The sequence below is a fragment of the Lathamus discolor genome, chromosome 1, assembly GCF_037157495.1.
Source record: "Lathamus discolor isolate bLatDis1 chromosome 1, bLatDis1.hap1, whole genome shotgun sequence".
In the NCBI taxonomy this organism is placed as follows: Eukaryota; Metazoa; Chordata; class Aves; order Psittaciformes; family Psittacidae; genus Lathamus; species Lathamus discolor.
The window spans coordinates 121,271,687-121,415,865 of NC_088884.1; the positions used below are offsets into that span (position 1 = coordinate 121,271,687).

The 144,179-nt window shown below is 37.5% G+C and overlaps 2 long non-coding RNA genes across 3 annotated transcripts; both read left to right on the forward strand.

Annotated features, from left to right (window-relative positions):
* Positions 1 to 21,239: 21,239 nt before the first annotated feature.
* On the forward strand, positions 21,240 to 50,032 carry LOC136007333 (uncharacterized). Of its 2 annotated transcripts, XR_010609630.1 has the most exons (4): positions 21,240 to 21,288; positions 40,698 to 40,772; positions 48,466 to 48,590; positions 49,439 to 50,032. It is a non-coding gene; the product is annotated as an uncharacterized LOC136007333 (long non-coding RNA). The 2 variants fall into 2 exon arrangements; XR_010609629.1 differs by lacking the exon at positions 48,466 to 48,590.
* A 20,969-nt stretch (positions 50,033 to 71,001) lies between these two features.
* Positions 71,002 to 92,805, forward strand: LOC136007335 (uncharacterized). The gene is made up of 3 exons (XR_010609631.1): positions 71,002 to 71,050; positions 71,959 to 72,202; positions 92,368 to 92,805. It is a non-coding gene; the product is annotated as an uncharacterized LOC136007335 (long non-coding RNA).
* Positions 92,806 to 144,179: the final 51,374 nt, after the last annotated feature.

Sequence of the window (144,179 nt, forward strand, 5' to 3'; positions counted from 1 at the left end):
CTCATGCAGTGTTTATTCAGTTCCAGTAACCATTTTGCTCTCCAACCAGCAGCAAGTCATACTCATAAAAATAAGACTCATTTAAACTATTGCCAGTGCACCACATAACATTTACGAGCTTGGAAACGTGTTTAATGTCTGAATGTTTCTTATTTCTCTTAACCAAACAAAATGAAAAACACCGTCACTAATGCATATAGTCATCTGTTTAAAAAAGATCTCAAAGAAGTTAAAGGCCTTCCTTAAGCCTCATCTGGTTTGATAAGGACCAAAAGAAATAATAGTTTATCACCAGCTTTTTATTTGATTGTTTTTGTGAGAAGCAAATGTTCAGAATGAGGACGTCAAAGTTTTGTTTCTCTTGTTTTTATTAGACTGGCGCTAGTCTAGACCTACAACCTGTGTCATCATTAGCAGCCTGTGTATTTTTCTGCCAGAAGTGTCAAATTTTAAAGCAGCAGCCTAACAGAAGCAAGTGGTCCATTAGTCCTCACTAAAGTTGAAGGCCATTGCTATAAGACTTTGAGATTCATTTCAGGTCAGCTGAAGTTCAAGCATGTGTCTGAAACACAGCAATAAAATCAAACTGCTTCAATGGTCTATAAAGTCCCATGACTTGGAACTTGACATTTTCTGGTCTTCTACAATTATTTGGATGCTGAAGCCAAAAAGTAAAGAGTGACTGTAGCTTGCAGAAGGCAGCTGCTTTCTTCCCAAAGGGAGGAAATGAAGAAGAAATAACTGCAGATATGATTTATTTTTCTAAATGTCTACATTATGATACAGAAAAAAAGGAAAGAATCACAACATTATAATTTTTTAGCTATGCTGTTAGCTGACCTTAGAAAAGCTTAGTTCTCACTTTCCTTTAAATAAAACAAGCCATAGAATCCATGGGTCAAATATCAGAGGCAATATCGAGCACTTTCCTGTACAGATGTGCATAATTGAGACTTACATATGTGGCTTGTCAACCAGTCAGAAAAAGCTTTTTTTCTTTCCTTCTGTGATGAGCCTTCCATTGTTGCATGAGAATCACATTTGATTTCAATATCTTTTTGGAACTACATGAAGAATCTGTTCCTCCTGTTCTCTTTCTCCATCTCAAAATTCCCATGGAATCTGCTGTAATTGTTCATCAGACTTCCCAAAGCTACATTTAATGTAAGACAGCTCCATTAAATATCTCTCATCTATTGGAAATGAATCTATTATACAATCCATATATAATGCATGGCTGATTCTAAATTAATAACTGTTTCCATGAATAACAATAAATTTTACTGTAATTAGATTCTTTATATTATACAAAGAATTTACCATCATATCATACCCAAGCAACTGTTCATGTTAGCATTTTAAAGAAACCCAAATTTGATTTCATGTAGATAACTGTTCACTGCCAAGGGCAGATGTCTGGAAATGAGAAGAGTCAGACTTTATTTCGTCAGCCTCTGAATTTTTTAATGGTATTTTTTTTATAGGCAAGTGATTAATATCTACGTCACAATTTTACAATATGTAAAAGAGGAATAAGGGTGCCTGATGACCTCTGTGAAAGTGTTTTGAGTTTTTATTTTACTGGAAAAGTTATTGCTGCTGCTTTTCAAGGGAAAAATCTACCCCATGGAACTGTGGAGAAGCTTCAAAGAACAGGGAACAGGAATGAGAAGATTTTAAGAGTCCCAGACAGAAGATAAGTTAAACCTTCATAACTTTGAATCCTGTCTGGATGTTACATATCAGGCATGAGAAATGAAGTCACAGATGCCTTCTCTATGCTCACCAAAGGCATAGGTAAATGGGATGCAGGTCTTTCCTCACAAAGATCTGCAAGAGAAGAGGATATTACCGCTTTTGCATTGCTAGAGAATATTTTTTGTTCTTTGGTTGCTGAGTTTCATTGACCACAAGAGAGCTACAACTTTCTGTCATTTGCAGGTTCCATCACCTGTGCAAATGGATCTTGTACAGACCAAATACAAATAACCAGATCCCTCCTGCCCCTCCAAACTCCCCCCCAACCTCCCCATAAAACTACATGAGAAATAGACTCATAAATCTTCAAATGTCATGATGTGAAACTTGAAACAAAGTTAAAAACAACTCAGCAGCATACCTCGGCACTGGACCTGCAGCACTTTAGGACTTAAATAATCTTAGCAGAATGAGATACTACTAACCCAGGTAGGTTTTGAACTTCCTTTTCCTTGCTTTGCACAAGTAGCAAAGGAAATAAAGAACTATGCTTGAAATTTGTATTTCTTCTTATTCAACACTAAGCTTCTATATGGTTCGTGTCTATGCAATCACAGAGAAAACAGTGGAGTCAAATGGAGTGACTAAGAAGTGATGGAGGCTCTATACAGCACATGTGTAAGAGTGAACAGTCAAACTGTGAATAGACTGCAAATATGAAGACCACGCAAAAATCCTTCTTTACTTCAAAAATGAACTTTTTAAAAGCAGGAATCTGGTACTGAACCTGCCAAGGGAATGCTGGTTACCTAAAAGTGTTTCATTTGTTCCTTCACTGCTTGGTTTTTTTAATCTGACACCTGACAAGGTGTTTATCCAGAGCAGAAAACACTTGATGATGGCATTGAGTAAAGAGTATTGGCAGTGCATATTGTGGAAAGTATATAGAAACATTAGGTAAGCAAAAGGATAGACTTTCCAAGAAGCATTCAATACAATTAACATAAAAAAAGAAAAGATGAACAATTTTGCAGATGTAAGTATACGTAATTTTTATTTTCTGTACAGAAATTGTGCAAATGCACACTGCAGGCATAGACAGGCATGATGGAGAAATTAATTCCAAACATAAGCAATTAAAATAAAGCAGTTTGGGGTTTTCTTACTATTTCTAAATTTCTAAATTCCCTGAAAAAAAAGCAGATTTGAATATCCTACCAGCTCAGTATAACAATTAGCCAACAATGCATGGGAAATCACTAAGTCTTTTAGCCTTTCCAGTCTATGTTTAGCTTCTCCCACCATTTTGAGAAAGATCTGCATTACTGATATTAAAAGCATACTCTTATTAAATTGTCTGCTTGTTCTATTTCCACATCCTTAATATTATCAAAAGCAAGGAAACAGCAGAAAATATCTTTAGCCTTAAGGCTATAGCACTGATAAAACCAGCTTGAATCAAAGCCTTTGAGACTCTTCTCATTTATTTGGGCAGACTCTCTTCAAAGCACTGTATCCAGAAGGATCTGTGTATCTCTGAGTGACAATCCTTGTCACAACAAGGTTACAGCACATATCTGGCCGCAGTTCTCATTTTCAATGAGTAAGAGAGGCTGAATTAGTCATTCTGACTCTTGGCATCCATCTTCGCAGGGAAGATTCTAATATATAGAAAGTTTATCACGGACATGCAAAAAAATGCACATACTATCGCAGCTGCAAAAATGTGTATCAGTGTTAAATTTCTGTACATTTCCACCACAAGCTAATCAGTCTTAATGAAATTATCTTCATGTGGCTACATTGCGTGAAAGGGCATTTTTCCAATAGTTAATTGAAATCTAATTCTTAACTGTGATGAGAATATTTTTATGGAAAACAAGCTGTTTATGAGTGTGGCAACTAACGGAGCTGTGTTTCCAGCAGATTTGTAGCTTGTCACTTTCCTCCTGTATAAAAAAATAAACATAATCGCAGGTCACCTTCTGATGCCTTTTGTAACCTCTTCTTCCCAGGATTCTCTGCTTCCTTTCCTACTCCTTATTTATCTTTCCCTGTGCTGTGCTTAGATTGGGTTAGAATTATTCACAGTGGGTAGGCATGAGACATTTAATCAGCTGTCTGGTATTAGAATGAAAAGGACTTTCTTTTTTCTTTCCTATCTCTCAGTAGATCAGGAACAGAACTTGCTGGGATCACCACCCCTTTGGGTGAAATTGGTTAATACATTAAGAAATTATTAGAGGAGGACAGATTTATGGTTAGAGAAGTTTAAACAGAAATCTCACTATTCCCCTTCCACACCAAACCCAGAGCATGTATGTCATAAAACATCTTTGTGTTGGCTCACAATAACTTAGATTAGTGAAAGAGCACTATGTTAGTCAAATAGGCTGCAAAGCTGTTGTGAAGCTGATGCCTTTCAGCAGAGCAATATTGTAGCGAACACATACTGTAGCTGCATACACGCTGCTGTATCTCCAAAGCTAACCTTGATAAATTGGATTGGTATTGGAAGACTGGCAGTATTTTTTCTTTGCAACTGGGCTGTGTAAAGAATAGTGTGGAGGTATTGCAGCGCGCAGGTGTCACTAGCATTACCACCAAATACAGGGCTCCACCTACCATCCAAATACCTGAGTGACCTCTCTCAAGCAAGGTCAAAAAAAAATCACCAAATTCTTTCATTTCAATGCACTAATTTCCAATTAGGTTGTTTGGGGGGTTTTTTTGTTTGTTTGGTGTTGGGTTTTTTTGTTTTGTTTTGGTTTTGTTTTTTGTTTTGTTTTTTGTTTTGGTTTTTTTCTTTCTGGGAAGCTTGTATGGTGACTGTATATGATGCTAAAATAGCAACTATAAAAATACATGTGTTATACATCACTTCCAAAGAAGATAGAGAACTTCACAGGTTCTGATAATTTGATGTAAATGAGTCTCCTATCCCTTTCAAATTGACAGGGGAGTTCTACCACATAACATTAAAATAAGCATAATGGCAACTTTACCATCTGCAGTTAGTCTTTCTCTCCACCTAGAAATTTTCTCCACCTAGAAAAAGACCTGGGGGTGCTGGTTGACAGCCAGCTTGAATATGAGCCAGCAGTGCCCAGCTGGCCCAGAAGGCCAACAGCATCTTGGCTTGTATCAGAAATAATGTAGCCAGCAGAGCCAGGGAAGTGATTTTCCTTGTACTTGGCACTGGTGAATCCACACCTTGAATACTGTGTTCAGTTCCGTATCCCTCACTACAAGAAAGACACAGAGGTGCTGGAGTGTGTCCAAAGAAAAGCAACGAAGCTGGTGAAGGCTCTAGAGCACAAGTCTGATGAGGAATGGCTGAGGGAACTGGGGTTGTTTAGCCTGGAGAAGGCTCAGGGGGGGACCTTATTGTTCCCTAAATCTGTCCGAAAGAGGTTGTAGTGAGGTGGAGGTCAGTCTCTCTTCCCAAGTACCAAGTGATGGGGTGAGAGGTAACGGCCTCAAGTTGTGCCAGGGGAGGTTTCAATTGGATATTAGGAAAAGTTTCTTCACTGACAGGGCTGTCAAGCATTGGAACAGGCTGCCCATGGAAGTGGTAGAGTCACATCCTTGGAGGTTATCTACAAGACGTGAAGATGTGGCACTTAGGGACATGGTTTAAGGGTGGACTTGGCAGTGCTATGTTAATAGTTGGACTTTATGATCTTAAAGGTCTTTTCCAACCTGAATGATTCTATGATTCTAAACTTGCAACCCAGGACAGAATGTTTTCAAAACTCTTCCAAAGCCTGAAGACAAGGACCCTATCAAGTAGTCAGTAAATTCGTATGACTGATAATCTAAGCCCTGTTGTTGGCATCTATAGCATTACTCATTTTCTGAGAACATCGTATGAGCAAACTCAGAAGAGATTCTATTTTTCAGTTAGAGGAATCACTCATGGGTATGAAAGCCTTATGTGCCTTCTGCCCTAGCCCATGTATGCCTCGTGAGCGTAGCCTGCCCATGCTTCCCCAAGTATGGAACGTTAGGAGGAAGCCTGGGAAGACAGAAAGGAAAGTCTATAGTTGCTGGCTCATCTCATCCCAGTAGTTAGAAGCGCCTTATGGCTGTGTCTAAGATGATTGGAAGAATCCCTCTCTGTGTGTGCTCTGGAAAGCAGGGACAGCCAGGGAAGTAGAAAATAATCTCTGGTCTTCTCAGTGAATCATCACCAACCCCACATACTTGCAAGTCAGACTATGAAATGGTTCTCAAGACTTGATTTATTTTTCCCCTTGGTGACTTCAAATTACAAAATCTTGAATTTTAAGCCTTTTAAAATATTAATGTGAACAAAGTAGGGGCTTACAAGGATGCTGGAGAGGTACTCTTCATCAGGGACTGTAGTGGTAGGAAAAGGGGTAATGGGTTCAAACTTGAACAAGGGAAGTTCAGGTTAGATATAAGGAGGGTGAGGCACTGGAACAAGCTGCCCAAAGAAATGGAAATGCTCCATCCCTGGCAGTGTTCTAGGTAAGGTTGGACAGAACATTGGGTGACATGATCTAGGATGAGCTGTCCCTGCCCATGGCGGGGGGGTTGGAACTAGATGATCTTAAGGTCCTTTCCAACCCAAACCATTCTAGGATTCTATTTAAATCATAAAGCTTTAGGTAGCAGTGGATGGATTATTCCCCCCAAAGCAGTTATAAGCAACTATGACACAGAACTTCTTCCAAGCTTCTTGTAAAAGTCACCTTTGGGCTAAGATCAAGCAGAGAATAACTTTGGAGACAGCAAAGGACAAATTGAAACTTCAGCTTTTACTGGAAAATGCTTTTACTTAGCACATTTGCAAGCACTGTATGAAGTGTCAGCTTTGAGACATTTGGGAGGTGCTGGTGGAGACGAACATTTCATAAAAACCATAAATAATATTTTTCATCATATTTTGCTTATGTGCTATATTGTATAGGATTACCCATTTTTATTATTGTAAAGTAAAATTATAATATTTCGGTTTTATTCTAAAATAGCCACCTCTAGCCATCCACTGGTTAATTCATGTATATAAGGGTAATAGGATTGAGAGTAACCGTGTGCAGGTTTTTTTGATATTTAAAAGGATGGAAGGCTGGATATGTACAATTTAGTTCCCTACACTGCACAAGAGCCATTCTGTTTCAAATAAATCATGAAAATAGTGATAAGGTTTGTATGTTGTGCACTGCTTTGTACTGAAAAATGTTGAAGCATGTTTCAAGAAATGTGGAGATAGTCTACTATTTGTGCCCAAGGATCAGAGCTCTTCAAATTCATTCATCAGACTTTATGCAGAATGGCGGTTTTTCAAAAATGTTAAGAAAGTTTCATAGATCATGACTTAAAATTATCCAGAACTTCCAGAAAGATCACTGCTTCTTTGTGGGCAATAAATACCATCTTAACCAAAACCAGGCAAATTCTTCACTAAGTTACTGTGGGTGTAACAGAAAAATATAGCCAATAATGTGAATTCTGCTAGAGGACTGGTTAAACCTCCCCAGTTCTCTGACTCAACCAGGCAGCAATTCAGAAGTGAAAATCTCTAAATTGTGTACTCTTGTCTGCTGAAGTGGAAATCATATTGCAGCTGGGTAAAGATAAAGCATAAAGTCATGTTTGAGTCCCAAGGGAAAAAAAAGCAGTTTAAAATACCTCCTTAGTTTCCTTCTCACATTTGCTGTTGTCATAGCTTTCTGCCGGCTTTGTGTACCTCATTCTTAGTTGGTCCGTAAGTTATAGATGATGCCTGGGTATTTATCAGGAGGCTTTGGATTCCAGAAAGGAGTATGTGCTTAAGTGTAGGGTGAGTGCTTCAGTGGACACCTACAATTTCAGTGGTGCAGCATTTTGAGGTCCTGACAGATCTGTAGCTTGGCAATCAAAACTTGAGGGTAATTCCCATCTCTACCATGACATATGGAAGCTGCCCTCAAGCAGATCCATACTCCAAAGAATTCAGCTGAAAACCACTGCATGAATTGTTTCAGTTTCATCAGCAGCTGATAAGAAACAGCTCAACAGAGTATTTAAAAATGTTCTCATAGATTTGGGCTCAAGATCAAGTTTGATTTTTAGAGTAGGTCAGTATATTTTTTCCATATAGTGTTCAACTATATATACTGTGCTTTTCTTTAACTTGGATCAATTATGTTTTGAGCAACAGCAGTCTGAAGTTGGAATTATTTGGTTGGAAGGTGGCCAATCTTTATCTTTCCGCATTTTAGCTAATGGATGCTGATGAAGCATTTTTACTCTGTGAACAACTCATCTATTACTTTTCCTCCTCGTTGTGGGAAATGTGTAATAATGAAGCCTGTATGAGGTCAGTCTCATAATTATAGCTATCACCACAATCATCCCTTCCCTTGATACTTTATTTCATATTCTGCAAAGCCAAAAGTATGTCCAAGGCTAAAAACTACTGATGGTATTAGTCAAAAATCACTTAATACCTATCAAATATCAAGGTCTTTGAAGTAAAAAAGTTTGTCTAGAGGTAAAGGCAACAAAACAACTGAATCCTAGAACAAAAGATTATTAGATGAATTCCTTGGCCATCAGATATGAGGGTTGAACAGATTTCTGCCACTGAACTCTAATAAAACCACACAGATTTCTGAACACTAATAAAAATGTGACATACAGCTGATACATCCAGTTAAAAAAAATCATCTGTTTTACCATATGAAACCTTTTTTTATACAAAAGTTCTAGATTTTGACTCAGAAATATGATAAATTCTTAATCTAAATATAAATCCTGGCTGGTACCAGAAATGTGTGGCTAGACACACGTGACTGGGAGGAGTTTTCGATTGTATAATCAGTTATCTTTTTTAGCAGACATAATATTCTTGTTTATTAGCTAGCTATACTAAAACCAAGAAAGTATCACCCTTTGTGGTGACTCTTACCTAAGTGTCTTTACTAACTCAGACAGTCTGAATGCTGCTTCTTGTAACTTTTAACGTCTAGTCTTGGCTAATCAGCTCTAAACAGAATCACTTACAGCTGGATGGGTAATTTATATACACCTTTATATTATTGCAGTGCAAACCTGCCAGGAAAGTTCTGCTCAAAATTTGTACTGGGTGTCTTGCCACTGGAGACTGGAAACAAGTCTATTAAATTTCTTAAAGTGAACACTGCTAAATGATAAATGTAACAGGTAGGTCAATGCTTCTGTACAGCAGGTAAAGAAATTTCTAGACTGCTAGCAGAGGTGTGGAAATTATATTTAAGTAAAAGAAAGTTCTTAATCCGCACAAGTATTATAGGCTAATGGCATGTGAGACAAGGACTGTGCATAGCAGTAAAATGTTTATACAAGAAAACCTCATCCACAAAAATCTTTCTCCAGAAATGAAACAGCAAGAACAGACTTGGTTTTAAAGTCACGTAAATGACTTGAAAACTGCAGAGATGCATATTAGTCAGCTCATCCATGAGGTAAGTGAGCTTAGGTGATGGGAAATGAAACTGTATGACAAGATGAAAGATAATTTGCTTGTACTTACAAACTTAAGTACATAAGGGGAAGATGGTTGCTGAGGTTCTGGCTATGTATAACCTGTATTTTGGTGTGATTCAGATGGCTGATGGTCTTATCTGTTGCATGTGAACATAATGTAAACCTTCTCTAGATGCCAATCTTCTATTGCGTATGGATAGTCCAGTTTCAGCAAAACATTGTTAGACTAATATCCTACAATTTCCATAAGAATATAAGCCGTAATATTTAGGTATTAAGTTAATAGAAGGTATGTGCTTAGAATAGACACTAATAAATGTTTTAAATCATCCTGTGGCCATTTGATTGCCCTGTATCTAGGAATAGCCTGAGTATTGCAGGATTAAAAGGAGAGGGGATGCTGAAAATAAAAAACAAAAACAATTTATGGCTTAATCTTGTATTCTCTGAAGCTAATTACAATATTCCAGGTCATGTGAAGGATTAGTTTTTAAGAAAAGCATAACTAAGAACAGAAATGCTCTTCAGATGCTCCGGTTAATGTCAGCTCTCCCATAAGGTAAACATGTAACAGTCAACAGACATATAATTTGCCTTTAAAGAGCTATGGGGTTCCCTTAATGATTATCATTGTAAGGTTATATCTTATTCTTTTTAGACATTGCAGATACCAAAAGGCCTTTTTAAAAAAATCAGTCATATCATTTAAGATGATGTTTCTTTCTCATTTGCCCCATCTCTTTTTTTTTGGATTTTTCCTAAGGAAACGTATTGTGTTTTGAATATATAAATCTTTTAATATATGTAGCAATTATAGACAGGGAAGACTAATGCTGTAACTTAATGTAGTTTTAGCAGTGCTCAGTTGAAAAGCAGGCTTCAGGGAGCACCAGGAAGCTCCAAACTCTTTAATGAAACATGATCATATTGGATTTACATTTTTCTCAGAGGATGTAGACTCATATGAGAAATATTACCACCATAAGAGAGATCAATTGATGCATACACATTTTATTAAGAACAGGAAAATATTGATGTGGTAAATTATTTACTCATTGGACAATAAAATAAATTTCATGGAGAAGCCAAGTAAATGATGACTTGGGATTTGTCTTAATGCTAAATTCTTGGAGTGAAATGTATAAATATATATATGTATATAAACAATTAAAAAGGGGGTGGGGAAGAGCAGAATGGACATACTTAAGGTGATTGTGAATAAAAGCACATATGTATAGGTAATTTCTGTATACTGTTTCTTATGAACAACCTATCACTTTTGTCTGGTAGTGTCTTTGAAAAAATCATGCTTTCTTTTTATCATGCTCAATTTACTGATTTTTTCTTAGATAATTCTTATTTTGATAAGCCAAAAAAAACCATGCTTTAAATAATGCAAGCAATAAACATAATTCAGGATTTACCTGGGGGAAAAAAAAAAAAAGCAACAACACTGATATGATAAATGTCATTTCTAATGTAGGAAAAAAACTAATGAGAAACATGCTAGTCATTCCTCTTTACCACATCTGCACTTCATACTTCATAAAAATGCTTTCAAATATAATATGCTCGGCAATGTTTGAACTGTTGTTTTCCACTGCACTTTTCTTAGCTAATACTACTAAATGAGGCATTTCATATTCTGTTTCACTTTGTTGCTATGCAAAAAGTCTTTCCCTTAGGAAAAAAAGACTTCCTAAAGTACAGCACTTGAGAAGCATATTTAAAAAAAAACCTGCTTGCTCTTGTGAAAGTTGTAAAAAAGACAAATAATTTCTTATTCCTTAGAAAACAAAGCCCTATTCTTCATAAGAAAACAAACTAATTTGTCTAAAATGTTTGACTGTATTAATTAACTCTTCAGTATTGACCTGAGGAAGCACATGACTGAGGCATCCCTGAAAGAGACGTTAGTGTTGCAGGGTAGCTTCAGTTGCAGTACTTTCTTTGGTTTTAAGCCAATAATTTTCAGGAATGTTTCTTCCAATCTCTAGGGGAAAATTGGCACAGATACATTTACCTGTGATGTACACTATATGTACATGAAATATAATAACGCCAAGGACTCTAAGAGCATTGACAATGTTAAAATGGAATCCTTCAGATCACAGGCATGAATTTGACAGAAATTCAGTTTAATAAACAAAAGTCACTTGTGTTGTTAGTGGCTTGCAAAGTGTCCTGCGTTCCCAGTTTCTAGAGAACTGACATGCATAGCATTATGCATTCATATTGGGCAACATTTAAAGCTAAAGAAGTAAACATGCATGGAAAATGAGCCACCTTTCTTCATCTCCTCCCACTTAGACACATATCCTCCAGTTTGGAAGATCAGATACACAGTAGGAGATGTGAAAGGTGACTCCTGCAATGCGGCTGCTTGCGCAGCTGGATTCTGCAGAGAGCTCTGAAGCTCTGCAGCTGCCAATTCTCTGTCATTCTCAGCAACAAATTTTCTCTGATTTTTTTTTTTTTCCTTTGGATGGGGAAGAGAACCCTTAAGGAAAGCAAAGGGTAAGGAGACAACAAAAGGCTAGAGATCTTTTGCTCTAAAATCACTGTTCAGCTCGATTCAATCCTTTAATAGAAGCACTGTTGAGAGCTGTGGTTCATCTGCAGCCGAGTAGACCCATCAGATACATTGGAGTATCTGTTTTGACAAGAATTTTCATCTAAGGCAAGTTACCTGAAGAAATTAATCAGAAGTTTAAAGCTGAGACATGGTTAAGACATCCTCAGGAAGGTGTTTCTGATGGGCATGAGTACAAGCAGGCAGTCACCGTGATGGCAGTTAGGTATCACAGTGGACTATTTCAAACCATTACTGCCTGGCACTTTTACCAAAACATTGTTTTTAACCTGCAAGTGCACAGGTGCAAATACATAAATAAGAACAAGTGGCACGAAGCATATGGTATGTGTGACTCAGGTTGTGGTGGGGAAGTAAGCTGTTACTAGCACCTGAATGATTGTGCTTAGTTTTTAATCTGTCTGAGCCGCAGTGAAGAGGCCAAGCGTGGCAAAGAGGGTGTGTGATAAAGTTTATTTCCTAAGCCGGACTGCTCATTGGGTCCTGTGGTGAGAAATCAAAAGCCTTTTCTCTCATTTTACGTCAACGCAGGAAAAACCCATATAAAACACATCCAAAAATGAGTGTGGCTGATAGCATACAGAAGTCTCAAAGTGAACTTCCCAAGAGGGGCAACAGTGTATTAATCATCAGCAACACCGAGAGGTTTCAGCTATTCAGCTGTCCAGCTATTCCTGAATGAGTTTCTTTTAAAGAATTTTTAGGTGAACCCATACTAGCCATTTTAAGTGGCTAATTTAAAGTGGTTCAGTTTGTGTTCAGTTGTTGTGAACCTTGTAGAATACCTCATGAAATAATCTATTTTTTTTTCAGGTTTTGAAGTGCTATGTAAATGTAAGTCAAGGTATGCCCCACTAGTCCTAGTAAAAGACCTTTATTTGCTAGCTTATCTTGCATACCTTTAAACTCTCTCTGGATTGCAAAGATAACAATTTGATCAGTGTAGAAAATTAAAGAGAAATCAAGCAAATAGAATTCCAGTCTTTTGTTATCTTAATATTAAGGAAGCGAAACATAAACAGTACACACTAAATCAGTATTGAGGGAAGCCCAAAGATACTACAGTTGTGAATTGTCTTTAGCCTATTGTGATAAAAAGAGTAATAAAAGGTACTCCTGGAAAAATAAAAAGTTAAGCAGCAGACAGATATAGGACTTAAAGTTCAACGGTTGCCTGCAAATTTTGTTCAAACTTGCACTGACATCTCATAAAAGTCTCACAAAATTTCTTTTGGGCTATATAATATCTGATGAAATACTAGAGCCTGCTGCTTTATTGAAGATAACTAGTCAGGTTATCTTCAGGACAGGCTATCTAAGACACTGTCTAAATTGAATCCTTTTCCAAGTGGAAATTCAGTGTAACATCTCTTGTTTGATTACAACTGAACATGTTTCAGGAGTGGGCGAAGTTGGATTTGAGTGGACAGATTTACTTGCTTACTTTAGGAAGAAGATTGTGTTAAGATTAGGTTTGACTAGCAATCACTTCTAGCAAAGAAAAATCTTCAAGGGAATAGTCAATTTTTATAGATTCAGGCTTAACTTTCAGTTTTCTCTACAATGTCAAGACCATAGTATCTTAAAAGCTTCAGTAGAATTACTTCACATTTATTTCTGCTTCAGCTAATGAATATTTGGCTGATTTTCAGTACATAATGAATAAAGCACATGATGCATTTGAAGCAATTGGGAATGCAGCAAATGTAAAAAATGGACACTTGTTTGTCTAAATGCAGTGATTCATAGAATGGTTTGGGTTGAAAGGGACCTTAAAGCTCATCCAGTTCCAACTACCCTACCATGGGCAGGGACACCTTTCAGTAGACCAGGTTTCTCAAAGCCCACCCAACCTGGCCTTCAAAACTACTGCTAGCGGAGAATGACTGAATGTGTGTCTCTGAGCCCAGCTTCAGCCATTGATTACTTTATGGAGGACGTTAAATCACTTCCATTAAACATTTTAACTGGCATATTTAGCCTGCTTTTCTGTTTATAGATTAGTCCGAAACTTTTTTTGGCATACATAACTAATTTTAAATGATTCAACTAATAGTTTATGAAAATACATTTTCCTCTAAGCTCTCTGCCATTTCAGCTCGCGTCAACTATCTCTTGTTTTGGCACATTGTCTATATACATAATTTAGTATGCAACTGGTATAGCTGGTAGTTTTATTTCCATGTTATGTTCTAATTCCAAATCTACAAGAGCTTTTGAACTAAGCAGGTGGGATTTTTGGTGCAAAATCTTGCTACAAAGAAAGTTGCATGTAAGCATTTGTTGGAGAAAATATTTGTTATATTGCAGCAACACAACTGTCTTTTTACTCCGTGTTTCTCTTCAGGTGTTATTTATATTTGTACTTATCTTGTTCCTGTCCTCCACTCTCTACCCACAGTATGTTTCTCAGACCTGCACATTTTGTGTTCAGATGATAATATGACGAATGTCTGGATTCGGTTTTACTTTCATGCACGAGACAGCTAGTTTTAGGCTTTCTAAATGACAGTGAAAAGTAAAAGGACTCAGCAAATTTGTATGAGGGGGAAATAACTCTGAGTGTGTGAGATTGCTTAATGTATTGTTTAGCAGATTTTGCTATCTCCCTTTGTAGAGATTATTTTAAATTAATTTCTGTTAGTAGGAAATAAATTGCAGTGCTGAAAAAGGATACCATGCACATTTTAATTAAAATATTGGATATGGCTGAATAATTTAATGGGTTTTGAAGTTGAAGAAACTTAACTCATACATATAGGAAAGAGATGAGAGACCCAAGAACTACTGCACTTGAAAGCACAAGTGCCTACTTAAACTCTGAAAAGTAACAAATAGACGTACATATGTAATATGTTTACCAAGTAGTGTCCTGCTTTTACAGATAGATCTTATTTTTAATCCCCCTCTTCTTTTCCAAGTGCTATATATCATCTCCTGACGTAACGAATGAACTTTCATTTTAGAATAGCAAGATGACACTTCAGCCATTTTATCATTGCTCTATGAATTAAATATGTATGATAAATCCAAGAAAAAAATATTTTCCAGTAAAATGTCCTTAGTGGTTTTCCCTGCTCAGTGGGAACGAGACATGCTCTACCTAAACCAGAACATCCAAGTGCTCACTATTGCAGATCCTGGGAGACTGTCCTTGCAGGGGATCTGCTGCTTTGTACCAAACCCTTTCTGTTGGTGAGAGTTTGGGCAATTTCAATCTGTTGTTTAATCATAACTCCCTTGACAAGGCCTTACAGTATGTTAGTTTTTAAAGAGCAGGTCTGTAGACACTGAAGTATTCCCATATGTACATGAATGCATATACTGTGGTCCAAGTCATAGAAGTACACTTGGTATCCAGCAGCACAGAGAGTTCTTGTTAACAATCTTCGAGTGGAATTGCCTCAGACTTGATGGATGTACTGGCCCTTTCTATGGATGTGACGTCAAGGCCACCTGGTAATACTTTGGAAACAGGGGATCATCATAACAAGGGTTCAGGTCAGCAAGGGTTACTTGCATACATTCACTGAACAAGAGTTTCACTGGCTGCTTTCAAATACAATTAGGAGTCACTTTGGTATTACTGACACTCGACACTGGAAGTCAAATAACAGAATACTGAATGAAAGGAATAAAGCTTACTTTTTTTTTGTAGAAAGGCAGCTATGAAATGTTGAGAAAAAAATTGGGTGTACTAACCATTTCATCCTGTAACGGACTTGGACACAAAAGGTGGTCAGGATACCTGGTACAGAGTGGGAACCCAGTGCTAGAAAGGTAGGCTTCCTACAGCAGAAAGAGTGGCTTATCTAGAGCTACATTATAGGAAATGCAGGGCATGGTGTGTGTTGGCATTGAGCTGCTGCAATCAGTGAGCATGTTCAGGTTTCAAAATATAGGTATGTTCCTGGATCCGAAACCATTCTGATCATGAGCTTACCAAGGCTGGCTTTTTCCCTGTAGAAGTGACGCCCCTTACTTCTGCATTTACATTGCATCTTACAAAAGTGCTTAGCCCTGGAATGCTAGGTTTAGTTTTATGACGTGTGTCCAGTTTTATTTCCACTAGCCATCCTTGTCTCCAAATTTTACCAGCTTCCTTTCTGCTTTCCTTTCAGGAGAGTGTGTTAGCTGTTAGCAAGTGCTCTGGTGTTGCTCTGTTCTTGCTCTTCATCTACCCAGTGAGCTATACATATATTCTGCCCACACAGCAGTACACTTTTAATGGAAGAATGAAGCACACATCTAGGTGACTCTATGTAACTGGTTCTGGCTCTTAACGTTAGGTGTTGCTAATGCTGATATTTCTAATAACTGCAGCCAGAGACTAGGATCACCTGCTTTTGATTCCAGGGGTAATTCACTATGCTATTAAATAAACATTTGATTATGTTGACTATGCCTTTGAAATGTTTTTCTAAAGTACTTGATTTACTAATTCATACAGATTAGAATTTGAAATAACTTCCTTTTCCTGCTTAAATGATTGTCCTTTCTTAACTGTTTTCATTTCATTCTAAAATGGGCATGCTGTTCTTCTGTCCAAGTTATAAAAACTGTAATTTTGAGCACTATAGACAGACTTCAACACATGCATTCTTCCAGATATTTTTAACAATGTGACTCTGCCTAAATACCCGATCTTGTCCTTGAGCAATACTGGAAGCAAAAGCATTCTGCAAGAGTAATCCCCAATTTCCTAACAAGAGATTATTTTTACTTAATTTTTTTAAATAACGGGCAGTAAAAATAAGTATCTAACAGTGTGTTTAAAATATTTTCTTAGTTCTTTTTAATAACAGGTGCCATTCTGCTTTAGTGATTAGAGAGGTAGCATGCCAACAGAAATTACCTTCACTTGTTGAACCACAAAGGAGATGGGTGGTTAGTGAGGGCAACTTAAGGTGACTCAGTGTACAACTCCAAGTGATAAATGTATTGTAGTATTTGTTGTTTTAAGGCCAAGTGATTGGAATAATAAAAGCTATATAAAAAAGACTATAAAACCACACATGTTTATAAAAAGTAAAACTCATTGCTTACAGTTATATTATTCTTCAAGAAACATATCTTTTTCCAACTTACACTGGAATTAGTGAGTTTGGTATCAGCTGCAACAATGATTGAGCTGTGTTTACCCAGGTTTGGAAATAATCTCCTTAGGATCATTGCCTCCTTTCCTTTCCTTTGCATCACATTTTCTAACACTAAGAAAAGGGGACACATAGGTATAACTGACCTAATAGGCAGTGAATGAATAACTTCAGTGTTTTCCTACAAGGAAATACACAGGTCCCCCAAGGAAGTACAAATCCATTAATTTCACACAAATAAGACAATTAAAGACTCAGCTCTAGTTTCACTGAAACCATTTTTTCCCTCTAGCTTAAATGCAGGCTGATTCAGAGCTTGAAGAAGAAAATGAAAATATCCTTCCCTGCATGTGATTGCTTCCAACTGTTCTTATAAGTAACTCATGTCAGAGACAAAACCAATTAGAAGTAAAGCTAGTTTAACAGGCTGATTACCATTTTCCAAGAAAAGGATTTGTGCATCTTGTTCAGGATTTTTGTTTCGTAGCCAGTTTTCACACTGTGATCTTATTCATTTTTATCATTAATCTGTCTAGGCACAGGCATAGAAGAATTAGAGGAAGAGCAGGTAGTGTTGTAATTGGAAGCATCAGCTAACAGGTTTGGAGACAGATTCAAATTCATGTACTCTGCCTGTGAATCTAGGATAGATGACTGTGACCATTTTCCACAACTATTTCAACTTCTAATAATTCAGCCCTGAACTATCTTCAAATATGTTTGCATAAGACTTATTGGTATAAATAGGAGCGATTTATTTTTAATGGATCATTCACTGTCTAGAGATGCTCATATCTATAATTATTAGATGCAACTGTGGCTTCAAGACATTCTTAAGTTAAACAGCCCCAAATAAAATCTCCCTGTTTTGTTTTTACCAATGAGCCCCATGTGTTCTCAAGTGCATTACATTATATTTGGTTAATGCAACAGTGTAATATGGTTCCTCTGGAAAATTCAATGGCAGCAGTTGGGGCATACAGTTACTAGCGAAATGGAACATTCAGGTGCTTGGGTGGCCTGTATAATAGGTAGTTCACTGAGCATATGAATTGTATCTGTAAAAACCACTGGTTAAGATTATACAATTATTAATAAAAATTCCAAATCTTTTCAGATCAGTAATAAATTCTACATCCTATTTGTGTTTCAAATACTATTGCAGAATTCAGTAGTGTGTACCACACAGCAGATCTCGACGCAAGATTAGAAATCACTGACTGCTTCAATGAAGTTCTGTCTGTATGCAAAAATTTCAAGCATTCAAAGGATTAAAATGCAAATGATAAATTTTCAAACATAATTATCCACACTGGGGTTTTTCAGAGTTGGAAGTGTTCAGATATAGCACAGACCTAAAAAATGTATGGCAAAGTTGAACAACTCCTGTTAGCTTTATCCTGTATGAACATTTTTCCTTGCAAAAGTCATCTAGCTCTAATTTACAGAAAACTTGATTAGTTTATATCTGTGTATTTTGCCATTCTAGAGGATTTCTCATGTTTTTCAAGTAATGCAACTCCAAATCTTTTCATTATAAAAATCAGTTATGTGCTTGCATGTCTACCTTTGTGCTACCTATTTGCAAATAATTTATAACACTATTGTGACACCTGTCTCAGAGCTGAAGAAGAAAAGACAGCTTATGCACAATATGCTATTCACAGACCAGAAAAAAAGATCCAGGGCAAGTTCTTTTTCTTTTACAGAAAGTGCTCTGGGAGCTTTACTGCCCAGGCAGGTCCAGGTCATTGGCATGTTAAGCCTCCAGAAAGTCATTAGGCTGCATGATCTACTTTGTGTCTAAAGTTTCCTGCTGTGCCACCTTGGTGTTGTAAGAGCAAAAAGTAATGCTTTCAAAAGCATTTGATGAATGTACAAGAGAACTGGTGAATACTTTTCTGAAAAGACCTTTAAAACACTGAAGCTTTCTATTAAAAGCTTTGGCAAAGAGGAAATGTTCAGGTATACGGTTAAGAAGTTAAGTCAGTGTGCAAATATATATATTGTTAAAAGGTCTATTTCCTTTTCACAAGTAATCTTTAATTTGACCTCATAAAAACTACACTCTTTACTGGCTAAAGTAATTCAGGCAGGTTATGCATTACGAAGAACCTGCTGGAAATCTTAACTGCTATATAGGTCTTTTAATCAAGTTTGGAGTTTGTAAAGCAGCCTACCAAGTTAAATCTAAAATCACTAGGAACAATTTATGTTAACTAATGTAAGTTTCCTGTTAAAGCTTTTATTTAAATAGAGATTGAACTAAGAAGAGAGGCATAGCATATTCATGCAGGAAAACTGTGTTGAGTAGTTATGCAAAACAAATGAGCACCAATTTCCTCTTTAATGTTTGTTACCTATAGCTATAGCCATCAAAGAAAGCATGGTGAGCAATAAAGAACATAATATTACATGGCTGAATAGCATCATTAATCTTGAAGAACAATGAAGAACTTCATTAACTATATATCTTTATATATGACTTCAGCTCCAACATTTAAGAATCCATTGGCTGGAGGTTAGAAGCTGAGATGGCAGCGAGCACTCGGTGTAAGAGTAGACTGACAGCCATGAGTTTCTAGGTTTTATCCACAATAAAATCCTCAATATAAAAATTCTGAGGTCAAGTTTGTTTCCAAATACATACGGTGGGGACGATTTTTTTTAATTCTTCATTGAGACTGAGGGGGAGACAGGTTGCACTTGCTACACAAATATCATTAAATGCTTGATTCCACACAAAAGAGGAAGGAACAAGATCCTTGATATTAGGCCTGAAAGCATTTTTCAGTCATTCCTTTATCTTGGTGGTCTAACAGTGGGTGCATACCCTGGAGTCACTGGCATCCTTGTGGGAGGGCTCACAGGATGGGTCTGAGTATCAGCCAGCTTGATTCTTAGACCTGATTTTTCTTATAAGTTTCATACGAAAAAAGCTAAATTGTATGCCAGAGAGCAGTGTTTCCAAGAGAGCAGAGCTTTCTTTGTCCATTTCCCAAAAGCATGCCTCCCTTGTTGGCTGAATTCAGATCATTGTCACCTCTAAAGGCAGTAGGAACAGCCCCAAAGTAGATACATTTTGGGGAACTAAAAAACCCCAATTTGTGTTGATCCTGGGAAGTGAAGTTTAACAAACCTAATGCACCAGGCTGAAGAGAGCCAAACTTGTCACACCGATAGTCTTTCAGATGCTGCTGGTGAAACTGTCAGGCACACTAATTTTGCTGACATTTTCTCAACATCTCAGCTGAAACATCTGTTTTCAGCCAACACCATTTATTACACCATTAAAACTTGAATGCTATAATCAAGCAAAAGGAACAACAATTTTACTATCAGAGGTGAAACTTGTTCCCTTATATCATTAATTATCAGCACATGTTTTACAGAGCATCTTGCAGTGTAAGAGCCTTTATCATTAATTTCAAAGCCATGCATTAAAAAGTCAAGAATTCTGTGTGGATGTTCTGAGTGCATTTTCAGGAGCGTATTTAAGTTTTCACAAAGGGATAAAACTATTTTCCCAAGCTAAAAGAACTTTTTTCCCTGGTTGTGCCAGGTTTAAATTCCCAGGAGTAAAGAAGTCCTGGTGATAAAGTTAGCATGCTAATGGGCTTTTTCTTCTAGATACTGTAGACAATAACCTATAGAATATTAATTAATTTAGATATGCTGCTTGGCAGAAAAGCTGCTTTAAGGTGTTAAAGCAGGAAAAAGAAAAGGAGTGATAACTTCTGGTCAGTAATTCCCTGCTAACAATCACATTCTTCCAAATATGAGGGTAGGTGCTGCCAGCATCTCTTTTATCTCTTTCATGCTTCTGGAAAATGTAGACATTAATCCACAACTAGTAATCACTAAAATTAGTGATGTATGATAGGCTGTGTACCAGGCAGCACTTACATATTAGTGATTGTCCTGTCACTCTGGTTCTGACTTGTCAGCCAAAGTGGCTGCTTGACACTTTTATGGAAACAGTCTAAAAAATTTGAGGTGTATTCTTTCACTTACTCCTCCTGCGCCAAGATCTATGTTGTAAAGATGTGTAGAATCATAGAATCATAGAATAATTAGGGTTGGAAAGAACCTTACGATTATCCAGTTCCAACCCCCATCCCATAGGCAGAGACAAGTTTTGATAAGGAAGCTTTTCAAGTACAGTGTGGTCAGTTGTTAAAAATGAATTTAAAAAGAAATTCAGGACTGGGAGCACAGGACACCCCCTTGAAGGTTCCGGCCTGGATCCCCCTTTATTTTCCATCCAGAACAGATCAAAGTCTATTGCTTGGTCTCTGCATTCACAGGTGTTTCCATCTTTTATAATTACCATAGCCAAATACCTCCCTCCTATCCCATTACTCATTTCTTCTGTCATTAGTCCACAGCATGCTGGGGAGTTTCACCACAAGCAAGAGAAAAGATGTAAGTGAGATTGTCTCTCTTCCACTTACTCATCTGCAAATATAGATGTGCTGTTTGCTGCCAAGGTACACTTTGCTAAGTTTTTATTTTTAGATAAACAGCCAGTTTTTTTCAGCTGTTGAAAGAGCATAAAGTTGATACATTTATTCTATGGACCTGAAGTTGCAGACATACCCAAGTTGCATGCAGCACAAACCAAAGAACCAAAGTGAAGTGGGAAAAGACATACATGAAGTATTTTTAGACCTAAATACCTGCTTTCCATTAACAGTTTCTCCTGGTTAATTGAATTGTTTATCATTACTCTTGTGAGAATGTTTTACTACAACTTGGTATGAGAAATTAAATGCTATGTGATTTGTAGATGTTTGGATATTTGTTATGTGTGTTAGAACACATAATATGCTGGTGTTGGTAGCCAAAATTAGCAGAAGAATATTTTGAATCGTGAGGTTCTTTACTAAAAATATGGCATAACCTTAAAGCAGATGTAATTTATGGCAAGAACACTGAGATTAGAGGACTAACATAAGCTAACCCCTTTCATATAAGAAAGTTAACTAGCAGACAAAGAAACTGAAAATATATGCAATAGTGATATAAAAATCACAAAAAATATTAATGTTCTAATTTATCCTTTTAAATAATAGATTTTCAGATGCACAAACTTATAGAACCTTTTATTGGATTTGCATAGCAAGGTTTTGGAGCAGTCAAAGGACTGCAGCCCTAGGAAGGGACCCACACTGGAGCAGTTCTTGAAGAACAGTCTCCTGTAGGAGGGTCCACACGCTGGAGCAGGGGAAGAGTGTGATGAACTGACTACACCCCCATTCCCTGTCCCCTTGCAGTGCAAGTGGGAGGAGGCAGAGAAAACCGTGAGTGAAGCTGAGCCCAGGAAGAAGGGAGGTATGGCAGGAAGGTGTTTTAAGGTCTGGCTTTGTTTCTCATTAACCTACTGTGATTTGGTTGGTAATAAATTAAACTAATCTCCCCAAACTGGGTCAGTTTTGCCCGTGATGGTAATTGGTGAATGATCTCTCCCTGTCCTTATCTTGACCCATGAGTGGTTTATGTTTTCTCTCCCTTGTTCAGCTGAGAAAGGGAATAATAAAGCAGCTTTGGTGGGCACCTGGTATCCACCCAGGGCCAAACACCATAAACTTTATGCAATAACCTCAGACAGCGGTGGCTCTAATGTTTATCAGCTAATGGGACTCTCAACAGAAAATTCAGTAGTAGACTTCTTTGTGTATTTGTGTACGTGCATGTATGCACAGATAATTTAATGGAGGTCTAAGGGAATGCTTTCTTACAAAAGAAAACCAGTATAGCTTGTTTATTAGTAAGGCAGTAGTAGCAAGACAGAATTTTAGTTGTGATATTCTGGAAAACAGGAAAAAAAATTGTTAATCTATCAAGCACTTTGTAGTTTTTTCTCTTGAAAACATCAGTTGCCATATGCCACTCTTCATGAGCTTAGGGATGGTCAGTGAAATCCCCAAAGGCAGTACACAGGAATGTCTGATGATTGCGATGTTTCAGCACATCGGGCTGTAAAAAGACCACAGTGGGCTGTAAAAAGACCACTTGATTCCGGATTTTTCTGTAAGAGATTGTTAGGTGTTGCAACTTGTTACACACCATAACAAATTTGTATGAAGTTTGTTGTTACTTCTGTTGTGTTACACCGCCTATGAAGATCAGGACATGCAAAGACTTTAGTGATGTTTGGAATGTCCCAGAAGGGATGAAGCTCACTTTTTCCAGTGTAAGAGCTGCCTCTGACTTCAGCGATCTAGCTATTCATTTAAATATACATAAATCTGTATTGAAAAAAAAAAAAACAAACCGCATAATCTGTATTGAAACATATGCTCTTTTTTTCTCCTCACCTTCACTAGTCATGCAGGATCTGAAAGGGTTAAAAGCTGTCAGTGTTCCCTCCAGGCAACAGGGAAACCATTCAACTAAGTAGGAACAGTACTGCTTTGAGCTTTCCAAATTGCCTGCAAATGTATTTTGCTGAATTTCAATACCCAGAGGATAGGCAGACAAGAGGGTGGTGGTCTGGTAGGAGGAGAGTTATCCAGGTGGCCCAGCAGAACATGATGATATTCTGTTGATCATATTCCTGGAAGAGGGTTAGGTATTAGTCCTTGTAGGTCTCAGACTAGTGGAAGCTGTATTTTCGAAAGGGCAGATTAACAACTGGTCTGTCAGCTTGATGTGAGGGGTTTTTTTTGATGTTTATCATGTGTGAAGCTCCTCTGCCAGGCATTTTAAATGCTAAAATAAGCTGTGAGGGTGTGGGCTACTGGTGAAGGAACAAATAATGAGATGTGCATGAGAAAGGCAAATGGAGACCTGTCACTTGTCACACAAAGCACAAGTAGTCAGAGTGCAAAAATTGTTTTGTAGTCTGCTATTCTGAAATGTTCTCCTCCTTCTGGTGGATTTTTCTAATAATAAGAATATTGTTTTAAAAATGAATCCTGGCAGAACTGTACATATTTTAAGTGGCTCCACTGTAAGTACATTTTTCAAAGCTTTTCCTTAAACATGTTTATTCATATGTCATAAATATGAGAATTTCTTAGAAAGTGAATATAAATGATGGGATATTTTCAACAATATTCTACTGCTTTCCAGAAATTACAAACATGAAATCAGAAGCAAAACCCCTCATGCTCTCTATAACCCCTTTATTACTGGCTCATTCAAGCTTTTAGGCTGTTGTTTTCAGTTCTTTAGAAAAAAGATGCTACTGAATACAAGTAAATTAAATAAACAGTGCACCCTGTGAGACAGCTTTGCATTCTGCTGAACCTAAAAAATAAATTGCTATATTTTAAATATTTTATGCTATTGCCTACCTATATTATGCAACTACATCACAGATCTAGTCTTTATTATTGGCATAAACATTCTTTTTTAATGCATTCAAACTTTAAAGTCAAAAAAGTTTGCAAAAATTACGTTTATGTAGAAAGATGTAGTGTCATAAGTCCCTTCTTCTGTTCCTTAGTACTGCAATGCTAGAGGTGAGTGCTTGATTGCTGCAGTTTATGCCTACCATACATTTAGACTAATTAGCAAATGAGGTCAGCAATTAGATGGCTGAAGGGGATAAGTGCATAAGCCCAACTCTGCCATAAGGGCTATAAGGAAAAAAGCACAAGCTACAGTCTTTGCACTAGATTTAAACCACAGCAATGCAATGCCAGCAAGAAGACTGCCACAAAACTTATTTACAGAGGACAGAAAAGCCATCAGATCGATAGCTTTGATCATTGCAGTGGCTGGTCAGCAGGCTAATGATGTGGGAAATTACATATTCATTGCACATGTCCCACACATCTGCTCAACTGACCGCCTCTCTGGCAGGTGGAGTTGGCAGGGCAATGGTAGGGGTCTGGTCTCTCTTGAACTTGAAGGGGTCACCAGGGGCTGCCTATGTGGCTGTAACAGAATCTGCACTAACAAACAGCACAGTTTAGATTACAAATGTTTTTTAATCCTCATTTTGTTTTTTAATCCTCATTTTGCATGACAATGTACAACTTCTGTCTCCTCCATTGCCTGCAAGATAAGCAGCATAGATGGTCTAAAAGCCATCACCCATGAGCCCTCATCTTCAGATAGTCCTGGAAATATTTGAGTGATATTAATCCAGTTCCTCAACAAGAATCACAAAGGGAGGAACATAATATGAAGGGATAAAAGAGAAGCTGTCTTTAATGAGCACACATGGCTCTCTGTCATAATAAATTACCCTGTGATGCTGATGATTAATTGTGCTGCCACTTGTTGTAGGGCAGCACAGTAACGCAAGCCAAATAAGCACAATGCAAAACTGTCTGCAATATTAGAAAGCTTTTTAAATTTAATATTTATCACTGTCTGCCAGCTGTGACAGTCTTTCAACATATATGTGATCTTGCCTGTGGTGTCCTGAATTAAAATGGATCATATGGAGCTCTGGTTCAGTGCACGGCCAATGAACCTGCACAAGCTGATGAGCCAGAAGGTGCTACAAATTGAAATGAATTTGTGCCAATCTCTCCTGAGCTAGTTGTGATATTATTAAGTTCCATGGTGCCTCTTTTTAAGATACTCTGTTAGCGTGCTTTTCCTTGCTGTTATCTCCTGTGAGTACATTTTCCTCTGAGATATTTTTTCTTTCTCATACCTGGTATTTATACTATGCAATTGTTTCCAGATTACTAATATAAAATTGATTTTAAAATTGAGTTACAATGACACTATTAACATCCCAGTCCAAACAGGATACAAATTCTTTGTTCAAGTCAAAATATTAGTTATGGGTGAAGATTTCAGCAGGCATTCTGCTTCCTGGGCTTGTGGTGTGATCAATTTGCCTCAGAATAAGATGTTAAGATACATATTAAGAACAGCATATAATCTGCACAAAAAAGTTTCTGAAATACCACATCATGGTGCTTATTAATAGTTCCTTTTCTGGTGCTTTTGATTATGTTGACTTTCATTATATTTCAAGGGAAAGAGAAATTACTCAGTGTTTTCAGTGATAGAAACATAGAAGTGAATTTAAAAAATAAGTCCATTATGGCAAATTATATTTCTGGAATGTTACTAGGAATTCAGATAGCTTTTGAAGATTGGGCTTTGATACTTGCTCAGCTTGGCTCTCCCTAGGGTCCTACTATGGGAAGGACAATTCAGCCAAACTGAGTGCTTTTGAGAAATCCTCTTTCTAATACTAAGGGAGGCTATAGGCTCAGACATAAATGTCTTTGGTTTCCAGCTCCAAATTGAATGTGCAAGCAATAGAAGCTAGCATCACTAAATATTTTTCCTCTCACTACAAGAGCAGGTCAATAGTGATGTTTCTCTCATCACTTTAATGCACTGTGCAGCTAAGCTGTCAGTCATTCCATCTGATTTTACGCATTGTGTACGCAGACCTAGAAGGGTCAGGTTTTTAGTTGTCAGCTGAAGAATATGGTGTTTCCATTGAAAAAATCACTTTACAAACTGCAGACAACTGGGACAAAGTAGTTTGCAGAGTTATGCGGTAGAGCTAACTAAGACTGTGTTACGCGGACCAGAGTCTTTCTCAAAGAGATTCAACATACAATTCTTCTATCAGTAAAAATGATACGAAGGACTGTGTTTTTCTTCTCAGGTAAGTTATCCCCAAAATACGTAGAGAGGGGTTTAGAAGAATTATTACATCTCAGAAGTTCCCCCAAGAAAGAAAGTGATGGGTTTGCAGAAGAAACATTGAAGATTTGCTTCTGGAAGGAAATGTTTTAATTAGCTTATTAATGGAAGGTATAAAAGCAACAGACTCCTTTTTATTTTATGATTTTTTCATAATGAATTCCTGAGTAATTTGGTGAGTAGATGTATGGTTTACATGCAGCGGGTTTGGACTAGATGACCTTTAAAGGTCCCTTCCAACCCAAACTGTTCTATGATTCTATATTTATGAAGTGTGGAAATGAACCAGGGCTGACACAGTCCATATTTGTTTTTTCTGCAGTTCTGAGCTGTCAGATAAAACTTATGAACTCTGGATATATGATAAATTAGGTGAGTTAGAAAGGAATCCACTGGTGCCAGTGCTCCATTAACAAGGGAAATAATGAAATACATGTTTAACAAATCCAAGTCCATTTTTGGGCTTAAGCACTTTGGTGACTGTAACCCTCTCTACATTACTCCAAAGACAAAAAAGTCACAGCTCAATGTTATGAAAATAGCAGGCACCTTTTACTTAAAGAAAATAGAAGAGAGAGGTAATTTTCTAATGCGCAGTGCAGAAGCAAACAACATTTTTATAAAGAAAATCAATACTTGTAAAGTAGTCTTATGCCTTGGCCAAAGGCTGCTCTGAGGCTCAAGAGTCTTTCCTCACTTATCAGGTTCCTTGGGGCAGGAAAAGTGTGCCAGGCTGTTGGGTGGCTATTCATTTGAAATAAAAGGAGAGATGGGTTCCAGTAGCTAGGCTTGATCATCCATTTCATGCAGTTGCTCTTCATTCTTCAATATTAAAGCTGTGTTTCAGAGTGAAGTCTGTAAGTAGGACCCAGAAGAAAAGTGTAGGCTGCCATCTGGCTGGGTCTCTCGCCCCATGAACCCTGGCTTCTTTTCTGCACTGTGGGAGGACAAGAGAATGATTTGCAACCACATCAAACCTGAAATGCTTTTAGGTTTCCAGGCAAAGGGGCTTCAAGAGCACATCAAGAACAGAGGTATCTGTGGAGTCCGTGTGTTGCAGGGGTAGTTGGTAGTTGATGGATGGGTTTTGAATGTGTGACCAAATCTCATGTGAGGTTCATAAGCCCTGCTTGGGTCTATATGAGTTTCCTATGACTTGTAACCTACCTCTGTTTTACAAGTGCCTTTTAGAGAAACTAAGCAATCTTGCAAATAGACACAACATAATTTAGAGGGCAGTTTTAAATCAAATGATTTTTAAAAAATCGATTAACTAATATCTTACCTGGGGCTCATTAGAACAAGTATCGAAGTACTTGTCCAAAATTATTAACATCTTTAAACATCTTCATTCCATGACTGGCTAAATCCTAAACTACAAATGACCACATTTCACCAAAATTTTTGTTCCAGTATTCTTCCACACAACTCCTACACACATTTTCATAAAATTGGGTTCCTCAATGATCAAATCCTGTCACTCTTGCTCGGGTTAGTGACACCTCACTCAGCAAAAAGTCTCATTAATTTCCTTTTCCTTTTCCTCTTCCTCTTGTCAGACCTCTCTTGAGCTGCAAAATCACAGCATCTTTCAGCAATGTACTCGATGCCAACAGCAATTAAATCTGAGAAGTTCTGCCAATAATCCTTCACTCCTCAAAGTGCATTGACTTTATTGGGGGGCAGTTTGTACTGTCAGGCTGTGCACAGCCCGGAGTAGGAAACAGCCCTTCTGGCAGTGCTTCAATGCCTTGTTTCCCAGGTTGAGTTACTAATTTCTTACCTTGCATGTGAAAACTATTTCCTTCATGTGACGCACTATGTTCAGACACCGCAGTGGTGAACACCAAGGAAACCCATTACGGAATAAAACGTGTAGGCAAGGTACAACAGCTGTTTCTAGGCCTTCTGTCTGTGTCCAGGTTTTGCTGCTACTAGAAGGAAGCAATGCAGAAGGTCTCATTATGCAATGTAGAGCCATAGTTATGTAAAGCAGATGCAGTAAAACCTGATACCAAGCAAAGTGTAACTTTGACCCTGTCCCAAATTGATTATTAACCACCACAGTTAATTTCCTCTATAACACTGAAGCCTGAGTCAATCCTAATACGAACATCTCTTACCCTAGTGTGACTCTATCGATTTAACATGATTTCACATCAATGGGGGCAGAAAATGGTCATGAAATTAGCTGCAGGTGACTTGGTACAGTATAATCCACACTTAAACACTACATATAAATGACTAATTTCAGATTTACTAAGCAACCTTCACTTTTTAAAATAAAAGGGATTTTGTATGTCTCAAAAGCAGGTTATTCCCAGCTATGGGTTTAGTTTGCATTATGTCTAAAATATCTAAATGTTGTTAGAGAAATAGGGGGTTCTTTTGAGTTCATAAGCATGAAAAACTAAATACTGTCTAATGCTACAATACAAACATAACTGTGTTAGGAACAGCCCCTAAGATACTGTTTTATTTTATTGTGCTGTCTTCTGCTTCCTACCTAATCTTAAGCATCAAAAAAATAAGGATGAGCCTTGACATCTTGCTGATTCTTTATAATTATCCTCTGTCAAAATCCTTGTGATTATATTGATTAAAGTTCTCCTTCAGTTTTGCCTGTAGCGGAAGCACATTTCTCATTTATAAAGGTTGACTTTATTCTGCCATTTCATTGTGTCATAAGCATATATTTAAGGTTTGTTTATAAGGATGAAAGTGAATTTTATTACAGTGGAATCAACTGCATTTTCTCTCAGTATTTTCCTGACATTGCTGAATTCTGATTCTCTGCACATGAGAGCGAGCTTTATTTGTGAATTATTTTTTTCATACTATAGTTCCTGGCCCTCCTACTCCATACGTCTTGAGTGTTCCCAGCTACACCTGTAGCATAAATCCTTAGTAAGTATGGACTGAGGGAAGATCAACAAACTCCTTCACCCCCAAGCACCACCCCCTATCCTTCACTGAGCATTTGAGAATGCTCTTTCTGTTTCAGGCTGACAGACTCCCATACCCAACTAAATGTGAAGTCCAATTATGCTGCAGACAGTATGTATATCTTAGCAGTGCCACGGTGTTCTAATGCAGTTTCTCCCAGCAGAACTGCCACATCCCCTTAGCCCACTCCTGGCATCCACGGAAGCCACCCTTCAGAGCACAGCCAAGCCTGATGGCAAACCTTCTGTTTTCCTGAGTTGTCTTAAGTCTCTATCCTTTACCTTTCATCTTTTTTGGCTTAAAATATTAAATAAGAAGTGTGTTAAGAAACATTGGGGAAAGAGGCAATTCCATGAAATTGAAGGGTTGTTGTTTTCATCTGATTCAAAAATGTGCTGAGGTCTGGCCCTTCTGGCTGCCAATCAAGGCGCTGTAGTTCACATTTTGTCATCTTCGAGTTGTATTGCTGGAGGCACCTCCATCTCTCTGGCAAGCGGAACAGAAGGGATCCTATCAATTCTGTATGCACACCCTGTTGACCCATCAACTGCTGAATTCTTTCTAAGCCTCTTTACTCAATCCATGGATTCTTCAATAGGCTATGCCTAAAATACCTCTGCCTGGTTTACAGCAGTTTTCTGTAGTCAGCCAATATGACCATTAAGAAAGGTGAAAATTTATTCTTCTAAATAATTTCTCCTTTAATTTATAAGTATTCTTTAAAATAATAATAATAAAGAAAAAGCTTTATAAGTGCTGCTTTTCAGTCCTTCAGCATCTTTTCTGTAAATGATTAGAACAGGAAATAAAGTTGTTTCATTTCATAAACTTGCACTTGCAGGAACTTACAGCCCCCATGTTCATTTCAGCAAATTAAAGTTCAGTTCTTAAATTCACTATGCCAACACATATCTTGTTCATTTTCCAGTATTCTAACATTTTAAATTTCAAACCTGCATTGTTAGGTGCCTGGTGTCTATTTACATTTTAATTCTGAGACTTACGAAAAAAGTCTTTTTGTTTACAAGTTAACAATTCTGATATTACATTCCCAGACATTGTATTTTCTCTTAAAATTAGATAAATGCCATCTGTATGTCATATCAGTATACATACATATGCCATCTGTTTGTCATATCAATATACATACATATTTCATATGCAGAATATCTCCATCTCTAATATAATCCATATTTTTCATTACCAGAAAGCAAAGGATCTATATTTATATCATAAATATAAGTATGCTTTTCTTGTGTTTTACCTAAATTTGTCTAATTATACATAACAAAAAGCTACATATATCTTAAACAGTTTTCTAACTCATGAGGTAATTCAGTTTACGTTTAATAAATTAACCTAGCCACAAGACTATGTTAGTTTCACATCAGATTTCTGTTTTTTCTAGGAAAGAAAGGAGGTGTGGGGAGGATGGTTTTCCCTGCCTTCATAATTTCCGTGTATTTTGTCTCTAACAAAAAACTTTGATGTAGCAGTTACAGAGAAAGGAAAGCTTTGAAACTCTGAGTCATAGAGCAAAGGGAAGAAATGTCTAGGGCCTTTCTGCAAACACTGTAGAAGTCAGGTCTTAAGGGCTTCTGGAAGAATGCCAGTGTCCACACCCCAAGGATATTGCTATTGTCAATAATAAGCGATCAAGAAACAATTTAGTATAAGGAAATTTACTTTCTCCTGTCAGTCCTTGAATATGAATTTTCTCAAAGATGACTGCAATTCCCTGAATACTGAACTCAGAGCTGAAGTCCTCTATTATTCAGCTCCATGCTTCCTTCCTTGTTCCCTGTGGCAGAAAAAAACCGAAATGAAAGCAAGGGCACATACTGAAATAATCATGTTGAAAGGCCATAGGTAGGTTTTAGACTGATACACACACACTGAACACTGACAATTCTTAACAATGCATTCAGCAATTTGATCATGAACTTAGCTGCCAAAATATCATCACCACTACCTTAGCTACTTCATTGTACTTTGCCATTTGAATCACAATCCTTGCTTTCCCAAGTTTAGGGAATGCTGGATTACAAAGGTCATTATTTTAAATATTGCTTGGTAAAGAAAGAAAGGACAACATTCAGGTTGAATGCATAGTCCAACAGTCCTCCATAAGCGCTGAAATCAGTATGTATACCTATAGTTAATGCAAGGTGAATAAGACTTGTAAACACCTAATGCTGTTTCTAGTAGGAATTAGCAGCTGTTCATAGTTGTGGTCAAATTATACCAGCAAAAAGCACATTCTTGATAAAATAATTATACCAGGATGTGAATCAGCCACTAAAAATTGCACAGGTAAATACTAATATCAATAAGAAAAAGTCAAGATAACCTTAAAATCGAGTTGCATCTGTGCAGTCTGAACATTGGTATGGCTTCATAAACCAGCTTGAATTATTCAAGAGTTGCCACCTACACTGCAGAGGCATTAATTTTACCAATGCAAATGGCAAAAGGAAATGTTCATCACTGAATTAGTTCTCTACCTTTGAGATCTACATCAGCCACCTTTCTAATATAACAGATTAAACTGTCCAATTATGATTCTTGTTGAAGAACTGCAACAATGCTTCAAAATGTAACCACTGTGTTGTGTTTTGTGCTGTTAGGGTCCTTTTAGGGTCAGGTTTTTTCCTTTTTAAAAGTTTGCCTTAATTTCACTGTGTGAAATCTGCTCAGTGTGAGAAGATGTAAGACATGATTCAGTGTGAATGTATTATCTTGCCTTTGAGAGAGTCACTAAGACTTTGTTCCTTAGCTATTATATTAGATAGATATTAAGCAGGCTTTTTTTATTAGTGCTCTGCAAAGATTCATGCCAAAAGGATATTCTCTGTTTTAATATTGTTAAATTGCATTTAGAAGATAACGCAAATATTGATCTTAGTATGAAGGAAACATTCTGCATTGGTCTGGTCAGCAATGATAGATATTACATTTTTGGCAAGGCTTGGTAATTTTTATTAGTTTTTTATTGATCTTCCTTCTGGTTTAAGTTGCTGTTCAATACCTGAATTACTAAACTAGTTATTTCATTATAACAAGTGACAAATAATACTGCCTTTAGACCTACAGTGCACTGTTTTATTTTCTGGGATCTTAACACAGATTCAGTCAATACTGGTTCAAGCTGAAGGCTATTCCTCCTTTGTGAGGAAAATTTTAGCCTCTTCAAATGTAGGGTCACAGGATGGACATATCCGCCACTCATATTTGCCAACAAAGGTCAGAATGCAATATTAACATTCAAGAACATTACAGTAGTTTGGAAGCTGCCTGGGGGATATGTCTAGCAACTTGAGACTCAAAATCCTGCTTCCATCTGTCTCCTGCCAGAGCACTGTAAAATATGCCTATGCTACTTATGCTACCACTCAGGAATGTCAGGAGAGTCACCTTTCAGAATGAATAAGGAAGAATCACTTCTGAAAATAAGCATATGATCTTCTGGTTTTCTCCTGTGAACAAAGGTCTGTTTCATAAGAATAATACACACATTTCATAAATCTAATCACCTAACAAAATACCTAGAAACTGCTTAAATATCAAGTGGAGGTCTTCTATTGACAGTGTCCTTGTCAGTCATGACCCAGCTGTAACAGTGGTTGAACGTAGACCTTAAGGCGTTAATATGGCTTAAAGCTGAAAACGTTATTAATATATGTAATTTTTCTGACGTAGTATTGTTTTCTCAGCCAATGCATACAGGATTAGATGTGTTTTTTTACTCTGAAAAGGTTTAGATACCCATAAGTGTTGTAACAATTTGTGTCATCTTCCTCATCTTTTCCTGGCCAAGTAACCTCAGGAGAGAAAAGAAAGAATCAGAATGGGTGAAGACACATCTTAAGCAATAAAACTGAGTCCAATGTAAGGAAAGGGCATTTGGGCACATTTTTAGTGTTATGGCAGTGACACTACTACATTGACCAGAGTGACCTCTCTGCTGCCTCTACTGATGAACTAATGTCATCAGCTTGTATTATATGCACTGAAGACAACACCCATGCAACCAAAGTCTTCTTTGTAAAGTAAATGAGAAAAAACAGCAAATATCAGCCCTTTATCAGAGTTTTATGCTTTCATAAAAACCTCTGTAACTACTAGGGCACAGATACTTGCAGACAAAATTACTCATATTTCCTTTTCAAGTGATGAAGGACTTGGCAGAACTGGGTTGCTTTTCTGTAGTTTCTGTGTTCAGCAAAATAATATCTTAAGCAGTCAAGTAGACTTACAGCTGAAAGGTATCCCATTCTTCTGACCAAGGCAACAACCAGTGACAGCAGGCTACTTTTCATTCTGTTCTCCAGGTCTTATCTTTCTGCCACCATAAACCGTGCACTGCCTCACTAAACTTTAAGTTACCTGCAGTATACCTACTTTTCAGTGATAGGAGCATAATCACAGAATCACAGAATCCCAAGGGTTGGAAGGGACCTAAAAAGATCATCTAGTCCAACCCCCCTGCAAGAGCAGGGTAACCTACAGTACATCACACAGGAACTTGTCCAGGCGGGCCTTGAATATCTCCAGTGTAGGAGACTCCACAACCCCCCTGGGCAGCCTGTTCCAGTGCTCTGTCACTCTTACAGTAAAGAAGTTCTTCCTGATGTTAACGTGGAACTTCCTATGCTCCAGTTTACACCCATTGGCCCTTGTCCTATCACTGGATATCACTGAAAAAAGCCTAGCTCCATCATCCTGACACCTACCCTTCACATATTTGTAAACATTGATGAGGTCACCCCTCAGTCTCCTCTTAATGTTTTTTTCTGACCTACAAAGATCACAGGAGACAATAAACATTCTGTTCATGAATGTGATCTTTTCAACAGTACAATTTACCATTTGCATCATTTAAAAAGTAAATCTAGTTACCCCATACCCACATATGAGGATCAGAGTGAAATACCCAGATGGGAGCATATGCTGACATTTTCCTGCATCATCATCAAATCAAGCTTAGTTAAGCACGCAAAATGAAGAATCTCATCCTCACCAAGGATTATGTTGTACTTACTAACCACAAACATGAAATAAACAATTGATTACTCGTCAAGAACTTGAGCTCCTGTAATCTCTTTTTTAAAGCAAAATCAGTGTAAATGAGACTAAACACCTCAGTCACAATATGCAGCTATTATTCTGCACTGGTTTGTTTGACTGCCTTTTCCTTCATGAGACCCTCAATTAATTTGTTGTAGGTCCCATCTTCTCAGTACACATGCAACAGAATTACTCAACACTTTCGACACTCTAAAGGTGTGGAGCTGGTTTTGTGGAATATAAATTTTCTCTCCACTGCAGACCAGACACAAATGATAATTTTTCTTAGCCTTCTTTTGAGGGTAGATCCACAGCATAGCTCCCAACGTAGCATAGTTACCCAAGTAAGTGTTAAACTTCCAAAAGTCAGATAAAGCAGTCTGCAGCTGCATTTTGCTTGTCTGTGTTTTGCTTGCTGCCTGGATCAAAGTTAGCAAGAATCTATCAATAACTCCACATTGCAGTCCGCCGTAGAGAGATGCTGTAAGATAAGGAGAGCAATACAATGAGAAAATTGAATTACTTTAGGCTTTAACCATTCTTCCTACCTATACTGTTTTGGAACAGAAATCTTAGTACTGGCCACCCCATAATCATCCATCCTTTCTGTAGCTACTAAAATCTGCATATGGCTAAGAATCTCATCGTAGGCCACATGTTGAACAGCTGAGGAAAGGGAAAGGTCCTGATAGGCTTGAACTGGAAGGACCTGAACACTTTGGAATACAGCATTTGTCCCAGCAGCCCCTTCTGTCTCGTTCTGCAGCAACAGGTCTGTGCTGTAGGTCATATACCCAGGCATGGTGCTTTTGGCAACAAAATGCTGGGTAATACTGTCTTGTTGAAGCTTGAGCTATTTAAGTGCCATAAGATTGATTACCTTTTCATACAGCCATTCTGGTCCCATGCATAGCCTGAGGTGATATTTACCTAGGTGGTATATCTAATTAAAAAAAAAGAAATAGACTACACCAAAAGAGTTTAGAAAGGAAGCAGATTATTTCTATTGCTAGAATTTTCTTCAGCAAGGTCATTTGCATGTTAGATTGCATTACAGTGAAGAACAGTAAAAAGTAGAGAGCATCTGATTGATACGTCTCTGTGGGCCACCTAAACACCTATGTTTTTATCACATAATGTTATACATTACATTCAACATATTAAGTGAAACAATTTAGGCTGAAATAACTTTTTTTCTCTTTTCCTACATGAATACTTTACCTGATGTTACCAGGTAATCAGTTTGAAAGCTGGTACAGCTGAAGCTTGATGGACAACTGAGAATGGAAATGGTGGTTTTTTTTCTGACACTATTGTTTCTTTAACAAGTGTATTACTTAGATTGTTCCAAACTACTAAAGTTTTGACTGAAATAAATCACATGTGCATTTAAGTATGCCCTTCACCACCACAGTAATCACTGGAATTTCAAGATTTGATCAGCATAATGAATTATGCATGTAACAGTGGAGTTCGGTGAAATTTAAGAAATAATATATTTTCATCAGAAAATTTCTCCTGCTGCACAAGTATTTGCTTCTGTGCATTCCCTAAGCTGATTCTATCTTTTCAGGAAGGAACAGTTTAATGCTTAATTAACATTCATTATTTAGGTTTAATGTTAAGGTCTGTAACTGAAGTCTTAGGAGGCCCACCAACTCACTAATAAATACACCAAGAAACATGGCAATATATGGTCACTTTTACATCAGCCACCCTGGGAACAGTATTGTCTTGTTCATAGAATTTGCTGGTTAGAAAGTCTTCCTCAATGTATAGCTGAGCCAGGTTCTTTAACTGATTTGGTTCAAATCCATATAATCTGGAAACTGTAAGGTCCTAAAGCCCCAGCTAGCTACAGATGAAGATTATTTACCAGTTCTTTGTAGACAGGGATAGCACTGCCTAAGTAAAATAAAATCAGTCATGATCTTTTTTCTGTCTCTACCAGAGAAGAAAGAACTTCTTTACTGTAAGAGTGACAGAGCACTGGAACAGGTTGCCCAGGGGGGTTGTGGAGTCTCCTACACTGGAGATATTCAAGGCCCGCCTGGACAAGTTCCTGTGTGATGTACTGTAGGTTACCCTGCTCTTGCAGGGGGGTTGGACTAGATGGTCTTTTGAGGTCCCTTCCAACCCTTGGGATTCTGTGATTCTGTGATTCTGTGATCATGATTCTATAGTTCAACACTTAAGGCACTAACCTGATATGGGAAGATCTAACTTTATCCTTGTTCTGGGTTCAGCAGTAGTGGTCATTCTTTCCCTTCTTAGCAGCTGGTGCAGTGCTGTGGTTTTTGACTTTCAGCCTGGGAACAACGCTGATAACACTGATGTTTGTAGTTGGTGCTCAGTAATGTTTACTCTGACCAAGGACTTTCTGAGTCTCATGCTCTGCTAGGGAGGAGGGGAAGCCGGGAGGAAGCAGAGACAGGACACCTGACCCAGACTAGCCAAAGAGGTATTCCATACCACAGCACATCATACCCAGGATGTAGAACTGGGGACAGTTACCTGGAAGGGCTAGACCACTGCTTGGTCGAGCTGGGTATCAGTTGGCGGGTGGTGAGCGGTATTCTCTTCCGTTGTTATTTCCCTTATTATTATTATTGGTGGTAGCAGCAGTGATTTGTGTTATACCTTAGTTACCGGGCTGTTCTTATCTCAACCCAGTGGAGTTACATTGTTTCAGTTCTGCTCCCCATCCCTCCAGGAGATGGGGGGGGGGGGGGGGTTGGTGCGGAAATGGGGGGAGTGAGAGAGTGACTACGTGGTTCTGAGTTACTGACTGGACTTAAACCACAGCAATCTTCTGCTCCAAGTGTTACATAAAGAAAGACGAATTAATTTGCACATCAGTACAGACTTCAAAAGAAAGTTACATATCTGTGAAGAAATGCTGTCATTTCATATCATTTGATCATTATATGAATGATACGATCATTCACCAAATTTATATCTGCAGTTGACAGTTATGGTTTTCTCCTCTATTCAATATGTAATGTCTGTACTTTGTATCATGAGACTGTTCTTCAGAGGCAATATACACCTGTTTGCCAGTTTTCCCATGCCTGCCCTTCTTTGAGATTCCATATTTCTAAACATTAAAGGGATGCTTGATGGAAAAAAATCATTTATAGTCAGCATTCTATGCCATGCCTCTTCATTTCAACACATCCAGGATCTACAGAGGTTTTTATCACTGTAAAAACAAGCTATAAAAAGAACTTCTCAGTGTTAACAGAAGTTAGATGTTGACTGTATTTTAACAAGAATTGTATATTGAAACATATGAAAAGATAGAAGAAAAAAAAATCATTAAAAGAATAATATATCTGGAGACAAAGTTAAAAAGTTCTAAAAGCTGACTTGTCTCCATTTCCTTCAAGGAAAACTAGGCTGCCTGGTGAATTGGTGCCAACACTCAGATGAATTAGCCAACCAAAAATATATCCAAACTAATATAAATCAAATGATCTTATGGCCATGACTTCTTTCTTTCCCTAGGAAAGCCCATAAAAGTGAATAAAAGAGTTGATTATAAGGGTGTAGAGACATCATCAGAAAACCTGCTTTGCAATCTATTTCCAAAATTCAGAATCAACTACAGTAACAGAGTAGAAAGTCTATGTGCTGATAATATTAAATTGAATTAAATTAAGGCACAGCTACCTGAATGTACTAAGAATAACTCAAAATAAGGGTAAGACTTAGTAGTAGAAAAATACCATCTTACTATGGATCGTGGGAAACAATTTGCCTCTGGGGAGCTTTTCCCTTTACTCTTTCTGTGACAAAATTTATGGGCAATTGCAAAGTTCCAGAGGAAAAAAAAAATCTTTGCAAAGAAAGGAGTTGTACTTTCAGTTCTAATGCATACAAACCAAATATCAGTTGACTATATTGGTCAATTCTGAATGTCCAGTAAATCTAATTAGTTGGTTCTCTGATATATGTTGGCTATTAAGCACATCAAGAAGAAAAACAATCAATAGGGATCACTGTAGGTTCAAATATTTTTTCATTTTGGTCGTATTTTTCAGTGGTAGCAGGATGAGAGTATTAGCAAATAGATGTATGGTACAGGAGACTGCTTGTTAACTTTCTGCCACCAAAATGATTCCCCTTGCATTAATACAGCTCTGGTTGATGTTCAGAGATCAATGCTTAATTTAGGTTAAGAAAGTTCACAGGAAAAGAATTCCTTTCCATTTACATTTTGTCTCTCACTGTTACACTAAAATAAAAATTATAATGCTCCAGCCATTCTCTTTTTTACCATATAACAAGAACACCACTACCTGACTGAGTTACCCAATGACTTCTGAGCATATTGCTAACACTTGTAGTAGTTCATACTGGCAAAGTATTTCATCTACTTACCCATCACTAATTATTATTTAATGGTAAATATATATCAACAGGAACTCTTATACCTGTGCTCTCTCCAACTATACGATTAGAAGCCTATCTATTGCTTAATGATTTTTAAGCATTTTATTCCCTAAAATCTACTTACAGTTCTATAGTTTTAAAATTATTTAAAGAGATCAAGGGGAGAATATCACCCTCCTAATTCCATAACAAAAAGAACTGCATATGACTGTTCCAGACTAGGGACAACGTAAGCCCCCTCCGGAAGCTATCCGTAGAACTGGCTACACAGGATTTGGAGAAGGCTGAGGTTCTGAATGACTTCTTTGGCTCAGTCTTCACTGGCAAAGGCTCTGACTGCACCACCCAAGTCTTGGAAGGCAGATGCAGGGAGGGCCACGAGGATGATCAGGGGACTGGAGCACCTCCCGTATGAAGACAGGCTGAGAAAGTTGGGGCTGTTCAGCCTGGAGAAGAGAAGGCTGCGTGGAGACCTCATAGCAGCCTTCCAGTACCTGAAGGGGGCCTATAGGGACACTGGGGAGGGACTCTTAGTCAGGGACTATAGTGACAGGACAAGGGGTAACAGGTTAAAACTTAAACAGGGGAAGTTTAGATTGGATATAAGGAGGAAGTTCTTTCCTGTGAGGGTGGTGAGACACTGGAATGGGTTGCCCAGGGAGGTTGTGAGTGCTCCATCCCTGGCAGTGTTCAAAGCGAGGTTGGACGAAGCCTTGCGTGGGATGGTTTAGTGTGAGGTGTCCCTGCCCATGGCAGGGGGGTTGGAACTAGATGATCTTGAGGTCCTTTCCAACCCTAACTATTCTATGATTCCATGATTCTAATTATATTATTATTTAAAAAACCCCACATCTTAGTGCAGTAAAACTGAATTTGGAAATAACTCTGTTTGATAAAGAGTTAAATACACCTAAAATGTTTCAGGAGCTGTGGCTCTCTGAAAGGGCTACTTTCTAAGGTTCCTACCAAACTGATGTGCTGCTGCTGTGAATTGTTGCCTTCTCTATGCTACCACAGTAGTTAATGGAATGAGAGGTAAGAACATTGTACCAAGTTGTGACATTCAAATTACTTTGTGTTTTATGAATTGTTTATCAAGATAATGCTATGTGATGGTAGGGATTTTAATGGAATAAATATAGTTCTACTTTCACAGGGGTTTGTTCTTCCACTAATTAGCCCTTTCTATATACAGTTTTGACCATTCATAATAATAGAGTATTTTTAAAAAGCATTTACTACATCTAAGTGAAAATGTGTTAATATAATTGTCAAAGTAATAGTAGAAATGTACTCCTAAAAATATATATATGGCAACATCTGAATTTAAATTGCTTGCTAGCTTTATAACTAAAGAGTTAATAAAAGCTCATTAGTAGATACTTCTGTTGTGCTGAGCAAAAAATGTTACAGCCTAGATAACTATTCATAGAAATTAACAGGAAAAAATGTTGAATCTCTAACATGGCACTTGAAATAAAGGTGTTTGAAAAAGATGTGACTATGAGACCAAAAGAAACGTTACTGGATGCTTGGCTGACTGAAGTAATTTTGGGAATTTTTGTCCAATTCGGTATGTTTCTGCTACTCTTCTTATATGATAATATGATTGAAATCCCAGCACAAGCACCCTAATCTTTCAAAAGGGAACAGTATTCCATTCTTCAGGGTTTATCTAATCTTACTGCTTATTTATTCTAATGTGCTAAGTTATGTTTGTGATCATCCACTAACTGAGTACAAAATATGTGTGACATTGCAATTAAGAATTTAACCACCTACCTCATCCACAGATGCTGAAAGCCAGGCATCTTATTCTCAAGCTCAATCTCACTTGAAAAGAAGGAATGGAAGAACATCCAAGCCCAGTGAGTAATGCCACTGCACTATTTGGGTGTAGGAGGTTGTTAGGGAAATGAACTAAAAAGAAAGGAAGAAAGTGGAATAAAGGCACAGAACAGAAGCAAAGATTAAAAGGACAGGATTGAAACAAAGCTGAAGTTGACAGAAACTAGAGCAGAGAATTATGCTGGTACAAAAAACAAATCACCATGGGTGAGGCCAATACATTCAAGGGTAAATTTCCCATTTGAAATCTAGGTAAAGGTAATTTATCTGTTTCTTTTTTTTTACTGGCTCCACAGCACAGTCTTCCTTTGAGGCTGCAGGAGAGATGGATGGATATACTAATGAAATCCCATTGTTCTGCCACTACAGGTTCTCATTCTGATTTTTAAATTCACATATGAAATTGCCAATTTATGAGGAAATGAAAGTGTCTGCTCCTGGCTATTTATTTGTTCATGGTCAGTTGTGTGGCACGAACATCTGATTGAGGTGTGCCCTTAAGCTCCTGTGCATTTTGCAGGGCTCCATACAAGAGTGCATGGTTTTATTTCACTTGAAAGTACTGTATTAGAGGGAAGCAAATACCTCTTTAGCATATAGAACGTGAGGAGAAAATGTATTAAATGAAACGAAAATATTATATGATAACACAACATAAATCTACCTGAGGAACCATTTGAAAATTGAGACTGATAGACTTAAAGCTCTATCCTCAGGTCAGCATTCTTTATAATGCAGACACATTATAGTGCCTCGGAGGCATATTGATAGAAAGTAACTACCAAGACATAGCAAGGCCAAAGGTGCATGACAGACAAGCATCAACAAGAAGACCAAAACCCACTTGCCTAAAAGTCTGAATTTCTGGAGAATCCGTCAGATGCAGAACCTCCCAGAATGAGCTACACTGTGATCCTTCTTCCCTCTAGAAGAGTTTCTTAAAAGTCTGGCAAATAAATACTTATAACAGGAAATGCATTAAGAGGAAGTAGCCTGGGATTTAGAAGTGGTTGTAGAATTTTATTCCACCTTTGGCTACAAATATCCTGTATAAATCACACCACCTCTCTATGAATCTGATGCCTTAATTGATAAGATCATTCATGCTATTTCCCTGTTAACCTCCTGTGATCTGGCACTACTATAGTCACCACCTTGGGTAAGTAATAATTATCAGTGCCAGTCAGGGTAGATCTCAGGATCTCTTATTCCTCAGCCTCCATCATGTTTCTGAGCCAAAAAAACATGCTGATAGACTCCCAGAAAAGCAGGATGATCTCTTCTAATGATGCTCTTTTAAACAAGATTGCTTTCCTAAATCAACCATAAAGCCATTGTGCCTGACTAGAAGACTTTTGGAGTGCTTGATGGTTCTACATGAAGTACAGTACCCAACCAGCACATGCAGACAGTGCACAGTTCATAAGCAAAACACTTAATAAACTCAGGAGAAATTTGCTATGCATGCAGGTGATTCCAAGGCCCATTGGCAATGGGAGGAATTCAAGCTCTTAGTCAAATCATAAGTCATTTGTATCAGAATATACTTTGCATTATTCCTCACCAAAGATTTTACTCAAGCACAAAATAGGCATTCTTAAATGAGCTCAAACCTAACCTTGTTAAAAAAAAAAAGAAAAAGCTTTCCTTTTCAGTATGATACAGGCTTTTTCCTTCGCTTTCAGCAAAATGGAGGGGAAAGGATTTAGTGAGTATTTTGTGTTACACTGCTCTGGACAGGACTGTTATTGTATCATGTGCCAGACAGGACAGAGAGTCTCATACACATAACTGAAAGAGACAGTCAATATGTATTTACATTTATGCTTCAAAGGGAAACATATTTAAGTACGCACTTTACATCTCTGCAAAGAAATAGAACAATGACTGTTACAAAACAAGTATAAACAGCACAGAAAAAGAAAAATTTCAGACTACACTAAAAATTACTATGTACAACAGAACTGTTTGGGGGGGGGGGGAGGGTGTAATTAGATGATCTTAAAGTCCCTTTCAACCCTAACTATTCTGTGATTCTATTTTCCAGTGATCCATATGACAGGGACAGTGGACACCTCTGTTGCTGCTTCTTTGAAAGTAGTCTGGTTTATGTGCTCACTGCGAGTTAGTCATGCTCACTGCTAAAAGCAGCTAGTCAGCCACCTCAAAACACATTGTTAAGATACTCTGAATTTCAAGTCTGAAAGCACCTTGTTTCAGAATTTGCATCAGCCTCTTTCCTTGATCTGTCAGAAAGCTCTGATTATTGGGTGGATACCTTGCTGTCATTCCTCAGGAAACACTCTAGGGAGGACACAGCACAGCTTCAGGAATAACATCAAATTGACAGGTACCAGTAATAAAACCCCTTTAATCTTTAATTTACTTTGTTTCTCTCATTTCCCAGCACAAGACTGATGATCCAGGGCAGATGTGCTGCAGTGTGGATCTGCAGAAAGTGGTCTTCTCTGTAGCTGGGAAAAAATATTTTACTTTCAGAAGCTGCTGTTAGTGTTGGACACAAAAAATCCAGCAATTATGCATCAAAAGTCCCTGTCTTACGTCCTTAGTCATGCCATCTCCCACCCACTTCTTATTTCTTCTTTTACCCAGTTCATGAGTGGATGAAAAGTTCTGCAAAGTGCATTTTGTGCCTAGACCACTGTTGAAAGGTTTCTTTCTGCTACCTGTGTGACAATCTGTCATGGTGACAGCTGAACATGTATAAACTCTTTGAAAAACATAAAACATGTTGCTGAAGTCCACCAAATTAGTGCTTTAAAAGTCAATTTTGTACTTTTAAGGCTTATTCACATTATTTTTCTCTTTTTTTCAGTTTTCACATGTGAGAAGGGCATAGTTTCTAATAACACCAAAACTTTGGCATGACAGATTTTTCAGTACAACTCAAGAAACAAATATTCTGGACTGTTTGAATGCAGGAATAGCTATGTCAGAACATTGCAGAGACTGCGGAAAACCCTGAAGGGCTAGCTGTATTCTACCTGATACTGCTCTTACACATAGTGCCTCCACTCCTCGTTGCGATGGAGCACATTGTCATTTGTTGTTACTTCCCTCTTCTTCCTCACAGGAAGAGTAGTATGTGTGGCAGAAGTTTGCTTCCACCAACTGCATTAAAAAATGTTTCCAAAATACAGGTAAAGCTTTTTAACAGGAATATTCAGTACCATCATGCCTACTTGGCTGCCTAGCAGTTCATGATAAAAGAGCATAAACATTTATTGCAAAAATTCAGAACAAATTGCAAAAATGAAGAGAAAGAGGAACTAACAACATACTCAAAGGTATTTAAAGCTCCAAAAATAAAAAAAAAAGGCTTGGATTTCAGAAACTGGAAAGCTAAAGACATATAAGTCCTGTAAACATAATTTCAAATATGGGTAGCCATTATATCTCCTTTCAGAAAAAAAAAAAAAAAACAAAACCACAATCCATGTGGGTCCACCTCAATTTTTAAGTGTCTTCCAAAAGTTGACCTCCATCTGCTGAGACTAAGGATGGATAAAACAGGGATAAACCATTATATGATTCCATCTCCATTAAAATACATGTGTGTACCTTCATGTGTAAGGATGTGAACAGTACTCCAGAAGTAAATAGAATCACAAAAGCAAACACATAGAAAAGAACTGCAGAAAAAGGTTGGTTTCTTACATGAAAAGAGTTTAGCTAAATGCAAGTTTCTTCACCTAAAATGGTGATTTTAGAGATGACTGCATTTTCAAAATGTTGTTTTAGGTTCTTGGTTGCTTCTCTACAAATCCAGTATAATCACTGCGTTATCACATGGAAGTTTTGTTATTATTACTATTTAGTAATAAATAATTTTACTTAACAGATATGATCTAACAGAAATGGGTTAGTTTTTGTATATAGCGTGATTGCTATTAATAGAGATATTGTAGGCAATGAAGCATATAGGAAGGCAGAAAAGTAAATATACAGATCAGTTATGATTTTTAGCCAGTATCCAAAGATCCCCGTGGGTACTATAAACAGATTACATTGTCATCTCTAACATCTTCTCTCCAAGAATCATTTTGGTGACATAAAATGATACCTAGTTATACATGCCCGGTCTATTTAATACAGTTATCCCCAATAATACCATAGGATGACAGTCTCCAGCTCCGTCAGCTGGTGTCCTAGTTTGATCTTATCCCTGTGAAACTGTTGATCAGTGGGCTCTGTCTGACCCTCGTTATCCTCACTGAGCTTGATCCTGACCTATGAATTGACTTCGCAGCTTGGACCTCTGACCTGCCTCTTCACCGCAGACTTGCCTGATGCCCCCTGAGGTGGGGCTGTCCTTGGCTGCCCCTAGTGCTGCCTGCCTCCAAAGAGATCCCCCACTGCGCCCTGCTAAACCAGGACACTTCCATTAGCCTTCAGATACTTCCTCCTGCTCAGATGAAGAAGCTCAGACTGCTCAACTTGATTGACATCTATGACAATTGCGCACTGGCCCTGTAGTCACTGTAATGCATATATTCTCAGTCTCCATCCTGGTAGGTTTAGCTTCTTCCCAGCTTGATTGACAGTCAGAGAGATTGGACAGGCCATGTAGCCTAAGATAGAGTCTAGACCTGACAGCTCTTGAAATGGCTCCGTTTGATGATGCAGCAAGTTGGACATGTTTTCAGTAACTCTGAATTCAAGCAGAAAGGGCAGAAATTCCTCAAAGCAATATTATAAGAAATTTTAAAGAAATGTCCTGTTCTGAAAAGATGCGTTGGTAAAAACTGGATCTTCTAAAAAAAAAAAAAAAGAAAAAAAACCAACCCAACAACAAACCTGTCTCTATGCATATTCTGAATTTGCTGAGTCTGGAAATAAAAATAGCTGTTTGATGCTTTGTGTTCCAATTTGCCCTGCAACAGCATCACAGCTAGAAGACTGAACTAGATTTTGTTCCTTCCTGTGCATCTTCAAGAGGTTTTTTTGTAATATACCTAAACACTTAGATGTGCTGTCAAAGCAAGTCTGGATAACAAGGAGTTTGTTGCACAGCTATCACTGATGCTCTCATTTGGCTTCTAGTAATGGTTAGGATGAACAAGACAGAAAGGAGTCAGCTTGACTACTAGAGCTCACACTGGGTCACTAAGGCTAAATGTTGTAGGAGGAAAATTATGTATAGCAGCTTTGATTCAATTAAGAGGTTAGCCTAATGGTTAACATTAAAAGTAAGAGGAACTTCTCTGCTTTGTCACTTTGCATGTCTGATATACCACACAGAGGTTATCCATTTTCTATATAACATTTCAAAACTAAATTACAGAGAGGTTAAACTGCTGATGAATTGAGTTGTGTATTTGTTTGAAATTATCTTACAGACCATACACCGGACTAAAAGAAATGGCTTAATTTCCTTTTCTTCTACATAAAGGGCACATCAAACAAGTTCAGTCCTCCAGACAGATACACTTCGGGTTGATTTTTTTTTCATTTCATCACAGAAACTAGTTTAATGTTTTTCCAAAGGTCACCCTAACTACTAGTTTGCGTTTTTGCTGATCTTATTTTAGAAATCTCAAAGTTATAATTTTGGGAAAAAAAAAAAAAAAAGAAGGCATTTTCTGAATTGGACTTTACCTTTTATCCATAAGTGATGCCAATTTACCATCAATCAAATACTGCCTTGCATTTAGAATATCTTTTCCTTGACTGCTGGAATTTTTTAACATCCATTAGATAAGAAATGCAAGTATTCCTCAGGACTGACCAGGAGGGAAATGTAAGAGCACTGCCAAGATGCTGACTATGCTTATAGCACCTTGCTGACAACTGTTTTCTTTATGCATTTAGCAGGATATACTAAACAGCCATGTGACGTCAGCTAGAATATTTTAGATATAATGAAGTAATATCCCAAGCTTTAATAGATAATGCAGATACTTTTATATGTAGCAGAAATAAATCAGCGCTGAAAGCTGCAAAGGACACTCATATGAATAGATGCTGTATTCCAGCTAGTAATTTTTCATTTCTTCTATAATTAGCTGAGACCATAGACTAACCATCTAGTTGAGCATTTATTTTCCTTCTCAATATGCTTAGCATGGGATGGGAGGGCTGAGTGGGAAGAAATCATGGTACTCAGAAAGATGGTCTAGCAACATCTTATCTGAAGTTCAGTTAGTTAATAGTCTGAGTGATGTCCTAACACTATGAAATAATTTCTTATTAACCACAGAAACTTACTCCTTGTGCTATGTCTGATGCTCCCCACTGCCTGGGTCTGAAGTTTCACACTACAGCAGAAGTCCTGAGAGCTTTATCTTGGAGGTGTAGGGTAGTAAAAGATCTCTTCAATTTGGCTGCTCTGGTTTCAAACAGCCCTGTAGTAGCCAGGATAAAACTGCAATAATATAAGCGCATTCCCTCCAACAGTCTGAAATCTGGGATGTCACTTTTTGTGTGTTTTAGATAACCTCTTCTGGTTTGTAGCATTACTTAGCTATTCCTTGCACAGCTCTATTTCAATGATAGAATAATATATTAAAGTTGCTATTTAAGTAGTTTTTAGGAAAAGTCAGAAGATTTAGTCAGTGAAAAAAAAAAAAACCCACAAATGCCCCCCATTATAAATAGAAACCAATTAAGCCACTGCAAAAAGATCTATGTGATTCAACAAATATTTTAAATGGTCAAATTAACAATAGAGAATAAGGAATCTTATTAGGAAACATTCTTATAGTCTTACCCTATGAATTATATTGAAGTATTATCACTAATTGTAAGAAAAGTTAACCATAAGTATTTTAATACTGGTATACATTATGTATACTGGTATATGGTATAACTGTAATCATTAGCAGAAAAACACATAAATGCTGTTTGTTTTTAAAGTTATTCAAATCAGAAAATGACTACTCTGAAAGTTTCTGAGCAATTTACTCTAGTACTGGATATAATCTAGTAATCTCTTAAATAATCTAGTAATTTCTTTAAAATGCCAAGTCTGTTTCTAATGTGGGCACATTGTTTCAGCTCAGCAGCAATGCCAGGATAAATGTACTGAAATCCAACTTTTCTGACATTGAGAGAAAAGAAATTGTCTGGACAAATGTAAGTTTTTGCCAAATAAAAGTGTCAGAGAGAAACTTTATGAGAAATGGTAATCATTTTGAGGTTTCATATCCAGTTGACATATATGTCTTAAGTGCATTCTTCTGTGTGCACAGAAGAAAAAACTTGCTACACGTGTTAAAAGAATCCATACCATTGTAGGACTAAAAAGCTGTGTAATAACAGTCTGGAAAGTTTGATCAGCTTCATTCACTCTCCTACCTTCACTTCAGCATTTTGCCTATATCCAGCTCCAAAATTACTGAGGATTGGTAGCTCCTGATTGAGGACTTGGTAGGGTTGTAGGCTGTACATTTAATAGGGCAAATGAGGAACACTGCAGTAAATAAAACTCTTCAAAATATTTGTTATGCTTCTATTTGAAGCAAATTCAACAATATTTCTACTGTAGTCCTTTATACACTCTATAAAGTATATATAGTCCTTTTATATGCTATAAAAGTATAAGCTAATATACATATATATAAGGCTTAATTAAATGTAGTTCATCAACTATAGGGTGCACTCTTAATAAATGAAGTCTAAAGTTCACATCTTAAGCTTTGATTTGAATTTTGTGATGAGTTTGGTCTTTCTAAAAAATGGAATTTTTGCTAGGTTCCCACAGAAGTTTTCCACAGTTTTCCACTGGATTACCTACATTGAATCTGCTGTTAGGATGAAGAATCCCTGGTATCAACCTTTTCATAGAGCCATTTGGCACACCGCCAGTGCAAGGAGAGGTGCATTTTTTGTTAAGCATGAATAAAATCTTGAATTCAATGAAAAGATAAATACATTTATTTGAATGGATTGAGCTGAAACAGGAAGGGTAGACTAATGCCTTTTGCATTAAGAAGAAATTAAGAAAACCTTTCTTAAGTGTTTTGATTTTCACTTATGTCTGTTTTTCTTTGTCTAGTTACAGTATAACAGTAATTAGAGACAGCTGCATATATTAGAGTAGTAAATGGCCTCAGTATGTTCATTTAGATGCCCTGCTTCTCAAGTCTGTTACATAAAGCCTTTTTCCCCCTTTTTGAAGATCAAAAAGAAAATCATGTTGTACATCAAAAGAGGTTGATGAACGAACGAAGTGAACTCAGAGTTTTCCTCTAATTGCAAAGTATACAGGCTTCAATCTTATTAAGTTTTTCATGTCCAAGACAGTGAAAATCACAATGCAAAATGATTTAATACCTATTAGTCACAATCCCAATTATATCTTGGTAAGCATTGTTTGCTTATTGAAAACTTTCTTATTTATATACTGAATAAAACCTTAAATGTAATCTGTGTTTGGTTTTCTGTATACCATATTTTTTCCCACCCATTTCAGGTCTCAGAGGCTTTCTAGATCTTAATCTATGTACTCCTGAGTCATATGCAGATTCATTATTCACATATAAGAAATAGTACTGAAGTGCCCCGGACCATTTTGTAATAATTTAATGCTGGAGCAGAAAGTAAAGTTTAAATTTAGTCAAAAGAAAAAGCCTTAACAATAGAAAGGACAGTAAAAACTGTATTTTGATGTCAGAAAGGCATGACTGGATGACTTTTATCCTTCTGTTTGTATCTTTTCATGCAGCGTTTGGACAGAAGAATTGGAGGCTAGATCCACTCAATGTGGTCTTGAAGACAGGATGGCTGCTGTCTTTAATAATGGTATGAATATCCATGAACTTCTCTTCTTGAAGGAATTCTCTGATGAAAATGATGCTTCTTCAAATGCAGAAATTTTCTCATCATCTCAAAAGCTATGTTGAAAGAAGAAAAAAAACTATTCAGGTAGGACCTTTCGTCAAAAAAGTGCCCATGTGATGCATTTGTTATGATGCTAAGAAGAAGCTGCCAGAGACTGTTTTTACTACTGAAAGAAGTTTTTGGAAATTATATGCATATGTGTAGCTTTTAAGTATACTCAGCGTTTGCTTAGGACAGTAAAACATCCCCTAACACTTGTAGTATGGCATAGCTTGTAAAATGTGATTCCAAAGTAATAAAAGGACAGAAACATATAAATGCAAATTTAATTAAAATAATCTTGGCTATCCTTAAATTTATGGTCATGGAGGGAGAAGGTTTTGTTTTGGTTTTTTTTGTATTGCAATATATATTCGGAAAGGTGATTGTCATAGATACATTCACCTAGCAATACAATATAAAGGCAAACCTTTCACAGTCTGCTTGTATGTATATTTATTAAATGTATAGCAAATTCTGGAAACAATAATCATCCATGGTTGCATCATTATGGATTATTAACAGGAGCAAACCAGGTTGGCAAATAGAGCTTTTCCACCCCCTTTATAAGCACATTTTGAAACAGACTGCAGTGACAGGAGGTGCTCTGCAGCCTTCTCCTTCCTCACTGCATTCACACTAGGCACCCACCAACATACTTTGCATTTAAATAGCACAACTGCAGGACTTGCTCACTCCTGACTGAACACTCAACCTAATTTCCTTTGCCTTTTCAGCAGTCACTGTGCTGGCAGCATCTGAGAAAATCAGAAATTTGAAAGACTATTTTGTTTCTTTGTCCAGATCAGTGCAGCATATCAGCATAGTCAGTGTTCTGCAGTTCATGTGGATGGATAAGCAGGAATGGCTCACGGCAACATATGAGAGCTACAAATAGGATCAAGATATATTTTTATGATTGCTGGGCTTGTATTATTGTCATGGTACAGATTTGAGAGGCTGTTTTATCTGCTTAGCACTGTGTGTTCTGGACATTGATTTTTACAATGAAGCGTTCTAATATGTAGTTTAACCAACCTTTGGGCATTCATCATCGACAACTGTGTGAGAGGCAACTTATTGATCTGTTAATTGAACAATCATTGCCCCATCTTTATCACATGTGTCCTGCTATTACTGCTTTTACCTTGTGACTCAAAGTCCTGTTTTGAAGACCTCAGAATCTTCACAGACCACAAAAGAAAGCCACAAAATAATGGTAAAACAAAAAACTGCAGAAATGCATGAATACTCTTCAACAGAAGCTTTATATATTACGTAAACTGACCTAGAAACACAGCAAAAGCAATTTCTTTAAGTACGGAATCCTTGCTGTGCAAAGAGTCAGCTAAAAGACATAAATGACGATAAGAAATTCTCTATAGGGTTGAGTTTCACTTCAGGACTAGTGCAATGACATCTTGTACACCTGTGTAAGATTACTTTGACACCAAAAATTCAAATGATAACCAGGTCTAGACTTATACTGATAATGCTGTTATTTTCCTTATAGTTCTGAAAGGTTTCAGTATCTGGACTGTTTGTTTGACTTGTGGAGGAATGTTTGAACTTTTAATTCCACTCTTCTTTCCTCTTGCTCTCCCTGCCTCTCCGGTGAACTGTTTCATATTATTTCTCCCTGGAAAAGGGAGGACAAGGTTGTGTCTGCCTGTGTTCACTTACTAGCAAACTGGGAGGGACACTTTCAGGCTCTGACACCTCACTTTATCCGTACGTGAGCAATGAGCAACTGTTTTTGACTGTTACTTGAAGCTGATGAAAAACTTTCTCCTTCCTGAAACACTCTCAAAATCTTCTGAACTGAAAATGCCAGTGTAATCTATAATTCATGCCAGTGAACTATGGTCTCAGTGAATTCTCCAGTGAACTCTCCAATTGTCTAATTTCTAAATCAGTGCTGGCAGGACTAGAGTTTTAAATATTTTCTTATGCTACTCCCCACCCCTGACCAATTTCTTCCACTGATTAAAATATTCAAATGAGCAGAGAGAGTTGATACTAGAAGGAAGAGTCATACTGGATTCAAAGAAGGCAAATCAAACAGAAATATCTGCATATATGCGCATTTTGATCCAGATTCCCAGTTAGGGTGAAAATCAGCTTAGTTCCATAAATTTATACCAGGGCATACAGAATAGGGTTTACAAGATAAAGGACTTGTTTCCCTATCTCTACTCCCTGTCATTACAGGTACAATAAGATTTTGCATTAAGTGAAGAATGTCAAAGCAGATGTGTTTGTTAATAGGGACGATTCAAGATATTTAATCAACAGTAAAAGTCATCACATACCAGAAAATATAATCTTACTGACTGTATAATAAAATAGGCATAAGTAGTCTGCTGTTAGCTTTGTAGGGGAGGATTACTAAAGAACTAGCTAGTAGAAGTGAGACAGTATGAAAAACAGGACTTCCCCCCTGTACTCCATTTCCATTGGGAGCTAAATCAAAAAAAAGGGGTAGACCTGTAGGAATTGGTCACTGTTGTTGAGCTAAACATCCAGAAGGACAGAAATGCTTATGTGCCATTCTGACCACATGCAGTCCAGGACAGGCAGACATAAAACATCTCTTTTTCACTAGTGTTACACCTGAAGGCTGGGCATCCCTCACAGAAGTGCTTTAAGTTAGGCGACGTAAATACACATTCCCCTAAATGATCCCCTAAAGAAACTGTACATTAATCAATATGAGTTACACTGATTTCAATGGGATGGAGTTAGGCTCTAGATAAATGTTTTCTGGGGGAAAAGTTTACATAAGGTTATTTGCATTGTTTGAAGAACAGTAAAGGCAAGATTACCAAATTCAGAAAATCTGTTTATTGAAATTGAGTAAATGGAGCCCATGCAAAAAAAAAATGGACTAACATGTCAAATACACCAACAAAAGAAAAGTAACATAAATCTTTTATAGTGTAAGTGTATAAGTATATACTTATATGTAACTGTATACTTGTATGTGCTATATATGTATATATACCAGCTATACATGTATATAATTTAATTGCCCACCAGGCTCTGAATATGCTGAGTTCTGCTCAGCAGTCCAAGAGCAACAATATCACCAGTTTATTTCATGCTATCCCTTAAAGGCGATATTGGAAACTTTTGAGGAGGCTTCGTTGCTTACACCCCCAGCATCATCTGGTGACTCTTAAAAAAAATCTGTTTCTTCCACAAAAATCAACCAACAGTTTTTCTGATAGATTCTGCTCTTTGGCATGTGCTGCTATCGAGCAGGTATTTCATTACACACAGAGAAAGGGAATTTCAGTGGTGAATTAGAATGAAGGATAAAACAGTAAATCCATCCTTTTAAAAACCAGAATCAAAGACAGTTTAATTCTCTGATGGCTACAGTCGTCCATTTCGGTTAGTTCTCATACTTACACACAGCCCCAACAAAAGACAATTGTAGATTTTCAATTTTTTTCCAAAATCTAAATGAAGACATTTTATATTCAGAACTAGTGTCAGACATCCCTGTTTACCTTCTAAAATACAACTGAGATGAATGAATATATTGCAACGTGAGCTGATTTACATTTTAGGGGTTACAATGATCCCATGTCAATAGATAGAGAATTAGACCTACAGATTTCTACTAGTGCTGATACACTTTTTATTATGACTTTGGAAATGAGAACTATGGGCTCTTCCTTCAGAAAACTCAGCTCACAGTCTATGAACAAATTCTACAAACTACTCAGCTAACTAGGATTTAAGTGAAGTCACTAAAAAAGCTTCAGTTCCTTTTATTGAAGGGGGGAAGTGGGAAATTCAAGCTCCACAGAAGACTGCAAAAATGAGTCACTCCAGATGGAGTATATTACATTCCTAATTAAAGAGCACATACAGTACTTCATGATTTTAGTGCTCTTAAACAATCTCACTGCCCATAAACATTATGCTAATGTCTGTTGCAGGGAGAACCACTTCTGATAGCAATAGAGTGTGTTTGGGTGGATAGCAACAACACCACTTTGTGAAGTTTTCTTTTCCTACAGATAGTTCTCCTATTTCTTTGGTTTCCAGAGAAATCTAAAGCATCTGATGAGAAGCTACTAGGTATAAACTAGGATATAAAGCAATAATGTGCACATTAAGGTCATTCACCTATTTTAAGATGAACTTGAAAGTAACAATGACTGTGAATCATACACTTTATTTATTCCATTGCTTACAAGCAGGACTGGGTGATGTTGATAGTATCCAAAGAAGAATAGCATATCTTTTATTAAAATTGATGTTACATATGCACATGCATAAACAGGCACCCTGAAGCACATATGGAACACTCCAGACATTGCTCCTGGTCTTTTTCTTAGGGGGCAGTCTGAATTACAGCAGCTGAGTTATTTAATTTCCATCTAATTTTAAATCCTCTATGTGAATTTCTGAGCAACATGAGAAAATTTAGTTAATATTTCTGCTGGCTAGTAGAATACCTGTAATAACACCAGAACAAATGGGGGCTTATACACATACCTAAAGCAAGGACTCCTTTACAGTTCTCTGTTTATTATCACTCCCAGTATTTATTGAGTTGGTCATGGTTTGGGTTGTTTGGGGGGTTTTTTTGTTCTTAGTACTTTCTGATTTACTGTAGAGTAGCCCATTAGTTATTTGTAGAAAGACATTTCTTACTAAAGAAACTTCACTTTCCCAGTGCTTCACAGATTCTTTTTAGCTTGGAATAACCTCAATAATTCAGACTATGAATCTGAACTGCAATATGTAGGCAGTATCTGTTCTCGAACAGGATAAAGAGAAGAAAAGTCAGGAAATATACTCTCTGACCCTAAACCTGTCGAATAACAGCAAGCAATAATTACTTTTTGAACCAATAGGAGTAACTGGCTTAAGCAAATCAAGCCCAAGTTTAAACAGGACCCATAGCTAAAGATATTGTGGCATATTATCTATTGCACTATGTGGGTGTCATGTCAGTCAAATAAACAGATTTATTTTAGTGTAATCAGGTACTAAATTTTGCCAAGCGTCTATGTTAGCAATGCGAGGATACTATGCTGGTAAATATATTCCACATTCCCATGACAATCATATACACATATTTCTTGACTGAACTGAGAAAAAAGTAACAACCCATAATTTGAAAAGAAAAAAAGATGTCACTTAAGCAGGAATCAGAACGCGGGTATTTCCCCAACCAGAACCAACTGTTAAATACAGACTTGAACTCTTTCTTGGACAATGAGCCATGCTTTGTATGTTCTCTCTGGTTGAATTGCAGCCTGGTGATTAAGGCATTTGCTTAATATGTGAGCTATATTTTAGTCTTATCATAAACGAGTCAATCAAACGCTAGTTGTATACTTTTGGGGCATGGATCTTACACCTTTATTTGTGATATGAGATCATCAGAGATCGAGCCAAGCAAACATCCCCTAGATATGCAAGGAGGGGTCAGTCATTTTCCTGCCTTATTTGGAATAGGCACAGAAAATCTAAGCTTGGTTATGCTCAATTTTTCCTGTTTAATATGTTGCAATTTACATAAATACATCTGAATTACACCAGGAACTTGCGTGACGTTCACTAACATGTGTATCTCAATAACTCAGAGTTATAATGTCAATCTCCCTTCCTTCTCTCTTACCCAATTAAATAATTTATGCAAACTAGAATAATTGCAGTAAATGAAAACAAGAAGCAGCTGCCCCTCCGTAGTCCACTGATTAGGGCATAATCCTAGGAGACCATGAGAAGCATTAGCACACATAAAAGTCTCTCTAAATGTATTTCCACAGTGGTATATACTACTTTGAATTTTATCTTCTTACTAGAGACAATATCTCAGCAGAAATTAGCCATTTGCATAATTTCCTTTATATGTACAATGATATTCATCAGCTGTAACAATAAGCTTGATTGGTTTGTTCAACCAAGCTCAGCACCTGGAGACTGATGACTATTCTTTCTTTCCTGATTTCAACTATAGTTTTCAGCTTTTGAAAAATGCTAAAGAGTATCTGATTTCAAGCCAAATTTTGTGAATATAATAAATTTAACCTCGCCTCTCATGCTGATCACTTCTCTAGCAGAAAAATCTTCATGTCCTTATAGGTAGAATGGACTCCGTATAAAGTGCTGTACGCAAGTATACTTAAAGGCACCACTCAAGAATTTCTATCAACTGAAACACAATCTTTGTAATTCAGAATTTAAGCATAGTATCAAGTATTTAATATTTTGTTTTAATTATGGTTAAATACATTTTTCAATTGAAATGCATCAACTACTTGTCTCAAATGGACAAAATGCAGGCAGTATGCACTGGAAGTATTTTGGCGTTACTAAGTGTTAAGAAGTCAGACAACCACTCAAGGGAGCAGACTGGAATAGTGTGCCTCCTTCAGTTATTTGGAATAGCTTTATTTAAGAAAATATACCACTGACTTGAATACATACAAGAAACTATTTTTGTTTTGAAAGAACCAGATCGCCACATTCAAAAAAAAACCAAAAGCCACATCAAAAAGATTAGTTATGGTGTATAAATCTCATATAAAGGTCTGTATTTCCATATTTAAACACTTTCCCAACCAAAGGAAGTAGGCAGCCAGTTACAGGTCTACCTGAAAACATGTAGTATGACGGTATCAAGAAATGTTTGTCAGCCCATCATACAGCAGTATGAAAACATGTAGGTTATGATGCTTAACAAAAAGCCAGCTCCCTGCCACAAAATGAGGGTGCAATGCACACTTTCATTTATTATTTTGTGTATCAGTTGTCCCTATACTACTCTGGTGTTATGAGCATACGGATATTTGTACCAGGTGAGCAAAAAGCAAGTTGAGAGAGAGAAAGGTAACTTTCTTGAAATACTAATAAAAAGGTGAGATACAACACATAATTTGTAAAAATTATGATTGGTAATCCTGTTTATTTAGAGCAGTTATTTCTGTATAATTACTGCTATATAAAACAAGTTAATTGCTGTCATAACTTCATAAGTCATTGGAAAATTGTTGTAAGAATCCTTAAAAAAAAGAAATAGAATTAAAAAGTAATTACCTTTATGTTCATTAATTTCCAAGATATTTCTGCCATAGCCATTTACAGTGAATTCCTCCACAATACCACTTCTAAAGTACAAATATTTGAAAATCTGTTCTTCTGTGATAAGCTCAGGCAATTTTGAACTCAGCTTTGCCTGCTGTATGTCTCGGACACTTGCTTTGTGAGTATTTCACCAAAAATATTCACAGAATCACAGAATCATTAGGGTTGGAAGGTACCTCTGGAGATCATCCACTCCAATCCCCCCTGCCAAGGCAGGGCCACCTACAGCAAGTTACACAGGAACGTGTCCAGGCAGATTTTGAATGTCTCCAGAGAAGCAGACTACGCAGCCTCTCTGGGCAGCCCATCCTAGTGCTCTGCACCCTCAACGTAAAGAAGTTCTTCCTCTTGTTGAGGTGAAACTTCTTATACTTCAGTTTATAGTCATTGCTCCTCATCCTGTCACCGGGCACCACTGTAATAAAACTGTTCCTGAGATGAGTACAAGGGGGAAAATTAAGCAAACTTAAAATTTTGTTCATTGCCAAAACTCCAGACGGTCTTCTCTTTGAAATCATTTTGGTGGAACAAATGTTTCCATTTTGATGAAAGGAAAAAATTTACACCAAGGATGCTCTGTGACAAAAATAGCAAAGGGCTGAAGGATGATAGGGCCCGTGTACTGTAGTGTGTCACGAAGAGGCATAAGAAGACTGGAGCAAAAAGATGTGGAGCATCAGGAAAGACCCTAAACAGGATCTGCAGAGAATTGAGATTTAAATGTTTAAAGTTAAGAGATTGACAGTGGTAGTATGCCAGGAAAAAGGTGCTTGATGGAATTGTGGGCTGGTGTAAGAGGCTGAGTTAAGAGACCAGTTTACAAGGACAAATGGTAGATGGGTTGACAACTGTTGCTGTGCATTTTTCCCTCCAGAGTTTAGAGCTAAATCCAGGACTCATGAGCCTCACCATTTCTTTGGCATCATTAAACACTTGTCAAATCCATGGGCAAAACAGGTGTTCAACAGCAACGTTCTGTCAGTTCAAATACCAGAATTCCCCAAGGTGCCTCTTGCCTTGTGTTTATAGATCAAGTATCACCAGAGGATGTTCAAGGCTGCAGAGAGGCAAGGCTGGGATAGAAGGGGGACAGTGGAGCCTCACCCCCAGTTCCTAAAAAATAATCTGTGCATGCATGTTGTGCTAAAAGAAATGTCAAGGCCTTGGAAGTAGGATGGTTCATGCAACCCTAATTTAGCCATTTAAGCAGTGCAAAAGTCATTAACTACAGGATTATTTTTATCCATGAGACATCTTGATCAAGGCAGAAAGTAGACCTGCTCTAAGGAGGCATCAAAGATGTGTGCTAAGGAGACTGCTTATAGGACTTTTACTGATTGCACATTTTGGAAAGAAAAGTAATAAAGCAGGAGTATGTAAGATGGTCTCATACATAAGACAGCAAACTTCCTCTGAGGAATTGGATCCTAACTTTGCTTCTATCACAGGATTCCTACATGACACTGGTTCGGCAGGTTGTTTTTGAAAATGTAAGACGTTATATTACGCAGTGTTGTAAGGCTCAAAGAGATTGAATCTTGTAAAAGCTCAAGTACTACATTTTCATATGCTTACAAGCATACATAAATGTATATACTCATAAATGTATAAAAACATACAATCACCTTTTGATCTTCCACCCCCCACCCTGCAGAAACTCCTTTTACCCTTGTAGCAAGAGGCACTGGGATCCTTTGATAAAGGCGACATGACATCCTCTTTGGGGTAGAGAAAACACATCTAAGTAACCCGAGCAGGCAAAAAGTATCATTACTAGTCCAGTCTTCTGATAAACACTGTAGAACATCTGTTCTTTAAAGCACAAGATGGATCTGAAATGTTTTCTCTAAGTATTCAAAGTCATTCATACAGGTCAGCCCCTAGGAGTTTACAGCAGGTTAGCAGCTCTGGAGTTAGCAGATTTGTTTCCAGACAAGCTTCAGACACCTTCTGTGCTACACGTGCAGATAGATGCAGCCTCTATGCCTTAGGGCCTGCATCTGTATAATGTAATTAATATAATCCTTGCTCTCATACACAAGGTGCCATGGTAAATTAACCACTTTCTCATGTGAAGCACTCTGGTATTATGGCAATACAGAAAAGCACCTGAATAAACTTCCAATTCTCCCTTCAGAGAGTGTTTGAACAACATGCAGTCAACAAGGCATGACACCTCACATTGTACAACATGCACAAAATATCAAATTAATATTGTAGGGGCAAAATTTATTCTGACATTTCCTATATTGTGAATTCTCTACTCTGCAACTTAATGTTCTTTTAATATTGTTTCCCAGGATAATGTTCATATAAAAATGCAATCTAAGTACCCACCTATATAATAATATTTTAGTATTTTGTCAATGTCAAAGCCAAAAGAAATACTGAGATTTCTGACGCAGCTAGCTAATGGGTTTTTAATTGGACTACGCATAGCTCTCTTGAGTACCTTAAACTAAAGAAGATACTCCATCCTCCATTAAAATATCATTGAAAGTTCATGGAAACACCTACAAATACAGACTGGGAAAAAAAAAGAAAAATCACTAGCACTGCACTCAGATATTAGAAATATGCTCATGTGATTTATTTTATAGAGATGTTACAACCCATTCATTTACCTTAGCACCCTTAGGATGTGCCGTTGTTTGCATTAAGCTCAAACAGGAATATATTTCTATAAGTCTCATTCTGCATTAATTGATTTCAATGAGAACAAGACTTAAAATATTTACATACAGCTGTAGCAGAAAATTTTACTCATAGTCCTGTCTCAACAGAGCTATAAGCATGAAGATCGTGTTTAAGATAAAAATGAGGGGATGAAACAGCTTTTGCATTTCCTGCAGTAGCATTAAGATACAGCAAAAGTCATAACTTTCAAGGATTCTGGCTGGTTCATCAGCAGCTGCACTTAATTTACCCTTCTGCTAATTAGCAGTACTTAAAAACCTATCAAATGGCACTTCTAATCGACAGCATACTCTCTGATTATAAACTGATTAAACTACATAATCTCTCACGCCCTTGTAAATACTTCTGTCACCTTTTTGAACAGAAATTAGTAAGAATTATTTCTTATGCAGGTATGTTGTGCTGTTTTATTGAGCTAAATTTCACCTCCTAAACTCAACTGCAACTGCCCATTTATTATCATTATCTAGTCAACAGAGAGTTACTTCTGTTAATGTTTTTAGATTTACAAAAGGAAAGTGGGAGTGTGGTTGGCCTAAAAAGAGCAAATAGAGATGCCTTTTTTGTTAGGAAATGCTTCCCGAAGTACTGTACCATAACAATAGTACTCCTGGGCTTCCAGTTGCCTGTTCTCTCAAGCTGAGGCAGGTTATTGCAAGTTAATGCATTTGCAGACATTTCTCTCAAAACCGGATGAGTTTTTTTCCAGCAGTAATTTGAAAATCAGACTCTTTTGGGTGGCTTTCACCTTACTCAGAGAAGATTTATTCTAGCCTCTTTGATGATCTTTTCTAACGAGTATCATGGAATGGTTGAGTTTGGAAGGGAGCTCTGGGGATTGTTTAATTCAACCACCTGCTCAGACTAAGGTCATCTGGAGAACACTAGATTTTGTGTGTCTCCTGCTTCTGGGCTACCTGTGAAAGTTCTCACAGTAAAAAAAGTTTTATTTATGCTTAAGCTGAACTTCAAATGGATTTCAACGGAACGTGATGGTTGTCAATACTTTGAGAGCAAAAAATGCCTCAAGCCACTTGTCTAGTGTTTGAACTCAGGAGAACACGTAACTATGTGCTTTGCCTTAAACCAACTGGGTTTTTTCTCATGGTAGTTTAACAGAAAGTAGGCTTTTAAAAAATCTCGGTAGACGTTTACCACCATTTTTAGGTATATAGCACATTCAAAAGGATCCAGCTTTCACCAGCCTTAGAAACAAGGATCTGCCTTTATACAGGGTAATGTAACGTTCATACTTATGTGTTAATTTGCTGCAGATTGATTTATTTTTTTTAGAAAGTAGCTGAATAAGTGTGACTCGCCTGTATCCCCAGTTCATGGAATTTGAGCATTTAAATAAAGGAAACATATTCAGAAAGAAATGCTCTGGTTTTAGAATATCACTTTTGTAATGCAAATTTGAGAATAAGCAGACTGAAGGTCAGGTTCTGAATGTAATTATGGTCACTATAAATAAATCATGAAGAATATTAATTTGAAGCAAAGGATGCTCTTTTCTGATCTAATTTTTAAATTCCCTATGGGCCATATTCTAAAAAACTATTCTTTCATCTCAGTGAAATCCACAAAAAAAAAAAAACAAAACACTTTGTAAAAATAATTCTAAAACTGGGTGTTGGATTCTTTTCTGCTTTACCTCGGTTGCTGCCATTCTTTTACCTTATGCATGCGTGCTTTCCCATGGTAGGAAAAGGAATTCCAGGAAACATAATCCAATCAGGAAACACAGACACTACTTGTCTACTGATGACTAATGACAACTTGCAAAACATTTCAAATAGCTAGAGTTTATAGTGAACTTTAAGGCAGTGCATGGGTAAAGTTCTTTATAACTACAGTAATAGCATGAGAAATTGTAATCTATACTGTAAATGCTGCTGCAGAAGGGAAGACAGAGTACATACAATTCACAATATCTTTTACCAAATTTTAAATTTTCCTGTGCCTTCCTGTCTACACAACCACTGTCAAAACAGAGGTCACAAATATTTTTAGTGTAAAAGAGTGCTTGAAACATTTGTAAAGTGACAAAATACAGAAAACCAGGAACATGACTTTCCACATCCCAGTCCTACCACCTCTGCCTCCCTTGTTACCGCTAAGGGTCCATCCAGACTAAGATGAATGATTACTGTATACTACCTTTTCAGTTGTTCAATTGGCATACAAAAATTTGTTCCCTCTGCCCTTCACCATAAATCTGTTCTGCAACCATAAAATTAAATATTTAACTTTATGTGCTAAGAGTTGGGGCTTTTTTTAAAATTAAAACTGTCTTTTTAGGGCTGAGTTTTGCAGTATCTCAGCCAATCTCACAATAAGACTGTACAAGATACCACAATTCTTGTGAAAGGATGGTTTTCTTACTTGAAACTTATCAGCAGAAATGCCTCATCAATTTAGCAGATCTGTACTCTTACAGTATCTCACAAGTATCAAACTTGGGTTCTTGAAGAAGAAGCTGTAGTGGCACAGAATGAAGAGTCTATGATGACAGTAGTACTGGTGAAACCAGCAGAGGTCTGATGCATCAAACATTGCTTGCAGGCTGGAAGGTACAAACCCCGGACAGGCCCTGACTTTGTATTGGGACTGGAGCACCTCCCGTATGAAGACAGGTTGAGAAAGTTGGGGCTGTTCAGCCTGGAGAAGAGAAGGCTGCATGGAGACCTCATAGTAGCCTTCCAGTACCTGAAGGGGGCCTATAGGGATGCTGGGGAGGGACTCTTCGTCGGGGACTGTAGTGACAGGACAAGGGATAACGGGTTAAAACTTAAACAGGGGAAGTTTAGATTGGATATAAGGAGGAAATTCTTTCCTGTTAGGGTGGTGAGGCGCTGGAATGGGTTGCCCAGGGAGGCTGTGAGTGCTCCATCCCTGGCAGTGTTCAAGGCCAGGTTGGATGAAGCCTTGGGTGGGATGGTTTAGTGTGAGGTGTCCCTGCCCATGGCAGGGGGGTTGGAACTAGATGATCTTGAGGTCCTTTCCAACCCTAACTATTCTATGATTCTATGATTCTATAAAGTACAAATATCACTACTTTTTACCCTCATTTTCCATGGAAACAAAGATTGAGCGCAAAGCACAGTCAGGTTCCCAGGCAAAGTCACCTAAATTACTCCTGTTTCTTGCTTGAATACATTAGGACAAGAAACGTTTGCTTCACCAGGCTTCCACAGTTCATTTGGACACTAGTGGATTTTGTTCTATATCCCTTTGCTATACACACTGACTATACTTCCGCTTACACACTGAGAGCACTCCTTTGGTCCTCAAGCCCTGAAAACTGTAAAATAGTGGGTAATAAGCTGAAGAGCTGGAAGGCAACACTTTGTTTCTGTGAAATGAAACGGTGAACATAAATAGGAAAAAAAAGTGGAATGAGTAAACCAAACTGATTGGCAGAAATCATGAAGTGTCTGTATTTTGCATCATTCCCCAATAGAAAGCTTTGTGTTAATACTGTACTGAAGCTAGCACAAGGCCTTGCCTCCAGAAAGTGAACTGAAATTGTACATGAAGGTTGATTTTAATATCCAAAAATTAACACTAAACCAAAATTTCTGATCTTAGGATAACATGGAAGGAGGACTAAACCTTAGCAGGCCTCTACTTTTTCAGGATGCTCTAGTACTCATTGAATTAGCATAAAAACAACCCTAAAAAATATCTGTTCTTGTGTTTCAATTCTTTTGGGTATCCCAAAATGGATCACAAGGGACATCTTCTGCCAACTTTTTGACAGCTACTTGGCACAGCAGTAGACTCTCATTGGTTTCTGAATAAAACATGTGCCTATCCTGTAGTTCTCAAACTCTCCACATTATGTCAAGTACTTCAGATTTAATGGAAAATGTTAACTGCACTCTGCCTGCTTGCCAGGGCTTAAGCTAGTTAAGGCTTTAATTAAATTTTTAGGATTTATTTATTTATTTATTTGTATTCCAGTTGAAGCAATTCTTTAGAAATACCCTTCTCTGAAAGATAACATTGTTGAGAGTCTGTATGTGGTCGAGGAAAATAGGGCGATTGCCTTGTAAAAACACAACACAGGAAAAAAAAGCACCCAACCCTGAATGAAAAGAAAAATCAGACATAGGGGGGTGGGGGGGAGTGGGGGGGAGAAATGGGGACAGGAACAAAGACATCTTGAATTTCTTTTTAATAATGTGGCCATAGATACTAGGTTGTTGGCCAAATATTCAAGTCTTACAATTACCAGTTCAACAATAAAAAATAAGCAGATTTGTTTATTGAGAGTTATTCTAACTGCAAAACAGGATGTCCCTCAAGGTGTCTTGACCTTTGGCAATACCTCAGAAATACAGTTCTTTCATATTTGAGTTACTGGATGGAATTATGCAAGCACATGAAGTGATCTGTCATGATGCATTCAGCTAAGTCAAAGCATAGGACAGACAAGATTTATAATATTTAATCAATACTTAGAGACTTCTGAGGGTTTTAAAGCCTTTGCATAGCAAACCCTCGCAAAGATGTATGAAATTGGGTGTGGTTTGTGTTGGTTCTTGGATTTCTTTAAAGGAGGAAATGCAGGTGGAGTGGGACAGAGTGAATGGCACTTGGTAGGACAATGAGAAGGGGTATTTGATGCTGGCAGTGGTAGAATACAGAGGACAGAAGCTGGGAAGGTCAGTTTGAGGAAAGCTGGTGAAAGTGGGGGTCATACAAGTCGACAACATTAATCTTCATGGCAGCAAACAAGCACCTCAGGTAAATGAAATACTGAACTTTAGAGTCTCTCAGTGGCTCACAGCAATGCAAGTTATTTAAAAACTGAGGCAACAGCAGAAAAAGGAAGAAGTGCTAATTAAGGACTTGACATTCAACAGTTATTTCTAAATTAAGTTTAGTTTGTATGTATTTTTCTAAAAAATTAAACAATGTATACTGTCATGTAAGCAGAGTGGAATGGCTAGGGAATTAAATTCAGAGAGGAACTAATTTCTTCATTCTGCAAGCTGGAAGACCATTGTCTATACAGCTGTAATTCTCTGAAGCATTATTTTGTCTCTAGACCTGCACAATCATGCTCAGACTTTTCCAGATGGTACTCAAATATTCTTTTGTATGAATCGATTTGATTGGGCTCCAGTGGAGTCAGTTGTTTCTCCAGTTCTGTGCTTACACTGTGCATCACTATGATCTGAGAGAATCAGAAACCCTGGACAGGGTCCCTTATTCCCCATATTACTTACTCTACGTGCCATTACTTACTCTAGTACCGTCTTTCATTTGGGATGTGTTCTCAGTTGAACATTTTATCACTGGTTTAGCATAAATTGAAGCAAAAACTTCAGCAAAGTTACCAAGAATCCCTATTTTGTTCCTGATCCTTTTCCACTACTACTGATAACTAAAACAGAATTCTGCACAATCAAATCCCCATAGAGCTAAAGATACCCTTCTGTAGATAGAGATCAAAACAGATTGTTCCATGCTTGGTGTAAGTGGAACTAGGCAGAGTTGTAACTCAGTCATAATCTCCTTCCTGACATACTCCCTGGGTATTACAGCAGTGCATGGCCCACTTTCAAGACATATAAATTCACCACATCACCCTTAATAATTGCTATGGGCCTTTGTGATTTGCTCTGTCATTTTATAAATAAGAACAAACCCACGGTGCCCTGATAACTGAATCAGCATTTATAACTTTGATCCTATTTTCAGTGTAGTATGTATGATAATCTCTTGGTACTGCTTCCATTTCACACAGTGCTGCAATATTTCACTTTCGGTGTTGTGCATGTATAACTTACTGGAAAGGTAGCTGGCCTCCAGCAAGAATAAATGTCATTTGTACTCTGAAAGGCACTTTCTGAAAAAAATGTATTTGAAACATCATTTCATGTGATGGGAAATAGCAGTAAAATGAGGATTTTAGTGAACTTCAAGGGGTGTTACCTCCTTGGATATTTTCAGTTTCACAAAACGTATCCAGAATATACCAGTAACCCTACGTAACCCTAGTTTAAATTTCATGGTTTCCTTCAATAACTATTTGGATTTAAAATCTGCTGCAAAATAAATGTTTTCTAACAGGTAGGTGTCAGAAAATTACTAGAGACTCCATTGGCTACTGGTTCTTCTGTCAGTGATATTCTTTGCCTTTAACAGTGATTTAAAAAAATATATTAATACATTTACGGTAAATTTTGTACGTGAATCCTGGAAAATAAGAAAGGAACCATAAGGGTCTAGTGCCGTTTGAGTACCATGATCCAGTCAGATATATGCCAGTATAATTAAATACAATATATCTAAAAAATAACAACTCTTTTTATAGAAGGAATGTCTTAAAAAACAGTCCCTCACAAATTACTTCCATGCTATTGCATAGTTTGCTCAGTGTGAACTCTTCCTGCAACGTCTTGCTAAATAGGCAAGTAAATTCTTTACAGTGTTAAGAAAAGGAGTGGTGTCAAATGAAAGTAGGAAAGCACTTGTACCTCTATACATAGTACTAGTAAAAATCAGTGCTAGAATGTATTTCTGGAATGGCCTCATGAAAACAAGTAAACACAGAAAATGCAGAATAGAAGCCTGTAATTTTTAAGTGATTATAAAACAAACATAAAACAAACTTGTGATGTTGGGCTGATCAGGCTTAACTATTCTGTTTATTCAAGAGGCTGAAACATGACTTAATCACAGTATGTAGTTATTTGCACATGAGAAAGACGTTGTAGGAAAGACTTAACAAGGCTCAATGGCTACAGGGAAAAAAAAGGAGAAATCCAGCGTGGAAATAAACCTGAAGCATATATAAGCAAATATCAAAGCAGCCTACTGCAGGAGACTGTAAACTCAGTTCTATGCCATCTTCATGACAAGACTGTGTACCATCAAAGCTCTGAAATCTGCTACTGCTTGAGCATCTCTCTATTACCATTTAAAGAATATTTATACTTAATGGGCCGTTTCAACTTGTCAGTTCATCTTAAGTAAGAGCGATCTATAAAAGCATAAATATCAGGTGGTTAAAACTATTTAACAGAAGAGCATTCATTTTTCCCTGTTTTGAGATTCCTTGTGAAACTCTCTGAAGAACCCTAAGCAGTATAGTGTTGTTTACACTGCCCAGACAGACAAAACCAATACACTATATGAAATAATATTAATTATACTACAGAAGTGGAAGAATTCATTTTTTTTAAAGTGCCTGGAGGGATAGTCATGTTAACACTGATCATCTCTCCTCAGTGTACAATCTGCTCTAATTCCCAGAAGCAGTATCTTTGGAACAAAATTGCTCCTTAGGTAATGATCCAAGCTTCCTGATAACAATGATTACCATTTAATCTCTAGCCACTCATTATTTAGATCTCTTACACTCATCTAAATGAAGATTCTGTGCACATTATGCAACCCAAACCCCCTACTATTCCTTCCCCAACATTTTGCCGGCTGCTTTTCCCAGCACTGAGGCTCCCTCAGGTGCAGGAGTTTAGCTTTTCCTCAGCCCTGGCTGTGGCAATAGCCCTCACCTGGTATACTTCAGTCCTCTCACAGTCAATAAAAAGGCCTCCCCCTCCTTTTTCTTCTACCCTGTTTTGTTTTTAAGAGATTTCTCAGAGTATAGACAGAGAAACAATTTGAATGCAGGTAGAAAGGTTTCAGTGAGCCTGTTTTCTCAGGCTGTGGGAGACTGTGGCCTTAAGATCTACCTCCACACAGCAGAATTTGGTCCTTGGGGATGGAGGGTATAAGAGGAACTTCTATTGCTGGTGTTCCAGTACTGAGGTGAGTGGTTTAGCCACAAAGTTATTTTTATTTTATTTATTTATTGGGAAAAGAAGAGATTCAGAGTGCCTCTGCAGAGAAGGACTTGGGGGTGCTGGTCGATGAGAAAATGAACATGGGGTGGCAGTGTGCACGCGCAGCCCAGAAAGCCAACCGTATCCTGGGCTGCATCAAGAGGAGTGTGACCAGCAGGTCGAAGGAGGTGATCCTGCCCCTCTACTCTGCTCTGGTGAGACCTCACCTGGAGTACTGTGTGCAGTTCTGGTGTCCTCAACATAGAAAGGACATGGAACTGCTGGAACAAGTCCAGAGGAGGGCCACGAGGATGATCAGGGGACTGGAGCACCTCCTGTATGAAGACAGGCTGAGAAAGTTGGGGCTGTTCAGCCTGGAGAAGAGAAGGCTGCATGGGAACCTAATAGCAGCCTTCCAGTACCTGAAGGGGGCCTATAGGGATGCTGGGGAGGGACTCTTTGTTGGGGACTGTAGTGACAGGACAAGGAGTAACGGGTTAAAACTTAAACAGGGGAAGTTTAGATTGGAGATAAGGAGGAAATTCTTTCCTGTTAGGGTGGTGAGGCACTGGAATGGGTTGCCCAGGGAGGCTGTGAGTGCTCCATCCCTGGCAGTGTTCAAGGCCAGGTTGGATGAAGCCTTGGGTGGGATGGTTTAGAGTGAGGTGTCCCTGCCCATGGCAGGGGGGTTGGAACTAGATGATCTTGAGATCCTTTCCAACCCTAACTATTCTATGATTCTATGATTCTATTTAGGCATGTAATCAGGGGAATAACTATTTTGACTACATGGGTTTTGGCAGATTAGCTTGTTACTTGTGGTCTGATGCTGTTTTTAATCTTTCTAATAAAACCTCATGGGAAGTGTGAGGATAAATATGGGTACAGGTTTCAGGTGAATAACTGTTTCAAAACTATCAAAGGCACAGAAATTAGGAAGCAAGGTATTGCTGAGGACCTGAATAGTAATACCTCAAGTTCTATTAGTGATCCTGCCCTTTCTCATACTGGCAAAAAGAGAACTGAACCAAGTAGCAGTTAGTAGCCCCCATGGCTATGTTTGCCTGCACACACAGTTTCACTAGCTAAGTTCCTGATGGTGTGTTAAGACAAGTATCTCCTCGTTACTATGTGTTTCTCATTTTTGCTACAACTAAAATATCTCCAGTTGTCCTGAGAAATGTAGTTCTGTAATTCTTGGTCATTTCTAAGGTTCTAGGAAGTAATCTAAATTTACAAGTGGAGTATAGTAGGATTTAGAGGAAAATGAATGCACGCAATCTCTAACTATATTCAAGCATTTCTGCCTTCAAGAATGGATTTGAAGTCAAATTTGACAATAGTCATGACACTGTACAAATGAAGTCAAGCCTGCTTCCATTGACTGTAGAGGAAAGGACTTGAAACTGTTCATACCAACCTTCCTACTGATCAAAAGCACCCACAAAACTAACATGCAATAAATAACCGTTCTTGTGAGAGGTGAATAACTGACAGAAAGTAAGAAGTTCTAAGTAACGCCTTGTCAAATAACCGAAGGACACCTGAAAAGCCATCAGATAAAGCTCTTGATATAAACAAGGTTAGAAAAATTCCCTAAGGTAACAAAAGAGACCTGTGCTGATGAAATGGGTAATTGCTGACAATGACTCAGATGCTAATGATAGAGACTGTCTCTAACGCATAGGCACACATCTAGGCCACAATAACTTTCAGCTTCCTCTTATTGCATCAAATCAGCAGTAAAAGAGGCTCCCTAGTGATTCTTTTGCAGAAAGTAGAAAATAAGAATCTGAGGGATAGAAGCAATTTTGGATTTGAATACAATCTTTCACACAGAGTAAGGTTGTTGTGGGGAGGAATATGTGGACTGGATCAGACTGTAAAGTTTGTTTGTGTGGTTTTAAATCAGCATCTTAAGCAGCATTCACACAAATTACACAAATTACACAAATTATCTAATGTCACCTTGGCCAGGGTGGTTTTGTTCTATGCATGGGTAGGGAAGAAATCCCACATCCTGAGATCATATTGTATATGCCAATGTCTCAAAACCTGACAGAGTGCTGAAGAATGGAAGTAGAACTGAAGAAATTATATAAGTGGCCAGATACTTGTGATTATAAACAGAACTAGTTTTGTTTGCACTTATACTGAAATCAAGGTTATCACACGATCAAAAATAACCTTAAGAGTTCTGTGTGATAGAAGCTGAAGAGCACCTTTGCTCATGGGGCATGGTAAAGTCCTTGGGAACACTTTCTGTTGGGAAACGCTGCACATATATGCAGGTCACCCATGTCAACTGGTTGATTGCTAAGTATAAAGGTCATCTGAGCTCAATATTATATTTGGGTTGTTTTCAAGTGCTGTCACTTTTTCCCTACTTTTATTTGCCAGAAGGAAAAAATAGGAACTCGATTATACTTGTCTTTATAAAATCATGATGAAAAACCAACAGTTCCCTGAAGCAGTGAGTCACAACGGTTAATACGTTAAAGCACGAGCTGCTGCGTATCCATGCACCATGTCATAATGTAATGGTACTCTTCACCCCTTATGCAAGTAAGGAGTGACTCTCTTATGGTTTTAGAATCCCTCATCAAAATCAACGATCCCAGGGTCTACAGAACAAATACAACTGGCATGGTCCACATCAATAAACTGCCATTCATTATCTTTATAACGTTAGGGTGAGCACCAAAACTACGCAGCCGTTGCAATCAGCCAATTTTCAGTAACTACACCACTGCAAAAAGCTGTTAGAATGGAAGAGTTGTTGCAAGACAAAAGAATCTTGTGAGTGATTTTGGTGCTGCACATCTTTTACTGTCATAGTTGCGGATGTAGGAAACCATTCAAAAGACCAATTTTGAAACTGGGAAAATACGAATTAGAACTTTGACAGGGTTTTTATATAGATCTTGTAATTTACTTGGCCAACTTACTGTAAAATGGTAGCAGAATTTGAAAGCTAGGAAGCTTGGATGTTTTTCCTACACTGCAGCCACTTACGCTTTTCTTCAGACATGTCTGTGTGTAAGGCACTTGAATTTTAGAGACTCATAAACTTTCTTCAGAAGGCACAGTGCAACTTGATGCTGAGATGAAATGCTGGACTGAGCCTAAAAATGAAAGCCTCACTACAGCAGTGCTGTGCACAAGCGGTGCACTCCACAGGCACAACTAAGCTGGCTTTGGTCCCAGAATGTCACTACTTGTCATCTGTGTGACTTCAGTGCCTCTGTGGTGGTTTGTCCTCCCTAGGTAGGGGTGTCAAAACCTTTTTACGTTACAGTACCAGACCACTGTAAGGAAGAAACAGATAACCAGTGAACAGCTAGTTTATGTCTTGTACATTTAGTAGATGGTATCACTGTAACATTCCTCACTTTCTATGGCATCCCAAACATGATTGTATTGCTTTCTAGGTAATATAGATAGAGATAAAACACTTACTGAAAACATGGGCTAACCAATTGTGTATAAGATTAATGACCAAAAGCACTTCATGAAATATAACAACTTTGGATGTTTTTTTTAGGTAGCACAGTATACATACACTAAGGGAATATCATGAGTTTTAGATTTTAGTAAGGTCTGGTTCTATATTTTACTACAGTTACTGCTGCAAGGACTCCTTTATGGCATAACATTTTTCCAGGAAGAACTGGAGCTTAATCAGCTATGTTTTGGAAGGTAGGCATTTTATGGAATTATCTTTTTTAAGGGACTTTAAAAATATTTCTAGTTGATATGTATGTGTTCTTCTTATACTGCCAATATCCAGGTGTGCTAAGTAAAACCAAAATGAAGAAAAAAAATACAGTGCAATAAACTTATATGAGGTAAGACTAGTTTTGGAGGCTTGCTCAATTGAGGGGAAAGGGAGCAGAAAAAAAATCACGTTTGTGAGATTTGCTATGAGAACAGATTTGTAGAACTAGATTATCATCTGATAATTAGGACTAAGTATAGCACAGTCTTTACATTCACAGTCTCTCTAGGCAATATTGCCATAAATAATAAAGACTAAATGTCTTTCATTTCATCCTTAGCTGCAGACACTAAGATCCTGACCCACTGATGACAAAAGTTTTGTTAATGACTGTAATAGGGACAGTAGTTTTAAGGTCAAAATTTTCTGTTCAAAGTAAGTTTCTGTTCAAAGTTCCAGGACAATTAGCTGACACTTGCTGAAATGTATAGGCAAGAGCACTTCACCAGGAAAGTCCTCAATCCATTTTAAAACTTGTCATAAATCTGTTTTCTAGATAGATTTTAAACTGTGCTAGCTGTAGTTCATGTCAAACTAAAGTTAGACTATACTCTCAAATTATCAACAAAGCTTTACAAGGTATTTATTTTTCAGTGTTAAGTGGGACTTTGTGAGATATCACCTGCAAAGATTATGCTGTGAGTTGTTAAGAGTGGGGAGGGCTGGTTCTTTGTTGGGGGGGTTTGTTTGGGTTTGGTTTTGGGGTGGGTTTTTTTTTTTGGGAGTCAGCCTGTGCTCCTGTGATCAAGAATGCTGGGTATATTTTTAGGAAGACATTTTCAACCAATTACCTCAGAATACAGTGTCAGAGGCTCTGCTTTGGTTGTGTGCTTTGGTACAGCTGAGAAATCCAGGGAAAAAAATGGCATCATTTCAAAATGGCAGGAACGGGAATGTGAAAAGCATCTGAAATAACACACTTGTATGGTTGTGTTGCCTCTGCCTAGTCCATGTCCCTTTTTATTGTCTCCCTATCAGGCTTCAAGCAACTGGGGAGCCAGGTTATTTATGAATTAAAGAACAAGGGCCTTTCACCTCCTGATTATGGTACAGATTCAGCCCACGTAATCCTGAATGGTCCCTTGGTGACTGAGGGCATATGAAGTGCATTTGGTGGAACCGGTTGCCTGTGCTGGCTGTCCTTGGTGCCTTTAATTGGTCCCTTAATATACAACCAAAACTGTCAGCAAATAACTCTTTTGTTACCAGCCTTAAAGCAGAGGTGAGTTTACACAAGGACCAAACAATTGTCTTAATTTACAGGATCGGAATCTTGTAAATCAAATTGATGCACAAGAGAAAACTTGTAATGCACCTCTTGTGTCACAGCAGACTTTTACCATAGCTCTTTTCTTAGGGCAGTAAACTTTGCCTTTCATAAATATTAAATTCATTTTTTAAATTATTAGAGAGCTATTTTCATGTGGGTTTGTTTTGTGGGTGGTTTCTTTTTTTTTTTTTTTCATTTGGTTTGTTGTTTTCAGGAAGTTGTTCCTGGCCTGAAACCTTGCAAGCCAAGGTTTGGTTCAAAACATGTTTTATGTTCAAGTTACTGCAGACCATTTAAATTAAGCATTTTTAATGGAATTGCTGACACAGCCTTAACTCTAGCTGTTTGAATGGCACCACTTTAATTATATGAGAATTTAATGATTTCAGCTGCAGCTGAACTGACAAACAGCATAACCAAATAAACATCAGCATTTATACAGGCTATGAGTGAGGCAAAACGTAGTAGCAGACTTGGGTAAATACACTCATAAGAACCTGACAGAAATTTTGATAGGAAAAAATAATCAAGAATATTTCAGGCTATAAATAAATACCACCTTAATTTCCTTTTAGAGTGAAACAGAATTGTCACGATGCAATTACACAGTCCTCCTCTCCTTTTATATAAAAAGCATGTGAGACCATCCAGGATGTGTTAAACTTCAGACTGACAAGTGACTCACCAATAAGATAAAAATAGATTTAAACTGAGAAGTAAAGCTGAGAGATATGGGCTTAGCAGTAAGTAGCAGACAGGGAAAAAATGGGAAATTAAAAAAAATTAAAGAAAGAAGTAGGAAATACTATTACAGAACATTAGTTTTGTTTCCAGCATTCTTTCCTATACCACATATTAACTAGAATTAAGATGTCTGCTTAGCAAATGTTGTATACTCTTCTTGCAAAAAGCAAAGTTCATACAGGGACTTGTATCCAAACCTCCACTCCCACTTCAAAATTATGTCCAATTTATTAATATTGATACTTGTATACATAACTTTGCTAATCTCATGCTAGGATAAAGCTGTTTCTAATGAAAACCAAGTTTCTTATATTCGCTAATTACATCTCAGTTATAAAGGCATTTTTTTTTATTTTTCCAAACCAAGATGAGGCCAACAAAGCAATATTTGTGTCACCTAAGCAAGTTTCAGGTCAACAGAACCTGGTTCTTATGGCTGACTTCAGCTACCCAAACATCTGTTGGAAGAACTTGCTATACACAGACCAAGAAAGCCTGCTTTGTCTCAGTTAGTGATCCCAATACCTGGCTGAACATGCTGAAGGTTAGTACTAAGACAAAAGTTTCAGAATTCAGAGGAGTACACTTCAGCTCACTCAAAGCTTGGTTGGGACGGATTCTGTGGGAAGCTTCCATTGAGGACAAAAGAGCTATTGAGTGCTGGGAGATATTCAAGAATACTCTTCTGAAAGCACAAAATCAGTTCATCTTCTTTAAAGGTAGGAGTAGGACCCCCGCCCCCTTGGTTTAATTGCAAGCTTCTTAGTCTGGTAGCAAAAGCAGAAGAGAAGTATCTCGGAGATGAAAAGGCAAACAAATACCCTTTGAGAACTACAAGGGCATTGCCAGGGTGTGCATGACACAGTTAGAAAAGCAAAAGCTCAATTTGAACTGAAAATGGCCAGACATGTCAAAAACTAACAGAAAGAATTCTTCAGGTATGTAAACAACAAGCAGAAACAGACAGAAAATACTGGCTTGCTGTTAAGCAGGGGAGGAGAATTAGTCACCAAAACCCACTGAAAAAGCAGAGGTTCTCAACACCTTCTTCACCTGTCTTTACCAGTACTGCTGGCTCCCAGGCCTTAGGAACAAAAATGCAGGTTGATGTAAACATAGACCCACTGTCCAGTGAAGGAAGAGCTGAGGAGCTTGACCCCTACAAATTAATGGGTCTTGACAACATCTGTCCAAAGGTGTTAAGAGAGCTGGCTGGTGATGTTGCAAGACCACTCTCCGTAATCTTTGAGAAGTCGTAGGGATGGGGGGACATCCCACAAGACTGCACGAAGGCTAATGTCACCCCCATCTACAAGAAAATCTCAAAGGAGAATCCAGAAAATTGTAGGCCCATCAGTCTTCAGTCCCCAGGAAAGTTATGAAACCAATCCTCCTAGAGAGTATCACAAGTCAAATGAAACACAAGATTCATGAATCTGTACTGTCCTTTCCTAAGCGCAAATTGTGCTTAACAAACTATTTGTCAAGCAAGTGGTAAATAACTCCTTTTCAAACTGGTAAGCTGTCACTAGTGGCGTCCCCTCAGGGATTTTGATATTGGGCCCAACACTGTTCATTGTCTTCAGAAGTGATCTGAAAGGTGAGATCAAGCATACCCTGACCAAGTCTGTTGACAATAACAAACTGAGTGGGGAAGTGGACACTTTGGAAGGGAGAGCCACCTTGTAGGAAGACCTGTATATGCTGGAAGAGTGGGCTAACAAGAACCCAAAGAATTTCTACAAGAACAAGTGTAAAGTCTTTCACCTGGGAAAATATAATCCAAGAGTGCAGCAAGGGCTGGGACCTACCCATCTCAGGAGCAGCTCTGTGGAAAGGAGGTAGGGATTCTGGTGGACAGGAAGCTCAATATGAATGAACAGTGTGCAGCTGTGCCAAAGAAAGCCAACAGGATGCTGGGTTACACCAACAAAGGTGTCACCAGCAGAGATAAAAAAGTTGTTATCCCACTCTGCTTGTCAGGCCACAGCTGGAATACTGTGTTCAGTTTTCATTCAAAAAAGATGTGGACAGGCTGGAGAGTGTTCCAAGGAAGAGCCACCAAGATGATCAAAGGACTGGGTAGCCTGAGAGATGAGGAAAGGCTGAGAAAGCTTGGGTTGTTCAGCCTTGAGAAACAAGGGCTCAGGGGAGACCTTATCACCATCTTCCAGTATTTAAAGGATGGCTACACAAAAGACAGACTTCCTTTTTAAAAGGAGTCACATGGAAAAAATGTGGGGTAATGGGCACAAGTTACTCCTAGGAAGGTTATGACTGGGCACAGAGAAGTGGTGGATTACCCACACTGGGCACTTTTAAGGTTCAGCTGGACAGGGTGCTGGGACATCTTGTCTAGACCATGCTTTTTGCCAAGAAAGGTTGGACCAGATGATCCTTGAGGTCCCTTCCAATCTGGTTTTCTATGATTTTAATTCTGCAGTTATCTCTTCTGTGACTTATTCCTCTGCAAATTCAAAATCCCACTTCACACCTTCAGGGTGGTATTCAATATGTCTAACACTTTCTAAAGGAAGTTTTCATGGAGTCTTCTCAAGTAACACCATATTCTAGGAGAATACAGTATCTTTTTCATGCTTTGTTGAGCAACTAGCTTCCCCTCCCTTACAATTTTCTAAAATTCTCTCCATAAAGTTTTCTCTGAGCGTCCACAGCTGACAAAAAATTGTGTGCTATATATCTTTTTCTTGTCAGGCATCCTGATCCTCTTAGATCAATGGGAAATTATACCTTCATTGATGATACCCCAGAGGCTTGTAGGATTTCAGTTTCAACCCTTCAGATCAGAGAGCTATAACATTGACTTCAGTGACTAAAACATCCAATCTCTACTTTTATCTCCACTATTTCTCTGTTCAACATGGAGAGCAACACACAAAGGCATAAAGAATTAACAGTCAAAACAACAACAATCTTATTTCTACCCTCATTTAAAAAAAACACATATGCTGCTCTTCCACTTAAAAGAAAAAAATAAGTTCAGTTCCTAAATTCTTTATTTGTTAATTCAAGCACCTCAAATCTATGGTTTTGCTTTTCAGTATGTACTACAGCATCTTAGTATTGACCAGACTGACTAGATTAACATCTGCCTTATGTCTAAATTTGATCAGAATCCTGAAATCAGTTTTCTCTGCTGCTTTCATCAGTTCCAGCCTTTATTATGAGGGCAAGTGATAATTTTTGCTGTGGGAGATACCGGAAAATACATAGGAACAGTTCTCGGAACAGGCCTGGAAGGTAGAATTTCTTTGTCAGACTGATGGTGTTAGTAAGGTCATGGAGACTCCAATTGCTCCACCTTGCTGGCACTGTCTTGAATCCTATTCTATTCAGTGGCTTGTGCTCAACACAAAAGTGACTGACGTGAGAGTAGAAATTCCCTGATCCTTATCCTTTATCTCCTGCTTTCTTGGATTAATCTGAACCTAAATATTCAAGTGAAAACTCAATAAGGCTGCAGTGATGGAATGAAACTGTGGTTACTTTTTAATGGCGAAGAGGGCTCAATACTAAACTGCTAGCTGTATGAACACTTCAGGAATTGTACTGGGGATAAATAATATAGAATGGTGAAGTGGTAACCGTTGTTTTTTGTGTAAATATGCAGATAATTAACGGATTAATATAATCACTTCAAAGTTTAAAGATAACGGCATTTGCAAGAGGAGTTCACTGCCAGGGATCCAACAGTAAGATAAAGAGCAAATAAGAGAAGAAAAAAATCAGTGGATTATTGACTATGTTGAAAAAGCAATATGGTGTACAACTCCCTTTCTTCCTTGTGTTTCATTTTTATTTCAACCTTGAGCAGAAAGGAGACCCCAAAGAATTGGGAAGACAAACATTAACACATACATGCTTTTTTAAGCATACCAATTCATTTCTCATCCCTGTTTTTCTCTGAGCGCTTCTGATATAGTCATAAGCTTGTTATAATGAACTACAAAAAGAAATCCACTAAACTATTTTAGTAAGTCAAATTAAGACTAACACTGGTATCTGATTTTAGTCTGAGTGTTCTTGCTGTTGTTGTGCATTTAGACTGTGTAGTGATCTGAAGGGGAATTTTAGCTACACTAGCACTGCAGGAGAGTCAACATGAAAATCAAATCGGTAATTATCTAGGCAGGACCTTGTATCAAAATTTGTCTTGCAGGCTACTTCTACTACAGTTTCCTAAGAAAATTTATTTCCTTATTGTCTTTAGCAATTTTTTAAGATATAAAAACATATGCACACAGACATAGGAAGAAAAATTGAAGAGACATTAATACTTCTTCAAATTCTGTGTTCAAATTTAACATAAATATGGAAATAAACCACTTTTGAGTGTACTTCTCATTTTTTGTCACAGATATCGTTATGTAGCCCTTTAGTTTTGAAATATTTTCTCTCATTCCACAGTAATTGACTGATAAAACAAATGCTTAAGTACCAATACTAATTGAAACATATTTGTTGTTTTGTTATGATGAAAATGAAAACCTCATCTCTTCTGATAAAGAGTAGATGAGATATTACATGTACTGCAATCATTTGATAACATAGTGCAGAATTGCTTTCTTTTATCTTTCTTGATCCTTTGTTGATGTAAAGGAAGATAAATTTTACTGTGTTTACCTTGTTTTTAATAAAATTACGGAGTCTTCATTATCGTAAGATTGCTATGTATTATATAGAGAGAGATTATATATTATAGATAAATATGAAATATTGTGCTAACATACTGTAGGAAAAATTAATAACAGGACTTCAAATTGCTCAAAAACATTTTCATCCAAAAGATTTACACAATTATTGCTTCCAAAATAATAGAATATATTTTAAATAATGTTTTTATTAAAATTAGTATTTACCATGTTATGCTAAATCATTCATATAATACAAAATTATAAATATTAAATGTTTAATTTTGCTTAATATATTTAGTTTATTTGCTGATGAACTTTAAGTATGCAGAAATTTGTGTGTATTCTTTTTCTAAGGCAAATATTTAATTTTTTCTTTTTTCATTTTTTTGGATTCTAAGAAAGTAAAATGGAAAGTAGGTATTCAAATTAAAATCACAAACCCAGAAACTCATTAATCTCTCTTTGTTTATAGTTTTTAGAACTTTAGGAATATATATTTTCACCAGAAATTCTTGGTTTATACCTAAAATTGTGTTTCAGGGCATGTCTAGTATTGCTCAAGTTTAAACAGATAGGCTTTTTGGCTTCCTTTAGCTGGATTGAGTAACTCAGTTCTGTATCTTTTTTTGGCTTCCAAAACCTGATTCACTAAGTGTATCTGCAGCAAATCTACTTGACCAGGTGTTTTGATATATTCTGAAGAGAAGTCTCCCTTCACTTTATGATTAGCACTGTCATTTGGGATTCTTGTCAGAAGATTGTGCAGGCTCTGGTTGACAACAGCCAACTAGATGGAGTTATTACTTCAGTATTGACTGAAGCAAATACTAGAAATGAAGTCTGATCTCAGATGAGTGCCCTAACCACTAAACTATGGATTCTCTCTGGTCTAATGAGTTTAATTATTCTGTTCAAAGCTGAGCAGGAGGAAGAGAGAGCCCTGTGCCAAACATGGTTGGAATCTACTGTTTGCTACACCCTGTGATTTGTGTGTTCACAGATCACAGGGTGTGATTGTATCACTTGTATTCTCAAATCAGTGGTAGCCATAATCTCAGAATACAAGTGATGCAAGCAGTCCAGGTTCTATCACAAGCACAGATGTGATTGTATCACTTATATACTCAAATCTCTAAATTTCGCCTCTTGTAGAAGTCTTGCATATTACGTTCTGTTCTTCAGATGCTGGAAGGGATGTGCGTGGTGGGTTTTGCAGCTACTGACTTTTGCTTAGATTTAGGTCCAGTGTTTTAAAACACCTTTGCTCCTTATGCACTTGAGGTTTCTTTATTTTCCATGTCCTGTGGGGAGGGGTGTAGTGTAATATACCAATTCCATACCAAATGTGATTTTAAAGAGAAGAGGGAAAAGCAGACAGGAGATGAAAGTAACAGTAATAAGATCACAGAGCTGAATAAACCATCTCTATGCACTGGTAATGTGTTCTGTTATATTATTTTTATCACTTCAGATTCTCAGATTACCCATCTGCTTTTGTTGACTAGTTTCTGTTGCATTTCCTGGAAGCTGTTTGTTCTGAGAAGCCTGGGTGTGAATGATAGCCTTATATATTAATTCAAGATATTACAGTACAGTACAGGGTCTCCTGTGTGCTAGTTAAGCAATGTCAAAGAGCAGATTCAATATGTAGCACAGTTTACAGTTCTCATGACACATGGTAGCAAAGCAGTCATTAGAATTCTAGCAATGTTTTTGCTTATTTTCAGAAAGTATGTAAGCTGTAAAGATGAATGACAGATAAGCTATGCATTTTAGGCAATGTGTGATTAAATTACAGCAATTTAAGATAAAACACATGAAGTGTTATCATTTTGGCATGGTATTTGCTAAAGAAAAAAAAAATCCTCTCTTCATTACTATACAGTGCTCTATAGTGTCTGTGTCCCTTATCCAAAAGCATATGATTCCTGTTGGTGAACACAGTATCCAGTATTACCTATTTCACTTTTTTTTTTTCAACATCTCTTCTGTGAAATTATCAGTTGCCTTTTATATTGATGTAAGACTTGGAGGGTTTGTTTTTCAGAAGGATATAGCTTCTAAGAGCATGAAAATAATGACAAAAACATATGCAAAATATTAGAAGTGGTTCCATGGACAGTGGGTGTTTCTAGTGAGGATTCTCTACTGTCTGAAACCACAGCTGACCTCGCACTACTGCTTCTCATTGCTATGATACAGACCTTTTTCCTCAGCTCTGCTGTCTGCTTTCCCAAAGTTTGTAGGAAACTAATTACTTTGAAGCATCTCCTTAAAGTTGTCAGCAACTTTGAGTGAAGGTGACAAAAGAAAAAGAATTTTCTAAGTAGGATGTGGCAGAGCCATTGCTGCAGCTTTGTTTTAGTCAATGAGCTTTAAAAAAGGCGGGGGGAGAAACACTGATGTGGAGCCACAGCTTATATTCAAAATATATAACTAATGGGATAACTCTGCCATTGCTGTTATTGTTTTGGAAAGAAATTCAGTGAATACAAGCCTTTATCCAAATCCAATGAGGCAAAAATTATAGCCGTATAAGTTAACATAAATTTTACAGATTAAAGCTGGTTTCACTGTTCTACAGCATCCATTAATAGACAGGTGATTCAGCCTTCTCTCTGTATACTTGTGTGCGTCTTTTGCTCCCTTCCTCTTGACTTTCTTTTTCCAATTATTCTCTAAATATAAAACTCAGACTACTGTGTTTATTTCTGAGGTCTGACTGTCAGCTGCTGGCTCTTTCATGTCTTCTATCTTCTTACTGTCTGTGCACATGAGAGCATGGAAAAATGGACAGAGAAGTTATTTACTGTTTATGCTGCAGATAAGCCCTTAGTGATCAAGGGGAGAATTATTTTCTAGTACTTTAAGAGAAGGACAGGCAGGAAAAGCCACCTTGTTCAGAAAATATTCAAATCTAAATGTTAGGGTTAAAGATGAGTAAAGCACATAAAACATGATAATAACCATCTACTAGCTTTTGGACAAAATATTAACTTCCACTACAGAAAGGATTTTACATAGTATCTCTCTGATGTGATCAGATTTATCTTGTGTGAACTCCTATATGTTGTTCCATGTAATGATTTCTTGGGATGTCTGTATTTATCCCTTCTCTTCTTCTGGAACTCTCTTACCCATTCCTGAAGAGGTGAATTCTAACTAATTTATGATGTTATGATTGCTTCATATCAGATCCACCCTAGATTTATGAATTCTATAATAAATAAATAAATAACATATCCTCTCAATAAAATAGTATTTCCTCCCTATTTAAATACTTCTGTATATTGGAGAAATAGAAAAATCTCCTGGCTGCATTGAAACGGCTATCATGGCTCTCACATAATTCATAAGTGATCAGCTGAGGTAGAAGGGTTATCATTTCAAAATTAGTTCAGGGATAAGAGAAGGAAAGTAAGCAAACAATATATTTCAATAAGTTGGTCAATATTTTAGTTTTACTTTAGTCTGATGGAATGAGATAGAAGATCAGACTGAACTCAAACAGTACAAGCATTTCTGTAATTGTGGTGAGGAATCCTTTACTCCATATTGCAGAATACCACATCTCATGCTCTCAAGCCTCACTTTAACTTCCTCTCAATGAGAAATGCCCAGTGTTAGCATGTGAATAGAACATATCCGTGCTCATTTTCGTGGAGAGAATTTTGAAAGCCCAATTTAGTTTTTATTCACTGGCTGCATCAGAAATCAAAGCGTTGTGCTTCCAAGAGAGCTGGTCTACGTAAGACATTACAGACCAGGCTTTGTCTTGTAACAACGTTTTTTTCCAGGGAGACACCCCAGTTCAGACCTCTATTCCTGAAGGGAATTGTCTTTGAGATGAAGGTGACATAGGTGGAATTCAAAAGATGTCTCTTCCCTCCCATTGTCATCCCTCCCCTTCTGCCCTGGCTCCGCCCACCCCCCCAGTAAACCACCTGAGATTTCAATACAAAACAAGTTAAAGATATTTTCGTATTCCCCTACAGAAACAGGAAAACAAGGCAACTACTGGATTTTAAAGCTCATGTTGTAACAGCCTTTCAATCTTGATACTAGAATGATGTTCTGACACCTTTTTTCCACTGAATAACCGGTTAAAGTGCTGTGTCAGAATCCAAAACTAGATTGAGAAATACTTTATAACAGATTATCCTTCTGGTGCGTTTAAAATCTGTTAGTGATGTAAAGACATTAGTTAGTGACACGAAGAGATTTACCTTAATGGTGCTATTAACAAATGCCTCTTAAAACATTTATGGAAAATCAATTTAGAGCTACTGCACTATCATAATTAAAAATTTTTGAAAGTCCCTGAATGCTTATTTACATAATAGACCATAATGGCTCTCAAGTGATCATTTTAATCTACCACATAAATAACATGAAGGTTTAGCTTTTCATAACATGCATTTACCTAGATGTCCCTATTGGCATATGAAAATTTTGCTTGGCCATTTATGAGGTCATTAGAAAGTTTGATTGTTTATTTGATGTTTTCTTAATTTTCTCATTTCTGAGCAGAAACGTGGTTGTTACTTTACTTTCTGTATGTACTCTTTGCACAGGTACTCTAGTCGCTTGATAGCATTTGTGAAATTTAGAAAGAGGCATGGACTACCTTGGGATAAAGTTCTGACAATTACAGTTTCAGAACTTGCACTAATGACTATTGTTTTCATGTGATTATAAATCAAATAGCTGTGTCATCATTATGTATCTTCAGTTAGGATTTTCTTTGTTATTTTCTTCAGCTTCCATATATTGATTATAAATTCTTTAATGATATAACCATGCAGGACCATGATAATTTACTAAAATATAGCTAGACAAAGTAGCTACAAGGTGAAAGTGGTCATAGAAGTTTTAGTTGCTTGCTGGCATTAGTGTACAAGGACCTCAAGTGCCCTAACGGGATTGAGTATTTACAAAACATAACACTGCATCTGAACACTGAAAAGCTTTTTAATCTTCCCATGATGTGTGACATTTGAAGGAATGACAGAGAGCAAAGCACCTAACCCTTGTACATGTAAATCCTGCCTATGATGTGAGATGAGTACTTAAAAACCCAACATCGACTTAAGAAAATATAAATGCGGGGTAACTTTCTTTTTCCTTTTATAGCCATGTTCTATGACAAATAGAAGGAGTCTCATTAGAATGACTTACTATCAGCTTCTGAATTCAGAACTCCATTCAGTTACAGTTTAAAGTCATCTGCAAGAGCATATACTGGATAAATTGGAAGTCATAGTAAACTAGTTACTTTGAAAGACTGAACAGCAATACTAGGATTAATTACATTGTCAAGGAAACTAATCCTTACTCAGTTTATGTGTCCTTTTCTAAAACAATTGCAATAAAATTTTTAAGTCCTAGACCTGCTACTACTTACCCCTCCTAAGGCAGTACAGTTGGTATCTCTATATGCAGAGTTGATGTGGATGGATGTGAGACAGATTTAATTACACATAGAACATCTGGGTTTTTTTTTCTGAGCATGAAAGGAGAAATTATCTTGCTAAGTCCAACTGAAACAGAAAGACTATGAAGTGCTGTTTAACATACCCTGACTCAGAGCCCTGAAAAGTTAGTCTTACTAAGCCCTGGGTAAGAATTCTTTTGTATTTTGACTCAATTGACTTCACAAAAATTACATCGTTATGTAATTTCTTTGTTAGGTTTTGTTTGTCTAGGTCAGTAAAATATCAGCCACCTGAAATGGGCTGAGATTAAAAGTACAGAAAAAATGGGAACTATTCAAGAAAACTGCTATATAAAATTATCAACATAATTAAGAAGCTCGAACATAAATATATAATAGTGAAAGGTAAATAATGTTAGTAAAACCAGTGATCTGAAATGGGCTGAAAATTCTAGACAACCACACTACAGAACTCACTTGTGCTAACATGTATTCTTTTAGAACAAAAAACTAAGCAAACTTGTAACTAAATAAGTGTTTGGCTGCTCCTAAGGTGCTTATCTATTGAAATTTAATCAGTTGTTTAAGTAAGAAAATACATGTACACTAGACAAATATATCCTGCTGACCCTCTGGAAGATGTATATTAATTTTCTCAAAGCTAATAAATGTATATCCTGTGCTACAAATACAGTGCATGTGAGAATAATTAAATAATTATTTAAAATCCCAAAGTAGTATCAATCAAGAATTTCAAGCTGCTATAATCTCTACCTGTGTGTTTCCAGATCAGGTTACTGTGTTTTTAAATTCCCTTCCTTACCACTACAACAAGAATATCTCTCTGTCATGGCCTAACTCTTCTGGATCCAGTACATCTATAGTGTCACCAAGATTATGCAGCTCCTACCACAGATCTTACTTGCTCTTTCTTATTGGCAAAACTGGGATATAAGTTGCTGTGAACTAAATGCTGCTAACAAATTTCTAGATAAAATAAAACAGTTGATAGCTTTTTCAGATTTTGAAGCCTTGAAAGTTCAACTACAGTTCATAGAATCATTTCATGTAGATTTTTAATTATTATGTTTCCACTACCAGATTTTCCTTTGAAACCGTTTTTGTCTGTCATACTGTTTTCACAATGACTATTGACGAAGTTGAACTTTTTAATAGCTATTTCATCACTGAAATAGCTATTTCATCACTGAAATCACTATAGCTTTTTAATAGCTATTTCATCACTGAAAATATCAGTCAATAATTAAGAACAAAGTACATGCTTGTGAACAAAATTCATGCTCAGTCTCCTTTTCAAGTTCAGAAACTGGTTCTGATTTCAGAGAAGATATTCTGTATTTCCTTTGTAGTTATACTTGTAATGTGATTCCAAATATGATAATTTCTTTAAATTCCCTGATAACAATCTGTTCTTCTGACTTTCTACAGAAAGATGAATAAGCCAGAGCTATTTAAGTATACTTAACACTAAAGCTCTGCCAGTTTCATGTCAAGTTTTGGGGTTGGATTTTTTTTTGCTTTTGAGCTGTATTACAGTGCAAGGAAATACTGCTTCATATAGTATCAAAGGTGTGCTGAAATATCTATAAAGAACTCTTACTAAATTTGCTCTCACACTTTTTCCCCACTTTTTCAAACACTGAAAGATAACAGAAGGCTCGGGATGAAAACAAAAGTTATTCTCTGTGAAAAGTTTGCTGAATCCACTGCGTCTGTGACGTATCACTTCCAAAAGAAAAACATGTTTCAAGGAAATTTTATTTAAATAAAAGGAAGTCAGTTATCCCTTTTTATTCTATGCATGTCATCTCACAGAAGACATTATAGTTTACTGCAGAGAGCACTGTGGCAAAAATCAGAGGTGGGGGCAAAACATTTCAGGACAAAGAATCCTACATCATTACATGTTTGTTCTAATGCATTTCACAATACTGTAGCCAGAACCTTGTACGGCTCTTAAATGAAAAAATAATGTCTAATGATTCAGCAGGTAACTAGAAACTTTTGCAAAATAGCATCTTTGTTTACACCAGCAGACGTCCCAATACATCTGTAGGTGCTGCACATGGTAGTAAACTCTCCGCACTTGGATCTTCCTCTATGTGAACATTGCACCTGCAGACCAAGTGCAAACAAAACTCAAGTTATATTTGTCTACAGCTGCTTCCTAAACTTTCAAAGCACTACAAACAATCTAATGTGATCTTCAGACAGCAAGTGTTAGTAATGCTGTTCTCTCAATTAAGAAATCCCCAAATCACAAAGATATTCATACTTTTTTGCCTGATCCAGTGCAGCTTCTGAAGTCTTATCCACAAAATGAAGATCCTGTATTCAAGTTTTTACATTAACTAAAAACATGATAGAATTTGCATTTTCCCCTGAACCACGACATAAGTATATATGGGTGCTTTACTCTTTCACTTGCTCCTGTTAGGCATGGTGCTGAGGAAAGAATAGGTGTCCATAGACTAAAAGAACTAATTAAACTCATGTCAGCCTCTCAACGCTTTGAGAGTAAGATTTCTGCTTTCTTATTTCTCCTTTATCTGAATCCACAGCTTTTCTTCTGCCATTTCCATATAGAAAGTAGCTTCTGATTTGCAGACCTGAATTTGCTCCCTGCTCCAGATGTTCTTACTCTTACCCATCTTTCTGTCTCTAGCCTAAAATAGTACATCTAGATGTGGTAGGTACAGATGAGCTGAAATGCATCCAATTTTTTATGTCATCTGGCCTTCCCTTCATCTGTAATATGTTCTACTCACCCTAGTTTTTGATCTTAGCTCATGTACACTGCCAGAACAGATTCTGTCCTGACCTGGAACCTCATGCGCACCTAATATCTGGGCTTGATTATGCACCTCTCTCATTTCTGATTTGGTGATAAAACTTGGAAAAGAACAGACATTATTACCTTGCACTAGAATATTATTCTAAGTAATTTGCCCCATAACTATTGAGACTAGATGTTGGTAAACAATACTCTTATTTTCCTCTTTTCCTTAAGTATCTTTAGTATTGCATATTCTTTTCTGAAGTTCTGAAAGAGAAGCACAGCTACAAATTAGCTCTGAGATTTCAGTTCCATTTATTGGAGTTTTCTTAATATTCACACTTCCTTATGTTATTTTGATGCTCACAATAAGAGATGCGCATTTCTTCAAGCTCTGTGCTGCTGCACTAACAATCATGGTCTGCCTGCCTCATGACTACCAGTTTGAAAATTAGTTTGCAATAATGTGTTTTATTTTCTAGCTAAACACACATTTAAATATTGCATGAACCTGGCTCCCTTCCAGCACACATTTTACTAAAGCCAGCTGTGAAGTAATTATTGAACAGCCTAAAAATGGCTTTCGAGTGTAGAACAATGTGAATTTTGTCCAATTTTGATTCACATACTGAGTTTTGACTAAATACCACATTCTAGGAGTTCATTCTCTTACAAAATGGAGTCTCTGAACAACTAGGTCAAGGACTGATTGTAGCAGAATTTACTGACATAAAGGAGCGTGCTTTTTCCTAAATAAACTATGTGCTTTCAAGCACCAATGAAGGCAAAATAATAAAGAGGCAAAGGCACGGCAATTCTGTTTCGGAGTAAAAATACACAATATAAAATGTTAAATATACTACATATATAGTTTCTTTTTACAGAAGTATAATGTTTTCTTTCTTTAGCATTTGTAATCTAGTCACATTCTGATGGAGATGTTACATATTTCTGATGGGTTTCCCACTGCTTATATGCTTTTCAGGCACATTTAGATGTACCTTTTTATACCATTTGAACTTCTCACATGGATTTGCACAAACATGAGGCATTTGTTTTTAAATACAAATTATTGTCTCCAGGAGAAGCATAGCCTAATTTTTGAGCTTTTTATGATGACTCATATATTTTCTAAAAAATAAAACCCTCTATTCTAGCAGTAAGATTCTATCAGTTCTGCATTTGCATGCTAATGAACAGAAGTATTTAAATTTCTAAAGATATCTATTGCTGGCTAGACACTGCTTAGCTGCTCCCTGTTAAAATGGTGATTAGAAATTAATATAACGGTCCCATGCAGTCGCAGCTTGAGATTTATAATATGTAAAGAACAATCATTCATAAAGGGGCCATGCTTGTGGATGCTGTATTTAATTAATGCCCAAGAGAAAGAGCAAAAGTGGAGGTGAAAAAGTACTGCATCTGTATTCTGAAATTGTAGTGATGTTAAACATTGCATGGCAGGTTTAATGGCATTTACACATCTAGCTAGCATAGTGGTTTACTCACAACAAACGGTACTGTCTGCCTTCGGGAGACCAGGTTTTTGTGGTAAATTTGGGACCATGCTGTAGATTTCCATTTTATTTTCTGTGTTGATTTGTGTGAAGTCCACCACCACAAATACCCAAGTTCCTCCATTCAAGTCCCTTCAACTTTGTGCATCGGATACCCAAAATTGTTCTTTACCCGTAGTAATGTCTTTAGGCTTGTGATGAGAAGGATGCCATGCAGCAACAATCTGTACAAGTCATACCAATCATTTATGTTGAGACTGACACTTCCCTTTTTATTCCTAGCTGCTACTAGCTCATGTGAGAAGATAAAAGTATATGTGGTGTGAAGAGGGTACATGTAATAGCTACATTTACAAAGAGCAAATGCTGCAGCAAATCAAAGATTGAAATCTTGTGCTCATCCCAAACAAATGTCTTTGTATTATAGGGAGAGATTTAAATACCACTAGAGATGCTAAAAAGATTTAAAAAAAAATAAAGCAAAAACCAACAAAATGCTACTATACCATGCAACTATGCATTAGTACAGCAGAAAGCATCTTATCATAAAACCACAGAAAGTTAGGGCTGGAAAGGACCTTAAGATCATCTAGTGCCATGGGCAGGGGTGCTTCACACTAGACCAAGGCTCTCTCCAACATGGCCTTGAACACTGCCAGGGATGGAGCATTTGCCGCTTCTTTGGGCAGCCTGTTCCAGTGCTTCACCACCCTAACAGTAAAGAACTTCCTCTTTATATCTAACCTGAACTTCCCCTGTTTAAGTTTAAACCCATTATCCCCTGTCTTATCACTACAGTCCCTGATGAAGAATCCCTCCCCAGCATCCCTATAGGCCCCCTTCAGATACTGGAAGGCTGCTCTGAGGTCTCCACGCAGCCTTCTCTTCTCCAGCCTGAACAGCCTCAACTTTCTCAGCCTGTCTTTGTATGGGAGGTGTTCCAGCCCCCTGATCATCCTTGTGGCATGCCACAAAGCGAGTCCCAGGCTAGACTTTGGTCTAGAAGTTGCAGCTGGAGGAATGCAATAGTAGGACAATAACAGAATAAAGTCCTACTCTACTCGCCCAAGTTTGGCTGCTGTTTGCTAAACCAGCAGAGAAAAAGCCCCAGCTGAAATTACCAGGCTTAGTTGTAAGCCAGGCACTAATGCAACAGTCACCTTAGGAAAAACAGACAAGACTGGTGTCAGTAAAAAATCCCAAGAGGTCAGGCAACGCAGTGCTCCTTACAGCCACTTCTGTCCTCAGCACAAATGAAACTGTTACCAAGGCTGGACTTCTTTGCTCACTGTTTTTCAAAGCTCAGCTGCTAATTGAGACTTGGGCAGAGAAGGGGTACCAAAGGTCCTATTGTGTAAGAGCTCATTTTGTTGAAATATAAATCTGGGAAAATATAAAAGTTTAAGCCTGAATATGTATTTCTGATCACATCAGTACAGCAGTGTTATTACAATATGTAAATGCAAAAAGATGTCTTCCTTAGCTGACACCATCTTCGCAACTAACCATTTATGCACTCAGAGTAGCAGTGGGACCATCTAGTGGACACCCTTCCTGAGGACATGTATGTTCCTGTGAATCTGTAGACACCTTAGCTCACCATGGGTTAAGCCTTGGTAGCTTAGGCAATGTGCTTGGCTTCTTGCTACCTGCAGTAATGGAATGTTATTCCCAGATAGCTTTCCATATCTGTGCTTTTAGGCGGTAAGTGGATGAGCTTAGTGTTTTATTCATAGTTTCAAAATGGTTCCACTTAAGCAGCATTCAGTCTGAAGAAATGCTGGTGTTGTTCTTTGTCTTTCTCTGTTTGGAAATGCTACGGCAATTGGCAGGCAAGCTTGTTTTCCATCTTGAGGCAGAATTTATGCCACAACTAAAGGATGCCCCTACTCATTCCAACACCCCCAAACTAGTGTTAGATTTCTCCTTCAGGTGTGATGCAAGTACAGCATGGAGTCACGTTCAGCTTCAGACAGATTATCTGTGGCAGAGGGTTTCAGATAAAATACCTGTGTGCATCTTGATCAAGGATCCTTCCCACAAGACCTCACTGAGCTCTATATTGCTGCAGATTAACTTGTCATCTTCATACGCTGTACTTGTAGCTTGGTTGCAATATAAAAATATTCTCCAAGTCATCCTTCAGAAACCATCTGCTTCCTGCAGCAGAGAAAAAGTATCTGAGACCACTATTCTTGAGAGCAGCTATTTTCATGCCATGGTGACTACTTTGGTTTACAGACTGCTGTAGCTATATTGCCATATTGCTATATCACTAAAAAAAGTCTGACTTTTTGTCCAATTTCTCCTTCAACAAGGTGGCCAACCCACATCTGCTGTGGTGAGGCAGATGTTGACGTGATTCATTCAAACTCTAAAGCTGACAGTCTCTCAATGGAGTGAAAAGAAGAATGCTCTTTGCAGCTGGGGGAAAAGGATTTCAGACCATGTTATGCCAACACCTTCAAAGCCTGAATCAATGACCTTAGGACTGATCCTAAGCTGGTGATTAATTCTGATATTTCTGATTTATTTTTGGCCAGCCAGCATTAGCAATTTCTCTCACATATCAATTGCAAAACAATGCCTCAGTAGCAGTATAAAACCTGGAGAAAGGAGGCTTATTACCATGACAAGGAAAAAAATAGTGTTTTGACAGCCACTTAGAAAATAGAGCAGATAGCTATGTTTAATTTCTGAAAGTCTCAACTTTTGTGTCACCCTCAAATTATCATAGCACAGTAGCACTAAGATATGCAAGCATAAAGTAAAATCAAACTTTTTCTGTAACCTTATTAGTTTTTTTCTGCATTTGTTCTGTGTTAGAAATTAATAACTTTTCAGCTTTTTTTTTTTTCTTTTGAGGAATATTTCCTCATTTTCTGCCAGGATACGTACTATCTTACAAAGAGATACTGTGTCAGGAAATGGCAAAGCCTCACTGAAATCCTGCTTTTTCTTTTTCAGTAAGGCTTAATGGAATTGGTAGAAAGAACAGTAATATAATAGAAACAGTATATATATTTTTTTTGTGGGGAATGCAAAAAGAATGTACTGCTTTAAATTTCATGGGGATTTCTCTTAGCTTTTCATGAAAAAGCAATAAGACATCTGCCGTAGTCTACTTAGTCTAATAAAATTATTAATATTGTTCTTTAAGGAGGCCATTTTCATTCTAAGTTTTGCTACAATTCCTATTGCAGCACTGACTGGCTGTTCGTGAGAAGGAAACCATTCCAAATCTGCAGAATCTGTCTCTTTCCCCATGCAACCACTATGTTCTCTAAGCTAAAAAATAAATAGGACAAGTAACTGTACCACTGAGACTGAGTCAGGCTCTCTGACTCAAAATCCTTATTAGGAAAGGTAGGTTAATAACATTTCCTAGAGACATTAGGAGGTGAGCTAGGGTTTGTGCAATAGCGGTGTACAGGTAATGTACCCTATTCACCTTTTGTTGTATTAACTAGAATCTCACAAGAACTATACAGTGATTGTGGGTCGTATGTTTAGGCTTTAAGAAGCTATTTTTTTTTGGCTTTTCTGCGTTCTCCTGAGGCTGAAATATCACTTTCTTGATTGTTCGTTGACTTTCAGGGCCAAAAGGACAGGAATCAGACATAGCACAATGCTACTAATTATGGTGCAGTGGGCATCTATGCTGCAACATGGTTGTGTTTTTTTGATATAAAACCAGTATAATGTTTGAAATAAAGTATCTGTTAAAAAAGTCCCAAAGAGAAATAATCTAATAGTCAGTGCATAAACATTGTATTTAATTTAAAAAAAATAAAATATAAATTGATGAAACAGCTTTTAGCTCTGAGGTTCATAAAAAATGGCAGGTACTGATTTAAGGGATCGATTTAAGTTCATTGACCATTTTTAAAGTCTTCCCAAACAAGTTATAATCATGTATTATTGCCAGTAGGTAGTTTTATGGACTCGCAACTACATGCCTAGATGCTAATATCTTATTAACCTGTTTAGGGGAAGCATATCATGAACAGCTGAGAGGAATTTCTGAGAAACCTAAGGTAAAAGACTGGATCCAGTAATTGCACTCTTGCGAGAAAGCAGCAGAATAAGTGACCTTTTGAATCAAAAGCTACTATTCAGGAGAGCATAAAAGAGAGGTCTTATATTTATTTTTTATTATTATTAACATTTACATTTTCCTCTTTTCACTGTTTCTGCTGTAAGAATGCCTTTACAGTTGATTTCTTGAAAAGGGGCAGTTTGACTTATTAAACCAGGCTGGTGCAGTTTAAATATGCAACTGGTTACTATGGCAACAGTTTGACACAGCTTATCTTGTTTTAGGGAGTGCGTGCAGCCTGTTGTTATGGCGATTTGGAACACCACTATTTCCCCCCCTGCCCCACAGATAATAAAACACTAGTTAAAATGAGTTCAATAATTAAAAATCCAAGCCTGTTTTAATATCTTGTGGAATGCTGTAGTTTCTCAGATTTTGCAAATAAAACTTGACTGGAACTGAGAAAGAAAGAAAGAACCAAAGTTCCTGAAGAAATAAGGATAAAGGATTATATTTTATGACACTGAGAGGCAAAGGTAGATTGTAGAGGCATTTTGCAGCAGATGAAATTTCACTTGTTAATCCACTCTTTTCTGCCTTCATGAAAAAAACATTACTTCCTGTCTTTCAGATTTCTTGAGGAGGAAAATCTAAATAAATGGATATAGAAGGACCAATGTAAATTATCACCCAAAGTGTTTAGCATTACAAGCAGGGTGAATATTCTAGTTGAAATTTCATAAACAGTAGCAGTAAATGATCAGAATTCTGCCCTAAAATAAACCTTTTTCAAAAAACCCCACATTCTTTAAGAACTTAAATATATACTCTTGTCCTTAATTATACATACATTTCACATTACAAGATAAGTAATGATGCAGAAGCCTGAATATTTTAAATAAGCAAGAAATCCATGTGTTGTTTGCTACAGGCATATTGAATAAGTCCGTACGCTTTGATCTTCAGAAAAAGTCAATTCACTTTTAAGCAAGAGTTGAAGTGGTCCTGGGAGTAAAGAAGAGATCTGAGGGACATCCATCCATCCATCCAACCAGAACCAGGAAATAAAGAAAAACAGGAAAAAAACTTTGGTGCAGTTATCCAGTCCTAAAAAAATTAAGTCCACCTGCTGTAGTATGGCCACTTCATCAAAACATTAACGCTTTTGAAATGAAGCTTGTGCTTATGAACTGCTCAAGTTTGGAAGCAGGTAACCCAAATATATTAGTCCTATTTTTACTTAATTTCTTCTAGAAAAAAAACTATTTAAGAGTTCCACAAGGGAAAATGGGTCATCAGAAGATCCTCAGCAGATTCTAGGCAGGACAAATTCTCTTATTTACCACCGAATTTTGTCTGCAAGGGTGCCATCCTGTAAATGTGAAACATGTTCATACTGTTCTTTTTCAAACCTTTTTCAAAACCATAGTAGCTTTACTGGTTTAACTGGATGGTTCATCTAGTTCAGTATTCTGTCCCCCAAAACAACCATAAGCAAACATTTAATGGGGAATAAGGTTAGGGAAAGAAGACCTAATGCTCATCCGTTATTTGTTTCTTTTTGGTTCAGGGGATTTCTTTGAACTGTTCTGATTTGTCTGTTTAAGAACGTGCCACAGGCTTTTCTTCCAGCTACCTGAATTCTCATCATCTTCTTCTACCCACAATGTTTCTACACATTCTACACGTTCCATATACACATACATTGGCCCATATACAACAGAGGAATGGCACGAGATTTTTTTTCTGTAAAAATTTTATCCTTTCCTCTCTACAAAATTTATTGATAGCATTCATCTGCCGTTTGCCTCAATAAAGTATTTACTCTAGATAAAAAATACCCCACCATTCTAGACTGCACCTGGAATAATCTGAGATGATTCATTCTCAGTTCTCTGGAAGATAATGGTTTATGTTTCTGCTGCAAAGCAGGGATTTGAAATTTGATATTAAGAAAATGTTCTTTCTCTGTAAGAAAAGACATGATTCAGTGCAGTAGTCATAAACTCTGGATTCAATTTAGGTCCAGCACACGTAAGGACATAGCTTCTCAACATTTTCTTGTGGAGATTTTGAGCTAGTTTACATACATCTCCTTTTAAAGTGCTTAGTTCTTCCTACGTGTGTTATAAATAGATGGGACATTTTGAAGATAATGTTGCCTAAATCCATCTGTTTTTACAAGTTCAGGTTTTAGCAGGTTTGGAAAATTTTGGCTGAAATACTAATGGGGGTTATCACTGTTGGGTTTTGGTGGTTTTGTTTATTTGGGTTTGTGGGGTTTTTTTAAAAAAGTTGTCTGGTTTAAGTTATACTGTGTATGAATTTTTCATTATTTACAATAGTTGTTCTGGGATAGTTGCTGGCACTTCTCAACATCCCTATCACTATTTCAGTTTTTACTATGAAACATTGATTGATGGCTTGGCTTTGCGAACAAAGATTTGGGAAGGGCATTACCCACGCTTACTACAAGCATGATGACCAAGAGCATGTGGGGTATGGAAAACGGGTTGGAAAAAAGGCAGCTCAGGCAATCAGGATGTGTCCGACCAGACTGACATCTCCTGGGCAATCACGAGCGACCCATGCCCTGGTCCCCCCCCATACAAGGTTGGATCTGCAGCTTCCCATGCACCTTGTCACCTGCTGTTTCGACCCTCGCCTGCCCATACAGACAAGTGAGAGTAAGCCCTTCCAGCCTGTGCAGTGGATTTTTTTAGGTGAGGGCATAAAACCTAGGACCTGAGGACTTTGCTGTCACCGTCCTAGCTAGCTAGGCCATGGCAATTAAACCTCAGATGTAAAGGGTGAGGCCAGTTCTGCTCACACTGCCCTCGCTATGAAACATAAATTATTAGTATGTGACATTTATCAACTTAACTTTGAAATTCCCATCTCACATGTAATTTTGTCTGTAAAGAAGCAAACCAACTTTCATAGGTGTGATGTCCTCAAAGATGTTTACAAAAAATAGTCTAGATTTAAAAATGCATGTAGAAATGATGCACACGATGAATTCACTTCCTGAATAGCCGTTTGGGAATCCAGCATGAAAAGACGGATTTTATATCAAATCTGAATGTTGTGCCTCAGGCCTCGCTCTTCTTCTTTGTAATAGCATCAAAGTTGCTTTGAGTTTTCCAATTAATTTCTTTAAAACACTGTTATTGCCTTGCTTTAATATTTCTTCTCTCTTTGCCTTTTTTTTCCCCTCCTCTGATAACTATCAGGAAGCTTAATGACTTTTAGTCCCACTCTTGTCCCCTTTCTGGTGGTGTCTGTGAATTTAATTTCTTTCTGAGCTTGTACCTTTGAAAGCTTCATTCCCTCCAGCATTCTGCCTCCTTGTTTCTGTTTTCAGTTTTTTCTAACCTTATTCATGATACGTTAACGACAGATAGGGTTTCAGATCTTCTTCTCTTCTTTTAAGAAAATCCTACTGCTGCTTTCATGGCAGGGAACATGAATTATAAAACACAGTGCAGGAACCTTTTCCTGTCCTTTATATATCCACAGAAAGGATGAGGGAAAAATTACTCTGAAGCAGCCCAGCATAAGGCTGGATGTAGCACACAAGATAAAATACATGTGGCTGGCCATGACAAAGGTAGTGGAGGTAGCTAAATGTCTTTTGACTGTCATTTTATGGGTGACTGCAGATGTGTGAAAGACATGTTTTCCATTTTGCCTAAAGCTAGGCAAATCTGTGAGCTGACAGTAAACTTGAAAGAATAAATCACTGATCAGCTCATACAAGGTATCAGCTTTAAGTGCTTGGTGTTTTTAAGTACTCTGCCATTATTAGCTATTGGTTCTTACTATAGGCCTGTGAAGCAGAGGATTCCTGTTTACCCCTGTGTTTGAGTATAGAGAAGTAACCTAGACTCAGGGGTAAGGCAACTCCATAGATGCCCTTGAGTCTCTTGGTCTAAGTGACTTGCCCAGGGCCACTCAGATAGCAAAGGGTGGGACTAGCACTCAGTAGCTGTCTGGGCTTTACTCACCATCAAGCCCCTAGACTTGAAGCTCTTCAAAAGCTGAAGTGTCACCCCTGCTCTCTGATCTTTCTATCAGTGGAAATTCAGCATTAAAAAGCTGGTTCGAATTACAGACACGTAGCACCTTCCAATAGCCATGTGAGCAGGCAGGGGAATGCAGTTTATATTGCACATCTGAAAAATTCATCTTATTGTTAAAGATATTAAACAACAGCTTCAAAATTTCAGATTATTCTTTTAAGTTACTTGGATATCAGCCTCATGCATTCCTAACTGGAATATTTCAGCAATACGACTGTGCTTTCTGAAATTAGATTTGCTTATTACTTACGTCCTTGACTGTTATCACTGACTTTCTGCTTTCTTTTTGATTTCTGTTCATTTAGTCTTTTCTCGTGTTTTCTTTTCTGTTCTTCTTTGGGGTTTTGTTTTTGAGCAACAAATTTGGGAATGTAACATTCCACAGAAAAAGTTATTAAAATGTCATTTAGTAAGATACTAATGGAAGATTAACAAGTGATAACAGAATAAACACATTTTACTCACTGGTTCAATAAACAGTTAATTTCTGCTAAATACAAGAACAGTCTTTACCAAGCCCACATATGATTTCTCTATACAACCATTAGTTTTATGATGAAATAAGTAGGTTTTAATTGGCATGTCAAAAATTCCTCTAATTTATCTTTTACATGGCAGACGTGCAGTCAAATAATAGGCAAACTCTTTGCTCCAGCTAAGCAAAAAAAAAAAACCCAAAACAACTAAAGATGCTTTCCTCAATTAAAAAAAATCCTTTAGTTCTGAATCTTATTTATGCCCATGTCTTTAGATCATTACAACTGATATCCAAATTCCCATTTATAGATGATCATTACCTTTACCACATTCTCTAGCACTGTCACAAATGCTTACCTCACTAGTAAGTCTGGATGCCCCCCAGCAATTACACTGAATAAAATCCAATTGCAGAAGGAATGCTGGTGAGCATGATACAGAGGTACAGCAAATTGAAATGGCATTTCAAAATTTTGCTAGATCCTTTCTATTCCGGCCAGGCCAATTACTCAGCTTGTTCTCATTACCTCCTTTGCTATAAGTATTTGATGGTCTGCTGCTGCACACATTATTACATGGAGCTAGCAGCAATTTGCAGTTGCTTTATGAAGAATCATTTCCATAAAGAGGGAAAACCCCCAATCCTATGTAAACTAAATGGGGAAACCATAGGAATTTTGTTGCAAATCTCACTTTTGCAGCTTATTGTATGGGAATGGAAAAGTAAATTTGACAAAATCATCTAGCTGTCAGGTTTCTGTTTCAAGGACAGTTGGCCATCATTGCTATCACTGCTCTGCTCTGAATCAATAATAATAGCAGTGAGAGCTGGGATCAACCTAGACAGCTGTTTCCAATAATAGTTTTACCTGTTTGTTGGGCACAGTAGGTCTTTGATAGCAGGGCATTATAGATGGTGCCACTTACAAACAATATGTGGGCCAGAACTAGTGAAGTAAGCAGGAACAGCTTTTAACTACGCTAGAAACCTGGAACATCAGCTGTACATGATACAGAAATCTTTGGAACAGTACAATGTGCCTGCAGCTTCACACATTCCTATAGCGTAGAACAGAATGCTTCTCTGGGGCCATTTGACTTCTGTGTCTCTGGTACCAGTGTAATGTTTCTTCTCCTTGCTTTCTGCTCACCTCCTTCACAGCATCCCTTAGCACAGCACCCTGACACCCTCCAAAGTATACTCGTAGTTTTACTCAGTTATTCTCACAGTTACCTTCATGCTCCAGAGTTGGCTGCAGGGTGTGGTAGGAAAGGTTGCAGAGCTGTTACCACATAGTATTCTGGGTGCATATAGAATCAAATGGAGGCCAAAGCATCCAAAAACAGGCAAGAAAATAAGCGTCTCCTTTCTTCTGTGGAAATAATTATTCAGAAATTCTGCAACATGCAATACATAGGTGTGTACAGAAAGGGGAAAATAAAAGGTGGAAATAATTATAAAATTGTTGTTTCCTTTTTTAGAATTTGATACATTAACATTCAAAGTGTTATCAAAAAATAAACAATTGACCAATTCCATTGGTACAGGAATAGGGAAGCCTGTTGACTTCGCAGATAGACCCTCCTGTTTCAGGTTTGATTTTTTTCTTTTTCATTGCAAGCTGAACTTCCTCAAGTCAAGGTTTTCAGAAAATGCATTCAAATACATTAATGTTTCTCTGTATTATTTTTATTTCATATTTTATTTTTTTCAGCATTATAAAGTGACTAGACCTATTTTGCCTTAGACATGAACAAAAGCACCATTGCCATTCCAGCAGTTATACTGTGCAAAAACCTTTTTCCATGTTCACTTTTGATAATTAAAGATAAAATTTTAGCTATATCTCTCTCCCTTGCAACCCTGGACTATTTATTACACAGTGCAGTGCCATCTCAAGACACATATATTACTGCAGAATGAGTTAGCAGAGATATGAGAACTAATATATGACAAATTATACCAGGTTTCACTTTAAGGTAACATAGCTATAGTGTTTCTGATACTTAAGCCACCAAGGATGCTTCCCATAACACAGCACTCTGACATATGTATATATGCTTAGTTTCTTCAGATTAGTCTTCAGCCTTAGGGAAGCAAATAAGCATTGTTAAAAACATAAAAAAATACTGCGAAGAAGAGGTTTTTTTCTCCAAATGCTGCCTCGCTACTTTTTTTAAACAAATGAAAGACATTTTAGAAAGCAAGCTTGATACAAGTTCAAGTGGAAAATACCTGGAAGTCTACCACAGTGGGAAAAGTTCTTAAATGGTTATTGATTTCAAGCAATGGAGTTATCTCTTTTAGCAAATGTAAAACTGAACATAATAATGAATTAGTCAGAAACTGAGCAAAGAACACACAATGGGAATATCTCTAAGTTTTGTCCTATTTCTTTTCTCCATTTCATTCTCCTGCAATATTCATAATTGTTCCAGTGGGAACAGAGCAAGGCAAATGCTCTGCTCCTGAGAGTTGCACTTGGACAGACCATTAGTCAGAGTGGATGATGGATATCTCATTGTCTTTCACCTTTCAGCATTTAGGGTGTATGAATACAAATGAATTGACTTTGATTTGTTTTCAGAAGCAATGAAAGCACAGCTACAATATGTCTAGGCTTCTGTCTGTCTATTAACTAACTTAGTGAGATAGTTTGCGCATATCAGCTCTCTGAAACTGACCTGGCTCAATTAGTTCTTTTGGGGAAAAAAAAAAAATCACGGAATTAAAAATATATTTTTCCCATAACCATGACAGTGGAAAAATAACGAAGCTTGATCACTGACTCGAATATGTAATTTATACTAGGCAGAGTATAAACTGAACATATTAGAACAAACATTTTAGGTACAAAAGTTTCTTTGCTGCTTTTATTTCATATGACCTTGTGCCTATAAATTCCGTATATAATTTCAGACTACAAAAAGGGTTTGGCAAAGAATATTGTGGTAGTGACGATAAGAAAAAATATTGCAAAAACTTTTATTGTTTCAAATCAAGTTAAAACATTAATTTATAATAGCTTAAAAAAACAGCTATGGAGTTTTTTATGGTGTACTTTTCAAAAATATATTTTTGATATTTTTTTTTTCTCAAAGAATTTTTGGCTTTTTTTTTTTTTTTGACCAGATAAAGTCTCAGATTTCACATATACCTGCACACTAATGACAGCTGTTTACCGTGACAATAGCTTTATTAAAATTGCTTATGTCAGTGACTGGAATGAGAAAAGATCCTAATCCAATATGTTCATATCCTACCATCTTTTATTGAAACTGGGTTTTTCAAAAGCTTAACACATAGGAAGACACCTAACACTCTGCAACAATGGGACATTTAGAGATTCCAAACAGTGAAAGCACTGTAGCTTATAAAGCTGGCTTACTCTTTTAACAAATAATTCCCACAAACAGAAAAAACAGTCCAATGGCTTTAAAGTGCAGCCAATTATATCTGATTGTGAGGTAATTCTCAGACAAAATTTTGAGTAGAAATGTACATTTCTCATATTTTCAAGTATCATGACCTGGATCAAGATTGTCTGACTTCCTTTGTGGTTTTAATTTATTGAGCACTAAAATTTTGCTTTGCTTTCATTTTTTAGGAGGGAGGGGACAATAGGTCTTGGTGTTCATTGGGTATTTTTTGTAGAATGAAGTGGAAAAGAGGATTAAATTGACTGGAGAAGAAGGAAGGAAGCTTTAAATTTAGCATGACCTCTACACACTTGTTTCAAGGATCATTTCTATCATGTTTTATAGCTCATTCCAATTTTATCTTGTAAACAGTTAGGCAGAATATTGCTTATAAGGCTGCTATCTGCAGGACTGGCCATAAGCCTGTGGAAGCAAAGAGGTGGTGCTTTGCAGACTTATGTTCCAGCAACTTCTCTTGTGTTATGTCTGAGCTCTCATTTGTCATGGTGCACTGTTCATCGTTTTTTTTGAAACACTGTAATAGAGTATGAATTCCAGCAGTATGATATTGTTGGCTCATTGCTCTTGGGACAGTTTTTTAATCTTCTCCACTCTTTCATCAAATCCTAGTAATTTCACTTCTCTCAGTTTTAACAATAGGATCAGTAGCTCCTGATTTCACTGTCTTCAACTCTACCACACTATTCTTCCTTTCTGAATGCAATTTCCCCCTTGCTTCTCTCTCATCTTTCTAGAATACAGCAGGCAAAATAATTTCACATCTCACATAAGCTTGTAATTCTAACCCACATTATAGATGCTCCACAACCATAATCATCTGAATGTCTACTTCTTCTATTATCAGTTTCATAAAATGAAATAGACCTCATCTACCCTTTTGTCTTCTTACTATTCCTCTTGCTCCCATACTGCCCTTTTACTTAGATCTCTTCCAGCCATAGATAAAAGTATTTATCTAAACCAATTAAAAAAAAAAAAAAAACATTTCAAATAGACTTCATTTCAGCTTTTCACCAGTCTCCATCAATGCAATGTGTCAGTCGCACATTTTATTTTTCCTTTTTTAAAGGTAATTTTAATTCATCCTCCTTCAAGAATTCTGCCATAATCCAACATTAATTAATACTGTATTATAGTGTTATCTGATCGTAGCTGTCATTGCCTGGACTGTACATCGTATCACCTACCCTGGATTAATGTAGGACAGTAATACCTAGTGAGTGTCATGTCTGATGGGAAGAAAATGTGTGGGTTTTCATATTCAGAATGTTTTGAAGGTCCCTTTGCCAAAATATGGCCTTCAAAAGAATTCAGAGGGTTTTTTTATTTCACAACAAGATTTATCTGCTAGTCCAAATTCCTCTGGATTTTTGTGTTTCAGTCTTGCTTCCAGTTAGAACCTCAGGCAACTAACATCCTCTATAGTAGTCTTCAGCTACATCCATCTCAATCAAGAGCAGTTGTCATAGCTGTAGTGTCAGAAGTTCGATAACCAAGCTAAAGAATGTCTTGCAACAAAGAGCTTCTATGTAACTCAGCAGAGAACAACCACAGTTGTAATTACAGTTAGAGAAAGATTACAAATTGGTAAGGTATCCTCCCATGGTCATTGGTATTAGCGAAATAAGCAAATCCCATGCTCTTCCTTTTACTTTTTTATGATCAACTGAAACTCCATCCATCTTGCAAGTAATTCTTTTTTCTTATTTTGTTCTGATAAAGTTGTGACATTGCCTAGAAAATTAGTTTAAAAACATTGCCTCCTCCACTCCTATTAACTCAATGTGTGAACTAACTACAGAAAATTCTACCCTCCTTCACTTAAATTGAAGGCACATTTTTAAATTTAAAGTATGCTTAGCCACAACTGTCTTATGACTGCATTATAATTAATTAAAGATTCAGATCACACCCCAGTATTTTTCTCAATATTTAGTCCTAATGGATATATTACTGTGATGCCCAAAGAATGGTTAATTTAACCATGAATTTTTGACTTGTAGGATACACTGCCACTATTTCACCGGATTGCATGCAAACATGTTTAACATACATTAAAATAGATTATTGTTGCTCTGACTTTCTAGCCAGTGGTGGATAGATATAGTTACATACTTCCTTTTTTCTTTACTCAAAGGTGATGAGAAAGGGTCTTATTTTATCAAACCCAGCAAATTTAAAGCATAGCATGGAGGAGGGGACTTGTATTTTCAGTAGAGGGGGGAGTCTCCTAAAGAATTTAGATTCCTCTTACATGAAAACTCCATTCCACCACTCATTTTAAATTCTGACTGGACAGATTAGTCAAAAAAACACAGTGTGAGAACAATTTCTGGTACTGGAATGGAATCTTAAAGATAGTATGGAGTAAACTTCTGATACAAGAAAAAAAATACCCACACGCAATCTGAGCTTGCCAGTATTCCCCATCCTAAACCAACTAGAGCGTCTTTTGAGATAAAAGGATGGGAACACTGGCAGGTCAAATGCTAGCAGCCTGGTGTTAATCTGCAGACAGCAGCTAGAGGAGGGAATCTGCCTGACATTTTTCTCTCCTTCTCTGAATCCCCAGACAGACCTTCTGAGGGCTAGTTTGTGGCCTGGGGCTGTGAGGAGCATTAACAAGCTGTTCTCATCTTGAGAGTGGAGAAGGTGAACTGCTCAGACCATTGAGGGCAGAGGGAATAGCAAAATCTTGCTCTTTCCTTCTACTTTGATGAATTTTTTGTATGCTAGCATTTGGATTTTGAAAAACAAGACTTGTAATTTGTGCCTAAGCTCTGTACTGTGAATTACATGCAATGCTTGTTAGAGTGTGATGGGGCTCTTAACATTCACTTTAAGCAATTGAGAACAAAAGTCCTGCTGTCCTGCTGAGGAAGCTACATGGACTGATAGATTTGGCAAGGATAAAGAGCCAAGAGGCTCAGCAGACGTCATAAGGACAGAGATGTATATTCTTTCAAAATCCATTTCCAAATAAATATGATCTAACAGATGCAAGAAACAGACTCGAATATACAGCTCTGCTTTTCAAAGTGACTGTGCCAGTGCACTAAAACCAGTCCTGCTGTGCGCTGTGATTCATGTCAGTTCATGTTGGTGAAAAGTTTTATACTCTATAGCCTTGCAAAACCAACACCATTAAGTCTGAATGAGCTGCAGTACCATTCCATATCCTATACCAATAGAGGTTAATCTTTTTAAGCATTTCAGTGCCAAATACACTAAGGTAATTGCATCATGGACTTAACAGAAGGGCATCATTTCACTTGCAGCATTTTTATGACAAGTGATAATGTGCAACATGGAAAGAAGCCAAGAGTTTCTAATAGCCAAGAAGAAGTTTGCTGAGCTGCCTTTATAGGGAGAAAATCTGCAGTTCTAAACATTATTATTTTATGTGGCAAAATAAATGCATACTTCTGAATTTAGAGGATTTCATTGCATTGACCACATGAGTAGGAAGCACAGCTAGTGCAAAGGGAATAAAAGCCTCCTAATGACAAGAATACAAAAAGTCAAAAGTCAAATACAACAGCTTTCCATGTATCCAAACCAGGTTTGAGCTAAGTCCCTCGGAGATCATGAAGACAAGCCAGAATGGACTCGTCAACAGAATTTGTCTGTGACAGAGGAGAGCATGGCTACGCTACATAACAGCACAGAGCACTGACTGAATGTGACAGGCTGAGGAACAGGATGGAGGGCACCCCAGAGCCTTAACCAATCAGTAGACTGCAGAAACCTGCATTGGCAGACCACTGACTTCCTTGGTAATGCAGGCAATGTGCCAATCTGAACTTGTGCTGTCTCTTCGCCAAGTTCTGCTTCTGCACAAGTATTGGCAAGAGCTGCTTCCATAAATCTGGAAGATAAATATAGAAACTGTTTTTAAACCTGAAATCCAACAGCTGAGCAGCTGATACCATTATTTACTGGGAACAGAACCCCCAAGACTGGTTTGCTTAAATTTTTGCCAGGGCATGTAATGCCACATGCAAAAAAAAACCCCATGTTTTGACTTTGTCTATTTTGGCCAGATCAGGTTGCCACTACAGTGAAATACATCATTCTACAACTGGTGTGAAACCTATCAAAGCTCAAAGAGAGATGCAAAATTAATGATCTGATCACTTCAAGGTCCAGCAGAGGCGTTTCTGTATTCCAGAGAGCCTTTTAAATTGTTGGATTTGACACCAGGAAAATGAAATGCATGAAGAGTTGATAACTGTCTCCAACTTATTCGTAAGTCCTTCACCGCTATTTTAGTGTAAAAAATTGCCTGAAATCAGTGGTTCATATTGGTAACATATCAGGTACGTTTGATTTGGCAGGATGTGAGATACACAACTGCTAAAAACACATAGTCTATTCAGCCATAGTCAAATGGTAAATACATAACTACTAAATTTTTTCTTTGGTGTTCTAGTGTGTTCTGTGGAACTTTTCCAAGGTCCAATGCCAATGGCATTCTCTCTTAGTGCACAGAGACCCAGCAATTTTTTAGCACCTGGTAAAAAAAAGGAATCTTTAAACCTCTGTTGCAATTGCCCTTTCCCCTCTCTGGTGGAAAAAAAATGATCAGCTACTTATCAGTGTATTTCCCATGTCTATCTTAAGCAGGTATGGAATTCATATCCCTAAAGGGGAGTGTTTCAGCTCATCTAATCATGGCATGATCACTTATTATATATACATCTTTAATGGGCTTTTTCCATACTGCATGTGTTGTACTTTACAATACTTGTTATGATTATTACATTTGTATTGTATGCCGTTTTGGCTATGGTAAATGCTGTTGGGTGGATGCCAGAATCCCATTTTGTTTGTTGTATTTTATTTGGCAAGGGCATCTGGTGCTTTGGAAGGACATTCTTTCTATGAAGATACAGCCAATTTACGTAAATGAATACCTACTTACACTTTACATGATGTCAGGTAAAGAACAACACAGAGAGAAGAAAAAGTGAATTATGCTAAGAGAGGAATAGTTACTATGATACCTGTCTGCTCCAGTTGGCACTTGGACAATTAAGAAGTAATGATTTTCATCATCGGCAATAGTAACTTTGTCCTTGATAAATGTGATCTCCAGAGGCTAAAGTTAACCCAACTCTACATGTAACATCCAGGAGAACAAAAGTAACCTTGAAGAAGGCCCTAAGCTTAAATTTTTGCTGGTTTTTAACTTGACTGAAAATGAGGTCGTATCCCAAAGGACACAAAATACGCTATAGGACACAATTAAAGAAGAAACGTGCTGAGAATCACAAGCACAGACTTTTAATGTCAAATTCTTGAACACAAAACTCAACCTCTGGGAAGAGGAAAATTAAATGTATGAATTCTTACAAGAACTTGTTCTTTAGATCTTCTCTGAAGATCCTTTAATTAGCTAGCCTATTTATGCTATTTATTATGCTTAGCTAGCCTGTTTATTGCACTTTTGGACTTGTAGTACCTTGGTTAATGGAGCTTTAAGCTTACTTTTCTTCTGATCATATAGCTTTTGCCAAAATGTTTGAATTTTTATATGCTGGTAGGGGAAGGAAGAGAGGATAAACTGAAAACAAAAGTACAAGTATAAAGACTGAAGATAGCAGGAAGATGCTTTAATGACACCGATACTGTTTTCTGTAGTCATCTGTATTACAGAGCTTACTGTAGTAGTGCAGTAGTGCAGATCAGAAATCCTTTAAACACCTGTGTAACTAGCAGCATTTGAAATCTGATAATTATAATTTTGCATGCTCTTTAGAGAGAACAAAATTCTTTGTGGAACTTGGAAAACTTTTGATCATTCTTTTATTAATTCTGTAGACTCTTACTGTACTTACAATTTATTATTATGAATTTTCATAGGATAAAACTAGAAATATAAATTGCACAGTAGACCTTAAGAGCTTTATTAGGTAAAGCAGTATTCCTCTCATTAAAAAGATAACTAGTGGAGGTGTAGGCGGGAACTGATTTAAAAACTGTAGTATCCATTAGGCAGCCTCAGAAACGTCTAAGATGTTCAGGCAGCTAGAATAAATCTTCTCTGGTAACTATAATGTTAACAGTTGACTTAGATTTTTATCTTCTTACAGTGTTTTTCTATTACTGCGAATTTATATTTTTAAACGCCATTCTCATTTAAATATAGCTTAGACCTGTATTCTTCATGATCTAATTCATCAAAGACATTTATACAAGGAGATACCTAAAAGATTATTACTGCAACAGCAATGATTTTTTCCAGAGTTTCCAGAGAGTTACAGGGTAAATCTCCACCCAAATTGCACAAGCTCGTTTGAGAGCTAATAGTGAGAAGTTCAAGAAGTGGGTTCTCAATAACCAGGAAAACTCCTTGGCATTATGACAAGGCAGAGATGAACACTCCAGAATCTGAAAGTTCTTATGGATTTCATAGCAAAGATGAATGGTCAGGCCTACAGCTGATGCAAATATTGCTTCAGTAAAATGAGCCAAGTCTCTCCATCACTGGAGGCTCTGTGCCAACTTCCTCTGTTCAAAATCTCCAATTCAAAATACTACTTTTCCTGGCATAAGCACAAAAATGTACAGAACGAGAAGAAAAATCACTAAATGCTTTTCAAAAAGTGTACCAGCATCCCTCAAATTAGATTATCAAAATTCATCTGGAAAAGAAAAAAATTACTCCAGAAATCCCCAAGGGGCTTCTTCCTTGAATACCTAGTTTCTGAGATATTCAAGATGAGACCCTCAAAACTAGAAACCAAATTAGTTTTTTTAAATGCTCATATTCTGTTATGTGAAGTTTGCCTTCTAAGAAACAAATACTCTCAGGCTGACAACCAGAGTCACAACTAGTTAGGGATATGCACTCAACCATTACTTCAGAGGATTTATGTAACCTTTTTATCTCCTGTTCATTGATAGACCATCTTCTTAGACAAACATACATAAATAATTCTATGAGCTGTTCACAGATCTAATTTTTCTGGTATTTGCCTGTAACTGTCAACAAGGTCACCTAGCTTTCTTTACTATTCTTGGTTGATTTGTTATCCTCAGAACGGTCTCTCTTATTAACAAAACTATTAATCTAACTGCCCTTTCCAGATAATGTAATACCTTCATATCCAGTTCCCTTATCAACTGAATTAATTCATTGCATTGAAGCAACCACATAGATCTTACACTGTAAAATTAGATATGATACAAAAATGTAGCCATAAAGATCTATGTGTGAACTCATTTTTGATAGCATAAAACATGATTTTGAGAAAATTTGGCAGGTAAGACTGTAATAGTGTAGTAAGCCTGCAAAGCAAAGTAGCTGGTGTGTACACATGTTCAAGTATGAATATACGTGTTCCTAAAAGTGCATCCTTTCAGGTTCTTTTCATCATGAAGTAATCAATCTTATAGACTCCAAAATCATTCCACAGTATGAATCAAAAATCAATAAATGTGAATGAACATGTGGATGAAGTATATTCCCTTCTCTCTCCCCTCTGCACACTAATGTAGATGCATCTTGATTTGCAGTTACTTTGCAGGGGTCTCTCAATTCTTTGAGTTACCAAATCTCCATTTCAGTGTTACTGAAATAACACAACCTCATAGATGAAGGGAAGGAAATCACCTTCAAATCAGTGTTTTGGAGCAATGGTTAGAGGTGATTATATTGATAATGGAAGCAGAGAAATTGCAGAGGGTGAAAAACCAAGAGACCACACAAGCATCATAGATCTCTATGTACCCACAAGCTAGCTGGCAAGAGATGACAAGGAGAGAACTTTATTTTTGAAAATAAGGTATTCAGAAAGTGACATTGAAATTTTTTAGCTGCAACACTAACACACCAGCTACCGGCAAGATAATCACCACACGGGGTAATAGATCACTGCGAAGCTGAGGTATAATACTTTTTAATGACCTCATGAAATAAAGAGTCAACTATTTGTAGTTACAGTAGACAGAACAAGACCGTTTTTTAGACTAAAGGGGTTACTCATTCTCCTTATGGACTCATGATTATTTGATAGACTGGTTTATTTGACACGAGTGGTTTTCAATTAAAAGAAACAAGCAAGTTGACTGGCATTAATTGTGCTTACATACTTCAGTTAAAAATCATCACATCCCAGAGCAGCATTTCTAATTATTTTGCTTGACCTTGATATCAAACTAAGCATCCTACAGCTACTCAGGTCACCCTCTTCATTTTTAGCCACCATTGCAATTTTGCCCACCTTTTTCTTAATAGGAATTTTGCCATTCTACAAGGTATATTAAATGCTGGCTTCAGCAGTTCAAAATGATCATCAGCAAGTTGGTTTAAGATTTTTCAGCAGTGATTTTCCCAAAGACAAGCAGGGGTGGTAGTATCCAGAATAGACTGGATATACGATGTCTGGAATATGAAAGTGGAAAAGGAGAAAGTGACCAGGTTAGCCCCAGAAACTTTAGGTGGAGACAGAGAAGGCTAACATCTGCTTTTACACCATCTCATATTCTCTTTTCAACCGCACCAGAAAACTGAAGTCAATCAGATTTTAAAGTACTTTTGCAAATTTGTTTCTTGAAGATACAATATGTTTCTATACATTATAGAAATATTCGTGGTCCACTATTAGTATCTGAATTAAATCAAGAAGGAAAAAACCTAAATTTTATTCAGCTATCTAAGTGGAAACTTTCTCTAATGGACTATGCCTAATAGCAATTTGATTTCTGAAACTTTAAACATAAAATCTTTGGCTATTTTAGTGACAGACTTCTTTATAGAAACAGATTTTAAAGCTTAAAACAAGCAAGCAAAGAAAGAAAGAAAAAGAACTTTGCCTTCTAGCAAAAATGTCAGTCAGAAAAATGTCAGTACATGTGGATTTTTTTTAGAGGAAGCAAGTGTTTCTGAATACTTTCTGGAGACATTTCAAGGTCATTTTCCAGATATGCAAAGTAGATACTCGTGTCTAAATCGTTAGCAGCATTAGCCACATTGCTACAACAGCAGGGATACTTGATACTATGGAATTCACACATCACAGTTACAAGTTAGGAAGAAAGTGGAGCTTTGAAATCTTGAGGGCTAAGGCCTTCATACTGACTTGTCATTTTAAAAAAGTTTCTTTTCAAAAAAAGAATATTCCATGAAAACTGATAAAGAGTGAGGCGGCTTCCTTAGCCAGACACTGTGCACAGGAAATCTGAATGTCAACCAGTCTCTGAAAATGTGTATACCCTTTTGGGATGTTGTTTCCCTCTTACACTGCCAACCATTCCCAGTGATTCAAAGTTGCTTTAGCTCAAAGAACAGATTCTGAAGATTAATGAGGAAAACTTAGCAAGGAGGAGCAATTGTTTTAGCTTTTTGAAAGTCTTCATTGTTGTTTCTTATAATCCATCCACTGTATATTTTAGGATATTTTTTTCTTCTCCAAAAGAATGCACACCCTGGAGTTCCTTTTCCAAGCAACTGATTAAAACCACACACTCAGCCTGGTACAGCAAGTGCACAGAAGGTGGAGGATGTTAAAAAACAGCTAGTTTGCCTATGCTTTTGTTATTGCTCTGGGGTCTAAAGAGACATAGCTGTTACAAAAGTATCTGTGTAGGACCTTTATGCAAGGATGAATTTTATTTCATCCTAAACAGACTTTAGAGGCAGTGAAATGTACGACACTGATCTGCATCCTGGGAATCTCTCCAGTAAAAGCAGGCTGCCTATTTATTAGGAACCAATTGTGTGTCACACATATAGCCACCCAACCTTGAATTATATTAAATAACCTAAATACAAAGTATGCTTCATCTGAAACCCAGAAAGTCCAGAGAAGGGCCATGAGGATGATCAGGGGACTGGAGCACTTCCCATATGAAGACAGGCTGAGGAAGTTGGGGCTGTTCAGCCTGGAGAAGAGAAGGCTGCGTGGAGACCTCACAGCAGCCTTCCAGTATCTGAAGGGGGCCTACAAAGGATGCTGGGGAGGGAATCTTCATTAGGGACTGTAGAAACAGGATAAGGGGGAATGGGTTTAAACTTAAACAGGGGAAGTTTAGACTGGATATAAGGAAGAAGTTCTTTACTGTAAGGGTGGTGAGGCACTGGAATGGGTTGCCCAAGGAAGCTGTGAATGCTCCATCCCTGGCAGTGTTCAAGGCCAGGTTGGACAGGGCTTTGAGCAACCTGGTTTAATGTGAGGTGTCCCAGACCATGACAGGGGAGTTGGAACTTGGTGATCTTATGGTCTTTTCCAACCCTAACTATTCTATGATAAGATAATGATAGAAAATCCTGGATCAGTTATAGACACCCTTTTTAGAGGTACGGGGCATATGCTATAAGAATATGTAAGTAGCGTCCTCAAAGAGCTACTTTGTCTGGCAAATAAAGCTTTCTAAAGAGAAAAATTGTTTTTCTCTGTATTCTGGTCATATTAACTTGTTTTGTCTTATGCCTTTCATAAATACAGATTTTCACACATTTTTATGACTCATTTTTAAATTCCCCAAACTGAGATCAAGGTGACAATAATTCTTCTCTCTTTAAAGAAACAAAGTGCACTTTCTTCTTCCTCCCTTCATCTCTCTCTGAAGGCAGTCAGGCGTCCAGCTTCACAGGGCTGAGTTCCCAAATACACTTCTGTTTGGAAATTTCCTCAGTTAAAACTTTTAAGAGCTTTAAAATTATTTTTGCTTGAAAAAAACCCAAACAACCAACCAAAGTGCTGCAAATTGTGTTAAGAATTGATGTTTCTATCCCTCACTTGAAGATGTGACTGATTCAGTAAAGTATCTTGCAGTTGGCACTTCAACCAACTACTTGCAGAACTCCTAAAAACAAGACTCATTCCAGAACAGCTTGTGCAAGTTCCTACTTGGGACATGATAATTATAATTTTCAGAAGGCATTAGACATCTTTCATGATTCCTATTGCATTTCCAATGAAATCACTGCTTTTTTATCTCTTACACTGAAACGTCCTAGCGTACCACTAATTGGTATTAGTGGCTAAAGTCTGTCCACTTGCCCTTATAAAGGCAAGTAAAGTCTGAACACTTAGCTGCTCTCTACCATTTGAACAGCATTTTATTGACTTATTGTTACAGCAAAAAAACTACAATGATTCTCCAAATGTGGTAATGGTACACAGTTTTCCACTAGCAGAATGTGTCAGAAGCCACTGTTTGTTGACAATAGGTACCAGTTCCTAGTAGTGGCAAGGAGTGCTACTATATGCTCAGTGTTAGGCATGCATGAGCATATCTTCTGTCAATATTAATAGATGTCATGAGGCAAACTGCCTGAACAGCACAATTAAAGTTTTCCCATGAGAGTAGTTTAAATCATGCTTAAGAAGGCTTGATACTTCAGCCACTTGAAACCACTTCAGCTTCAGCAGCTTTCCTATTCAAGGTTATTTTGGGGTGCTCAGCACATATCAGAGATACTCCATGCCTCTCCAGCTCACATTCATAATAATCAATTTTTTTTCCCTTTGACAATTTTGCTTACACATGTAATCAAACAGTAGAAACTGCATCAGAACATTACTCCTACAAAATGTCTAGCATGGAAAGGTTAATTCAGAATGGACAGAAATTAAGGTCTAGTAAATGTTGCTTTAACTTAGTACTTTAAACAAGTGCAAACACCTCCTAGTGAGGAACTTTCATAAGACACTGCCCCAAAATGTGATTTAAATTCAAACTTCAACTGAGTAGTCTCTTGATTTTGGATCTGAGCCAGACTCACAGGCACTAAATATGTGCTGCTGTAAAGCAATTTTTGTTAAATTGCTGCTGCTTCTTCAGTAATTTTGCAATCTTGGACTACCACTAATTCATCTTAGCTGTAGATTATCTAATGTTACGTACCACAGTAATTGTTCCTCTTGACATACATTCAAACGTAGTTCAAGAACCTTATATTGAACTCTTTTCCCATTTTTTCATTTTTAAAAAAGGGACTTTTGATTTTTGTCAAAGCTTTTAAAGTGATAGATGCCAGATACTACTGTAGCTGTTGCAGAGGTTCTACTGTTCATACAGAAAACAGAAATCATAGAATGATAGAATCACAAAATGTTTAGGGTAGTAAAGGACCTTAAGATTATCTGCTTCCAACTCCCCTGTCATGGTCTGGGATGCCTCACATTAAACCAGGTTGCTCAAAGCCCTGTCCAACCTGGCCTTGAACACTGCCAGGGATGGAGCATTCACGACTTCCTTGGGCAACCCATTCCAGTGCCTCACCACCCTTACAGTAAAGAATTTCCTCCTTATATCCAGTCTAAACTTCCCCTGTTTAAGTTTAAACCCATTCCCCCTTATCCTGTTTCTACAGTCCCTAATGAAGATTCCCTCCCCAGCATCCTTTGTAGGCCCCCTTCAGATACTGGAAGGCTGCTGTGAGGTCTCCACGCAGCCTTCTCTTCTCCAGGCTGAACAGCCCCAACTTCCTCAGCCTGTCTTCATACGGGAGGTGCTCCAGTCCCCTGATCATCCTCGTGGCCCTCCTCTGAACTTGCTCCAACAGCTCCATTTCCTTCTTATGTTAAAGACACCAGAACTGCACAAAGTAGTATTTGGACTTGTACACAAGAGCAAAGAGGTAGGATAGAAACAGAGTGTATAAAGCAGAGTAAAAGACAGAAGCAGAGAGCGTAAGGAATCAGTAAGACAGCTGTAGAGTTTTTCACAGGAAACAGCAATAGAGGACTTTGTCCACCTCAGATTTTTCACTAAAATTCTCATGATTATTATCAGCTATGCTGTTTTCACAAACGAAACCACGGGCTAGGGTCTTATTGCTGAAAAGCATTACTGGCCATTGGTATTTTAGCTGTTCTCACTTCCCACTCATGACAATTGATTAAGACTCTACAGACATCTGATGGCAAGAATGGAAAATCTGGAGGTTTGAAATACGGTATTTATGCAGTCACATTAGGTTCTGAATTATACTGTCTTAATTATTTTTCTCCAGAAACAGCTCCTGGTTTTGTGAAATGAGCCGAAAAGAACAGAAACATCCATAGAAATGTTTTAATTTCAGTCATGCTGCCCTTAAAAGGACTCATACAGGTCCATCACCTGGTGTTCCCAATTCAGACTGACTTTGCTTAAATTAAAGGACAAAATGTCCAAGATTGGCTTGTAAAATAATGGTCACACAGGAATTACAGACCAGATGGATGTATTAATTTAGTACTTTCCATAGCTTCCTATGTCTCCTGATCTTTGCACTGGGTAAATGTATTTTCAACCGAAATGGTATAAAAGTATGTCAGTTCTTTTAATGGGGTTAGCTAATCCTTGAATGTGCCAGCAGATACATTAATGATCTTGAGGAATATAAACCCATTTGATTCAGAATACCCATTTATGATACTTTACATGATTTTAAGCCAAAGGATCACAGGGACTGTCTTTAAATCAAAACAGGCTAAGAAGAGGAAAAGAAGGAAGTAATAGAAGAAATTTAGCAATTATCATCCTTTTAACAGTTGTGGTGAATTAAAACCATAAATTCTGTACACTGGAAAAATATCACACTGATATTTCTTGTGCAGTTTCTGCACAAGGAAAAAAATCCCAAGTTGTATCAGGCCCAGTTCTTTAAAAGGATAATTATAATTGTTAGCATACATAGCAATACACCTCTGACATTAGCATCACAGCCAGCCAGTGCTTTCCTCGTTCAGCATCCTCAGTAGAAGACATGCTGGGGAGAAGTGTGTCCCATGTCAGGAATGTTTATGCAGTGTTTAAACATTGCACAGCCCTTCTACTGCAAGCTTCTCAGGTAATGTTTCAGCATTAATTGACAGTATTTATACTAGAAGGGAAAATCAAAAGTAAAATGCAGGACTAAATACAAAATGTCAAATGTTAAAAAAAAAAAAAATCATCTAACTGGAATCAAGTAGATCTTTTAAACCAGCACAGCATCCTTGCCCTTATTTTAACAATTTGCTTTGTTAACCTTTGTTAATGACTAAACTGGAGGCCCCACCAACAGGGGAGCATTGTATGTGCCAGGTCAAAGTGTGAATGGCTTTAAATTGTTAGATCAGCCTTCTGATCTCAATATATTTAGCCAAAGCCAACTACAGCGACAGAAAAAGTCATCACTGAAATAGTTACTGAACACATGAAATAATGCAAACAGTTTCCAATTTCAGTCAAACTGGAACAGAAATTAAGGCAGTTTTTGAAAAATCTAGTGAATCTACCAGGCCCTAAAAGTAGATTCGTTCTAGTTGGAAAAAATATTCTTTGCACAAGCCTACAGGTTAGTATGGGAATAACACATAGAGCTAGTCAATATTCCTAACCTATTTTAAGCCTTTAGAAATTGTGAACTTCTGCAAGCATCGACTTGTGAGCAGTTGCAAACATATTTTCCAGAGTAGTATTACATTTGAGACTCTTAGCTCGTGGTGATCCTTTTAGCTATAGGTCTTGAAACTGAGACTATTTAAAAAGAAGAAAAGAAGAAAATTAATCAAAAGTTTTAAACATGTATTTCCCTGACTCCATGTAGTGGCTGCATTTCAAGCAGAGTGATGCAAACCTTCTTCGTGCATTATCTGTATGATAGACAAGTGTCATTAGGTGTCAGGCTCAAAAATATGTATACTGAAATAAAAGTTAGATTTGAGGTAACTGGTTTTAGTGACTGAAGTATGCAGGGTGCCACATGGGGAAACACAGCTCCAGCAGCCATCATGATGCACACAGCAATGTCAGACTACATATGCTATTTGCTCCATAGTTTCATAACTTTTAAGGCCAGAAAAAGAAATTACCCATCTCATTTGACGTGTAGTTCATAGGTCATTGTATTTCACTGAAACCAGACTCAAGAATTGTATTTATGCTATTATTTTTCGATTCTCCAAAGATTTTAAATGACAGATGAAGTGTAAGAAAGAGAACACAGTGCTTCATGAAAGTAGCTTGACTCAGAATAACACCACGCCAGCTCAGAGCACAGCTTACCCACCACTGACAACCACTTTTACTTTTAATAAAGCCTTTCTTCTCTAAAGAGAGGTGAAGAACATTTGGGAAATTGTGCATCACCCTGCATGATCCAGGCAGGCAACCCACTATAGCACAGGACTTCCATGATGGCACAGGCACCAGCAACTTGCACAAGTATCTTTTGTAAAAGCTTCTAAAGCTTTAGTGAGTTAATGACAATTAAAAACAAAATACAGAAAAGTTGGTTGGGGGAAAGATCCTAGAAGCAGTGCAGATTGCTTATCAAAAATATGGCATGAAAGGATACAAAATAAAGTAATACTATGTTTCTTAACATACCCTACTGTCAAGTCTATTTTGCACACTTTGCTCAACTGGAGAAGAAATAAACTCTGTATTTCTTCATATTGGTCCAATTTCACAACTGCAACCAGGTCATGCTGCTGAAAAACAAAACATGATGTTTTTCTGGCAGCTAGTGACAATTCCCTTCTGTGCTGCGGACTGGAGACATTTGTTTCTGTGCACTGGATGGTAGCTGCGCTCCTTCAGGGCTGTATCTCAGCTAAGAGGGTAGCTCTCCCTTACTGTGGGAGAAGGCTCCTAATTTCCAGAGTTCAGTGTGAAAAGATAGGGAGAGCGAGAGGCAAAGATTAAGATCAGCAAGAAGGGTTACCTGTGGCTGTCTTTCTGCAGAAAGAATCCACAGGGCTTACTGCAATTTTTCTGCTGGTTTATTGCGTACTCTAATTTTATTCTTTGCTGCTTACATTATGATACAAAGAATTCACTTTCAGTGCACTTTTCGTTATTTTTCTCTGAATATATATACATACAGTCAGAAATGTAGTAGAAGTCTTTCAGGTCTCTTTTCTTTCTGTCAGAAAGAATTTATAGCTATTTACATCTTTCACTTCCTTATAATGTAGATTTCTGAAGAAAAAAATAAAGGAGTCGATTACTATTCATGGAGTAGCACCCCATTAATAGTAATTGTTTTTAAACGACTAATCTGTTTTAAAGCTTATGTAATTATTAGAATGTTACTCCATTTTCTTGGACTAGAGAGGGAAGACATTTTAACCATGCATAACAAATTCAGCCCAGTAAGTTAATGCTGTATGATTCAATAATTTATGAAACATGAAGAGTGCAAAGAAGTAATGTCAGGCTGCCCAAAATTTTGGATCTGCATTCTATGTTATACTATACAACTTGCAGTCTATCCAACTTTCGATTAGGATGGCTTGGTATCATTCCCCATACCCATGTACAGAGCTTTTATGTAATATTTAGTTGCTTGCTTATAAATATAACTTTCTGTATCAGAATGTATTTCATGAATGTAGGGATATTTTTTTCCTCTTTTTTTCTGGAACAGACTGAGGAAAAAATCTATTGCTTCAGATAAGCAATTTCCTTGTCCACAGCTATACAGCATGGGTCATACCCTTGTGACGACCATTCCATTACAGGCACATTGTGATGTGGCCATTACAGGGCTTTTCAGTAGCAGGGCATGAAAACATATTTTTGTCCAAGTTTCAACAGCGCTGAAAAATATATATCAGTCACCCCTTGTTAGTAAGCATGAGATATAAGTGCTAAGAACTGTTGCAAGCCTTTGCAAGATCTTGCCTGGCTCATAGATTTTCATAAGTTATTCTATCATAAAAGGAACGTTTAAGCAACTCTGGCAATACAGTACTTGTTTACTTGCATAAGAAAATTGCTAAATAAAATCTAAATAAAATGTGATGTCTTCTAAAAATGCAGTTTAGCTGCCTTAATAGCTGTCAAAAATTTCACTAGAAAAACATAAGCCATTTCCTATTGCCTTTTGAAGCCCATTCTGCCTGCAGCTGTACTCTTGGTGATGCATATACAAGGTAGATCATGTGCCTCATTAGGAGGAACTTTATATCTCAGATTCAGACACTGATCTTGCTAAATCAGCTGCAGTTTCCTTCTAAGAATGAACTATAAATGCTATTTCTCAAGCAACTCTGAGTAGTGTTCTGGTGGTTGGGCAAATATCAGACAATATAATCTGTCTCTTGAAAGTTGAACAAATAAAGCAATGTTTAGGTATCTATCTTTTGAAACAATGAGAACTTTTCTCTCTGAAGTTTTAATGTATCATTATACATCAAAAGCAAAAGAGTGTCTATCACATTCTAGTGACCCTTATTTGTTTTGGCAGTCCTCATGAAAACCTCATGTAGGAGCATGGGCAAATATGACCTTTCAGCTCCCTTCAGAGATTAGACTTTCAGTTTTGATGCCTGGCAGAAGCTATGAGAGAGTTCACTAACTCTATTGACAGTATGCTGTGGATATATGCAAGCTTTCTCTGCCTAAACCACTAGCCATATATAAACTGCTTTCGGTTAGCTGGAGAAATGTTTAACTTGCTTGTAAAAACACTTCTTAAGTGTTTTTAAAGCAATTTTCTGTCACTGTGTTCCTACAGTAAAAATGTTCTGTTTCATGCCTACCAGCGAAAGTTTACAATGACCTAATATCCAGTGGTATAAAATTCGTCATAGTCCTTTGGACTGAGTCCTCAGGACCCAGAAATATACAGCACAGAACTTCTACTTGACTTTGAAGCCTTGAGGCAGCACATACCTCTAGCATTTTCATTTGGCTTCATCTGAAACCTGACAGACTTAAATGTGCCTTCCTTTAGCAAAGTACAAAGTACCTGAAGACAAGATTGCAAAAGAGAAAAATAAGACAATCAAGTGACATTCTAGATTACATTTAACAAGAAAAGCCTATCTGATTTGATTTCCTGTTTTTCCTAGTCATTTGCCACTTCAATGGACGATAAATTTAGCACCTACTTTTTTTTCCTTTAAGATTCCATTAATTTCTCTTCAATACTTTCCCCCCACAATTTACATAAAACTCCTCTTTGTCATTTTGTGAAATTTTTAAGGCTGTTACAATGCTTTGCAAGTCATAAAGCAAGAGAAGCTTTTGCTGCTTATACACCTTGGAAATGTTGCAGCCTATTAGCACACTTTAAATTCCCATCCAGGGGGCCACATGTGACAGCTGAACTGCACAGATGGAGATCTGTCGTAGTGCTCTGTTTAAATCACCTCTTCTCCTTTCAACCCCTTTGCGTCAGATGCTTTCCCACTAAACTGTGGCTTTTTGACAGCAAAGATGTTGTGAATCACTAGCACAAGGTTGTGGAAAAAAATAGGACAAGCTAGAGCCGAGAGCTCTACTCTGTTGTAGCCTAGAGCTACAACAAAGCATAAGGAAAATAAGAGGGTTTCTCTCTTACAGAAGGGCTTGATATCTTTAGCGAGACATCAGACTGAGCAGGAAAAGCTGTCTAGAGAAGATGGGCAAGGCACCCAATCTGGCAAGGCTGACTGCATCTAGAAATTACAGCCCAAACTTTCTCTGGAGGTAAAGTTTGCTCTCCCCACACCTCTGTGCCTATATAGCTGCACATCTGGTCTGTGCTTCTGCTGTTTCTGAATAGAAGCAGAGTAGAAATGACGCCATAAGACAGTCAGGTTTTAAAAAGACACTTCTGCTGTCATAATAATCAAGTCTGTTCCAATGATATTTCCAAGTGCATTGCAAAACCAAAGGGTTCAGAAGAAACATCTGAAAAAAAAAGAAATAATCAAACTTCGCAGTTGTTTCTTTTAGAGAGGTATACAAGAATTAGTGCTGCTTTTATTTGGAGTTTTGTTTAATTTTAGTCTTGTATTTTGTGTTATATAATACCAATACCAGTAAAGCTTTGCAGAAAAAAGGGAAAAAAAAAAAGTTTCTATATTTTTGTGCAAGTTTGTGCTTAGAGATTCAGACTTTGTCCTACTTATAAAAGCCACTTCAGATAAGAGTAACCTACTTGCATCTTATTACTTTTCCAAAATAGCACAAAGGAAAAAAAATATTAGAAGAAAAAGGAGTGAGTAGGAAAAGGGAATCTATTTCCTGGAAAATTATTTCAGATACAGGCAGCAAAAAGTCCACAAAAGAAGAATAAAAGCCTTCACTGAAATATCTAGGGAAGCTTACCTGAATTCTAGAATCTCTGCAGGTCTTCTATGTCTTCTCTTACTCCAACATTATATCTGTGCTAGGCCTCAGAAAATAAAACCAAGAAATTTCAGGGAAGACAATGATAAAACCAGAAACTTCAGAAATTGTAAGTGCACGAGAACTTCCTGAGAGCTGACAGTCTGAAATTATTTCAAACCTCATTGAACACCTACAACAAATAGGATTTACCTCCTTATGCCAGTTTTTCTTCAAAAAGAAATAGCCAAAGTTGTCTTCTTCAAACACTGGGTCCTAATTACTGAAAAGACAGCTAGGAAATACTCACATGTTGGGCATAGTGCTGTAAGTTCTCATTATTTTTCACAATGATATGTTTAATTTTTCAGTCCCAAAATTGGGTGCATTGCAGGAATCAGTTTCAGATGACTAGTGGATGCAACAACAATGTGGATTGTCCAGAACTAGGGGCCTGAGACCCTTGGGGTAATAGGTTAAGACGAGAACGTCACCTAAGTATTTCAGGGCTTCAGGTAGTTCCCAGCTGACATCCACTGACAATTCAAGTAATTTTTCTTCCTTATTCCAGGGATGGATCAAGGCCAGACTAGAAGCTTCCCTCCATCAATATTAAGATCCATTAATTGTTTTATGTTTTCAAAACATGATTAAACGGATTAATTGACTCTCTTAATCAAGAAAACCACCTCCCTCTGAGAAGTTCAACTACATTCAATAAGAATTTAACTTATAGTAACAGGAGAGTGGGGGTTATTTTTTTCCTTTTTTGTCACTTAAGAAAATGAATTTATCTTAAAGAAAGAGAAATGTTACTTTTGAAAAAAAATAAGAAAAGAAATTTAAATAACTGAATTTATGATGTAAAATTTTTATATTTTCTGTAATAAATGGCCTAGGAAGTAGTAAATTTCCAGTCACACATATTCGGTTGAAATCGATAGATAAATTTACAACTTAATTCTTTTAAATAAACCTAGGAATCCTCCGCTGTTACTAAATGTTTCTGTCATAGTTGAGCAAGGCAAAAAAGGCAAAGTTGGCTTTTAGAGAGTAAAAAAAGAGGAAAAAATCTCATCATGGAAGTTGAAATTCTCTGGGATGTTCAACCCTTACATACAGAAAACACAGTGGTTGATACATTAATTTCTTTCCCGTATTTTTCAGAACAGGCTAAATTTTAATGCCATAATAAATGCAATACAGCAAAACTTTCATATAGGTTTCCAGAAAAAGACGGATCTTTTCCCCCCAAGCACTTGATATCAAGCATTAGACTTTCATAAGGAGAATGCACATCTAATAGAAACATCCATGTTATTGCCAGGGGGTGCTATTAGTTCACCACGGTAAAAACAACCAGAGAAATTAAGGTCTGTATTAACACAGATAAGCTGTAAATCATCTCTGAAAGTCACTAATCAAAACTCTGCGGTTCAGACATTAAAGGTGCCTGAAGTGGTTAGTGGCACTTTTAAAGCAGAATGATCTTTAGTCAGTGTAAGTCTGTAAGGACCCTGTACATTTCAGTGTTCCTCAGCTCACTTCTGCAGCACCTCAGAACATCTGTGCCCCTGACTAGGCACCTTCTTTCCATCGCTGTGCACAGAAAGGATGAGGTCCCATACAATAAGACTCCTTGTGCAGAGCAAGCTGACCTTCACAGGAACTGCCTTAGCTACAGTGACAGGGAACATGGTTTTAGTGCAGGGTGAAGACCCTGTGGTGGAAGAGCAGCCTTTCCCTCCAGCTCCTAGCTGGCTCAGGTGTTAATGCCCATACAGCTGGTGACCACTGTGCCTGCTGCTGCTAGAAGGTAACATGGTGACATACACGAGCAGACATGCTGCTGGCCCCCTTCCTGGCAGAAAAGCAGGGTGCCAGCAGTTACCTGTGCACCACGATCTGAGAGCGGCTGTGCAACTCCAGAGCCAGCACACAAGCGGGGCAGGCTGCTGGGTATGGGCAATGACCAGCCACAGTTCAGAGTCTGCTGGGTGTCCTGCTCACTGATGTGTTTGTGAGAGCCTGTCAAAGATGCATAGCCCCATAGCTCCTTCCTTGCGAGCAAGAAGGTACTAATGGGTTCCCTGCGCATGATGCCACCTACACTGCCTCTTTTTCTCTCACCCGCTGTGTCTGAATTAGATGAGTCAAGATCTCTCCTCTGTTACACTACTATAAAACAAAGGAACTCCAGAGAAGATGAGAAGTTCCTCTAGGTGGTATTTGAGGGTTAATGGAGTAAAATTTGCTTCTGCGCCTGCAGCTACTGCCACTCCTCTGCTTGAGTAATAGAGCCTTAAACATTCAAGTGATGGGTGTTATTGCATGCCAGCTGCAAACCAACAGAGCAGGCTGTAAACACATTTTACTTGTTTCCCTCTTTGTTTTTTAATGTGCTCTTTTTCTCAGCTGAGATCCTCTTGCCTCTCCAGCATTGTATCACACTGACATGAATGGGCCCAGCCAGTCAGGGTAGGGGATGTACAGCCTAATATGACTCACAACGTTCAGCAAGTTTTAGTCATCAGGCTTACAGTACAGCTATGGTTAGCAGCCTGATCCAGCATTTCAGCCATTTAAAATTTCCTCCCCTATTCCTTCAGCTGGGACAAGCCATTCTTCTGTATCTGTGTGATTTTTTCATTAAGGCTGCTGGTGTGCAAACATATCTTGCAGTAACAACTTCAAGACAAACATACTTCTAAGCCCATTAGATCTGAAGCTGAGGAAGTGATTTATTTTGGAGATGCAGGTACCTGTTTCCTGACAGGACAGGACTCGAGCTATCTTGGGGCAAAATCTATTTTTGCCCTGATGTGTCTGTATTCCATAAATCAGACTGTTTTCTGTGTAGGTAAACTGTTTCATTAGTATAAAATATGCTTAACCTAGGAGCACGAGGAACCTGTGCACTTAGATGACACCCCCAGCATACAGTCATTCAGACCCAGGCTTGAGTGCACGCACTGTCACTTTATTTGTTGGAAAACCCATAAAATGGATAAGGAGTGTCAAGGCCCAGAGGGCACCAAGAGGCCTTAACTGATTTGAAGCACCTCACCTGGGACCTCCACCCATGCACCCTCTGCCTATTGGCCCAGGGCACCATTTAAGCTCAGACCTGAGCCTTGCTTGTTCTTTCCCTGGGCTGTGGGGCTGGTGTGCTTGCCTCCAGCTGCCTCCTACCTCCACTATAGACCAGTGCTGGCAGTAGTTTGTCTCCTGGCTGGACCTTGGGCTTGTGTTATAGTCCAGTCCCTAGCCTGTCTTCTGCTGCTCCTGGCTGGACCCAAGGTTCATCTTCTCTGCTGAGGTTGTTGGTGGACCATGTTGCAGCCCCTGGCTCTGCCTGCTGTGCCCAGACCTGTGGGACAGTGCTGTGTGAGAGCCCTTAGGTCATGGCTCATTGTCCATGAGGAAGCAAAGACAAGGCTGATGAAGGATCCTGGGGACAAAGTATGAGGTGCTGCAGGTAGGAGTGATTTGTTATTGTTAAATTAAAGTGTGTGAAGCTTGTTGGAGACAGGACTTCTCTTCCTGGGTAGCCACATTGCTAAACAAGGGGTGGCCCAACGTAGGTGTGTGTCTAGCTGAGATAGTGAGAACAAAATGCAAATAAGAAGACTTGACTTCATCAGAGCAGCCCAACTAAATGTCTACTATTCTGTGTTAATAGACTCCTCTGTAGGTTCATCCTCCTGTTCTTATATGCATTCTTAGCGGCTTATTTTTCAGCTTCTGACTTCCAAAAATCAAATCCCTATGTTAAATTTGACAACTGACTTAACTACTGTGTTGTGCTGGTGGTTTCTTGCCCTTTTGCTCTCTTGATTTTCTTGAACTCTAGCGCCTTTAGTGTGATGGGTTAGTTAAACACTGAGGTGTTTGCTGCTCGCCTGTTCTTTCACCGGGATCCCATGGTACAACACAAACTAAAATGAATTCTAATGGATCTTTAGTACCATTTATTATTTCCCGTTCTTACATCTGCTCTTGGAGCTTTTCAGCTCTTTCTGCCCTGGAAACTTCTAACTATCTGTAAATAAGGCTTGTAGCCTAGCAACATTGAGTGAATGCACTTCCCTTGCTGAATAATGCTGGGCATAATCAAATCAGCTTGTTATGCTATCTGCAGCATTAACACTATAAGTCGTAGACAATTTAAAGTATTTCATGTACATCGGCATCATTTTGAACTGGAAACTTTTTTCAGCTCTTTAGAAAGTGTGTAGCCCAAAAGTGAAGTGCCCAGCTTAGTAGCAAATAAACCAGCTCTGGAAACGACTGCAATTATCAAGCTGAGTTGGTTGATTGATTAATCTGACCTCTCAAGGAGACTAAAGAGAAAGGAAACACCATATCTTAGCATTTCTGTTCACCAGCACAGACAACCACACAGTTTGGAACTATGTTAGCTATCTGACAGTGAGAACTGTATTGTGCTGCAATGGCTTGGATTAGGTTGGAAAGCATCTTAAACGTGATCTAGTTTTACCCTTCCCGTAGACTGCGCTGCTCAAAGCCTCACCCAGCCTGACCTTGAACACTTCCAGGGATGGGGCATCCACATGATATTCTTCTAAGCAGGAAATCAGCTCATGTTACAAAAAAATGAGCAAACATCTATATAGTACATAGCACCATTTATAATCCTTAGGACTGTCTCACTTTAAAGGGGAAATTTGTACTGTCAAACTGCATTTACTGCAACATATTTGAGAGGTGTAAGCAAGGCATAGCCTTCTCCTCTACCCTGTCATGCTTACATGCATGTGAGGAGTAGCACCATTCTAAAGGATGCATAGCCTGTTCTTTCTATGCCCTGCTGTATTAGGTTATTCACCCTAGTATGAAGAAGGGTGGCATAGGTCTGCTTTAGTCCCATACAGTTGTACAAGCTAGAGCATGAAAAGCTGCTTAGTTTTATATTGAAGAAGTCAGAAATGATTCTTCAATTTGTAGCATGCTGCACAGACCTGTAAAAAACTGTATTGTGTGTGATTAGAACTTTGCATTTTCCAGCTACTGCATCTCTTCACTTCAGAACAAGTAAATCTTTGTTCTGCATTTTTTAACTGACCTTTTTAATTTAAACAACTTTGGGCAATGAAAGAGTGTTTCTAGTATAATGTTATTGCAAGACAGTTGGTGATGCCAAGCACAAAAGTATCTGTTTTTTTTCTCTCTTCTCCCCTCCCATCACTGATTAGCACAAGAATTAGTAGATAGACAGTAAGAAAATTGGTTGGTTTTAGATTTTATAAGCTGGAGTACAATGTTTTTATTGGCTGGGAAGATACTTAATTCTATTAAGAAAGAAGTAACCAAGTACAAGAATCAGAGAAACTCAACCCTGTCAGTCTGAGGTTCAAATAGATATGCCATTCTGCTATTTTTGCAAGCTTTATTGATAACTTCATGCAGCTTAAAAATACAAAATTTCAATTTGCATTGATATAAATATTACCGAATAAAAATATCACTTTCTTTTCATGTTCAGTTCTGCCTAACTAGCTTATACTGCTGAAACCTGGCACAGAATGTGATTTACAGCCACAGCAAGAACTTGGTTTGGTTTTGCTACAAGATTAAAAGGCATCTAACTCTGCTTTCTTAACTTGGTACACTTTCCAGCATGGATAGGACTGAAGATCATAGGCTTATAAGACAAATACATTTATTCCCTGATACCTCATTCCAGGCTCTGGGAGCTGACACTATCTGCTGCAAGTAATTGTATTTGCAATCCTTTTTTCTCACAAGATGGCAAAAAGCTTTCTGATCAGTAAAAATACTGCTTGCCACCCTGAGACAGAGACCTAAGAACTGGTGATGTGCATGCCTTGCAGTTGCTGTAACCTGGGAGGTAAAAACTGATCTTGCTACTTCGGATGAAATTGGAGTTTTGGAGCAATTTCACAGAATCCCTCAGAGATCTATCTACCTGCTTCTCCCTTTAGCTTCAAAACCTGTCTTGCACCACAGTCTTGCTCCTCTCTCAATGATCACTTCTCTTGCTGTCAGCCTTCCCTTCCTTATTAACTGGTGAGACCTCAGCAGAGTTACCAGCGGATGGCTGCAGGCAGGCATCTCCTAAACAAATAGGAATAAGGTTCTGTCTGACTGAGAAAATCTAATAGTAAAGGGAAAATTGTCTGTGTAAGGGAAGGTGCACAAAGATGAAACCAAGTGTCTTGGGGATTCAGAATGGAAGGTGAGAAACAGAGTAGGAGACTGGCAAGCAAAAAAGGATCAGGGAGACTTCCTAACAAAATGGAAGATGAAAGGACAGGATTGTAATGAGAGAGGAATAAGATGTAACAAGATTTACAGAGCAATAACATGGAAAGTGACAGAATAACGAGATATTAAAATGTCTGAGTGGAAGGTAATTGACAACTGGAGTTGAAAAGGAGTGTAAATGCTGCAAGTGGGAGGAAAAGCAAGAAGAGTAAGGAGCTATATTTTTCGATACATGTTCTGACTGTAAAGGTAGGAATGCCATCACACCTACTCACTGTGTCTCTGCTTCGCTTTTGAAATTCACAGGAAGAATTTCTATTAAAATGACCTTAAATATCCCCTTAATAATTTCTGTTCCCATTTTCAATATAGAGCAGCTTTTTTTTTTTTTTCTTCCTTCTGTTTCTTTGCTGGTTTCTTAAGCAGGGGAGAGCCATCACCTCTAATGAGATTCTCTCCTTCCCTTTTAGCTCATAAATAGCTACAAGATGTGGAGAAGGAAGGGAAATGTAGTGTGGCACCTGCTGCAGGTTTTTAGGAAACTGTTATTGAGCTAAAGAACTAATAACCTAATTGGGGTTTATATTGTGGACAGACTGCATAACACACTGAGACTGCAAAACAGAGACTCCTTCCCCTGAATACCTAGCTTTGTGGTTTGGATGGGCAGAATTGGCTGTATATTTTGTTCACTAAAATCTCAAACATGCTGTAATACATGAAAAAATCAATTCAAGTACTCAAGGAATACGAATGCACTTGAAAAGCACGTATCTGAAGCTACAGAGCCTCGCTATATAGAGGTTCACCTAGACCTTTGCAGGACTATATATAAAGCTGTAATGCTTCCAGCTGAAGCGGGACTGAGTGTGCCAGATCAGTAATGAAAGATTGGTGCTTTGCTGTCTTCTAATCCCCCCCAGTGCTTCCTCATATCTGCAAGCCTTCATTATTTTCTGGAATGTCCTTTTTGAAGCATGTTTCTTCCCCAGTGCTGCAGTGCCCTCCAGTGATCAGAGAAAATATTTCTGCTTCCATTATCAGGGACCTAAAAGGCAGACACCATTTTACATCTTACTGTAAAACAGAACTCTTAATGATATTCAAAATTACTCTTATTTGGTTTCCGAAGCATAAGGGCAGTAGAGTAACTGTACCTAGCTACCTCTTCCCAATGTCCTCTGTCACTCTCATCCAGTAAGCTGCCTACTGTTTAGAAACCTGCCCCAGAAGCTGCAGGACATTAATCAGGGGTCTCTGAATCCACCTGCACACAGCCACAGAACAAGGCTGTGGCTTGCTGAGTAAGTCTGCTGTCTCTGTAACCCAGGGCATATGCCTGCTGCAGGGCAATGACCCCCAACTTGCAGTAAATTTTCCTCTCCAGGGCATTAACTTTGATGTTTGAAATACTTTCCACAATAAAAAGCTGCCTGAGGTGAATGATTGTCACCTCAGTGAGTCATATCCCAGAAGTGGTAAAAGTGCTCCTCTAATAAAAGTATTAGAAGTAGGATATTGGCTGTAGTTCAAAGATTGTGTTTGGAGTAGTAAAGTTTTCCTAAACACTTGAGGTTGCAGGTAATTTTAATGGAAATTTCTGGTTAAGGCTGAGTGAGAAAGGCATCAAGTGAGTCTAAGTTTCCTTTGTGAGTTACTTTTTTACTGTTGTGTATCTCTAGTGTAGAGGTTTAATGAATTCCATGTAAAACATTGCAAGTGCTCTCCTAAGTACAGATGAGAATCCATAAGTCCAGAGCAACTCAGAAAACAAACACCTTGTTAGATTAAAAAAATTTAGGGTGGGATTTTCAACAGATTAAAGAAGTTCAATTTCAGGCTCCATCAAATTAGAGTCAGAGCTGCTCACAAAAATATATTCTAGTAAATTGTGTTTAATGGGAGAAGAATTTCAGCACATTCTCTTCTAGGTATTTTTTCATTCAGGAAAGCATCTTTTTAGAGAAGTTGCCAGGTGAACTGAAAGTCATATAAATAGTCCAGAGGGCAATGTCCCTCCCATATTTTTCATTCTCTTCCAGAAATGAATTATCTGCCTGGTAACCACAAAGCTGGCAAACTTCTGGTCAATCCAAACACTTGCATATTAAATATGCAGCATTCTGTTAAGCAAGATCAGTCAAATAAGGGGGTGGGAAGTTGAAGGGTGTATTCAGAGAAAGAAGTATGCACAAGGACATAATCACAAGAAAGGAGTTCAGCGATTAAAATTACTTGTACTCATGGGAGAGCTATAGAAAGGACAATGGAGCCCATCAAATGCCTTGCATTTGAAATTATGATCTTCCATCTCTCTGTCTTTTGAATTCACAATAAAATTTTGTAACATTATGACTAAGTCGTGTAATAGCATCGTCTTTTGGGGAAAAAATTAAGAATTGCCATAGAGACTGAAAGTGAACATGTGAACTTGAATATTGACAGTTAGTGATGGTAGGCTTTGACAGACTATATTTTCCTCAGAATTTAAGTGTGAATCTCATCCAGTCCTTCCAAGGCCCTTTTTTCAGCAGACTTGTTAAATATACTAGTACAGGCTCTAACATAAGAGGGCATGTTGGTGTTCATAGCTGATTAGGAGCAGATGTTTAAGAACTGGAGTGGACTGTATTTAGCGAATAGTTATGCTAGACAGGCTCTCAAAACTTGTGCTTCACCTTTTTCTTGTTTATAAATCAAGAAAAGCTGTAAAAGCTGACCTCTAACAAGTGCATTTGGATCCACCCACTGTCTCCAAAACATTATCCTCTCCTGTAAGTGTGTCCTCACCATTTGTGCTAGGCACTTGCACCAGGGCTGGGTATCATGGAGATTCCTAATTTTAACAGAACTGTTGGAAGTTTACAGAACACCCTCTGGCTACAGCTTTAAAGTACTGTTATCGTTCATGTGATTTCACCCCTGCACACTGTGAAGCAGCGAGGTTCCTGGCCAAAATAAAGCAAAGCCTGCTCTAATCCAAACCTGCAAGGACAAATTTAGATATGTCACACTCCAAGCCTTCATTGAGTTGTTGGTGAAGCACAAATAGAAGTTGCACAGACACCGCACAGGAAAGGAGGGCTGCTCCCCAAATGCAGTATTCCAAATATTGCCGATGAGCTTGAACAGAAGTAAAAATAAAGGGTATACTCATTCTGTCAGTAGCTCAATATAGTATATCGTATAGATCAACTTCACAAGCAGTCGAAACTGCCCCAGTCCACGGGTACTCTCTTAGGGTTTGAGACTTTGTGGTTAAACTGTCAAGCTAAATCATTTCCCAAAGCCATGGGCAGCAAAGCTTCAGAAGTGTACATGAAGCATGGGCAAGCCTTGAAGTTATCTTAGATGGAGATAATACTACAACTATATTTGTGAATATAACTTTCAGTAGTTAACCATCAAAACCAAACCATAAAAGGCAATGCTTAAATTGTTAGCTGATCACTTGAAGTAAAGAACGCAGTAACCTTTTCCTTTTTTAAAAAAAAAAAAAAAAACCCAACCCTTATCATTTGGAGATGAATGCAAATTAATGTGATTTGTATTTCTGCATGTGTCATTACTCTAGAACAGCTTTGACTTACAAATATAGAAATCCATAATACGAACAATTATTCTCTAATTTTAAACCTACATTAACATGCTGTAAGTAAGAACAGATGCTAATTGCATTAATAATGCAATGTAACAGTGATCATTTCATTTAGGACGGATTACTTCTATTCATCAAGACTGCTTTTATTGCTCAGTCTGCCCTAGCTACAATGGTCTAATATGGTAGACACCACTGTTTTCATGGCTCTGACCCTATTTCTTCTATGTGAAATATTACCAGTGCACATCTTATTATGCCATCTAGAAAAAGTTTTTATACTGGCATTTGTTGATGGTTGACCTCAGAAGAACTATGCTGAAGTAAAAGCACACACTAACCATAGCACTCCAGGGTCAATGTATACCGTTCAGTGCCACAGATAGGCAGTTTGGGACAGTTATGCTCCTGCTGCAAGCATCCTTTTCAAGTACCACCATCTTCACATGCTTTATGGCTCAGAGTGGTCCTTGAAGGGTCACTTCTAATTTCTTATGTTTATAATAACCACATACATGGGCACTGCGTTACAAATAGGTGCTTGTACTCACTTCATGATCAGTCAATCTAAACTGAGGTTATTTTAGTGATTCTTCAAAAAGGCTCGATGTGTATAGCTATATTTATAAAGCCAGTTTTTCAGATAAGATTTAATGGTTGCTATGGCAAAGGGTTTATCTTTTAAAAAATCAAGACTCAAAGGATTTAGGAGTTTTAATTTACTTTTTAAAAAAAATAGAATTATAACTTATGGCTATAGATTCTCATCTTAAAGTATAGCAGGAAAACTGCTACTGAATTGTTATTTGTAACAGTAAAATTATATTCATTGGACTCATTTGTTCAAAGATAGTACAATATTCCTAAAAATGAAGTCAGATATTTCTTTCACCTAATTTGGTGCTGCTCTTTAGGCGATGCATTACCTGTAGGCTAAATGTCAGCTGTGCAAGTTTTATGATCAAAATAGCAATCATAGGTGAAGTTGAAAATATTTTGTAACAAAACATCATCTTTCCTGCTTAGTTGGTAGGCAGTATTTTTAGGTGTTTGCTCATTTGCATGTCCCCAGATCTTGGGATGCTTCCAAATGGCACATGATTTAGGACATTTTTCCAACAACAATATTAGAACATATAGTTCAATTTTATTTTATGATGTGCCTTTCCAGTCTGCATGAAACAGTGTTTCTTGCTATTGTGCTGAAATAGACCAAGACTCATTACCAGGGCTGTGCAGTTCCCGTTTTCAAGGAACCTTCTGTCCTGCTTATATACTAAGCAGGCCCCTGAATTTATGTAGAGTATCATTTGGTTTGCCTTCGTCTGCAGAGACAACGGCAGAATAGCGTGCTGATACCCACTTCAACTGCTGAAGTAATTTGTCACTAAAAATGGCCATTTCTTTTAAAGGTTGATAATAGACAAAGACACTAGATGGCAGCAAACATCTTAAAACTGAGCCTGTGTGCTGCCTAACCCAACGTAATAGACTTAGGCAGCCAGCTGTGAAATCTTGGGGGATTTCTTTCATGGTTCAGCTGTTAAAAAACTGTCTTGCCAAAAAGCTGGTGTTTTCTCAAGCTCTGAAAGAAGTTTTAATCCGGGCTTTGCCAGTACAGCTTCCTGGACTAAAATCAAAACTTTTTCTGTCAGCATCTTACCCTCCTTCCCCCCCCCACACACCTACGCTTAATTTTGTATTAATGATATATAATGGAGTAGGACTGAATTCAAATATTGTTATTGGAAAGGCTTAGCTGCAGTGTATGGGGTAACTTGGGCTACTTGCCCTGTTGAAGTTTAGCAGTATTGTATTCAGTATCAGTTCACACTGCTCAGTATTTTCTCACTTACTTAACACTCTATTTTCCCTACTGCAGCCACTTTAGGTGCACTGAGCAAGCATGTCCATTTTTCATGGGTGTCTTACTTGTCAGTGCAATTTCCCCGAGCAAGATGATGTCTACTGCTTTATTAAAATACTCCTATTCAAACTAACAAATACTTCTTAAGCTGCAGTTGAGGGAGTTAACCATAGACTTCCTACACATTCTGGGAAGCCAGATGTTTCCTAAAGATTTGTTTTTCCTTTATTAGGAAAAAATGGATAATATAGGTTTTGTATGGCCCTTTGTAAAGTGTTCTTTCACTGAACGGATTCTTTAAGCTAACTTTCCAAGGGCTATTTTTTGTAGATGTGCAGTTGTAAACTAAGGGTGTTCAAGGTATAGGACTGAGTGTTTGCAAACCTTGAGATGTTTGAGAACATTCTATTTGCTAGCTTCATGAGGATGTATTTTGTGCGTTAGTGCACAGACAGATAGTGAAGCAGCATGCAAACTCTTTCAGTTCCACAGAAAGCTTTTAAATCTGTATATGGTCCACTTTAAATATGGAACACAGACCCCCTCCAGCCTATTAAAATCAATACTTGAGCATCACTATTAATGCCAAAGGTGTACGCAGGAAAGGGCTCAGGTCCAGCTTTCAACAATTATGACAGTAAATCCAATAAAGTATCAACCTTTGCCAGTCTTCTGTGTTTGAGTGATCCTTATTTCATCCACGTCATCTCTTGAGTGTCTTCTCTCCAACCAAAAATGGAGACCCTATGTATCTTTCTCACAAAGTCTGAGGGAAGTACAGACCTACAAAGGGGGATAGTGTACAGCAAGAGTAACTCTTCAGGCAGGAGGTTAGGTGTGAGCCTAATAGCTTGTTTTCATTACTCCACAGAAATTGACTGACAGCTGAGACTTTACCTTTCATTTTTCAGCGCAGTTCATGGTCAGAGACTTTTCTCTCATTCGATTTTATTTTTCAAATTTATTTACCAGCCTTCCAGTCAGATTTTTCTTTTTTTTCGTGGGTTTTTAGTCCGCCCCTTAGCACAGCTCTCTTTTGAATTAATCTTCCCTGCTTCCTGTTTTTTGACCTGCTGTTGCTCTAAAATCGTGAAGCTTTTTCCATCAGCTTTGTTTCTTTCCACCTCACTGAAATCTTATCCATCTTCAAAATCTTCCCTTTGTCATAAAGAGTAATGCATGGAAAGGTGAAGGGGTTAAAAAGAATTCTACCTAAATGCTAACCTCCAAAGAAACCAGATAATGCTTCATGTTACGTTATGGCTTTATCCCATGCCTTGGGAATAGCTCCTGCAAGGAGCGTAATGTCAGGCATTTAACAAATGCTCGAAGACTTACTTTGGATCTAAATTCAGAGGCAGTATCAATCAACGCAGTATCCAACTTTTCACCTCTTTTCCTACAAGGCCGTTTCTGGAGTTGCTGCTGTTTTGGAAGCAATACTAGTCAGCTGCAGCAAGTTAAAAAACATTTTGTCAGACTGTGCAATGAAGTATGGGGTTTATCATCCTTGAAACATTTATAGGTCAGCACCCATTAGTAGACTGTAAGCTTTCTCTTATCACTGCAGTTCTGTGTTAAGCTGTACGAATGCAGCTTCAGGAAGCATTTTATTAGGAGGCATTTAAGCCATTATTAGGTTTAAATATGCAATTATTTATATAAATTAAGAAATTACTTTTGACATGGCTTGTTTATTAACCACTAAGAATGGACTTTGAATGATCTGTTAAAGGAATAATCTTTGTGTTCAGTATTACCAGCCACAGAAAGATGCTTACTTCTGCTTCCCTCATCTTCTGATCCTAAAAACAAACAAAACAAAACACCAAGACAACCTTGATTTTATCTGAAAACATAGTGAAAGGTTGGAAACTCTTTGCCAAGTTAAGCTTGTTCCCTTACAAGGAAATGCAGTTTGGGGAACAAATAACATTCCAGTCTTCCAGCATTCCCCAGTGGGCATTATGCCATTGTACTTGCAGACATTGTGTCATGGAAATGTGCAAGGCCTGGAACAGCTAGGAAATCCATTGCCTATTTATATATTTATCTTCTACTACTTAAAAGCTGGTGCCTACTCTTATTCAGCAATAGAACAGGACATAAGCTGAGACTTAAGGATTACTGTTTTTTTCTGCTCTATTGACTTAATGCAAAATTTGTTCTTATTGAAATATTTTAATATGGGTAAGAGCATTCTTAAGGAAGCAATTGTGTAGGCAATTCCCATGCTGGTCAGAGTTAAACTTTTCAGTGTGAACAAGGAGCACATTCAACATTAAAAACAAAGCCTTTCTTGCTATATTTTTTTAATGAAGATGTTATTCATTAGCAAGAATTTTAAAGACATTTCTCCTTTAGCACTCCCTGCTTTTAAACCAGCTTTTAACATACGCTTGATAAAATTAATAGCAGATGCTCATCTTTTCTGACTTTCAAGGTAACTGTCTTAGTGAGGTACTTTCCTACTTAGAAGGAGTATATTAAGGTTCTTAAATCTTAGGAGATTATTTTTTTTTTATGAAAACTATGATTTCTGCTTGGAGACTTTCGTTTTATTCTTTGATCTAGTAAAAATATGGTTTAAATCCACGTGAGCATTTGACAATCTATTGTTTTCTTGGGCAACACAATTTTTAACAAACCAAGCTCCTTTATGGTTCTCTAATTTTCAGCAAGTATCAGAAAACATCAGTTCAAGTTTAGATGTTAAAAATTATTTTTTTATTACCTAATTCAGATTAGTTCTCAGCAATGAACTGGTTCTTGTGCTTTCTCCACCATACTGCTATTTGCTGTTTTTGGGGGGTGAGGTGGTAACAAATTTCCACACATGTTGGATATCCCTGATTACACTCTCCTCTCTGTCATCTTGCTGACAATGAGATATAATTGAGATAAGGTCAAGGGGTGAATGAAAACCTGTATTGGCTCACAAATAACTTCCATAACACTCCATTGCTCATGACTTCTTCAGCATCAGGGAGAAATTTTGGTCCCAAGTGCCCTTGAAACTTCAGGTTTGTTCATTGGTACAAATGGGATGCGTATCACTCACACCACAGTAATATCTGGAGATATCCAATATATCTCTTCAAATATCTGGAGTAGTACTTGGAGAATGAAGAGGATAGTTCGGTGAACAGTGTGGTACAGTTTGCGTCCAGAGGAGCTGTAAGAACAAGTCCAGTGAAGAAGCTTCTAACAATATGTTGGAGAACTATCAGGGGCTGTCTACATTTTTGCTGCACAAGAAAAGATAATCTGTGAAGTTTATTTGGCCATTAAATTAATACAGACCACATATTCCATTAAAACTGAACACATCTACACATTCTGTATGGTGAGTCAACATAAATTCAAAGCTTTAGCAAGGATTTGGCCCTGTTCAAACAGGACTTTATATGGCTATTGGAAAAGATTAAAGCACCAGCAGGAAGTCCTTGTACCTTTGCCACTCCAAAATACTCACAGAGTATTTTACTGATAAGATGCACTTGAATTTATTTCATAATTATGCTATCAATGTCCGTGCACATTTTTCCTATTAACCCACATTAAATGTAGATACAAGCTAGCCAGTTCTTTAAAGTTTTGCCAAGAGCAAAACAAGAATAGATGAAAGCTCACAAAATCCCACGGTTGAAGTTTACCTTTTCAGTGCCCTGCTTTATGTGGCATTCAGAACCTTTGCATGCCTAAGGGAAAAAGTGACACTGGTGGACACTTCAATTGCTAGTACTATTTTGGGCTTAACACTAGTATGAGCTGCAATTATATCAGAGCTTCCTTAGGAGGGATGTGGATGATGAACATGGTGTTTCCTTTTCCTTAGGCTTAATATTCTCTTCAGTATCATGGTATTTTTGTATATATTAAAGGCTCAATATTTTTAACTGTTAGACATGTTCAGCATTTTCCTCTATTCAGCTCATAAACTTCAATTCCATGGCAGAAATAGCTGTGTCACCACAAGAGACATGTCTTTGCATTCTCGATAATTACTATTTGTGGGATAAGTGTTTTTACCCATAATTTCTATATAAATTAGTTTCCATTCCTGCTTAGTAGCTTGGCAAGTAAAAAAAGTTAATTCATTTCACACTATGCTAATTCCATATAGCAGTTTCAAGATCAAGTCATCAGTGGTATGCAAAGGAGTCATGACTTTGCACAAGTTATCTAGGTGACAATTGGTAAAAATGTCTTGCAACAGTCATAAGAAAGATTTTTTTGATCCTTTTCAGCAACATTCATGTCAGCCCTGAGGCCTGGCTTTTAATATCCAAATTTAAGTGATAAATATGGATATAAAAATGATCAAAAATGTTAATCCATTTTTTCAGAGAAAAAATATATTGAATGATTTCTGAGTTTCCTTCAGCTTCTGTTCCCAGTAAAAAGCCTGGGTAAGAAAGCTCATGGAACAGTCCTGCTTACTGAATCTTATAACAGAGATAAGTCTTTTATTCTGGGAGCTTGTACACTCCCTAGCAACCACAAATTCCAAGTGCACATTTTTTGCTCAAAATGGCTTATGTTTCATTAAAAAAAAAAACCCAAAGAAAACAAAACAAACACTATAAACACCTGAAGTTCTTAGCTGTGCTGGTGAGCAGTACATAAAAAAATGCAGCAGACTGAATAGTGCCTTGCTCTCAGAGGAAAAGGGATTAATGTAAATTGGTGAATTATCACAGGATATACAAATTAAATTAATCTGAATAAAATAACAATCCTATTAATCTGAATAGAATAACAATCCTGTTACAGATGCAGAACATAGCTTCTGATAACTGTTCAGTGACTATTAACAGTGTCTGTACTGTCCGCACACTTACGGAGAATAAAGTACAGAAGCATTTGTGAAGCTGCTAAACCAATCTAAGAATTACCACAGCTTAAAAATTTCTTTCAGTGAAGGTTTGTGACACTTGTGGCCACTAGTGAGTATGATGAAGGCTTAAATTGTCACCGCCACACCAGGATACTTTTTTTAGGTCATTCTGTGTTTCCACAAGTAAAGTATTATTTCCAGATTTGTCCTTCCAGTCACAGGTTGAAGTCAATGAGTAAGTTGTGTGACATCAGTCTTCATTCTGCAACTAAACATAGGCCTTGGGATCTTGCAAAACTAAATCTTCTCTTCCTTATACATGCCTAAAGGGGCTACATCAGCCCACGGAGCCGAGGTCTGGAAGCTGTGCCTATATTAAGGGTATGCCACACCCTAGGTAATGGCTGACAAAAAAATAGCAAGCTGTTGGCAGCCATCTAAATTTACGTCTCTAAAGAAGTCAGGGTCACCAATTTGTCTCAACAAGAAACCACGACAAAGGCGTATATGCTGAATACAAAAATAATGTTTTCTTAATCCGTTCATTTTTGGCATTTCATTCTTGGTATAGTTTTCCCCAGAGCAGGACTCTATCCAAACAGGTGTTTTTCCTTTTTTTGTAAAGTCGTTGATTTTGTGGATTCTTTGGAAAAACTTATCCATCGAAATGCAAAGCACTCCAAAATCCAGGTTTCTCCAGCTTTGTGACTCGCCATAACTTCAGGAAAGTAGAGCTGTCAGGAGGGCTGCAACAACTAATTGCGCTAGGCAGATGGTCATTTTGCCCCTGCCAATAGCTCAGGTAGACCCAGAGCAATGCTTGCACAGCATCACAGTTTCCCTGTTCCTCTCCTCACAGGTGCCTTAGCAGGCTTTGACGGAGGCCACTAAAGGCAAGTGTAATATAATTAATAAGTGTCAGTATTCTCCTATATATACTAACAGCTTGCATGCAAGTTTGGCACACTTAAACTCCTATATAATTTAGCCCATTATCGTTTGTTTCTAAAGCAGTGTTCTGACAAAACAAAGCAGTATTATAAAAGCCGCATAAGCGCACTGATAAAACAATATATCATTTTTAAAGGCAGGTGAGCTTTTAAGATACAATTCAGAAGGAGGTGTTACTTTTGCTCATGAATTTTCATTACTTATCTGTCAAAATGAATTAATGACATAGATGTTCAATTCAGTATTTAGTAGCTCCTGCTCTTTTGCTTTTTATTCTCTGGTCAATCCATCAGTAGTTTGTTCTATTAGTTAAAAGATGAATTACACCTAATAAGGTTGTTGCTCAGCAACCTAGACTCCTGCTGAGTCTGCCAATGGTACATGAAATAAATTTCTTGAAGCTTTTATCTGCTAGCTGAAAGGAAAAAAAGCTTATCTTATATAGTCCTGTCATGAGTGTCTAAAAATAACAATGAGACTTCCAAACAAAAGATGACCTTTTCTATTTCTTCTGAAAACAGGTAAAATATTAAGCAGCTCTGTTGTGAGGGTGGCAGAGAAGAGGACAAAGGAGTGACTAAAACTAGTTCAATTTCATACTACATTTCTACCTTTTCTTTCACAGGTGTCTATAGTGTGAACTGTTTTCAGAGTGTTTTCCTTGTCTATTAAATGAACTATGATCATGAAACAGTAGTAATGAAATAGAAAAACTAAAGCTTCAGTTTTGTATGTGTGTGCATGTGTACTTGGCCCTGACTTTCATATGGATGTTGGTATCAGAGCATGCTTCCTGCCTCCTCTATGTCTTGCCAGCACATACAAATAGGAAATGAACAGTAGTTTGCGTATTGCAAGTGGTCCCAATTCATTTCCCAGCTGATTAAGTATGCCCCAAAAAAGCCCTTGCAAGATATAATTAGTTACAGGATTTATAACATTAACTTCCTGATATTTTTTTCAAGCATATGTACTGGTATAGAACTGATTTAGTACTGTTCTGCGGCGCTGTATCAAAGTCCGGACTGAACACAGACCTGGCTTTGGCCACTTGCCTAATTTCTGATGGTTTGCCTGACACATTGCTGAAGAATCTAACTTCACCAGCTTCGTAGGAAGATAGGATTGTCTCATATATTTAGATAAGATTTTCTTATTTATTTTTCAAACTTTGCAGAACATAGATGAAAGATTGTTTCTTCACTCTAATAATGGAAACCATGATTTGTCTTTTAAGTTAATAATTATCTGTGCATTCTTATGTTGTTTCTATCACCAAAATGGTAAAAAAAAAAAATAATAATTTGCTCTCTAAGCATTAACTGTTTTCATTGGAATGATTCCTATTGCAAAAAGCTGTAATAGAAGTCTACAAATACTCAGTATTCTCATTAAGAATCAATATAACTACAGTCCCTGCATTCTGAGACTGTAGGAGTTAGAAAGTTTCATTTCATAACATCTATTTGCTGTGTTATGTGACACAGGCAATTCAAAATGGAGTACAATATTAATATGAGCAGGTCGTAATTCTGGTTTTGCATTCATTTGTAAACAAATTGGTGTCCAAAAGCTAACATCTGAGAGCTCAATGTGATGTACTGCTCTTCCCACATTTGTCAAATGCTCTTACTGTAACTTCATTGATATCTTCAGAGTAACAGATGATTCCATTTTCTGTGCAGTCAGGAAGCTGAGAAACATTTTCATAAGTCTTTGATTAAAGACACCAGTGACCGCAGAGCAAAACATTTTTATCTGTAAATTTTTATTCAGCTGAGAGATAAACTAGTATATTAGGATTATATAAATCTCAATCTCCAGCAAGACGTATCAAGTCATTTATGGAATCTTGGGAAACAAAACCATGTAATTTATTGTTATATGAAAATAAATTACCTGTAGGTAACACTGACATGCTTTGATCACTTCTTCAGAAGCCATCTTGTCATTTTCTGTATTTTCACATTTCTATAAATAGAATGCCTAAAGAAGATCACTCTTTTTCTGGAACACATCTGTCTCCCAGTCAAAGGTTGCAATAGGACCACTTGATGACATGTTCACAGTCCAGGCAGAGCTTATTCTGAGATACTATGATTTCTAAAAATATTTAGCTCAGGATCAATACATGATTTCTTTAAAAATACCTTTAGATACCAAAACATACAGAACATTGAGAGAGAATAAAGTTCACTGAATACTTCATAGACTGAAGATATTCAAGAAGTGTTTCTGTGACGACTGCTGACAGTTCTGAATAATGCCTGACGAAGCATAGCATTATTTGCTTTTAAAGTTTCCACACCCAAGTAAACTGCAGAGGTCAAGTACACAGGACTAATGTTGGAATGAGAAGATAGTTGAAAGAAATGAAACAGCCTGTAGTATATAGCTCAGATTAACTCACTTAGATGCCTGCCTGGAAGAGTTGGTGCTTTGCTTGATCCTTTTGTATGCTCTGTGCCTGTATTCTTCAGCCTTTAAATACACTGCTAATGCTGCATCTGGGGGCAATCTCTGCCTCTGGCTGACTGGATTGGGGTTTCTGGGTGGAAGAATGGCAAAGGGGGACAGTTAAATATAGGAAGTGGAAAACGGTGAGATTGCTATCAACTTTCGGAGACTGCTCTGTAGGCTATACTCCCAGAACTGTTTAAATAGAACTTAACAATATGTCTATTAGGCCAGAATTTGTGATAATGAACTTTTCCTAAAGTTTCCCTTTTTGTCTTGCATTTCATTAACCAAGCTATATATCAAAGGAGAGAGAACAATGTGTGGTTTTAGGAGCAAGTTTAAAGTAAGGAGTCATATCCAGGGTTTTTATTTTGATACTATCTCAGCAAGTCAATCTTATCTCAGGATAGAGAGACTATTATGAGGTATTGTTTGTCAGCAGATCATGATTTAAGTAAAAAAAATTTCATGGCTTTATCTTTCTGCTCAATTATGGAATAAGTAAGTGAAGTACAATTATTTTGGAAAGATATGAATGATTTCTCTAACGCTTTTTGAATGGGTTGATGAAAGAAGCACGGAGAAGAAAGTTCTCATTTCTAGATGTTTGTTTTCACAAAATGATAAAAGAACCTGAGCAGTGCCATTTATGGACACCACTTCTGGATCCCCTGTAGTGTTGACAGTAGTCTGAATAGATATACTGCCTGAGGCCCTGCAGAAAGGCCAGGCTTTTTTCACAGGCCAGGATACATTCTCCAGAATGGCTCAAAGCAAAAGCAAGAAGGGAAAATTTTGTGTACCCTGCACGGCCCTCATCAAGGCTTGCTGAATGCCCAACTCTTCTTCGGTCATCCTTGACAGGCTTTTGAGTAGACTGTTATGGAGCAACTTTGTTTGCTGTAGGATTCATTGCAGAGAATCAGTTTAATTCCTTTATGTCTGATGACAGTGGTCTCAGTGCCTTAGAAATTGCTGCTACTCAGTGTGACAGTGCACTGTTACATCAAAATTTCCTATCATTCCTATATAATTTGCACCACTGCTTATACCCTATAGTAAGACAGAATTGGATTTGGGGAAAAAAATAGAGTTTACCCTTAAAAATTTCAGCCTGGCTTAGGAGTTTTTGCTTATCTGCAGTATGTGCAGCTAGCTCCTGGGAAGGATATCCACAAGAACTGTAATAAAAAGGGCCCAACAGTACCCTGTGAACTGGGATAAATAGGGAGGTTTTGCATAGCTACCTTGTATTTCATGTTAAGATGGTAAAAAAAAAAACATTCTGTAAGTAGAACTTGAGCACCACTGCAATAACCAACTTTTCAGTCTGTACCCTTGTTAACATTTGTTGGTAAATTTGATTTCCACTTGATAAAAATAAAAAGTAAAGTAGGTGACAGCACTTTACCAATGTCAGAAAGATTCCTCTGTGTCAATTCTGTAGTAGTATTTCCCATTCTTATTCCTCACCCTTGTTTAAAATTTTTCCACCAAGTAATCAAGCTCCTTAAAAGTGCCAGAAGCTAAGCAGAGATTTGAAAGCCACAAACACCACGCACCATTGTAGATGTTTGTATAGATTAATGCAGAGGTAGTGACCCTGAATGTTGAAGATTTACATCTTTCACTATGTGAATAGAGATTATATGCATTTTTTGAGAGATCTGAGAGTGCTCAGTTTTTTGGTTTTCAATGATTTATGAAACATGTTCAGCCACATGCAGGAAAAGTTTGACTTGAGGAATGTGTTTGTATTTTGAGCTCTTTTTAATGGTCCATACTTTTGCATACTGAATATGACCACTGTAAGAAGAGTTGTTCATATCTGTCTTTTAAATGCAGTTCTGACTGAAGCTTTCAATACCATAAGCCATTATACATTTTGGCAGAAAACAAGATCAGTGAAGGAATTACTAGATTTGATGAAGACATTTCAAAGAAAAAAAAAAAAATCCTTGTTTGGAAAGGGGACTTGGGGGTAAAGCTACAACTTTTACATTGTTTTCTGTTCTGCCCTGTCAGCTCTTTGCTCTGCTGACCTAGTTGCAGCCTTCACCCTTTGACATTTACCAAATGCTTGCTAAATTAGCCAAAAATCTTAAAGGCTTCCAACTGGACATCTTCAGAAAACCATCACTGATATAAATGATAAAGATACACTTGGGGAACATCACTCAAAGTTGAACTTATTTGCCAACAGGAACTTCAAAAATCTCAGATCAAGGAACTAATAAAACATTTTGATTTCTGTGTAATGTTTGTTCAGATGAAGAACCTTATATTGCATATGCTTAATCCAGCTCTTTAATTAAGGAAAAAATGATAGTGTATTTTAACACATGTTAAAACATAAGTAAATTTCAAAGGTTGAAATCACAAAAGCCTTAATCTTTTGATAACCATGGCAACACATGGCTGCGACTAAATTAATCCTGCACTGCACGAGACCTGAAAGCCAGGGCATTTTACACAGGCAGAAATCCTTCCAGGTATCCTAGAATTCCTGCAATCATACATGGATCTAGAGACCATGAAAACAATCTCCTATGCTCAGCAGTTTTCCTCCATAAGGAGAACAGGAGGTCTATAGCAGATTACAATGTTACATTAGTGAGGGTTTAGGGAATTAGTGACAGAAGAGAATAGCTGGCAAGTCACAGACATAACCCTCAGAAGGTACAAGAACCTAATTATTGTTCACTGTGAGAAAAGAACATTGAATTATTCTTTTTCAAAAGTTACAGAGCGAAACCTGTCTTACTGATCTGGTATCTCCATTTTTTTGGGTGCCGAAAAGGAACTCTAAGCCACACAAGGTTTGCTTGCGCGAGTTGGGAAAACAAAAACATGTATAAGACCTCCAGGCTTTTTCCATGATATCAATTGTCAGCTAAAGGCAGTGTTCCCCGTGCATGGCATTTTTCAAATTTAAAAATGGCCTTAATTTTCTTTTTTAAACAAACTGTCTTGCTATGCCTTAAGCTGTTTGCTACGGAGGTACTGTTTCTGTGTAGGGTAATCACATGAACTTCCAACGCAAAAGGGCATCTTCAGCAATATTAGCTGTAACTGCCCATGCTAGAAATATTAAGTGAATGTCATTGCTTTTGTCTACTGCTTTTGTCCCAAGTATATTTCTAAGTCCGTGAGAGATTTTAGCCAAGGGCTGTGCCTCCAATCTTCATAGAAAAGTATCTTTAAGCATTTTTTTTCCAAGGTTAGGTTTCCTAATGTGCCAGAACTTCTATTTGAAGTGAGGCAGTCAAAATGCAGCACCATTTTATTGCCATCCAAGTTCTGTTCACAGTTACATCTATTGCTTCAGGACATTTCACTCAAGCCCAGGAGCACAGCTGCACAGGTTTACTAGAGACCCTCAGTCATTACAGGCAGACTTGCATGCTGTACACATAAATATAATACAGCCTAGGGGGCTATTTTAGACTGGGCATTGGAGTAAGTCATAAAGAATTAACTGAAACTGAGCCAGTGTGTCATGAGCATGAATACACTGCTATCTATGTTTGATGTGAGGCATGACCATTGCAGAAGTTCATACACAATCGTTTACTATGTTTCTTAAAGCTTAATGTGTTGCCCCATGTCACAAGAAGGGAAGAAATGCATACCACATCAGACTTTCATTTAAACATCAGTTGACTAACACAAAGAAATCAGTGACGGAGAATTGGCATTATGGAGAATGAACAAGTCACTGGTGTAGAAGGTGAATATCTATGCATCCTGTCCAGAGAACTGTTTTAGAAATAAAGATATGCTAGAAGCAACCAGAAAGGAAGGTACACATGCAAAAAAGATTCTACACAAAAAGTTTCATGGCAGTGACTGAACTAAATAATTTTAAGAGAAAGATACACTGTGGATAATAACGGTATGGTTAAAGTAGTAGGTAAAGTTTTTTTCGTTACATAACTAAGTTCATACTAATTCTAACAGAGAACGTGAATATTTGCCACCTCTTTCTGTTTGTAGTATACTACCCTATGTTGTTTATTGTCTAGACACAGGGTGCCTGATACTCAAATGAAGGCAACAAAAGTAAAGCAGAAACACGTAGTTTCTCTCCATCTCTCTTTGATATAAGTTCTGTCTTGTGATTCCAATAAAAATAGATCAGAGAATTTAGCACCTATTTAGACAAATACTAAACTAATAAAAAAATCAAAACCAATTAGAAAATCCGATGGGTACATTCACAGGAAAAAGAAGGCTGAAGTGAGAGCAGAGTGGACTAAAAATATTTGTCTTTGATCTGTATCTTCAAGATGAAGCTCTGATAGGAGTTTGGAAACTTCAATTTTCACCCAACACAAGTCTGAAAATGACATTACTATTAAATTGCACAGCATATTTCAGGTCTCTTTATTCTGACGATGCTGGAATTTTCTGTTCTAGCCTTCTTTTGTGGCACATCCTTACGTGACTCGGGGAGAAGGGTCCACTCCTTTTCTTTACCTCTGTCAAAGATAGGAGGTTTTAACCTTCATGAGTGGACGTATCTGCTGACAAATCCTATGCCAAATTGTCCAGCCCTAAATAGTGAACCTGCAACATTATGAAAATGACGTAACTACAGTAATCCAACTAAACTATTTCTAATTTATATGAGCCACAGACAAGAATTTAGTGCCTTGATTTCACTCTTTCTTTCCTGACTTCAGCTGTTTTGAATTACAGAAATCCAAACACAATCGAAGCAATCCTACGCTGATATGTGTCCTATATGTCCAGAAGTCTAGATCCTCCTTGTTTATGTGGAAGTGATATAAAAAATCATTATGCTATAGTAAATCAAGGAATGTAGCACACATAGCAAATGAACTGCACAAAAAAGGACATCAAAAGAAAAGTGCTAGTTTTATTTAACCCATTATCTGCAGCTCAGTATTGTACTTTGCAAGATTGAGAGAATTCGTAGTGGTGAACTCATGTTAACTTTCAGGCTCACATAACTAGAATGAGCTGTTTAAAACTAAAAATTGCATTACTGAATTCAGCATGGATTTAACAGACAGCAAATTCTTACTCCTCCCTCCATCTTTTTTTTCTCATAGTTAGAATTGATATTCTGAAGTGTGCTTTGTGCACAAATCATTCCTTTCATACACTGCAACCAGTGCCATGCTTATAAAAATATTATCCTTGTGATTTTAGCATGATAAAGGCCAATTAAGATTGATACACAATCTCCCTCTGAAAGCATCATAAATTTTTATCTCAGACACACAATTCTGTTTACTCTAATCAAAACCTGGGAGGCAAAAGGTTTTTCTCAACTTGAAATTGTCACTTCCTAGTCATTCCTCAAAAATGGCATCATTTTGCCTTTCTTCCTGCAGATTACCTTGAGGTTACATTAGAATGATAACAGAAATGGCTAAGCATTTTTTTTTTTTAAACAAACAAGAAAAATAGGAAGCATATGGCAAGAGTGGCTCTAGATAAAAAAAATGCTAAAAAGTGCCTATAAAGTCACTGCATCCTCACTTGACCTGCTCTAAAAATATTTACTAACATTAAAAGCTATTTCCACTTTTATAAAGGGACGGCTCAGTGTAACAAAAATAACTTGCTATTCATAGGAGCAGGGCCAGGGAAGTAGCCAGTTTGTTCAGTTATGTGCAGAACTGAATGGGGGAGAAAAGCCTTTTTGCAGAACAGGCAAGGTTTTCTACTAATCTAAATCTGATAATGTTTTGGATAAGCCCGTTAACTCTAGTTTTCCTCATCC